Genomic DNA, 144,179 nt, shown 5'->3' on the forward strand with positions numbered 1-144,179 from the left:
GGGTCACGGACTGGCCAACCTGCTGGCAGTTAGGTAATAAGGGAGGAGAGGAGATACGACCAGCCCCACGTGGAAAAACAAGCTAGAGTGGAGCAGTTTTGGGTTACAGCAGTTTCCTTTTTTAGCTCTGAAGTAAGTCCTCCCTTTACTTTGGGTTATGGGTGAGAGAGATCTGCTTGCTTTGTTTGCAGTAATATGTTGTAGTCTAATTACTATGTTTGCGTTTAATTGTTATATATAATGGTGCCTCAAAAGAGCTGTGCTTTGAAATTATTGCCTGTGTGATCTGAGATGTTGTGTAGATTTTCAGATTTTGTTTGGGTGTTTGGAATCTGTTCTTGAACTTGTTGCCTTTCCCCTGGGTGACTGACAAAAGAAAAAAAAAAAAGTCAGGTAAAAACTTCATTAAGTTCTCTGACTTTGCAACTCTAAGCTACTTGCTATGCTTTGAAGAGTTCCTTAATGTCTAGGACAGAAGATAACTGAGAAGAGAGGATGGGTATGATACCTGTGTTTCTTGTAGAGCAGCAAGAAATGGGATGAGATGTGAATAGAAACATTCAGTTTGTGTGATGGACCACTAGCTGATCTTCTAGAGGAACAGTTCTTTAAGTGGGTTGGAGGAAAAAAATCCTAGATGGCTTTTCTTGAGGAATCTGTCTTTCTTGGCTACAGCCTTCTAGTTCCTCATTTGAAGAAAAAAAATCCCAAAACCCTGACCCCTCAGATAACCGCTCTGATATTTGTGAAAAAAATCGCACTCTTCTCTTAAAAATCTGTTATAAATCTGAGTTCCTTATACCCCTTGTTCCTTTTGTGATGCCAGTTCCCCCCACAGGCTGCAGAAGGGATGTGGGATAGTGAACTTGGAAACCATCAAAGCATGGGAGATACCATGAGATGTACTAATTACTGCAATACATCTATGAAAGGTACTACTAAGTATTCCAGGGCAGGGGGAAAGAAAATGTGGGAAATGTTGTTGGCTGTTCTGGAAGCTGGAATGTTCACACAGACTCCCACATGCAGAGAGGTGCTCGTGTCTGGCTGCAGTGGGGCATGGCCAGGAGCTCTGCAGTAGCCCTGTGTGGCCTCTGCTCTAAGGGCTTTGTCTCTGCTGATGGTGAGGGATTGCTGAGCACAGGAGGCAGCAGGTTCCTCTGTTTCTGCCGCATGGTGAGAGGCAGAGGTGGTTGGTGAGAAGTGCCTGCTGACATTGAGCTGTGTTTTGGCTGGGAGTGCTCAGTATCTATCTTGCTATTTGTTTGTAGGTCTCGAGGAGTGTGAAAACCATGTTTAGAAGAGTTGCCAAACACTGTAGATGCAAAGGAGCTTTGTCTTTGTAGGCGTCTTTCCCTTTTGGTCTTGCTGCTTCACCAGAGTTGGATGGCTCTCCAGGCAGCTCTGTAGCAGGTCCTTGTCAAAAGCCTAACTTCATCACCGACCTTTCCGAGCAGCTACAGGCCTAGAGACAGGGCAGGATACTATCTGCCTGGTATCCATGATGGTGTGTTGTGACTGACTTTTCCCCTCAAAATGTTTAAAAATGCAGTAACTGATGCTTTGTGCCTCCTGAATCTGTCACCCGGAGCAGGTGAACAGGATGACTAAACCTTGCTTGGCTGTGGCTCTCGGCCAGAGTCTTGCTGTGACTATCTACTGTTGCTAATACCCTGCTAACTCTCTGCAGAGCTCCTTGTTACAGGTGCTCTCATTACAGACACTAATTGTTCCTTCCCCCGGTCCCCCAGCAGCAGTGAGGCTGCAGAGGAATAATGCACAGCAAATAGTTTGACTCATGCCCACCTTTAGCCTTACTTTGCAATGAGACCTGCATTTGCACATCGGCTTACGGAAGGATGATTTCCATAGCAACAGCAAGGATATGTGGGATAGCACAAATACTGCCTTAGAGAGCATGTAAAGCACCTTCTTAAGAAATGACTGATTACACAGGCTCTAAAAAAAGCCCACAATTGGCAACGTGGAGGAAGCATTGTGTAATGTTACCTTTTTGTGGCAAAAAAAGTTTATATTCATATTTTGTTTTGGACACCACTTTTCTTTAAAACAAATTCTGGGTATAGAGAATGAGGGACTTCTGCTTTATGTAAATTGTTAGTGGATGCAGATGGCATGGTTTTTACCTGTGGTGATTCTTCAGCAGCACAGTAAACTAATACTCTTACAGAAGATCTAAAGGGGAGTTACTAAGGCAAGCATCAAGGGGGAGGGGAGAATGACAGCTGGGTTGATTGAGGGGAGGAGGGAAGCAGGATCAGCTGGCAGTCTCTTTAAATAACAGGTTTGTGGTTATTGCAGGGAGGCAGGCTTTTTGCTATCAGAAGACAGGGAGGCGACGCTCTGTGCTTGGAGATGCAGAGAAACAAGACGGGAAATGTGCATGAAGGAATGAAAAACGTTTAATTCTTGGTTACATGCATACACCTCTCTTCCCCTTGCTGCTGTTGTCCTGCTGCTCTTTCTGGTTTTTTTTGCATAACTCCATGTAGACACAAAACAGTCCTGTATCGGGACACCCTCCCCGGGCTCCTCTGGGGAAGACGGGCAGACAAGCAGGTTGGCTTCTGCAGGTTCAGGTGCATTGCCAGTTTAGGAGGGTTGGCCCTTCATTCTTGGCCCTTTCATGAGCTCGGGGGAGATGTGTCCCTTGGCACACATCTGCAGCAAGCTCTGCGGTGCCAGCAGTGGTTACCTGGATACACACGGCTGTGTCTTTCTGAATGGCATGAGAGTGGGAGGAATAGCTTCAACTCATTATAGGTGGGATGAATAAAAGTAACAATGCTGATTTCATCACTTCCTTAGTAAGGTGATAGCTAATCAACGCTGTGTGCTGCACTGCAGCACAAGTATCTTAAAAATAAGCAGTTTTGGCAGGGGAGAATTTTTTCGTGTTTCAGATATTTGATTTAATCTGTAATGCTGGGGACAGCTAAAACCACTGGAAATCTTGAATCCCATGCTTGAGCTGGATGCTGCAAAAGACTTCCATGTGCTATGCAATTCCTGCACCCTCCACACAAAGAAATCTGGATGAGTTTGCACAGCCCATCCTCCTAGATATTTCCCTCACCTCTTGATAAATGGCTATGGTTCCTGGCCAGGTTTACTTGCTTACTCAACCAGCCAATTTTATTTTTTTCTTCCTCCTCAGCCCGAAGGTTGTATCCTGTAACTTTCATGTGTGCATGCAAAGTTAGCGGCAACAGCAAGAGATTTAGGACCATCCAGCGGGGAGGGGGAGGGAAGATGACACATCCATTCTTGTCTGTTTGGTGCTTTAATAGTGAGAAGGGCAGTGTGGCGTCAGTGACAACTGGCTGTTGGCTCTGCAGAGGTCTGCCTGTCAAGCAGCAGCTGAAAGACTAACTGGGCCCTTATATTTGCAAATCCCCTTTGGCAATGCATGTGTTCTCCCTCTGGCAGTTGTGCTGAGCAGGGATCCTAGACCTGTGTCTTCATATGGGAGCTACGAGCAGGGCTGTGGGATTTTTTTTCAGGCAGTGAAACTAGGGATGGCAAGTCCTGCCTGTGGAGATTAATAATGGTGGGCTATCCCACAGGGTCTGCTGCTGTGGGGTTTAAATCTCTGGAACAAAGCAAGCTATTTTCTTTTAATGAGTATTATGTGCTCCAAGCTTATGCTTTAATAGGATTAAACAGTCTCAGCATGGCCTTGGCAGGGTTGCACATACCCTAGGGCAGGAGAGTCTAGACTCCCTGTCTGCCCCAGGCATCCTCACCCTCTTGATGCTGGCAGGTGAGGAGCATGGCTCTGAGGGCACTTTGGCAGGCGTGGTGTGGCTGGATCCAGCCCTAACACAGGCTGCCTTAGTCTGGGATCAGGTTATTGTCCTGTAAGCATGTATTTACCTGCGAACTTTACTTAAAAAAAAAAAAAAGTGAAAGATGAGCTGAAATAAAGCATGCACTGATGCAAGCATTGTACTGAGGGATGCATTTCTCTCTGAAGAGAACTGGGCAGGAACCATTAGGAGCTCAGTGCCATCTCCCTCTACGGGAATGTTTCTCTCCTGCCTGTTCCGTCATCTTCCGTTCTTTTGTCTGTATATGACTTGGTCATATAGAGATGTGTAGTGTCTAACACAGTGTGACCATCTGAGGGTGCCCTTGTTCGTAGGGTTGCTTATTCCAGGCTGATCTGTTGCAAAGCAAAAAGAGGTTGAGAGTCTGAACCAGGGTGGGAGGGCAACCAGGGCTAGACTGGTGTAAGCAACAAGCTTCATGTTGGGAGCAGGGGTCTTGTGACGAGAGGCATGAGTGCCTTCTCCTCACTCTTGCTCCTCTGCAAAGAAAGTACAACTTCTTTTCCTTCACTCTGCCTCACCAGCTACAGCTGCTCTACTCTTATGCCAGCCCTCCTGGCAGGTCTGAGATACGGAAGTTGTGGGCCCACGTTTCAGTGCCTGCCCAGCAAACACTGTGAAGGAAGAGTGCAGTTCCAGGATGGAGCTTTCCTCTTGCTAGTGCCTCTGAAGGCAGCTCTGTGGAAGCGAGTTCCAATTAAAATAGATGACTCTAGAAGACCAGTGCTGGAAGCTGTTTTGTTTTATTCCACGTATCAGTTTTCCTCATGGAAATGCAATGTGTCTGTGTCAAGGCTACAAAATAAAATACCTCTTTTTCCAGAAATGAATAAATTAATCATGAATGTCAGATGGCATTGCCACATATGCTGAACAGAGAACAAAAAGGCAACAGCAGCTTGTAATAAAATTCCTTTTATTGAAGCAGTAAAGATCCACATGATCTTCCACCTACCCTTTAAGATGGTAATAAAAGTGACTCAGCTTGGCAGCACTGGTAACAAGTGGTAGATGGCTTCAGAGTTGTTTTGTTAAAGGAAAAACACGCATTAAATACAGCCTTGGGTTGATCAGGTATTGGCTTCTGAAATAAGTGTGAGGAGGAGGATCTGCCTTTACTGCTGGAAGGTTCATGATAAACTTGCACCGTGAAATGAAAGCATCCTCTGCTACTAACGCTTCCCCTCTCTGCCATCTTTCTGCAAAGGCACATGTAAAGAGGAGCTGAGCAAGCAAACAAGAAGTAGTTCAGAGTCTTGCCAATGATTTCAGGGTGATGCTGTGGCAGAAATGGGAAGATGAGTTCTCTGTGACCTTAACTGTGTTCTCACTTCTCACGGTTGTTTCTAAGTCAAAATCACCACTTTGAGGTCTTGTAATGGAAAGCTCTGTAGCAGGGTGGGATATTGAACTCTTTGTCACATAAATGGCATCAGGAAATAGACACCCCCTCATCCCATCTTCATTCAGCTACTTCTCTATCATCTTTTCCAAACACAGCATATCTGTAGGAGTTTCCAATGAGAATGATCTGGTGATCTGCTTACCTAAAATAAGCAGGCAAAAAGTCATTTACAAGGCACTTTAGTACTCGGAGCAAAATCAGCAGAGAATTGAACTGGAAGCACTTATGAGATAGGCAAGCAAGTCTGGTGCTTCTGCGATGGTGAGAGTGCAAAGGGAGGGATGGTGGGGAAAAGCTGAATGTGACAAGCTGCAGAAATAATAACGTAACTGTTCAGGGATCCTTGTGAACAACGAGGGGTGGGGTAAATCTCTGCAGGGGTGCTTCCCCTGCAGAGGGTGGCAACAAATGCTGCTCTGGAGGTTCATTTTGTGTGCAGGCTGGTAGAAGTTCATGCCAGCTGAGGTACTCTGCTCTGACAAAGCTGGTTTGACAGGCCAACGTGACTCTCTGAAATGAGCAATCTTTCTGCCTGCCTGCAGCCCTTTGGGATCTGACTTCTGAAGGCAAACCACTGGCCTACACAGAAACTTGCATTGTGTTTAGCATCTTTGGTAGGAAGCTCAGCTGCAGTTCTGGGGTTCTGGTGGGACTTCATCAAAGCATTCACCTGCTTTCAGGACTTGGGGTTGAAGAGAGGTCAGGGAAAGCTTTTGTGGCTCCACAAGAAACATGATGGCCAGGACAAGAGGAAGAGAGGGAAGGAAATCTGTTTTGCTTTAACTTACTTAGTTTTCCTAGATGCTCTGCTGGACAGAGCATGTACTGATGCAACTGGCTGTACATCCTGGAGGCTTGTAGAGAGCATGTTGGTGATCTCATGGCTGAAAAAGTGTAGCTGAGGGGTTATGGCACTGATTCTTAGTGGTCTGAATCTTGTGTAGGTACCTGTGTTGCGGCAACATGGTAGTAGTATTTCTGGTTTTGTTTCTTTGCCAGAAGCTGAATTTTTACTACTTAAATGGTCTCTGAATGCATCCTCAGCTTTGACCGCTGAGTGCACAAACCACTGCTTTAATCTTTGACAGGGCCTGCACGCCTTTGGCTTTAGGCCAGGAAATCCTGCAGGTCCATACTCAAACCCGTACAGTATTGCTTGGGAGTTTCATTATCTCCCACTGTAGGCTGTGCCTGCAAACATCCGGAGTTTGGATTCAATCATCTGCAGGAAGATGCCTTAAAGGGTATCTTAGAAGAGCAGAGTTGAGCTGGTGCCCTGTGGCGCTGCTGCGTGAAATGGAAAGATACTGTGGATGGCTTTGGGCAGGGGGGAACCAGCTCAGTTTAACTTGGAAACACTCTGGCAAGTGAAAAGTTCAATGCAAGGAAAAGATGCTGAAAGCTGAGGAGGAAAGGGGATTTTAGCTGTTGTGCTGAAAATGCTTGTTTCTCAGTGTTGGGGTATGTGTGAGGTCTGCTGGTGTTATTTCCTGGGGCAGAAGAATTGAAGTTTTGCCCCTGCTGGTCTTTGTGGAGGTTTTTGGGAAAGAGCATGGGCAGTAGGGCCCTGCATCCCAAACAGCAATGAAAGAGGGAGAGGAACTTCTGTTAATAACCTGCTGGAGAAAACTGCTCGGATTTTCCCAGAGTAGCACTACACTGTAACAGGGCTTGGTTAGCAACCTCTGGGGATGAGAAGTTATTCAACCTTGTCATCTAGTACAGCAGCAACCCTATTAAACAGGCCCCTCGTTGTGAACAAAATATCTTGGCGCACTGCGTAGCGAGACCTTTCCAACACCAGCTCTCTGAGGGTGGGAGTGATCCTCTTGCTGCACACACACCACGTGGTAATGCTTCCATAAGCTTCTGCAGACCCTCACTTTTTAACATGCTTAGTTCCTAGTAATCTCTCCTCTGATCATTTCAGCAATTGAATGGGGCTCATGCTTTGTGATGGGAACAGATGCGGATGCCCATATTTTGTTCTCAAAGGGTATGTCTGCTTCATGCAACAGAGTGCAAAACTAACCCCCCCCCCACACACACACACACACACACTCTCAGCTATCGCTGGCTATGCTCTGGACTTCACATGGGGCAGCTCTGTGCAGCATGACCTTTCCCCTGGACACCAAAAGCAGCAGAGCTATTAAGAGGGCTGCAGGCAGCACACCAGCTGATCTGGGTTCTGCCCTGTATGGATGTTGCTTCTGCTGTGAAGCTCACCTGGCTCTGTGCACCTACGCTGTCCCACAGCACTGGAGGCACCAGCAGAGCTGGCTCAGAGGTGGCTGCCGTGTCTTGCCACAGAGCAGCTGTGCCTGTAGCACCTCTAGCAATAGTAGCACTGAACAGAGATTTCTGTCTCAGACTCCTTCAGGTAACCTATTGCCCACTCCTTTATACTGGCAGCCTGGTGTGCCGTCAGCTAAGCCTCCAGGTCTCCCATGGTCAGCAACTGAACTTTCACATGCAAGTTTGCAAAGGAGATGAATCTTTCCTGGGACAGTCTCCAAGACGGTGAAGCATGTTCCTCTTCCAGCTAGAGATCACCACAGCTTTTAGCAAAACAAATCCCAAGAACAAGGCACACATCCTCCAACCTATAACACAAACATATAGCAGTGTCTATGTTCTTAGAAGGGGGAAAAAAAAAAAAAAAAGCCCTACCACAACAAGGTACTCCTCTGCCTGTGCCTCAAGGGAGAGATGGGAACAAACAGCATGTGACAGACCTTAGCTGTGTTTTCTAGTTCCAGGCTGGAAGGCACTCAGCTGATAAGCTGGATGTAGGAACCTAGACAGAACAGTGCTGAAGAGACTTCCACAGATCAACATGCTTTAGTTACTAGGGCATTAAGCAGTCTGCTTCAGTCCTCCTAGAAATTTAATTTAAAAAAAATATAACAGTTGATCTAGCTTTGAGTTGTTATTGGACGTTAAGTAAGATTTCTCAGGTGTGTCTTGATCTTCTTGGATGGACATGGAGAGAATCTGGGTCAAGTGTGTCAGCTGTACAATGCACACATCCAAGCACTACCTTGGGATGAGCAATGTGGTTTGCCAAGTGGTGGTGTTTCCTGAAAATCACTCACTGTGCTTAAAAAATGAGGTTTGCGTGTGGTAAAAGAGGAAAGAGTGGAGGGGAGAAAACTTGCCTGTGAAGACTATTGTGAGAAGGTGTCTAAAATGGGAGCAGGATAGGGGGGAAGAGAGGGGGCACAGTAGCTATCAGAGAAGTCACCTTGCTACTCATGATGCAAAATAGTTAATTAGGTTCCCCTCAACCTGTTTGTAAGACCTAGTGATTCATCCTCTTAAGGATGAGTCACTTAAAACAGTGAACAACTGGCTATGAAAATATTTACCTTAGTCTTCATCACATATTTGGCCTGTCCCTATTTCTTTAGTTAGAATAACTCATCTTGTTCCTTCTGTTCTTTAATCTCATGATATTACAGGCGTTTTGACAACCTTGTATAGGCTAGGTGTGATAGGTAGGAGAAATGGGAATAGCATAGAGGTACTTTTCTGTGGATGGTAGAGATAAGGTAAGAAAGTGTTGAGCTTGTGTAGACTGGCTCACAGAGGATTAGTGGGGAAATGGCAGTTTTAAGGTACCTTTTAAAATCAGTTTTACGGAAACTGTAAGCAACTGTTTGGGCTGATACCTGTCTTGAGACAAATCTTCCTGGGAATTTTTCTCATTTTCAAGAGACAGGCTTCAGAACTCAGGCAATAAAAAGATTTGCAACATGGAAAACATTCTGATAACTTACTCTAGGAGAAAACACTTAGAAATTATTTGTCTTTTATCAGAGACATCCCATGATGAACCAAATCTGTGCATTTACGCTTGCCATATAATGAACATAGGAAAAGAGATGTTCAGAGTTAAGATGAAAAATACAAGTGATGTACAGCTACTTAGTGTTCTGAGAGCTCACAGCATCATGGTGCAGCCCTTCATGTGGCATCACTTTGGTCTGGATGCCTGCAGTCTTTCTGTGGCTGACTGACAACATGGTAACGGTTAGCTGAAGTTTGCATATGTCCCGTGATTCAAGGTTACATTTTCTCAGCTTGATAGTCAATATCCAGCTGGATGAATCTCATTGCTTTAGATTCAGTTTATGCTTTTGCAGCAGGCTGTACTGATGTGACAGCCCAACTCCTTCAATTTGGTGGAGTTTAGTTGTTGCTGAATATACAGCAGCGCAGCCAACATCAGGGCTCAACTGTGCACTACTGTATGGATAGTGGACCACCCCCCTTCGACTCCAGTAGTGCTTGCTGGTGATCTTGTAATAAAGCTCCATTGCTGCTGTTATGTGAATAAGATGTGGTATTAAAACTGTGACACTCATCAGAGTGATGATTAAAACTTTCATACACTTGTCCCAAGTTGTTGGCCCCTGAGTAAGACAGGATAAAACTTCTTGCTGCCAGCCTTCGAGGCACTGCAAGACCAATCCCAGTATCTCCCGTTGCAGTAAGAGCCAGTCCTGTTTGTTTTCAGGTCAAGTGAAAAGAAATTTTTATGGTAATGACATGGAGCTATCAAAATGCCCAATTCAAGGCAGGCAGGAGTTTGGGAACCACCTTTAGTCCAAAGCAAAGAGCGAGAGGTCATGTCAGCTCTTAACGTCTTCACAGAAAATGATCTGCAGGCTGCTTTTATGCTGTTTTGATGATCTAGTTTTCTTTAAAACAGCTATATCATTAATGTAAATGTGTGTTACTGCTTGGCTTTTCCTACTCCTTACTTTTGTTGTTTATTTATAAAAAAGAAGGTGCTGCAATTTCTCTCCTATACCAAAGAATTTCTCATTTTTTTTCTGCTCTCACTTTAAAATCCTGAGGCTAAGCCTTCCCTGAAGACTCTGTTTTCCCGTTTCAAATAACTCCAAGTTCACCAACATAAGCTTATTCTCCTTGTGCCTCTCTTGCTCGTGCTTTAGATTCTGCTGCTGCACATGTGTCAATTTCACTTCAATTGCTTTCCATTTTCCCCTCTGCATACAGTAAATTTCATATAGCAGCCACTCAGTTGTTCATCCCTTTTTGATCCTTGCTCTGCTACAATTCAGTTTTAATGTTATCTTCTTTCCACTCCTGTTTCTCTCAAAGTTAAATTCAAATCACAGAATCTCAAGTAACCTGGATCTATTAGCTACAAATAAGGAGCTAGGTATTCTTTCTCTCCGGCAGTACCTCAGATCTTAAATATTCACAAGAATGGATTCTTACTACCTATCTTGGTTTTATGTTCCCTATCCACTCGGTGGATAAGGAATTGGCTGGTGGTTGACAGCTCAATGTCCAAGTGGAAGCCAGTGACAAGTGGCATTCCTCAGGGGTCAGCATTCGGACTGGTGCTGTTCAACATCTTTGTTGGCAACACAGACCCTGGGGCTGAGCACAGCTGCACCAAGTTTGCCAACACCACCAAGCTCTGTGGTGTGCCTGACATGCTGAAGGGAAGGGATGCCATCCACGGGGACCTTGGCAGGTGTGAGCCCTTGTGAACTTCATGAAGCTGAACAAGGCCAAGTAAAAGGTCCTGCATGTGGGTTGGGGCAATCCCAAGCACAAATACAGGCTGGGCAGAGAATGGATTGAGAGCAGCCCTGAGGAGAAGGACTTGGGGGTGCTCGTTGATGAGAAGCTCAACATGGCCCAGCAGTGTGCGCTTGCAGCCCAGAAAGCCAACCATATCCTGGACTGTACCAAAAGAAGTGTGACCAGCAGGTTGAGGGAAGTGACTTGATATGGAGAAATAATGTGAAATGGGGATAATGGACATGGATTGTGATTGTATGTGTCTGCTTAAGGAATGTGGGTATGGTGACTAGTCATGGGTGCGGTGACAACTACAGTTTTGAGGAGACGCCTGCCCCTCTTCCTCTAACAAAGGGGCTATTTAAAAGAGAATAAGAAAAGATGAGAGACATTCAAATGCTATCTAGAGGGAGGGAGTGCTAAGTCTCCTTGCTGGAAAGATTGGGTGGTCACAATCACCTGAAGAAGATCGGATGGTCACAAGAACATGAATCACCTACAAACCTGCAAGACCACCACATTCCAGGAAACGGACTGATAAGCTAATTAACATACAAAGCGGGGTTTAGGTAACGAATATGTATAGGCGTTAATTGAATATTCATTTGTTCATTGTATAAATGTGAGATGGTTCCTCACTTCGGGTATGCACGCTTGTGGAGGAGCGATCCCCCGTGCATCTGCGCGCAATAAACATACCTACTTTATAACTTTCGAGTTATAGAGTCTAATTCCGCACGTCAGACTGTCCCTCTGTTCTGCTCTCGTGCGACCCTCCACCTGGAGTACTGTGTTCAGCTCTGGGGCCCCCAACAGAAAGAAGGATGTGGACCTCTTGGAGTGGGTCCAGAGGAGGGCCATGAAGATGATCAGGGGGCTGGAGCACTTCTATGAAGACAGGCTGAGAGAGTTGGGGCTGTTCAGCCTGGAGAAGAGGAGGCTCTAGGAAGTCCTTATTGCAGCCTTCGAGTACCCAAAGGGGTCTGCAGAAAAGCTGGAGAGGGACTTCTTACAAGGGCATGGAGCAATAGGACAAGGGGAATGGTTTTAGACTGAAAGAGAATTTAGGTTAATATTAGGAAGAAACTCTTTACTGTGAGGCGCTGCACAGGTTGCCCAGAGCAGCTGTGGGTGCCCCATCCCCGGCAGTGCTCAAGGCCAGGCTGGATGGGGCTTTGAGCACCCTGGTCTAGTGGGAGGTGTCTCTGCCCATGGCAGGGGGTTGGAACTAGATGATCTTTAAGGTCCCTTCCAACCCAAACCATTCGATGACTCTGTTTAGATCTTCCTGAGAAGTTCTCTTTGGGCTTGCTCTTGCTACTGTCTCTAAGCTGGACCCCAAAGCCACTTGGCCACCTTCTCGCCTTCAGGAGGAGGCTGCTGCAGGATGCTTGATAGCAGAGCCTCGCTCTGCACACCCTAGCTCCAGAGACCTTTAGCGTCACTGGGAGTAGAACTGGTAAGGATTTTTTTGACGTATTAGCTTTTCCTATCAAAATACTGGTTCACTAAAACAGACTCACCTTTCCATGGAAACTTGATCTTCCTTAAATTCTTGTCACTACCAGAATACAAAAGCAGAGCAGCAAATAGCTACTGATTAGGACATTTTTCCTGGCCAAACAGAAACAGGTTCAAAGCTCTTGTCAAAATAGGACATGGTAAGGTGGTGAACCTGGGTACATGGTGTCTCAGGTCAGTTTGAGTCACTGAATTATTCTAGGATAGAAATTGTATGCCCATTTATCAAGCAGGTTTCATCTATTCCTTTACTCTTCAGGAATTTATATAAATAAACAGAGGCATCTTCCCCCCTCCCCTCCCTCTCCCCCATAAAACTCATTAATTTTATACTGAGTTTCTATTTTGAATTGTATATTTGACTTGTCATGTGTGGAGGTTTGCTTGGGGAGCTCTTGGCTGGCACTTGTTAAATCTGTTTGCAGATTACTAAATCCTATTGTATAAAAGCACATTCACATAGCCAGGGGCCATGTGAATACCCAGGTAAATGCTCATGTGGATAAATCACTTCCAATAGCTATGTCTTTCTGTGCAAACAACAGTTGTTTTCCTGCCAAGGAAAACTACTGCAATAAACATAACATACAAAAATATGTAATTGCATGTACTTCTATCAATTAAAAATACTTCTAAAGAGATAATACAAGAAATGTAAAGCATTTAATGTTATTTACATGTGATGTTGGGCACTCCTTTGTTGAAATGTTGATAACAAGATTCCAGCAAGTACAAATAACTGAGGAAGGTAGTTTATTCCAGTGATGCATACTTGGCTACCTGCTGAGAATGGTGTACTCCAAAGTGATCTCCTCTTAGGAAAGTGAGATGTTCCCAGTTGAGGGTATTTCTTCCATAAACTAAAACTGAAAAGACTTCCTCCCACCCCCACCCCCCACCCCCAGTTTTGAGCCTTCTTCCATCAGAACCCTGAATAAATGAGCAGAATTATAATGAATGTTAAGCAGATGTTTCTCTTAGAATACTGTACAAACTTGCAGAGATGAGCAGGCAAGAATGAAGATAATCACAGTGGAAAACGAAAATAAAATGGAGACAACTAAAAATGAGGAGTCTGACACAGTCCTGAAAATGAAATATTTTTCTACTTCTCCTGCCATGACTGCACCATAAATCTACTTAATTCTTTATATGTCTTAGTGAAGTAGAGGGAGCAAAAACTAAGAAACCACCTAAGATAGATGTGTGCTTTGCCAAAGTAATTAAATCTCATTTTGCTGCTGTAATGACTCCCTGGACTCTGTCCTTTGCTCCCCGGTAAACACTTTTCCTCTGTGATTTCACAATCCTTTGCTGCACCAATCCATTAATGTATCTACAGCCACATATAGTTCCAGACTGTTGAATTTACTCACTCGAGCCTGCTGCACGTAACCACCAAGCCTGCCTTCGCTAAGGAATAACACTTAGCTGACAGCTGGGTAAGTCCCTCAAAAAAGGCCTTGGGCACTGCAACAGGAATTCTTGGCTGAGGCTTTCGGGTACTAAAGTAATACAAATAACTAACTACGTTTTATCATGGTGATCTGTGTGGTGTTTTAGCAGACGGCCCTTTCAGTAAAGCATAAAATTATAGGTGTAAACTTGTTCTAATGGATTTGTGCTGATGATCTCTGCTTACTGTTCTTATGTAGTTGTTTGGCAATGTGCAAAACGGATCAGAGGAAAGGGCTTACCCTTCGGCAAGGGAAGTAAGTGTCTTCTGGTACACAAAGGACAGTCACTGCAACAGTCTCAAATAATAATGATGCAGCTACTTGCAGGTAACACTGGCCTGTTACCTACAAGCAAGCAACAGGATTGTGTTTTTATTATATCCCCTGAATTCTTACTGGGCTGCTGAGAAGGCAGCATTTACTCTGCCTTCTCCCTGTGGTAGTTGTAACATAAAGGCTGCCAAAAAAACCTGCTGATTTGTGCCAGGTATTCCATCATGGTGTGATAAAGCAGGAAATGGAGCCATAGGAGTGCTAGTTTGTCACGGATGTACTGTGGCTTTGCCTGGCTTCATCTGCACTGGCTGCTATGGGAGCAGGAATACTTACATGTTTGCAGGGTCATGGCCCATGCTGACAGTAGATGCAGTCTCTCTTCCAATTCCATGTAAGACAAAACTTCGTATGTGGCATCTGTAGCTATTTGAAGAAGACAGTCCTTATGATAGCAAAAAAAAATTTGCTATTTTTCCCCATGCTGTCCTTAAAAAAAAGAGCTTAGTGTTTCATTCTGGTTTTCATTCCATGACTCTTCCCCCGCACCTGCTGTGACAGGTATGCAAACTTCTTGAGTACTTCAGAATAATTAAGTAGATTTCAAATTTATAAACAAGTTGCAGGGTATAAAACAAAGAACAGCAGTTGGACATGCAAGTGGGACAGCACAAATAAAGAACTAGGACTGAAGCTCACAGCGTCCCCTTCCTTTAAATAAAGCAACCAGTATTGGCTGGAGTGGGGAACTTCACTTAATGTCCAACAGCAATTCCATACAAATAACATGGCTGTAAACTCATTCTAAAGTATGTTACAGCATTGCCGGCTTGAGTTGACACCTCCTGAAACTGAAACAAGAGGGAAGGTGCAAAGCAGGTTTCTGTGACCAGTCATTTCGCTTCTAAAACCCACTACTACATAAATTCAGATCTACGTTGTTTTTGGTTTTTGTGGCTAACCTTGCATCTATGCTTAATGCTGGGAATGGTCACCAAAACAGCAACTCTTAATATTTCAGAATCTGGTTAGAAAACTGTTGCAAATCTGTTAGAAAACAAATACTAAAGCTGTAACCGTGAGCTGTTTCATTGGGAAAGATGATACTGTTATTTCCTTGTAACAGCTGGGAGTTCATCTGTTGGTAATGTCTAATAGAAAATATAGCTTGTGTTGTCATGGGTTTTTTATTTTTTTTATATCATGTTTGAACCTGAGTCAAAAAAGCGAAAGGGGGAGATGTTGCACTAAGAGTCTGGGGGAAGAGGGGGGGAGTAAGACAGCCCTCCCCTAGAGTCATGAGGTTCAGAAAGGATCCTTTCACTTTCTAAACTCCTTCTCAGAGAGGAGTCTAGGTGCAGCTAAATCCAACCCTAGTCTCAGACTTGGTCAACAGGTTTAAGTCTAAAGGCTTAGATGTGCAGCCACTCGTAGAACCAAGCTCTGCCTGTCAGAGCCCAGTTAAGGACTCTGGCTGAAACGGTTTTGCAAAGCTGGCAAAATAGATGATTTATTAAGGCAGCACGTATAACAAATTTGGAATTGGCTTTGATAAATACACTTGCTGCAAAAATCGAGCTTGAGTTAGGTGTACAGTGCTTGTCCTGGCTAATGTCCAATGTAGTTGGAGGCGCAAATCTGATCAAAGAGGCATCCCTGATGGGGAGGAGAGGTCCAGGCCCGCCAACCCCTGCTGTAGTTAAGAGCTGAAAAAAAAGTCCCACCTTGCCAGGAGTATAAAAGTATAAAATCTGGCATTTTAGGACTAAGTATTGTGTGCTGACTGGCCCTTAACCCAGTGCCAATTGGGGAAGGTCAGCTGGGCCCAGTGGTTCAGCGCGGAGCTGGGGGGTCGGTGCAGACGCAGGTGTGTGGTTACAGATGGGGGGGTCTTCCTGGCCTTTGCTGCAGCAACACTGGGCTGTGAGGCCCCTGCCTCACCACGGGCATCACTCGGTTTTTCTCATTAGACCATCTCCGTTGCCTGTTTTGCAAGACAGATGTGCTGCTCAAGCCAAACTCTGGACTGCGCTTTGAGCTGGAGGCAGTCATTGGCCATGAGGTCAGGGTGGGGGGTAGCACACTGTCACAAGAGAGAAGAGCAATACTTCAGGTAACTTAAATCAATTTACAGCAGTCCAACTGACATCCCCTTCCTTTGCCTTGTCCCCTAAAACCAAAGCCAAAGGCTGTGCAGGGGAAGGGAGCGCATTTGAACCATTCTCACTTCGGTACAAATCAGGAGGGCTGCCACCTCAGGAGAACAGGTTTGCTCTCCCAGGCACCAGCTGGTGTAGCTGAGAGTACTACAGCTACAGGGCACAAGCGTGTGGTACAGTGAATTTCTGTGGTAGGAGGGGGAAGATTTAAATAGAAAGCTTCTGTGATGGTCGCTCTAGTTTTCTTTTAGATCTGAGCTTTGCAAGCATTTCTCTCCCTCCTGCCTCTTTTTTTTTTTTTTTTTTTTTTCTTAAGCCAGACTTCTTCCATTCTTCTACACAATCCAGTACTAGATGTGCAAGTAAAAATATTTTGTAAGAGGTAGAAATACAAGAGATTTTATCCATTCCAATGGTGTTTTTTCTCCGAAATATATATTTATATATCTATATTTTATATGTAAATAGACATATATTTATATAGTCACTGCACTGAGTTGCTGCTGGACCAACAGCCAAAGGTAGACTTTTCTTTATTGGTGTTAATTAGTGCATCTGTTCACTGCTGGCAACAAAAACATGAAACAGGATTAGGGTCAGAAGACATAGAAGCTGCAATGAAATTAACATTTCAACAGGTGTCTCATCTATTTAGGATTATTGAGTTACTGTCAAATCCCAGTCGTACAAGATGGAGTAAGAATAGGATCTGAATCAGTTATTAAAAGCATCTTCTTTGTTTTCCAAAGCCAGAATAATTACCACCCATCCAAATTTAATTGCATGACAGCACCAGCATCATTTCTTCTCAGGGTGACTAATAAATTTTCTTGGTCTCCAAACCTTTTTCTCATGTTAGGCAGCTTTTTGTATTCCAAAATTGGGGTTTGTAGCCTTAAGTTTGAACAAGTGCATGGTTTATACAAATAGACTTCATTAAGGTAATAAGGTGAAATTCAGACAAACCAATAATTTTTGGAGTTTAATTAAACTGTCATCTTAATTCTGAAAGGATGGTTTTCAAGGATATTGGATTTCATACAGTTCCTTCATAAGCGTTGTTTTTGCCAAGAAAATTTGGGTTGTGGAAACAATGATTTACCTCCCTTTTCACCGATTACAGAAAAATAACAATTTGTGTGAGAAAGGAGTGAACCCTACTCGGAAAGTTCTTCTATTGCTGATAAATGATTATTCAAACATTTAAGTCCTCGTCAGCCTCTACAAATGTCACTGGCAGTGGAGGAATACCTGGTCTCCGGAAGGCCCATATAGCTGAAAAAGATTTTACAGCTAGGAAGACTTAGAGGATAACTTATATTTACATTCTGAAATTACACATGGATGTGTTTTTCACTTTAACTGATGCAGTTTCTCCTGTAATTGAGCCTACAAAACATTCCTCTTTGAGCATCAACAAAAACCTTCTCAGAGCTCCACTTCTAGAAACAAGCCAAGGGAGTGGGTTGCAATTAGAGCTGCCTAAATAAGCAGGGGCTTTTGGATCAGTGGCTAAGCTGGAACATCCAAGAAAAACGTTGAGTTGACTCAAAGTGAAATTCTCTTGGGTTTTTCTCTGTAAAATAACGAAGAAATCTCCCTACCTGCGACTGTTTCACTTGAGTCAAAAGCAGGTTTGCTTTGTTTTAGCATCTGTCTGTCAATTTTCAAAACAAATGTCAGGTAAATGGTTGAAGTATTTTGACTTTCCATTTTCTCCTCTTCGGTCACCATTACACCCTAAATCTGAACTGAATTCATGAAAGCTTTCTCTACCTATTTCATCTTCCCAAGGGAGGAATTTTTCAACAAAATATTTACTGAAGGGTATTTAACTTCAACTCCAACTCCAGTCTTCTGTAGGTCTTATGGCCTTTGAACAGGTTGGGTATTGAAATCTTTGTCTGAAAGATGGTGAATTCCAACAGCCTCCAGTAACCCCTGCTCAATTAAAGATTTAGATAGCTCTTTCTCTACACATTAAGAGCCTGGCCCAAGTGAGGTTAATTTCCCTTAGATGGGGCTGGCATTACTGTTCCCAGAGCTGGTGTTGCTGCCTGGGGTCCCGTTGAACCAGGCATTGCCCAGGTCCAGGAGATAAAGCTGGTCCCTGCTGCAGGGAGGTGGAATTGCTTCTCCAGGCATGCGGATAGGTGATGGTGAGGGAGATGAGCAGCCAGGGCCCCCAGGATGGTGGACAGCAACCACTGCATGGGTGGCAATGGCAGTGACATCCAGGTGCCAAACAGCTGTCAGCTTTGTGTTGCTGCTGAAGCAGAAGAGAGGCTTGAAGGAAGGATTCAAAAGGGGATGCGGAGTAAACACTAGCAAAACCATCTCTCCTCAAGCCTTCAGGGCAGAATGGCAGGGACAGAAACGCCTGTTCAAAACTTCCAGTGGGCAAGGCTGGCTGACAGTGCTGTTCTGCTAAGGGTAGGGCAGGACAGCACATCTTGCTGTCTCTACACCCTTTATGCCCATTGCTGTAGCAGATCAAGCCATTCTGTTGTGTAGGAAAGCTGAACAAGAGCTACAGGTTAGATGAGGAAAAATAAACACAAGAATAGTTGTGTGTAGCGTTGGTGCTGACTGATCCAGGACCAGCTTTCCAATGTCTGTGGGGTTCTGGAAGGCTGGAAACATCAGAAATTCAAACCATCTCCTTTCTGCCAGTGTGTTAAGATGACTGCCCAAAGAGATGCTAGTCAAACAGATCAAATGCCTTTGTGGTTTGAACGTGCACCTGTCCCAGATCTGGGGGATGTCAGGTTTGAGCATATTGAGCCTTATTCTGGATTTCTTGTTCTGGTTCTGGCTGGAGATGTGGACCGGGTACTGGATTCTGGTCAAACGTTGGTTCCCTGAAGTTTTTGTGCACAGGAATCCAAGTCATAGTTTATTCCAGTTTTTATACAGTGGCAGAGTAGTGTTTGGTACCTCATGGAAGTGCACAGCCTTAGTCTCCAGCTTGCACATCTGTGCAACCCTTAAAGCCGTCCCAGCTCGCTTGCTATGTGCTCTTCTCATGGTGCCTTTAGGACAACAGAGAAGTATGTGTGTGTAAGCATTCATGCGTATGTTTTTAGTGGTGAAAAGGGTTGTTTGCTTTAATTAGTGCTAACCTTTATTTAACAACAAGGTTTTATGCATTCATTGGTGTGTCTGCCAAATTTGTAAACGGAGTGATTCAATAATTCTTCTAGTATTGTGATAATTACTGTGAAACAAGATAATTGCAAGAAAACTACAGACTTCTTTCAATATTGAATTATAGACGTGGAATATTTTACTTAATAGATTCATTCAAATACTTAATTTTTAGCCTTGCCTGTTCAGGAGGAAGGTTAAAATCGCAGCTTGGGCTGACACAGAATTTTAGTCAGGAATTATATTATTGTATCACAATATTTTAGCACTTATTTAAAAATGGATAAAGCAGGAAGAGGAACCTTTTTAACAGAATTTTTGTTCTATAAAGCCCAAAATGAAAAGCTTTGCATGAAGGTTTCCTGTTTGTTTAGACTTATCTTTTAAAGTTCTAAAATGCACTCAGTATTATATGAAAGGCCCCTCAGCAGCGGCTTACTGTTGGTGTTTAAGGGAGAGTGAATGCTAAGTTGCCACATGGAACTGTTGCAAAGCTGTATAAATAGAGAAAGAAAAAAACTTCACTGTTCTAGGTAACTTAAACTCTGACTACGCTGTCAGTTCTGTCCTTAGGTTACCTGCTCCCAGCATATCTAGTTGCATGGTAAGCTGTGATCTCCTCTGCCTGGGAGTCTGTCCGAACTCCCACAGTCTTCCTGATCCACAAAATGCAAAACATAGCTTCTGCCTTCAGCTTTGACCCCCTTTCCTTTGTTCATTTAGATTTAAAGCACCTGAGATGTGAGTTTGCCCAACCACTCTGGACTGTGCCAGACTGCGTAAGGTCTTTTAGAATTCAGAGCTCCAAGCAAGAGGCTTTGAAAACCATGGTTTAGAGTTGTAAACCCATAGTACAAATCTTATCTCTTGCTAGACCAGCCCTTAACTTCGCAGCTCTCTAATTTTATGAAAGACTAGTTCCTGGGCTCCTGTTAGAGAGTTGTGTTATAAATGATTGCCAACTGATATATCTGCCTTTCTACTTTGTAGTAGGAAACAAAATTGAAGTTGCTTTGCACCTGGTGGGACGCAAGGGAGTTCCAAGGCTGAGGATGACAGAAGATGCATTCTCTAATGTAGGCAGCAGAAAAAAAATGTGTATTTTTAAACTATGAGTAAGTTATGACCTCAAAGAAAAATAAGACATGCCTGAAAGTATTAATTGTAAAGACAAGGGGAGGGTAGTTTTTTGTTCCCCTGTATATTTAAGGGAAGAAAAACCTGGCAACCAACTACCGTAGTGAACTACTTATCTCAGAAAAGGATGCAAGAGCTATAGTCAAAGGTGAGTGAGATGTTATCACCTTCTCTTTGTGACCACAATAGTGTCTGGTGATGTATATCCTTCTTCACAGGCAGGAAAGACAGATGACTAGCATCATGAAGATCAGCCTGATAATCACCACTATTTTCCCTCCAGGGAACTACAGGAGAAAGGTCCTTTGGAGACAAGTTTGCTGTTAGTTCATGAGGTCTCCTGGATGCTTGCTGCCCTGCTTAACAGAAAGGCACTTTGTTTCATAGCTCTGGCTGTGGAAGAGGCAGCAGAAATTGCGAAGGAGCATGCAGAACGTGTTCCCCAAACTTAACCATTAATATGCTCATGTTAAAGGGAAATACGATGTTAACTTTGCCAATCAAATGCATCAGGTTTTAGTTAATTTGTGGCCTGGTTTGGTAACACAATAATAATTAAAATGCACTATCCTCATTAGAAGAAAGGAAAGGTTTGTTGTACAAAAGACTAACTAGATTACTTATACCCTCAATGTCAAGAGCTTTTGAAATCAATAACTATGTATTCTTCATGAGATGCTTGCTTTTTCTTCCACATGTAATTACTAATCCAGAAAACTGCCACAAAATAAATTGTGATTTACCTTTGAGGAACCTGTAGATCCTCAGCTGTGGATTAAAGGAATAAATGAGGCTTTATGCATTTAAAAAAGAACAAACCCAACTGAGATAGAAAGGATCACAGAGAATCTTCCTCCTCAAAACAGGAGACGCTACATTCTTAAACCTTATCTCCTCTTGGAAACCCCTGGTGATGGATATCCCATGTGATGTCTACAGAATCTACTGTAGAGCTTTACTTAAAAGGATGATTTCTGCCCCCCTTGGGCTGTAAGTTTCCAGTTCCTCAGGGGCATTTTGAGATGCATAAACCCCTTTCCATCTAGTATGCTCCCAGCACAGTGATCAGACAGAGCCTTCATGATTTTACCACCAGCACTCTGTAAACAGCCCACACAGTATAGGTCTATTTAGCTGGAAAAAAAAAAATCAAACCCAAATAGAACGATGCAGTTGAGGTACATCTTAAGAAAAACACCAAAGCTATTACCTTAGACAGTTTCCTGTTGAGACTGTGGAAGGGCTCCCTCCTGATTTTAATTGTGTAATTATAAAATTTGACTTGGCCATTGAGTTTTATGGCAGCTCAATGTGACAAAGCTAACAAAAAGACAGAGCTTGTGCATCAAGGGCTCAGTGATCACAAAGAAGTAAATCAGATGGAGGACGCCTGATCAGTCGTGTAACTCTGTATCAGCTTTTGCCTTCTGGGAATGAAATGAAGGAGTCCTAGTGATGCCAAAAGTAACTAATGATACATTATCTGATGACCAAAAGAAGACTGAAGAAGCTCTGGGCCAGATCTAATGCAGCTACAATGCTTTAAGGCAATTCATTTATGTCACTCTATGTTAGCAGAGGATTTAATAATCCACCATGGTCAGATGACATCTCTTTGGAAAAGCACTTCTAGATTAAAGTGTTTCTTTTCTTTCTCCTCCCCACCCACCATTAAACACTAGTAAGAAGGGAATGGCAATGTTAGCTGGCTTCTTCTCTCCAAAATTCATGGTGTACAAGAACTGCCTTTTAACTGGCACTGTGATGCATAGCTCTGGCACTTGCCCATGCCGTAGCACGGCTAGAGAATATGCTCTTATCGAAATGCTCCTGGCCAGTGTTGTAACAAATGCTGATTGGGATTGGGCTGATACATACTGTTGCAGTAGGGACCGGAGGGTTTGGGGGCTCTTTAAGTCAGAAATGAAAATAAGACAACGAAATGTTAATCTTTTCAAGTAGATGCAGTATGCTGTATGGTTTCCCAGATCTGGCCATCTCTCTGAACACGTGGCAGAGCCACGCAGGCACTGGGTCTGTTGCACAGGGAGATCCGCACTAGACGTCCTGGAGGGTAACTAATGGGGCCTTCTCAGGGCCAGGGAAAGAAAAGGGTAGGACACTGCAAACACATAAGCATGCTTGCTGTTGCAGTGGAGAAAAGACGTGTCGTCTGAGAGTTATTAGAGATGCAATTAATGAATGGTTAAGTGCAAAATGGCTCTGTTGTTGCCCTGAATTCTTAAGGAGAAAAAAAAAACAAACCACCCTCTCCTGTTGATTTCCTTCATGTATGTCCTAGTTATGCAGGCTGTGTGCTAGGGGGTCGGGATTTGAGCCAGTGTTTGGCAACTCCAGAAATCAAAGACTTAGCACTTCAACTCATTTGCAAGTACCGTATAATGAGCTTTGAGAATTCCTCTTTAGTCTGAGTTTGCTCTCAGAAGGAGTTCTGTAGTCCGTGTATATTAGGGCAGCATAAATGACAGATGAGTCAAAGCCTTTTTCAGTCTCTTCTCTTTTGAACCTAAAGAAGAATTATCTGACTTGACTATCTATGCTTTCCTAAAATTAATTAAAGCTTTACTTCCACTACTTTAAGTCTCAGTGAAAGTTTGTTTCCTACTTATCACAACAACATTGAAAAGCTTCTTAAACAAAATTGATCAGTAAGTTCAACACTTTCTGGTTCCCAAAAAAATTCCAAGGTGAGATCTTGGGTTTGTTCCCCTCCGATTTCAGATTCTTGGAAGGTAACTAGAATCCTGAAGCCAGCAGAAAAATCTGTGTAGAACTCTGGTTCAGCCTTGTTGAGTGAAGATGAGACGCATCCACTAAGCTAAAGGCTACAGAATCAAGCCAGGTCATAACTGAAGTATGCTTCAAGGCGCTCTGAGGGAGCCTGTTAACTGCATGGAATAGATGTTGATATGGTTTTGTTTTCATTTGCCTTATTTTGAGGTGCGTTTCAGCATTAGTTTTGAAAAGCATCTGATAGTGGCCTCAGTCCTGTTAAAGTCAGCGGGAGCTGCAAGTCATGAAGTGATCATAAACCAAACTCACCAGGGTGACCAATTGTGATGGAAAGGAAAGGAGAATGGTCCTACTGCAGAATAAGGTGACTCTCTGGGACGCAGAAAAGCTGCTTTTGTAGCAGACTCCTTGTGCAATATCAACACGTTGCTTCTCTAGTGCTTCATCTATCCTTGCTCTGTAGAGAGGATATTTCCTTACCCAGTAGGACACAGTCCGAGACACCTGGCAAGTAAATGGCTTTATGAATGCTCATTCTTACAACTGACTAAGGTCATCCTCGCTAGTGTAACTGACTGCAGGTCTCTGGAATGGTAACAACATTTTCTGGCACTACATTGAAATCAGGGCCACAAGTGCCAGACTTGAAATCTTAACAAGGAACCACAGTGTGACACAGAGAGGTTTTGGCACAGTAGCTGAATTGCACCTTGATATTCCTGCAGATGGCAGTGGTACATGTTCTGGACATGGGACATTTACGCTGTTTGCCTTCTGAAAAATGGTGATGTTACAGCTCTTGCTGTGGCCAGAAGTATTTTCTTGGAGTGCTGCTTTAGGACTTGCAACAGTTCGTATGACTAGCTGCCGAAACAGCCCCTTCCTGAAGTCCCCTTCAAAAGGAAAAGTAGGAACTCTGATATGGGCAAGGGCTGCCTGAAAGGTGAGGCCAAATCTGAGCAAGATATTTGGGACGGTAAAATCAAGCCTGCCTCTTGTGCTATTTTTTCAAGGTTATCTACCCCAAACAGTGGAGGAAGTCACACAAACAAGTGCCTCTTCATTTCCAATTTCTCAAACAATTGACAAGGTAAAGACAAACACAGTCTGTCCAAAGTTGTGCTGTTCATGGTGCTAAATACCAGCTGCTTCCTCGCAGTACTTTTGATAAGGACAGCTAATTAAGGGCAGAGGGAAGTGCAAGGCTGTTTTAACTATCCTTTTACATGTTTATATGGATAAGTGTATTTTTTAATTTTAATTTTTATATATATAATTGTATATGTATTACTTTTGGAGCTACACTTGCGCTTTAAATTGGACATGCCTTTTTTAGATTTGAGTTTGTTCACTGGGTGTATCTTCCCAAAGAGAGCCAACCCTACCATTAATTAAAGAGCTCTTCAGTCCTGCCTGACAATCTCAGCTGTTGGTGAGAACAGCTGGAATTAATATTCTCACCTTACCTCGTCTGACTCTGGTTTAATATAAAATAAATGATCAAAACATTAGTTTCTTACAACTAGAAGTTAGGCTCGTTTGTTGCAAAATACAGCTGCAAACCTCACTGGTTTTGATGACATACCCCTGCTAGTGATCACTTAGAACGAAATAGGAGATCCATTGCTTAAATACTTATAAGATCTGTTCCTGCAGAAGTCTTGCTTTGCATGTTGCTGTCTCTCTTGCCTATCATCGTCAGCCCCATTACAGTAAGCAGTACAAACTGTACTTTCTTCCACATATCTCTCAAAATACCTCTTGTTATGAAGGCAGAATCAAGAGGAACACTTGATGCAGGTTATACTGTGAGCTCTGCCGCTGTATGATGAAGGAAGAAAAATGGATAAAGATTTGAATCCTGACTTCTAATGGCTGAATAGAAACAGAAATATGTTGTGGGGAAAAAACCTTCCGGACTAGATCTTAAGCTAGAAATAAGACCTTTGCACTGTGAAGTGTTCAAACTATGAAGTATAAACAAAGGATCCTTTTTAAAATTATTTTTAAAAGGTGTGTGGATTTGTATCCTCCCATCTCAAAGGAAACCCAAGTGTCAAATCTGAATGTTTCATTGTAGAATAATGGTAGACAACTATTTGCATGTGAACTTGAAATAAAACCACAAGGCGGGGTGGTGGTGTTGGAATGTAGCAAGTCTCTCAAGAGAGTGTTCTCTGCCAGTAAGAAAACAAGATGAGCCCTGAGCAGAGATATTTATTATCTCATATTGGGGGGTGGGGGGGAAGGGGCCAAATTCCAATCAGTGCTCATCTGAATCCCCCAAAGCTGTACGTGACAAAGAACTCTACTCCATTTAGACTTCATAAAAATCTTTTCATTTCTCACCAGCAAAAATGTGATTCTGATCATCGGCAGCCTCTGATAAATTCTGTGTTTGTGCTATCATATTTGTCATTTTACGAGCTGGTGCTCAGTGTAAAGATAGATATATCTAATACATGCTGATGTTTGTATTGGATTTAGCATGCAAAGGAGCAGTTCAAGAGATAAGGGCAACTGGCAGACTGCCATTTAGAGATGAAAAAATAATAATTCAAATATAATAAAATAGTTAGAAATATCCTGTATATAAGAGTAGAAAAATTCTTGTCTGCATTAATACCTTGCTGTTTCTGGGTTACTCTAAGTCCAATGTGTGTATTTGAAAAATGTATATGTTCAGTTGCATTGAAAGAGTTGGGTTTTTAACCACAGTGTAAGTGTCAGAGATGGATCGAGCTCCTTGGTGTGGGGGAGGGAGTGAAACTATTTCAGCTGCTCAGGTTTCAGAATTGTCTGCTAAGTTTTAGGCTTCCAGGTAACTGATGCAAAACACAGATAATGGGCTGGGCTGGGAGCGAGGAGGGTAAAGGTTATTAGTAGATCAGTCCTGAATGTGCATTTATTTCTGCTCTCAGCAGTCATAGCAGTCGCTGCTGCTTGCTGGGGATTTTGTTTCCCTGGGAGAGAAGGCTATCAGAAAAACAAACCTTTGGCAACTAGTACAGCTTGTCTGCTAAAAAGACAAAGCATGATGGTTGTGAGAAATACTACCTCCATAATGAGCATGTATGTTACTCCTGGAACCTGGCACTTCACTAGCTCTTCTATGAACACACAGGCTTCACAACCAACTATTTACACGTACCTGGACAGCTGGTGAGAAAAATTGTGCCATTACCTCCCCAAAAGATTCCAAATATGTTTGCTAGAGAAGGTCTGTATTGCTTGTAAGGTAAAGACTGCTTTTAGAATTCAGAAAAAAATCTTAAGTCTTGACTTGAATTTAACTAGCATATATTTCAGGGAGCCAAATTTAAGAGAATTAAAAATTAGTACTGAGAATACAGCTAATTCAGAAGCAAGGAAAGAATAATGTAATTTGCTCGTTTGAGTGACAATACAGATCATTTAACCTTTAGTTTTATAGTCCCTTCCCCCCGTATCAAATCTAATCTACCTACTAACTTAAGTATTCACAAATGCCCTACCTCCTGTTTATCAAGCTGCATTAGTGTTCAGCACAGCCTCCCTAAACTGAGCACTGCACGCAGCGCTGCACCCAGGTGAGTGATGCTTGTGCAACGCAGGCGGTCATGTCAGCAGCTGCAGTGGAAAAAGCTGTAAAAGCTGGCAGGGATGGGTTCCACAGCTGAAGACTTGTTTACCTTTCAGCATCACCCACCTAAGCTCACTTCAGTGGAAACAACAGTGAGCTTTTTTCAGTCTATGCAAAATCCTGGCACGTATGCAAATGCAGTTCCACTCTCTGCAGACACACAGTAGCTCAGATCACACCACACAGTGTTGCTCTTCCAGTGCAAGGATGACAGAGCATCTGCACCAGCTGCGGGCCCTTTGAACACTCTGCCAGTGTCAGAGTTGTCATTCCACTCCACGGTGGTGGCTGAGAAGGAGGTGAAGGAAAGGTGTGGGGGTGGGTGGGAACTGAGCAAGAACTACAACTAGGAGGAAAGACAAAAGAAAGGATGGGAGGTGTGTGTAAGCTGGGAGAGGACTGCAAGTGTTGCTGTCATGCTGTAATTAACATTACAGATTTTAATTCAGGGCAAACGTGCCTTCCTGGTGCCACACAACCGTGTCCTCCATCACCTATGTAAATGTTTCCAGAACAACATAAAGTTCGTTTGTGGAAGAGATGCGCATTTAGAGTTTTCATCAGAAATATACATTTGTCTAAAAATGCAATCAAATTAATGGTTCAAAGTAAGCTGCATCAGTATATCCAGAGTGCTATGATTCCTGTGTCACTCAAATGATGAAGCTATCTGGAGCCAACTTAATCTATAACTTGTTTCTGCTTCATTGCAGAGTTAATACCCTCCAGGTTCAGTAACTTATGACTAACAACTTGTTGGAAATACTGAAAATAGCTTATGGAAAGGGAAAAGAAAAGGGAATCAAAGGACACAATTTTCCAAAGCAGAGCTTCTGCAGGACCAAGGAGTTGTTTTCTGAAAGTTTGCTTTGGTCCTATTTCTAGTGAAAAATACTATGTAAAGGAAAACTGTATGGCTCACAAGATTAAAAAAACCCCAACTTTAAAGAGATTGTATCCTCGTTCTTCTACTTATCTGAACAGAAATACTTGTACCTTACTTAGTTCTCTCTGAAAAGAACTTCGAAACTAAGATGGACACCTATTGTTGTCTTTTACTTCTACAATAAGAGATGTCATTCGTTAGATAAAATGTCTTTAATGTCGCGTGTTGCTTTATTGATGTTATGATGATGAAGCATGTCCTTTGGTAGCTCAGTTGTGTTTACTGTATGAAAAAGTGAAACTGTTGTGGTAAATGAGAGCCATTAAGATGTCTTTAATCTGGGAACAATATTTGCCTCAAAAACTCTTTCATGTGTGTGGATTTGCCATGGATAGAAGTAGGAGGCGTGTTTTAGCTGCTGTTGATATATTGTTTTAATTGCTCTTTTCTTTCTCTGTAATTTCCTTTTCATGGGTCTGGGAATTCTTGGCCTGGTTTTCTAAGGAAACAAGGCTTATGCAATCATATGATTTGGATGTGGTCATGCATCTGTCTGTCCTGCTGTGGCAGCTTTTCAACCCACCAGCAAATTTTAACCAACTTGGAAAGTAGCAGCAGTCTGCAAGCAATTTATATTCTTATAAATTCATGAAAATCAAGAGCCCGTGGCTGAGAGGAGTGAGACTTTGAGTGCCCCTAACAAGGGAAAGCCCCTCTGCTGAGGACTCAGTTCTTATAAGACAGAAGAGATTCTGCACAACAGAAGCTATAACTATCCCAAATCCAAGAAAAATGTAACTTAAAATTCACACCCAGTTTACTACCAGTGAATTCAGCTCCCACATAATCCATAGCAAACCAGGCTCCATTAACCCCTCTGCTCACAGACCTGTTTGTTGTGACCTTGGTCAGGGGGAAGGTAGATCCAAATGCCACCTGTGCATTACTAATACCCTGTATGTTTAGACTTATCTGGAATAGGTGTGTAGAAATAACCATTAAAATGCTGTATTTTATGCTGCTTCAAGCTTTCAGTTGACACTTAATGGCATAATAAATAGAAATGCATAAAAAGCATTTATAGAGACCTTTATTAAGTGTTCTGTTCCTGGGAAATCTGTTTGGAAAGTGGTCTGTTAGTATCTCCTTCCCCTCTCCCTTGCAACGGCACGCAGCTTTTTTACCTCTAACGAAGTTCAGCCAACACAAAAAAAGTGGTAGGCATTCCAGGTCACAGGCATTGAGGTGGCTCAAACATTTTTGAGTGCTTTTGACAGACCAGAATTCATTTTGCAAACTTTCCCTTGTTATTCTTGGATGAACAAAGGTAGAAACACGGACTCCTTGCTGCGCTCTGTGCATCAGTTTTGTCTTGATGAGGATAACTTGTTGCTTCGTTTTTGCATAAATGAAACTGAGTCAAATCATCCTGTTGGCACGTTATTTCTGTTTGAATTCTCATTCTGTTGTTCAGCACTTCAACAGTTCTGAAGAAAATTAACCACAGTGACCCACCAGTTATTTTATGTTGAGCTACTGGAGTTTATTTTCCTCAGATGCTAAATGTATTTTCATGACATAAATCAAGTTAAAGAAAAGATGATATTTCTCATAAAATATTCTTTCATGTCTTACAGCGTTACAGGGCTGATAATTGTGAAGTTTTCCTATTATTTTCTGTACACAAAATTAGTGTTTCTACTATTACTTCCTTGTTGAGAAGTCTTAAAAGGGAAAACTTGAGAACATATTCAGTTTTATAGTATTTTATACCTGAAACAAAACTGCGGTTCTCACCTACTGCTGTAAGAAAGCTTGCACGCAGGAAACGTTTCCCTTTCATATTGCTCACCTCCCAGTTACAGTACTGATGGGAGGTAAGAACGTTCAGCTAGCAGTCATCTGGGGGGGTCTGGTTTTCTTTCACAGGTGGCAACTACAGATCTGTCACTATCTCTTGCTTCACTGAAATCTCTGGGCATGGATGGAAGCTGAGCTGAGACTGGGTTTTGTTCTGTGTATAGTTACTTTGTGTTTGCAAAGGACTGGAGATGTCACAACTTGTGTCCCTCCAACAATACTGCCAGTGTGCCAGAGGTAACTGGAGGTAAAACCACCCAAGTGGGCCACTTGTCAGAGGTGCGCTGCCAGCTCTGCTATCAGCTCCAGGTGACAATCAGGATTCAATGGCAAGTTACAGTCTGAAGGCTTCTTGACTGTGTTGCAATAGGATTACTTCATCTGTGCTGTAATATTTCCACCCCTCTCCATGAGGACAGCTTTCTATTTTTTGCTATTAGGGAAACCACACTGCCTGGAAAGATGTCTATATTAAGATGACACATTATATGCTGTTGGGAAATAGATTTGCATCTGATTGGCTTATTCTTAGAAGATTAGAGACTGACCATATATGAAAGTATTTCTTCATGTGTTGTTTCTTATGTTTAATATACAACTTGAAAAGGAAGGCTCTGCTAAAAGCTGTCTTCAAAAATGCTTAAAATCTTTCACAGGAATTGAATACAGGCAGGGAACGATGCCTGACCCCCAGATGTTCTTATAAAATGAAGTACTATGCGTAAAAGGATGCTTTTGGCACCTGTAGCTCTTTACCTTCTGTTTACAAAAGTGTCTCCTGGCTGGGCTCAGAAGAGCCTGCTGCCAATGGGAATATTAGTGCAACAGGAGGGAGAACAACTGGAAAGACCCAATATGTTCTTCTGCAATCGCAGGGATAGGGGCCTGCATTCTGCAGCCTCCCAGTCTCCTGGGAAAGCAGTTACCCTGTGATAGAGAGGGGAAAAAAAAACACCTATGAAGGCCTTTTAAGAGAAAGGGATAGGGACAGGTTTGCACTGCCATCTTCAGCCTCAGAAAAAAATGGAGGTCTTTCATGTAGTAGACAGAGCACCTGGTTATATGGGGTATCCCCAGCCTGCTTACAGCAGCCAGGGCAGAAACTCAGGCATGGGGACACCAAAGATCCTCATAGGAAAGGTGCTTCTACTCGTCTTCATACCATGCTGAACCACTCACCTGTCACATAGGGAAGAGATGCAGGGATTTCCTCCAGGCAGCCACTATAGGTGCTACAGAAAGAAAATGTATAACCCCTCCACGGTATGGCAGGACAACAAAAATATAGGAGGAAAGTAACAGGCAGTGAAGTAAGACTTGTGTTGGGGAGAGAGAAATCTGAAAAAATGGAGCTGCTTAGAGTCCTAAAAGGGAAAGTGAACACAGAGCAGAGAGAAAGGCTGGGAAGAGTGGGACAACATATCCCCAAGCCTGCAAGTGAAGTCTGAAAAATTGGTTGTGGGTTTCCCCTCAAATACAAACACCTCTTTCCTTAATGCAGCAACACAGCTTCAACTAGGGGTCAGAAGATACATAGTCTGGTAATGAAGTGCTTAAACAGCATTTAAGATTTTCCATTACATAGAAATACATATCCACCAGAGAAATGTATCATTATTATTGATTTAATTGCTGTCATGTTTTGCATCTTCAAAAATCTCTTGGTGACTTCTTGGAGAACGTGGAGCCCAAAGTACTCTGAGATTAGTGGGATATTTGAATTATTAACCCCTCCTGTTGCAATATCTGGAACAAACTCTTTTCTTAGGAGTTTACGGACTCTACTGGAAATCCAAAAGTGTCTTACAAATACACTAACACTGCTTTACATAAAGCCACACATCTCTGGGAATCAAGCTGCAGAATGAACCATCACATTATTGTAAAGCTGAATAGCTTTAAATACAAAACGCTGAATTCCCAAAAGCTGCTATCAGTAGCCTTTCTGTTTTATGCGCTGTTAAACTTGTGTGCAACAGGCTGTCACTGAACATTTGTTCCACATTTTGCTGAATGAAGAATGAATGCAAGGCAGCTAAGGTACCTTCCCTGCTGAGAGTAAAGATGAACGAATTGGGAGCTGCTGCAGGGATTGAAAAGGAGAGGCTGAGGGCTACCAGCAGCGTGTGCTGCAGTGATGCTTATTTGGGGATTGTGGGAGAAGGAAGCAAGATACTGGAGCTCACTGAAATTGCCAGAGCTATTATATAAGCCATTAACAAAAACCCCAAAACCACCACAACAACAAAAAACCCCACTCTAAGCTGTTAGCTATGTGGACTATACTGCTAAGGGGCAGGGGGAAGTCCTCATTTGGTGTGTATCTTGCAACTGGGAGAAGTTTGATAATGGATGCATGGATGCTCTCAGAAGACAATCAGTAATAGCTACCAGGCTTTACTATCAGCCTCGAGTCTGGCTAGGCACAAAGCATGTGTGAACTGCATCACCTAATCACACTAGCCATGAAGCCACTCCTTTAGCTGAGTATCACGTGGGACCTGCATCAAACCTGTCGGATAAAGGACTCTGACCTCTTTTACTAATAATCCAGCACCCTTTACACCCCTAGGTCTACTCACCTCGGAACTCTGTGGTAAAAGCTGTTGAGGAAAGATTGGTGAAACTTTCTGAAAAGAAAGATGGCATTAAAGTAAGCATGCTGTCAGGAGGGATTAAATTTGGGCTGGTGAAATGTGCCTAAAACCTGTTCTGGAGACAGAAATCTTCTATGTACCAGACATGCTTAGCATGGCTGATGCCAGCATAAGTGTATCCTGTCACATCGGTATGCCTCTTTCTTCACCTTGCTGAGTGAGGCAGCTATGATACTGCCACAAGGACACACCTAGATCCAGTTGTCACTCTTTTTTAAGTGGCTTTGCAGTCCAAATGACCTCCTGAGTCAAAGTCATAATAAATAGAAGATCACTACTTGTCTTTTTATAAGAAAGAAGGTGTATTTTGCATTCAGAGTCTTCCAGGTTCTCCTAGTCCCTTGGTGTGGTACAGCAGGGGCCACGGTGGATGTGTCCATACATCACTGAGGGGCTCATCCAGGCAGAGAGAAGAAGAGGGGCTCCATCTAATGGTTTAAGAACTCCTGTTCCAAATAAAAAAAAAAAAAGTGAGAGGAGCCTCAGGCCAGCCTTGCTCAGGTTTCTGAGGCTTTGGAGATACTGAACCGTCAAATGATGAGCAGTCAGATTTGCTGAAGACTACCACTGGTCAGGGTGTGCTCCCATTTAGACAGCCATCCTATTTTATTATTTATTTCACCAAATACTGTGACTCATTTTTGAGCCTGATACTTGACAACTGAAATAATTCACCTCAAATATAAGCTAAAATTTGGATGCATCATACCAGATTTTAATTTTGAAAATGAGAGTCCAGCTAGTTATGTGTGGGCTTTTGAGACCTGAATTCCAAAGTGCTGCAGTCACAGCAAAATTAAATTCACTCATCTTCATCTGTCAAAGCAAATCTCAAAATATTAGTGAAACTATTTGAAACTGAAAATATCAAAATCTGTGGATATTTATTTTTAAAAAGTTTGATTTTATTGTGAATATTTTTGCATATACATAGATATAGGTTGTGCAGCTTTATGTGTACGTCAGTTACTAAGCCAGGTCTGACCAAGTTATTTTGTGTGGTGGGAACAGTATTATGAAAATTATTTATTTCCAAGTAGGAAACAAAACTGGTCAGGAGCCATATATTTCCTATCTCAGCTCTATATGTATGAAGGCTTTATTAATAGGTTTCAACTTTTTTTCAATTTGTAACCTTCCCTTGTATTTTAGGAAAATACATATATATAAGGTAGTATTTCAAAGGAAGAAAGCCTTCTGCAAAACATGGTTTTATAATTAACTGGTGCTCGCTCTTCTTGCCTTTCCAAAATGCCTCCTTGAATTACAGCATCACAATAGGGATATGAAACTGTAAATGAGGGTGTCATCTTAGAATCTACCCACTTCTCACTATGCAGTTCACCAGCTGGTTTGTACATCCATGTTTTCATTTATTCTTCTACCAATGTCTGTATCTAAGAAATTATGAAAGCTTTTCTTTCCCTCTGGTTGGTCTGCAATATTCTCTATAATGCACTTAATGAGTGCATTTAAAATTAGTGACTTCTATCAGTAACTAAGGATATGTCGGGCTGGACAGAATGCAGCACAGAACATATAAGCTAAACACAGAGGGAGGAAGAAGAAAATTGCAGTAATTACAGTCATCCACTCTGGCAAGCCATTTAGCATCACTGGCAGATTTCATTCATGTGATCTTGTGGGCAACCAGATGGAAAAAGTGGCATTGATTTTCATGACTTCCACCTCCAGAGTTTGTGAACAAAATCCCCTAACAGCATGAAAAATCCTGCCGCTGCCACTGTACCTGCAGCTAGCTCTCCAGTAGGCAGAGGAGCTGCCACTGCAGCTGGGAACTTAAATTATAAGGGCATCTGACATGCATCCTCTTTCTCTCTACTGCTCTTCTTTTTCCAGTCTCTGTTTCCGCACGCTCTGCTGCTCTTTCTCATTTCATCTTTCCAGCTATGAATCTGTCTTTATTGAACATGCTATATGCCAGTGAAGAAGTAACACCTTTAATTCAAAATTCAAATTAACTCCACAGCAGTGCATATGGATCCTGAATTTGGCAGGAATTTAGATGAGATCTTGAAAGTTCCATTACATAAAATTTGGGGGTGTAAAGTTCTTCCGTTTCACCAATTCATCCTGTCGATTCTTCCTATTTACAGTTGTGGCTGTGTGAAAATAGATTCAGTGTTAAGTTTAGGTGTCCACTTACTTCCATTGATTTATCGCTTAAGGATGTCTGTAAATTTGGTTGCTTAAAGCTTTTTCTCAAAATGTTGAATTTCAATTTAAAAAAACATTATGTTTATCATAAGGTTACTGAAAATATAGTTTAGCCTTTTAACCAAGTATTATAGGAAACTGCTTGGTTAGTATTAAGAGAATTTCTGAAGGCTAGATCTAACTGGAGTGTTTGGCAGATGTTTTTTCAGATGGGTGTTTGAAGGAAGTAAGACCTATAGTCCTGCAGTTTGTCCATCTGCTGGATTCCTTTCCCTAATGATGTTTGAATTTGCTGACAAGTTACAGCTATATTTGATAGATAGAGAGACTTTGAGAACATGAAGTTCCTGGAAGCCTCATGAAAACCAGCAGCTGGTCAGGAGAACAACCCAGATTAATGCCACCCCACTTAATGGCAGCTAGTCCAACTAGTCCCGGACATGTGCTTAGCTCCAAGGTGGAGAGCTGTAAGGGATGCAGAAGGGCAGTGGGTGATGCTTTGTGTGCTGTGGTTGGGAGGGGAAATGGGCATCTGGGAGCACTGGGAAAACAGGCAGAGTTAATCTATAGGAAAAAAATGGTCAGGGAACAGATGGCCACAGTCCATCTGCTCAGAAAACAACTTGTTGGCTTACAAAGTAGTTCATATTTAAAACCAGCAGGATTCATAGAATCATAGAATGGTTTGGGTTGGAAGGGACCTTAAAGATCATCTAGTTCCAACCCCCTGCCATGGGCAGAGACACCTCCCACTAGACCAGGGTGCTCCCAGCCCCGTCCAGCCTGGCCTTGAGCACTGCCAGGGATGGGGCACCCACAGCTGCTCTGGGCAACCTGTGCAGCGCCTCACCAGCCTCACAGTAAAGATCTAACTTGAATGTACCCTCTTTCAGTCTAAAGCCATTCCCCCTTGTCCTATCACTCCATGCCCTTGTAAGAAGTCCTTCTCCAATTTCCTGCAACCCCCTTTAGGTGCTGGAAGGCTGCAATAAGGTCTCCCTGGAGCCTTCTCTTCTCCGGGCTGAACAACCCCAACTCTCTCAGCCTGTCTTCATAGAAGAAGTGCTCCAGCCCCTTGATCATCTTCATGGTGCACCTCTGGACCCAATCCAAGAAGTCCATGTCCATCTTCTGTTGGGGGCCCCAGAGCTGAACGCAGTACTCCAGGAAGAGGGTATGTGATGACAGAAGTATTCTGTGTGGCCTTATTCCCCTAGCCTTTACAGACTAATTATCCAGAGGTGAGACATGGTTGTCTCAGGCACACTCCTCTGGCAAGAAACTTCACGTCATTAATCTCATGGACAGAATGCTTCTGCAGTTGTGGTCTCTCTCCGAGTACCTCACAGGCAGGCAATTGCCTGTATGCTGTTTTTAGAGCAATGTCAGGGTGTCCCTATGTTCCCCAGCAGCCAAACTTACGCCAACTCTTCACATGCAAAGTTGAAAATTAATTGCAAGGACAGGATATTTAAGGCTTTCTGTGAAGTATTCAGTATAGCAGCCCAAGGTGTTGACATGTCTGCCTCGAACAAATAAAAGCCACCTGTGATAACTTCCATTGCTTACCATGAAGCTGTAGCCCAGCTGCCAAGACAGAGGCAGCTCTGCTTAAGCAGAGTAAAGTCCGGAGAAATAACAATTGGACATGTGACTAAAACATTTTCAGTTGCTATAAACTCATCTGTAAACAGCGGAACTCAGAAATAAAGAGAGCATGCACCTCATTAAATAAAATGAGATAAAAATAAATAATGTTCAATATACTATAACGAAACTATGCAGTACCTGGCTTTGAATACACAAATCACATTATGAAAGCACTGTACTTTTTCTGCATGGATTTCCGGCTATAGACTCTTCACATTTTAATGAGTGAAAAGTTTCACATAGTGAGAGAATATGCATTTGATAAACCAAAATATCCTGGTAACCATTCTGATTGGAAGTATGAAGAGCAGTCTGTCAAATTCTCCTTCCTTATCTCTTGGTTGAAAATCTTTTCTATGTTTGCCAAGAAAATATACTAGTACATTACCACCTGGTAAGTAAATCTTCCACTGACTCACTTTCAAAATATATATATTGCCTAATAATAATTTAAGCTCTCAGTAGTAACTGTTGGGACTCCTCACATATGTTTTTGTAATAGTTTTAAAAATAATTCAGGATTAAAAACTGCTGGATCCCTACTGTCTGTCTGGGAAGAAGGTTATAAAGAATGTTACTGTGTTCCAAGTGATGGTGCCAACAGGTACATGCAGAGAGGATAACAAAACGTATAAAATATGTTCAGGCTATGGGGAAGAAAAAAAATGCGGTTTTATACTGTGCATTTTAGTATGTGCTAAAAAACAATTTTTATACAATATTTTGTGTGCTGTGTCATCTTAACTATTCACTAGGGAACAAGATGAGCCTTAATAATTAGAAAAGCTCCTTCTCATATAGGAACTTTTCTATCCATCTGTGCTCTATCCTGTGGGAAGAATTCTTAGCTGCTGTTTCTTTTTAAAGAAATTCAAGTAAGATCTCTGATCTGTAGGATGTATTGCTACACAAATCTTTCTTTTTGGCCTTTCTCCTTGTACCGTTGCATCCCATTGTAAAGGAAATTTTCAGTATACACAGCTCTAGTTATCTACATGGAGATCTCAGCTGCTCCACCCTAAATATATAAATCCCTCACCACTCATTTGTTTTCAGCAAGGTCCACAGGCTAGGCTACAAATGAACACTACATAAGCAGAACTTTTTTTTTGTCTCCACCTTTTAAAAATATTTATTCCTACATTCTAGCTGACGTACAAATAAAACTTAAAAATGTATTTGCCCTTTTGGTACTAACATGTTTGGATGCCCCAGTGAGGACTGTGACATAACAAACCAGAAGAAACACTTGTGACCTTAAGTATTTTGAATTTTAATTTAGAAATTGGTGTAATACATGAAATTGACTCATAATTTATCTTACTGTTCATGTTACCACTGCAGGTGTTCTAGTAGAAACTCTAGAAATTGTAAAAAAATATTTCTAGGGATCTTAAAAAAAAAAAAAGTCTAGTCTTTCTTTCACTTCAACATTGGCTCAAATCAACATTATCAGAATAAAATGAAGACTCAAAGCAGGAAGTAATTTTCTTTAGGATAATCCAAAAATGTTTACATGGTAGAGTGTGTACATGATTCGAATGTAGGAATCTGGCTTCACCTCCTCCTCCTGAGCAGTCACTTCTCTCAATTGACTTGTGAGCTGTTTTGCACACCACAGGTTACAGAATGGAAGTGCCAAACACTAATTATAATTATGTCCCCATCTGTAAATGAAGAGTGCTTCTGGAGAATTTGCTCTGCCATCCTCCTTTCCTTCATTCATACCATTCAGCAACATAAAAGTGACTGTCTCGTGTGGTAGCTGGGCTGATGAAGGATTGACTCCAGTAATTATGCTCTGAATCTCTTGATAAGGGGTTGTCTCCTCACTGACAAAAGGGAGACTTTCTCAGAAACAGCTGCTGTGATTATTGAGTGCAGGTATCAGTCTTGTCCTGCCAGCCCACTCAAACAGAACATTAATAGTTTAGTCTATTAAAATCTACGTTTGCAAGTCTCTGTGAGCAGAACTCCCTGGTGTGAAATAATACAGCTCATTACCAGGAGACAACCTGTCTATACCCTTCTCCATTTTGGAGGGAGATTACCCATAGTAATTCACAGGTACTTTATCCCACCTACAAAATGACACGTTGTAATAGTCTCTTATATAATGTAATTATACCTTGGTTCATATTGCATAAAATTATGAAATTCAAACTACTGCTGGGAAACACCTTTCTCTGACATTAAAACTAAAATGCTTCACAGTAATACTAAGCTACAGGGCATAGTTGAGTTAAAAAAAGGAAAAATAGTGAAATGGAAGGAAGTAGAGAAAGTTTCAGGAACAGTGCGACTAGAGAAGAAATAGGAGTTGCCTCAAAGCACTAGAGCAGGTCCAAGGAGATTCCTGCTGCCTTTGCAGGAGTGCAGAACGCCCTATTGAGAATCTAGTCCTGATGTCACTGTAGCTGTGCTTATGATCTGCTCCAACATTGGAGATGTTTGTCTCTAGTACCAGATGCTGGCTGGTAGATAGAAGATGTTTGTCCTTTATTTACATATTTACAATGCACCAATAAATTATATTAAACATACCATTTATCCACAAATCTCAACAGTTTTGTCCCGAGGAGAAAGTAAACTTTTACATATTCTTGCCATAGGCTCTGTACCAATTTTGCAATTAAGCAGCTATTCCAGCTGACAGAAGATAGAGAGATCTCTGGCAACTCCTCCTCCTGCTGGAGCTGAAGCCAGGCTGAGCAGGTGTTTTATACCTCTTCCCCTCTGCAACCGAGTGAAAACATTCTCAGTCTCATCCAAAGGCAAGAGAGCAAATGTTTTCTGTCGTGTAACTCATATGTCAGTGTGTTTCAGTACTCATACAACAGAAATAAAACAATGCTCAAGTTGAAAATATCCAACAAAAATCAGAACTCACAATTCAGTTTCACTGTTGGTATGATATCCTCTGGAATCAGAGTACCACTAAGCTGTGCTCAGTAAAACTGAAACTCAAGGGTGACTGTAGCTGACCAGTAAACAACTGATAAACAAACTTGCTTGGAAAGCCTGTTCCATATGACATAGAACTGTTTACAACGAATGAAACTGAAATGACTGAAATGCAAAATCGTAGTATAAAATAGTATTTAAGAGTATAACAGTTCTAAACAGGGAGTTAGGAGTGGTGATGCTCTCTTTTCAAATGGAAGTATCATGGAGTGCCCTAGTACTATGCTAAATAAGACAGCTTAGCAGTCAAATTCTGGATGAAAAGGGAGAGTGGGATTCATCACTCACTCTGGCAAGAAGTCCTAGCTCATAAGAAAGCTGCATAATTAATGCTATATATTTTAAAGCTGTGAATCGCAATTCCTATGTAAGCTTTGGAAATGGAAGAATGTACCCTGGCAATATTCCTGAGGAGGCAGGGAGGGCACTCACTGAGACTTACGTATATGAAGTAAGAAATTGAGAGTCAGGGATCTGAAAGATAAACATATACCAAAAGGTTATGTCTTGTCCTTTAGTGGAAGTTATGGGGGCTTACTTGACAGGCAGAATCTAATGACTCGTAAGTTAACTTACAACCCTAAATGTAGCAATTGCTGAGAACCAAGTTAAATACTTTGATTTTGCTTATTTTTAGTTTTAAAAAATATTTCCCAAGCACATACTTTAACATTGAGAACCACGTTCACGCCGGTTGTCCAAAAAAATGCATCGTCATCAGAAGAGATCCAGATGTGGCTGTTTCTCTAATCACAATTAACTGACAGCTTATAAAAGCCATCATCTTAAGAAAACACTGACATTTGAAAAAGCTTGGGATCAAGAAAAGAGCCCCAGGGAGTAGTTTAGGGCTCCTCACTCTACTAGAAATAAAATCAGCAGAGGAAGTGAAAGACATATAATTAGAAAACTGAGTCTTGAACCAGACAAACCCTCTCCTCCTGTATGCACAGTCTACTGCGAAGCTGTAAAAGCTGTTTACACTAAAAATTCAGTATCATCTAAGAATCTATATTCAGTATCATCTGGAATCTATAGTTCAGGTTTTCACAGCCACTTGATGGATTTAGACTTTACGTCTTACATTGCAACAGAGCGAGTGGTGCCAGCTCTTGTGCTTTGATTATTAGTCTCTTGCTATTTGGTGTCTCCTAGGAGCCAAGAAAACATAAGAAAAGCTTTCGTCTAATATTATATTTATATAATTGCATATTATATGTATGTACTCATATTTAATCTGTGGCCCTCCTGGCTGTGAGGAAAACCTTGACGGGGAAACCCGCATCCATCATTTAGGCAGTCAGAGAACATTTGGTGAGATAACTGTCTTAGTACTGAATAGTGTTTTGCATTGGTTTTACTGTATGCCTTCCTTGCTGTCTCAGTAAGGAAAGCTAATCTGCTCTGATCTCTGTCCTGCCACGTCTAGGCCATCACCGGAGCTGCATTTTCTACTTGTAGCAATACCCTGAATATCTTTATCTTCTGGTATGGTTCCTTCCATGACTCCAGTGCAGGCATCAGTTGTTCCTCACTGACAGCTCTCTCTCTAGGTCTTAGACTTTGGTACTATCATGCCTCCCAGAACCAGGAGAGCCCTCCAAAGTTTTAACACAGGATTTGTTTTCTAGTAAAACCACTACGTGCTCAAGTACCTTCATGTACAGGAAGGACTAGGAAGGATTTTTTCTCTTTCTGCCTTTTTTTCAGATAAACAAAGACTCTGGGGAGAACTACTGTCTCTCTCTGGAAATGTTTTTCATGATCCAGAATTTCTCTATTTATTTTCTGCAAATGAAAGCTTATAGTCACAGATTTTATTTACCAACCCCTCACCCCCCCCCCCCAAACCAACCAACCAACCAACCAAATAAAACCCAAACAAAAACAAAACAAAACTTTTAAGGATAGGACTCAGGTAAAACAATTCAGGTATGACTGAGTTTTCAGTGAGCCTGATGCAACAGCTTAAAACATAGACAGCCCACTTTATTTTCAGTGAAAATTCTTTTAATCTCTAAAAATACCCTGTGTATTGTGTGACCCCCATTGAGTACAAACTCAGAGGAGTTGAATGCACTGCTCTGATATCACAAATCTGGCTGATTATCACAAACCCAATTATAACCAACAGCTGACCTGACAGTCAAGATCAACACTAGTCTGATCAGCAAAGCCTCAGAATATCCACTTACTGGCATTGCACACTGATGCCTAAATAAATGTGATGCAGTGACCTGGTCAGATGATGCTAAAGCATCTTAAACTCAGAAATCCTGATAAATGCTCTCAGGAAGGCCTGAAGTAGCTAAAAAGGAAAAAGATCTAAGCAGGCACAAGAGAACTCTTCCCTAGATAATGGGTTTTTTTTAATGCAATGCTACCTGGAAAGCATCACAGATAGATTAAAGCGAACCCTTCAAAACTGCTCTCCTACTTGCCATCCAAGAATGAAAGCTGAACATGTGAAAAGTGCTAACTTGCAGGTGGATGCTCAGCCGTAAGTTAGCACCAGCAGACCTGACTCCTGGCCAACTGCTCTGCCGGCTTGCAGGAAAATGGTTCTAGCAAGGGCCCTTATCCCAAACTTCATGCAAGAGCCATCATGAACACAGGTTACAGGAAATATCAGTTCTGTTATCAGCATGAGGGAGTCAAGTGCTTTAATATTAAATGTCAGGAAAACTTGATTGAGCAGCTTACTCATCTGAAAATGAGTCAGGGAAATTCCTGTGGTGCATATGAGTGGAAACTGGGAATCCCTATCGCAAAGAGCTCTCATGGCATATATTTCAATATTACATTTATTGCCATTGTTGACTGTGGGATGGGAAAAAAAGGAACGGTGAGGAGTTGCTTAACTAGAATTCATGAGTACATGAGTAATGTCATACAATCGTGTTATATTCTCATTACCTCCTTGGTTAACATTACTTACTTCACTGGAAATTACCAAGGGTAAGATATGAGTCATAATCAGCGCAGGAGAAATAAGCTAATGAGAAAGTACCCATTGCTGAAATGTCTTTTTGCCTACACAAACAGGAATAACGTGATATTTCTGTGCAGCAGTTGTTCACACAACAATAATCTTGCTTCTTGAAGACGCACGCCTCGCACCCGCTCCGCCCGCGTTATCACCCGAACTTTAAGTTTTCCTGATCTGATGCGCAAAGAGCATGAGGAATGGGTCCTTCCCCCCGGCTGGTCACGCTGTCCTCTAGTCGCGACTGAACGCCCAGGACCGGGACGCACCTGCCCGGGGGGGGGCGGGGGAAGGGGCAGCGGGGGCTGTTCCTTGGCAGGAGCCGGACAGAACGGCAAACGCCACCTCCCTGCCAGGGACGCGCAGCCACATCCACATCGAGGACAGCGGGCCCGGGGCAGGCCCCTCCCGCCCAGGCGTTACCGCTGAGGCCGTGTGCCTTCACGGCGCTGAGGACGCGAACCGAGGCGGCGTCCCGCCGGGCCCGCCGGTTACGTAACGCCTCCCGCAGGGGAGCGGAGCCGCGGCGACCGCGGCGGGCAGCTCCGCCGGCCCCTCGGAGTGGGCGGACAACGCTCCTGCGGCCCCTCCAGCCGCCGAGCCAAGCTCCCCGGGCCCCGGCCGCCGCTCCCGCAGCCTGCCCGCCCCCGGCCTCCGGCGGGAAGCGAGGGCAGAGGACGGGCAGCGGCTCGGCACCGGCCTCGCCGCCCCAGCGGGCATGCGCAGCCGTGGGGGCGCATGCGCCTCCCGGGCCCCCGCCAGCGCGCCGGGCGTGCGCAGAGGCGGCGGGCAGGCAGCGGCTGAGGGAGGGCGGTTGGCGGCGGCGGGCGCTGCCGGAGCCCCGTGGGGCGGGCGGGCGGGCAGCGGTGCGCCCCGTGCCCCGCCGCGGCACGGCCCAGTGGGGGCTCCGGCGGCGGCCGAGTGGCGCCGGGGGCCGCCGGGCCGGCAGCGCCCGAGCCAGGCTGTGCCCCAGTTTGTGTCCAATCAGAGAGTGAAGTGTGTGCACCGAGCGGGGCGGCAATGCGTAAACAAGCCCCGGGAAACTCCTCCGCCCCCCGCTCTCCCCTCCGCGCCGCTCCCGCTCGCTCCCCGCGCCGCCCCGCAGCCGCCCCCGCCGCCCGCCAACAAGTCCGGCGAGGCGCGCGTTCCCGCCGCCCAACCGCCTCAGCCGCCCTCCCCTCCCCCCGCCCGCCCGCCCGCCCAGCCGGCGCCGCCCGCGCTGCCACACGCACCCCACTCCCGCACACGCCCGCGGGTGCCCGCGGCCTCCCGAGGGGGAAGGTAAGGGTCCCGCCGGGCCGGGCGGCGGCAGGGGCGGGCGGGGGCCGCCGGGCGGGCGGGTAGGCGGCGGCGGGGTGCGGATGCGCGGGGAGGGGGGGGATCATGTGTCATAACAAGTTGTTGAACGTGACATTGCTCTTGAACTGCGCTGCGGCGGCGGCGGGGAGCGGGGCCGCGGGGGGCAGGGGCCGCCGAGTAACTTTCTCCTCAGATACGCCGCGGAGGAGGGAGGCGGCGGCGCGGGCAGGGCGGCGGTGTTGGCTGCCGGCGGGGACCGCGGAATGCGCCCGGGAGAGGCTGATGCCGTCCGCGATGCTTGTGGCTTCCTGAGGGGGACGGCGCGCAGCGCGGCTGGGTGACGAGCGCTTCGCGTCTGGCTGCTGCGGGAGCCGTTGCCACCCCTGCGGGGATTTTTCTAGCAAGGCGCCTGGGCGGCTAGTTAGCGAGGAGTAGGTTCTGGTCCAAAGCATCTGTTCCTGCGGGTAATCATCCCTGGCTAATGCTCCGTGGCAGTTTGGCCCGCTTCCGTCGTGATTAGCTTGGCTTATTATATAAGATGTCACCGGAGGAGGAGAGGCGCAAACCCTCGGTGTGAGGGGCACAGGCCGGCCCGCCGCGCCCTCCCGCAGCAGGTCGCGGCGCTGGGGGAGCGCCCCGGCCCCGGCCCCGGCCCGCGCAGGGCGGGAGCTCTCCTCGCTGCCCGCCGGTGGAGCACGGCAGCTCCTTGTGCACGTGGTTGGGTGTGTTTCCCAAACCCCTGAGCAGAAGCATAACCTGCGCTGGTTCCCCTCCGCGTGCCCTTCTCTCTCTCGGGAGCAGTAAACATTTGAGCATAGCAAAGTTTAAGAACTTGATTTTTGCTTCCTTTATGTGCATGTTTAGTATGTTAGTATGATCTGGGGACGATTGAATGAATCATCAGTTCCATGGAATAAAAGCAAGTGAATCATCTCTCATACACACACATACAACCGTGCGGGAGCATAGTTGTTACTGTAGATAGTGAAAGGTTAGCGTCGGTTTCTGATACGCAGTGGGATGTAAGAAGCATAGACAGCGCTCAGAAACCTAGCAGGTTTCCTGGGGCTACTTTGTGAACTGTGAAAGTTTTGCAACACTCGCTTGCAGTTTTTCCTGGCTCAGTGGTTGAATGATAACTTCCTTCTGTATCAACTTGCTACCCTTTATTTTACCAAAATTCTCAGAAAGGTGCTGTTAATGGCAAGATTTAATTTGCTGTGTTATTCAAAATGTATTAATTTAAAATAAAATTTAAGAAAAAAAACCCCACCACCCACCAAAAAAACCTCCTAAACATAAATGATATTGCACTACGCCTATACACTGAAGTCAGAGACAGATCCCAGACGCTTTTAATCTGGGATTCGTTTTGCTTAGTTTTGTTAAGCAAAAATACTTAGTCTCTGTTAGAGTAAAAATATATAAATACATATTTGGAAACAAATTAAGGCAGTTTATTTAATAAACATGTTAGGGTTGTACCTAGATACTCTTCTGTTCTTGATCCTCTTGCCTTTTGCTGTGTTAAATAGGATTGAGGCTGGGTCCTGTGTATAGTTTTTCTTTCAACTCTGATTTGGTTCCAAAGTGGAATTTCCATCCTCCACGTTTTCTTGATGTGTCTATCTCTACCTGTACAGAGGCAGAACTATGAATTTTAAGAGATTAATTCCTCTTCTTTTTCTCAGCATACCTGCCACTTGAGAAATGAAGTCACTGTTTACAACAAGGAAGTAGTGCTTTATACATACAAGCACTTGGGTTTACAGTATATGAAGATCTTTGCATGGTCTGCCTCCTTTGGCATCAGGTATCCTTAATCTTGCTGCCTCTGTTTTCTACCTGTAGTCGTTCTCCAAACAGGAATGGAGGAACGAATCAGTCATGGAAAGGGTTGGTTTGGGTAATTGTTACTTTTGGGGAGAAAAGGCATATTACCTTTTTTTGTTTGTCTAGAACTGAGTGCACTGGCACTTCAAAAACGGTTTTATTGCGTTAGCTACAGGATTGGAGCAGCTAAGTGTGGGAAAACTACTACTTCAGGGTTCATTGGGCGGCTTTTAACACCTCACTATCAGAAGATTCTGAAGTTAACCAAGTTAGGACTACTGTGAACACATCGTAATAGAGATTCTCTTAATTGAGGTACTTTGGGTGGTCAGATTAACAAACAGGAAAGAAATAGTTTTATTTGTGCGTTTAAATCAGCATTCATCCATTTGTATTTGATTTCCGTACAAAGAAGATAGAAACATACAGTGTGGGTGGCATTCTATGCACCCAGACCTCAGCTGAAAGCAGTAAAGCAAATAATACTGAAAGTGGACTCACTACTCTGCTCCAGCCATTTTTCCCTGCTCTATATGCGCTCTAGTCTTCAAAGCAGAAGTGAAAAACTCTAGGTTTCACTTTTAAGTCTGCAGAATGTGCAAAATAAAGTGAGATAAAATGGATTGGTTTAAGGTTACTTCTCTGCAGCTCCATTTTTTGGGATTGATAAGCAGATTACTGTAGGATGCACAGCAGAACTTTGAGAACAGTGGAGGGCAACGCAGATAAAAGTGGAGTGTCAACTTTGTATTTTGTTTTTTTGCTGTGTTGGGATACATAGACTTGGTTCTTAGCATGATAAATTTATGAATGTATATTAAATCTTACACTGCCTTTTATCAGAAAGAAAACAAAGATGAAGTTATAATCTTTATTTGAAATTAATAGTACTTTGCTTAAAAAATAGTTTATAGTACTTTGCTTAAAAAACAGTTTATCACCTGCTTTGCAGATTCTTTGCTCTGAAAGACTGGTGCCAACAGCACCTTCATATGTCCTTCCAGCTCTCTCAACTGGAAATGAATAGTTAACATCCCAATGGAAAAAAAAAAAAAGATTCTTTCCATTTTGCAGTTTTGACTTTAAAGACCCTTTCTAGGCAGATCCAGCAGTCCCAAGCAAAGTTTTGAGCTGTTTCTGTAGAAGGACATACTGCTAGTGTTGAAAAAGAGAATCCTTTCTTCAGCTACTGAAAACTTTGCACCAAGTGCATGTTGGCTTGGGGGTCATTTGCTCCCTAAATACTCAGATAAAAACATTTGTTACAGTTCTAGGGGAAGAAGTTTAATCTCTGTTACTAATCTCAATATTTAAAATATTAAGAAAATAGTTAGAAAAAGTTGATACTCTACCAAGGTGTATCGCTTTGTGTATTACAGTTGTAGCTAATCTGTTCTTGAATATTGGCGGATAGCACTTCAGACATTTCCTACAGTGAAGCTTATTTCCCTTATTATTGTGTTTTTCTCTTTACATTTTTCCAGTAAATGTAGTGCTATGAAAAGTAACAGCTTTACAGAATTTGCGACTGAAGCCTGTAGTAAGCAGAGCAGGTGTAGCACTGGCAGCAAGTTCCTCCATGCTATGACAAGACTGTGTATATGTAACTGCATGTGTGCATGTGGGAAATAACAGTGTTACTGTCTCTATCTTAATCATTGCTTATAAAATAAAAATCGCCTACTGCCAAGTGTAGGACACTTTTGGAAGGAAAGCTACATAGTGTTACTTGAGCATTATGGTCTCAACAGCTGTCACTTAGTTCTTACATGTGAAACGTAATCTTGGCTGGTTACCTAAAACTGAAACCATTTATCCCATTACTAATAGTCAAATTCATGCATGTCTCAGCAGTTTTCCTAATATCTGGCCAAACTGTTCCTTTGCTACTATGCACTGATCATTTCTTTCCTGATACGGGATAATTTTCTTCCTTTGTCGTTTTATATGTGTTTTGAGGTTTGGCTGAAATAAAAAAAAAATAGCCTGGAAGTTTGCCATAATAACCCTATTTTCATAAAAGACCTAACTAGGGGAAAGATGAGAAGACTTACTTTCTTAGAGAAGGTTAAAGATGAGAGTAAAAGTTATTGGGAGGATTTTACGTACTTAAAGATACTGTTCTATTACTGACTGATGCATCAGAAGGAGGGAGGTACCAGGCTGCAAGGTGTTGCGGTCTGTTACAGTTCAAGAGCTGCTTTCCCACGCTGAATCTTCACTGGCAGTTGAGTTTGCACTGGTTTGAGTATACCACACGGGTGTTGAGCAATGACTGCTGAAGAACCAGGTATCCGCACTCAGATAGGGTGCCTTTGGTGACTTCCTGGGCACAGCTTCAGTACTGGTTCTTCCACAAGGAGAAGAACCACTTTGTTGTCATACCACTTCTCCTCTAAGCAAATTCTTATAAAAAAGAACCCTTCCTACACACTAAATCACAAATGGAGATGCACTAAGAAATAGTGTTGGGACATAAATGGTGAAATTTTGGGTTTTGTCCTCATTCACGGGTGTGATTTATTCTATGCATATTATTGATGGCAGCATTACAAAATTATTTTCTGACAAAGATACATTGTTTCTGACAACTTTCTGGGAGTTACCTGCTTCCTCGGAAAAATCTATGGTTCTGTTCTTGGTCTGTGTTTTATGAATAGCAGACAGCTGAATCGATGAGTACAATCTGACACCAGCAGGGATGGTTGTAGCTTGTAATTGCCATAAAATTGCTTGCATCCAGTTTATTATTCCCATCTTCCAAACTCCACCCTGCACACTTGTTTAGTTCACCTGTTACAGTTTGGGTTTTGTATTACGACCTCTTGGGGAACGCTTTGTCATTCATTCTGTATTTGTAAAATTTGCAGCACTTCAGTATTCTGGCTGATTTGGCTTCCAGTCTCTATGGAGATAAGTAATAAATAATAGCTTTCATTTTAGATGGTTTTGTCTGAACCTTTACTGTGTTTCTATGCCAGGCAAAACCAAAACAATTCTTCTGCAGTTTTAATAGAACATTTGTCCAAAGACCAACACTGGAAGTAAAACATGATTCCAGATAGACAGCAGTATGAATGAAAAAGTAACAAATCTAACTCATATTTTTGTCACTCACGTGAAGCTTCAGTGAGGGAGACCATGAATACCACCAAGAGCAAAATTAAGCCCTAAGAAAAATGAGACTTCAGGTTTTTTTTAACATAGTTCAGCAGGAAGAATCTTACAGGAATTCCCAAATGTGATGAACTTCTGTAAGGGACAGATTGGTTGTCATTTTCATAGTATCTTCTGGTCCTTCTTACAAATAAACAAACAAAAAAATTGTGATTTTCTTATGTAGCCAAAACAGCCTGAGCAGCGGTTTGTTCAATTTTGGACTTGGAATCACACACTTCTTTTTGTACCTGAGCTATCCTGGTTCCCTTTGCAGAGATGTAGAATTAGGGACTGCTTACATGGATTATAGACAGATGAAATTGTTACAACTGACTTCTTCCATGGGGAACCAAATGCTGTGGTAATAGCTTGATGACAGAGAGGCAATTTATCTTCACTTTGTAATTACAAGGGTGATTTCACTTTGGCACTGTATCAGAATATGGGAAATATATGGATTTTCAATGTAGTGTTACCAGGTACCTTTATATGAATTTCTATTTGCAGTGGTCTTTAAAAGTATTAATGTTCATTGTTTAGTTTTTCAGGACTAATATAATTGTTCTGTATCAGTTTCAGTCAGTACTAATGAATTCCATTTTACCAGACAAAGCAAGAAAGTACCCAATTTAGTTTGCAACAACTGTGAGCTAGTAGTTGTGTGGTCATATAGATGATTTTATGACTGTTTGTGTGACAGTAACATATATTTCCTAGTGGCTGCAGCTGACAAACTAATTTGCAGAAGTAGAATAGCGAGATTTCTCTTTAGAACTATAAAATGGAACATTCTAATATGCATTATCATTTACATTTTTAAAACCAGTTTCTACCATCATATAAGAAATCAAAGTATTTCTTTTCTGAATACAAATATGTATTCAGACAGATAGTGTGGATTTATGAGAACACACTTGGATTAATTCTTATGTTTTCAGCTGCTTATTAACATTTTATTTTTGTTTTCAGTCACTTTAAAATTAGGATAATGTATGTAAATAAGAGCTTTTATAAAAAAACCCAAACCTAATATAAGACAAGAACTGTAGCTTTGACTGAGCATCCTAACCCATGAAAAAGTTCTTGTTAAGGAACAATCTCAGTGTCCAGTCTTGGCATTCTCCTAATCACTGCATTTTTCATTGTCTGTGGATTTGTGATGTGGAAAGGAAGTACCTGCAGATTGAAATTACTTGTATGGTCGTAAGTCCTATTTTAGCTTTGTCAGTACAGTGATAGCACTTACTGCTCTTGATCAATAGCAGGCCTTGGTACATAAACGCAGCTCTCCAAGACTTAACACTGAGTCTGCTTAGCAGTTGCTGATGTAATAATACAACGTAAAACTTAATAGCATGACCTATAACAAGATATTAATTTCCTGAATCTGAAGTTGTACTTGGAAGAAAGAAAAAGCACTGGAGTTGCTTTCAATAGCAGAAGAATGCATTGTGTTTCCTAGTTCTGGTTCTTTTTAAAAATGCGGGTAAAATATTACCGCCTTACTAATTTAATTTGGATTGGAAAGTGTGTTTATTAGATTATTCCAGTATGTGTCCAAAGTCCCTGAAAGAGAAATTATCGCTTTTCTTTGGGATGTAAAATGCACCAGGGTTATGTGTTTACGTAAGTTTCTTAGACAGAATTTTTCAGATGACTTTTTGCATTGTGTTACATCTATTAAAATCTTTGTGTACTAACAAGGCACATTACAGTAATAGAATACAAAAAAAAAATATTCTGAAGATAGATTTCAGTGCTAGTTAGTACTGATCAGATCTGACAGATAAATTCTCTCTGCCGCAAAAAAAGTAGTTGATCTTGAGATAAAAGTCTTGAGTGATTCTTAAAGAAGCATCGCCACTAATTAAAGCAAGTGAAATTATATTTATTTCCTCCCTCAAGGAGAAGAATGGAATATGTCAGAAAACAGGCTCTTGATTAATTTCCTAGTGAGAACACAGTTCTTTTTTTCAGATGGAAGATCAGCTCTTAAACAGACAATGTGTGGATTGAATGAAGTTAAAAATCATAGAATCATAAAGTAATTCAGGGTGAAAAAGACCTTTAAGATCATTGAGTCCAACCATAAGCCTAACACTGCCAAGTTTCTTTCTTCCATGGTTTTATAAAATTGTTACTTACTTTTTTGAAGAATCATCAGTACTAGCTGCAGAGACAGAAGACCCTTTGTATGATATAAATGATATTTTGACTAACTACTCTTGGTTGATTCTGGCTGTGGAATTTCCCTGCATTCAAAGTGATTTTGAAGAGCTGCTTAATCAAACCAATATTTTTCAGCTTTCCATCTTAACTCTTTGAGTTTATCATAGATAAAGTAAATTTTCATGCTTTCATCCCAAATACATATTTACCACAATTTACAAGTGTTTTGTGCGGACAGTGATGACAGAATGCAAATGGATTTATTTGAAATAATGTACTCAGTGACAGTTGTTGCCTCACGCAGACAAGTGTTTATAATCTACCATTGATGTGTAACTTGCTGACAATTTAGAACGTAAATTTACATGGGTTTAGTCTACAATTCAAAATTTCCATTAATTGCAGAGGAGCTTTTCCAATGAATTCAGTGTGAAGCTGGATGAAACCAGTGACAAATTTGTAACAGAGGTGCTTTTCTATAATGTCTGGCTTCTCAAGGTATAATAGGTCTTATTACATCAACTGATACAATAGGAAAAAACACACAAACTAGGCCCTTTGTCAGGTCTCAAAGAATTAACCTTGAACTAAGGGTGTGATTTCAGAAGACACCTATATGTACTATTAACTGGGGAACACTATTGAACTGCTATTGAACAAGGGAAGTGCTGCTTCTATCTCTTATGCTGTTTGAGCCCTGGCAGTCATTGAACTTGAAAATAAAGTTTAACTAAGCCATCAAGAAACTAATAAAAACAAGTTTTCTGTTGGTTTGGTGTGTTAAATGGACTTAAAGATGGATCAACAAGCTCCAGAGTGGTGCTTCCCTTTTTTGGTGCAACTGATCCATTAGATCAGCTCTGCTGTTCAGTTAAGTGTGGATTTAAGGACAAGTTGGGAATAGCTGCTTTGATTTTATTGTAATTATGGCAATCAGATAGCTAATTTGAGGCGGAAGTGTGGTTATCACCTGGAAAACAAAGTGGATATTAGTATAGGGAGAAAATGTAAGGTAGTGCTTCATCATGGGCAGAAAAAAACCAGATCATTACCACTAGAAAACTGAAGGCTTTAGCTGGTGTGTCACCATGCAGTAGAGGTAGTATCTCTAGTAAGTCTTATCATTTTTCATAGCTAGAAGATCTGTGAACCCTTGTTTCCAGGTTTAACTTGATGATCAGGACTGAGAAGTGGAATTTTCTTAAAAACTTTCTCATGGAATTCATTCTGGCACCTAGAAGTCTTGCTAATATGTGTAATTACGTTGACAGAAGAGCAGTGTGAACAGAGCAGTGTACATTAAGAAAGTGGTTCTCTGATATTTATTTAAGGTAATCTCTGGTCTTTCTTGGATACTTAGTAGGCTCCTGCACTGAAGTGGATTTTGTGTCACATGGACGTGAGTTCCTGGAGCAGATTTGATGTTGTCTGGTTCTGGACTATTAGGGGCAAACTCTGCATCTGACTTCTTTCTTGGCAGTGGAGAACCCTTCCCACTTCCCCCATCTAGCTGGCCTATACCTAGATTTCTCAAGCACTCTGATAGATAAAGAATATTTGCAAAGATTTGCTGAACATTGAACCTTTGGATTCACATTTTCTATCTTTTTTTGGGGTAATATGTGATAACATTGACAGGTAGCGTGCTGACTGAAATTTCCTATAATTCCTACAAGTGATGATAGCTGCTCATCATGTCATTTTTACTGTATGTTTTCAAAGGAAGCATCTTGGGTCTCATGTATCCAAGGTAGTATCCATAAAAACACAAATAATTTAGAACTTTACCCTTAGCTGAACATAACTACTGTAACTTAAACCTGAGTTGATCCATTTGACTCTAGGCCAATATTGAATATGCATGTAGATAGAGAAAAGCCTAACCACAAGTACTGCTTGTACTTACCATAGTTAAGTTACCACAGACCATGCCTTGAATTGCTTATAAAATTGCCAGTTATTAAATAATTCCAAGAACAAGATTAGGGAAAAGTTGTCATTTTGCCTAGTAAAACAATTTTTGTAACCTTTTCATTAAAGCCAGGACTTCAAATTTGGCTTAATTATTGTCTTTGTATTATGAATGTATTTTTTCCTGTCTTCTGAAAATAGAGTAGTGTTTGATCAAAGTATAAGCCTTTGGAAAAAAGTATCTAAGTTTATATATGTTCTTAGAAGAGGCTGGTGAGAGTTTGCCAGCGACATTTTCCAAAGACGGCATCTGCAGCCAAGTGCTTGAGTGGAACTTTCCCTGTCATTGTTTCTCCTTGAATCCCAGTGTGGACTCTGATACAAGTATTAAAAAGGAGGAGTTTAGCTCTGTTTTGACTGTTAGAGGCACAGACATCACAAAGGAGAAAGAAGAGGTGACTGCTTTGCAAAGGAGTGAGAATGGCAAGTGGCGTCTGTTTGCAACTATCAGCAGACAAAGGCAGTTAGAAAACCATTAGGAGGGTCTAAGCACAGGGAAATGAGGAGGTGCATGTTGAGTGATCTGGAAAGGTCTCCTGCTCAGGGGAGGGTAGGAGGCCTAAACCCAGTAGAGAACATACTTCCTAAGCCTCTTCTTTCCTCTGCTATCAGCAAATAGCAGAGAGAACAACGGGTAAAGAACGTCTCTCCCTTCAGTGCTTGCTGGATTGGTATTCATACATTTGAGGTCTGTTTGGTGGGTGGAGAATTCAAACTGCTGACAATTTACACTGCACAGAGTCATACTGACTCTGCAGTAGAAATCCTGTATTTTGGGCATAGTTAAGTATAAAAGTTAGATTGTTCTCATATAGCTCTTTTAAGGCTAAAGGACTAAAATGTTAGGACGTTTCTTGTTTTAGGCTGTTGGTGTGACCATTATGTATCCATTGTAGTGCTCTTCAATTCTGTTCTTAAAAGGCTTTCTCCCCAGCAACCCCTTATTCACTGCACAGCTGTAAATTGTTTGGGGATTTATCAGTAAAGGAGTTTTCTGCAGTAGACGGTAGAATGGGCGCAGAGGAATGCAGAAAGACAGGGAATAGTCTCAGCTTAGGGAAGTTGAATGCCACCTTGGAGGACTAGTTTCTGTCCATCTTGGATGCTAGATGACTATTTCATATTGGGTAGGTAACATACATCAGGAATTCACAGATGGGCATTCATTTTTTAACATTTGTGAAACACATGTAACCAAATTTGCCAGTGTTCTGACATTGCCAGGACAGCTAAAATCACGTGAAACTGAGCTGTTTACTGTCTGAGTGTCTTGAAGAATTGAACTTGCATCGAGTGTATGGAACTAAAGAGTACTTGAGACAGTTTGGACCTAGACTTCTGTGTCTCCTGTTTCCATATCTGTAAATTATGGCTAGCAGTGTTTTGTTGTTGAATAGGTGTATTGGGTCTGGCTGAGCCCCATAGCAGCCCTTCGAGCGCTGTGCTCTGTTTTGGTAGCTACAAAAGTGTTGATAACACACCAGTGTTACGGCTGCTGCTGAGCGGTGCTTGCACAGCATCAAGGTTGTCTCTCCAGCATTATCCCCCTCACCAGTAGGCTGGGGGTGGGCAAAATCTAGGGAGGGGATGCAGCCAGGACAGCTGACCCAAACTGACTGAAAGGATATTCCATACCAGATGATGTCTGCTCAGATATAAAAGCTAAAAGAAAGGAGGAGGAAGGGGGGGCATTTGTGATCAACAGTGTTTGTCTTCTGGAGCAACCACTCCTTATACTGAAGCCGTGCTTCCCAGGCAGTAGCCAAACATTGCCTGCTAATGGGAAGTAGAGAATAACATCTTCTGTTTTCCTTTACTTCTTTGCGTGCAACCTTTGCTATTGCTTTATTAAACTGCCTTTATCTTGACCCACAAGTTTTTTCCATCTTACTTTCTATCCCCCAGTTCTGCTGAGGAAGGGAGTAATAGAGTGGTTTGGTGGGCACCTGGCAACCAGCCAAAGTCAACCCACCACAATAGGTTGTGAAGAAGATCATTTTTTTTACTATTTGAGGAGCATTAAGTACTGGAGTAATGAGTGGGTATGTTTGTGTGATACCAAAGACCCAGGAGTAAAATAAAAAAAGCACAGCTGTCTTTTATACTAGGTTGTTTGATAGGAAATATACATTCATAGTATTGAAACTGGTATTAGAGTTCACACATGCAAAGGCACAGATTTTTTTTTCTTCAACTCTTTTGGAGTCTGTAATTTTTACCGAAGTCGTACTACTCTTGGAAGGCCCCATCTAGATAGAGAGTTCTGTTGAGTTTAGTTTCATGGAGATGTACAAGGGATTGGTTTTGCCTGAAGGTTGTGTATTTAGCTAAAGAAATATAATAGACAAATTGGGTTCAGGGAGAGGCACTAATTATACAGGTACAGTTTTCCATAACGTACTTGGGTATACTGCTTGGAGGTACAAAGATGCAATTTTATTTTCTAAACTAAATATGCACTGGGGCATGTCCATGGCATTTTAAGCAGGTGTAAGCTCCTGCTGCCAGAGCTTGAAGAAACTGAGAAAATATCTGCCTATGGTTAGTGTAATATCAAGACAGAGTATATTAGATGTGGCTCAGTGCCATGGTAACACCAGAATATGGTTTCTAGTCAGCTTACAACACAGACATATCTTGCTGCTAGTCAGCCAACTTGCAAATTTTCTTATAATTAAAACAAATAAGATTCATTAAAAATACTTTATTAAAACAAACAATCTTGTTTTTAGGAAGCTGTGACAGTGATCTTAACGGAGGAGTTCTGAATATAGTATTTGCAGGAAGACAGGCAGAGTTTAGGAAAGAACTAGTGTAACCGTAGAACAATAAAGACTGCAATACTTAAACTTGGACAATACAGAACCTTCTCTTCTTTTATACCTCAGTGAGTGGGATGTTACCGATCCTGCTTATTGGAGTGGGTGAGATTTACCTTGTTCATGGCAATAAACCTACACATTCCTTGAAAGTGGTGATTAGTAGTTAAATGTTGATTCCTGTGCTTTCCTACCAGTAAAAAAAGTGTGAAGATTGCCAAGTTCATCCTATATTGATAAGTGTCTCAAGAGCTTGTGCTGCAGATAGGTCAGAGTAGATCAGACAGCTTAGTGTGGTGTTGCTCTAAAAGTAAAATGTTGGCATTAATGTTTATGACTATGCAGTCAACTGACAGGAGTGTTACATGACGTGTTACAGTACATCCCATATGTTAATTTAGCTGCTAAACTATAGTAACTTTTCTTTTTAATCACTCATTTCTATGTATCTTGTGGGCTGCACAATGTTTAAGCAGTGGCTAAAAATCCCAATACTCCATCACTGCTCATTTTATCATGTTATCATGAGCAACACTCACTTGGAAATCACCAGCTCTGCATGCATCAGTCCCTGGACCTGTACCAAATACAGGAAAGCAGTGATTCCTTATAAGCTATACAGCTAAACAGGGTAGGCAAGTACAACTGCTGACTGTGCAGTTGCTGCTCTTGTCTCACTATATACCAAAATGAATCAGTGTGGTATACCCAGAAACAGAGCATCGAGCAGGAGCTCCAGAACTTTTTTTGGGTGCTACTAAAATAGAAAGAAAACTCTGTGATAGAATAGTGCTCTAGCAGCTTGTACTTCTTTTGGACCATGCATAGATGCAGGAGGAGATATTTAGGCTGTATTCCTTTTCTAGAGGAAAGGCAGCAGATCAGATCTTTGCGGGATACCAGTTTGAAGTACCTTCATAGGAGTCCCCTGCAGGAGTGAACTGCATTGCAATTACATGCACAATAGAGTACTGGGCTTAATGACTGAGAGTCTTTTTCAAAGTTGTTTTCCTGTGAGCAAGTAGGTGCTAAATATTTTCAGTTTGGGGGACTGGAGTTCCTGTCTATGTAAACATATGTTTGCAGTCTTGATTTTTAGGTCTTATGCTTGTGCTTTTCTCTGCAACGCTTCTGTTTATGAGCTAGCAATGTTTTGTATTCAGGGATTTATTTTTTCATTGTCTTTCTTTTTTTCTTTCTTTCTTTGCATGTTCCTGCTTATGTCACAAGTAGAAGGAACTGATCAAAACTCCAGGTAGAAGATAAATTCCAGAATAAGAAGAAAACCACAGAAGGATTGTGGAGAAGAATCTGGAGTACAAGTTCTGGTATGAAATTCTAAATATTTTCCTTGGAATTCAGGTCACTGTCTGCTCTGGAAGACAAACCTCACTTAGTATAGAGTATAGCATGTAAAATAGTTCCACTGAGTGTGCTGGCTGGGCAAAGATTACTTTTTACCAGAAAGACTATGTTTAAATGGGTTCAGATTAGCATAGTTCCTACTCTGTTGTACATGGTATCCACTAAGATATTTTTCATGCTTTATCCAAATGTTGAAGTGCCTTATATGTAAGAAAACTTGTTTGTATGAAAACTAGCTACAAAGTCAGGTCAACTTTCTAGTGCTAGATTTTTTTGCCACTGTTAAAAATGTTTTGAGTATGATTTTTATCCTTCTTCAGGTATCAGAAGGAAAACCATATGTAAACACTCTTGAAAGGCATTCTTCCATCTCCACAGTTTGAAGTCAAATGGCAATTCATGTCTTTAATACTGAAGATGTTGAAATCTTGCACGCATTTAAATAATGCTTTATCAGTATTCACCTACAGAATACCTTGGTCTGTTTCTGACTCCATATCTCCACTAAAGGCACTGGAAAGCATTCCCGCTAATTTAAGGGGCTACAATTTGAATCCTTTATACTTACTGCAGAAATTGTGAATTTAGATCTGTGAATTTACACAAAGTAATAAATTTTTTTCCCCTTGAAATCAGATTATGTTTAAAACCCTAGAAAGCTTATTTAAATATAGGAAACCTTAATTGCTCTTTTTTCACTTCTGTAGCAATAAATTTGCTTTTTTTGACCAGTAAGTATTTCCAGAATTTGGCTATGTAAAAGCTTGTCAGGGTAAAACCAGGTATACTTGCATTACAAGTTGACTGGCTGGAATCAGTCACCTAATCCTAGAGAAAATGGCTTGATTATTTTTAGTCTTATGTAGATGGGTTTGCTGGTACAATTTCAAAAGCTTTCTCTTTGTGCTTTCTCTTTGTAAGGGCAAGACAGAACACTGGAAAGTCACCATGTATGTTTTCTAGGCCTGTATCATAGGTGCTGTTATATAAAAAAAAAACATTTAGTGCCCACTGAACTGAAATTCAAGTGATGATCTCACTGTTGCTAAGTACCAACTTCAGCTGGTATAAAATGTTGCAGCTAGAAGTTTGTAAGTTCTGTGTTCAGCGTGACCAGAAGGAAGGACAGGGAGCAGAGAGAGGAGAAGCTCATTACAAAAGTAGTTTAACTAGATGATGCAAAACTTTGAATAAGGACCAGTACATCAGCAGAAATGAAATGGAGATATAATCTAGCAATATTCTTAAGGTAATATAATCATGATTTCCCTACAGTAGGCATTTGATTCAAGTGTTAGACTACAGTACAGCTTAACTGAATCAAAGGAGTACCACAAAGGAGATGGAAGCCAAAGAATGCATGTAGTGAGTGTAGGCATTTGTATCCTACCAACTCTTTCTTTGCTTGAAACTGCAGAAATAAGTATGCAGTATTTTAGGTGTTCATGAGGGCAACAGCAGAAGAAAACCCATGGGGGTAATTCTAAAATTGATATATTCCATATAAATGTAATTAAGCTCCCTGAAATTAGATGAGTTCAAATAGAAGTCTCATACACTTCCATGGGCATATTCCAGATCTGAGGTCTGAGATAATAAAATAGAAGAATAGGATAAATAGCAAAAGAGGAATCACTGTGTAGAAACTATTTGTAGATTCTATTTACAGAGTGCCTTGTTCACCCCTCACAAAGCACAGATTTCTAAAAGAGTTTTGAAGGGTTGTGGTATAATCAGCTGCCGATGTCAAGTGGAGACAAAGGAGTGAAGGTAGTCTTGGGTGAATGGGCAAGGGGAATATCAAGCAGTTGTCAAATTACATTGCTTCTGTGGTTGTTAATCCTGTAGTCCCTACTCAAATACTGAACTTGGTTCTGGCAATTGCACTTCAGGGAGGATGCAGAAAAATTGAAAAGGGTAGAAGACCTAAAAGAATGATACAGGACTTGGGACACATTCTTTATCATGAAAGACCGGAGGCACAGTTTAGTAAAAGTAAAGCAAAGGTGACACTTCCAGCCAGTAATCAAGCCATTCCTGAATATTGTCTTTGGTAAACTAAATGGAAACATTTGAGATAAAGTAACTGATATTAAAACCCACATTGTTCAGTCTTTCAGATCAAAGGAAAAGTAAATGATTGTAGCTTAGCAAATGAGGTAATAAAACCCAGACTAATTCAGACTATAATTAAGGATTTTTTATTATTATTATTTTACTAATTGGAAGCATTAATGATTGTGGTAGATTCCTCAGCGCTGGTAATCTTGAAAATTAAGGAGGATGATTTAGTCAGACTAATCCATTGAACTTCAGGTGGGAATTAGTAAGTCCTATGGTTTGTGGGTTTTTTTAATGCAGCTCAGACTAGGTGATCACAGTGATCTCTTTTGACTTAATATGTATTACAGTAAAGGTTGTGCAGTCAGTCTTTACTGTAACATTTGGATGTTTAATTATACAAAGCCCTGGCAGAGAATGTTCTGCACACGATTACCTGAAAATCTCCAGAATTCAGATTGCTAATTCCATAAAAGCAGAATAGAGGGACATGTATATCAAGAAGGCAGTAGGATGCTATTAGACAGATGAGACATTTTTGAGAACACCGTATCTTGTGTAGTTTGTCAGCACTTTATAAAGGCATGCCAGGGTCCCTTGTAAAATATCGGGCTATTTAAATTTTAAATCATCTTTTATCTTCCTTCATAGCTGGTAGTATTCAAAAAGTGCGTGGAAAGTAAAGCAACAGCTAGCCCTGTAGCTTTGCAAAATATAGCCCCTGGATATAAGGGAGAGCTATGCACTGTATTTGCATAGCATGTTGGTCTCCAAGTAGGTTAAGTATCTGCTTGGCCATTTGGTTTCTGTAAAAATACTGTTCCTTATTTGTTCTGTGTTAAGTCTTTTAAAATGTGTTGTTTTAACAACTGATAAAAGCAAGCTAGCTAAGTTGAGGAATGGTCCAAGGTCAGCATTCCAGAGGAGTTTTTTTCTGAAAGAAGAAAGCCAGACTTGAATGAACATCTCATATTTATTTTGCAAATAATAAGATTAGAGAAAATAAATATTGTGTGGAAGTGTATGCCCTAGCTTCCCTAAGGTAACAGTAACACAAGGATGTGTGTTGTGTAAGTAGAACTAACAGATGCTTAGGAATCCTAAGAAGTCAGGTTTCCTGTCTCAGGCTTCTTCTCTTCTTTTTGGCAGATTTTTTTCATACCACTGGTAGAAAATAAGTATTTTATTATAATTGATAAATGTCCTTGTTAATAACTACATTGTCATCCTTGTACCCTATTCCAGTGGTGTGCAAGAACGAACTTTGCCTCAGATGTACAGTAATCTTTAAGCCCCCTGTAAGAGATACACAGCAGTATGCTTCAGTGTTCACAGCATTTTTCATATGTGTGACTGATGGAGAGAGTCGAAGAGTCAGAAGCCACAGGTTCAACCCCCCCTAAAGTCAGTAGAGAGATTTGCTGCAACAACTTCTGATTTATAGCCTGTACGTTTTGATTTCTGTTTTACCCACAAAATTTCTGGATGAAAATCTACTGCAAAGAGGTTGTTTTTTAATTTTTGTTGTAATACAGCATTTTCATGCTCAGTGAGAGAACATTAAAAATATTGGGTAATACAAATGGTGCTTTACTATGAGTGCAGTAAAAGTAACAAGTATCAGTGAGGTGGCACCCAAAAATACTGTCATTTATATCTAGTATATTCCCATTCTAAAAAAAAAGTCAGTATCTTCATAGAAATATCTATCTGTTATGAAATCATGTCATTATTCTGTATGGCATCTTACATTGTGTTTCTTGCCATATTAATTAAACGTCTTCCAGCAGTGTATTAAACAATGTGCCTAACATCTGTCACATGCTTTTAACACGTCCTCTCCCCAAGGAGAAAAGCGTGTGCAGTAGGTGGCCATATTTTGGTAGACTTTTTGTGTTTATTTTGGGGCAAGTATGTTGAAAGCCTTTCTGCTGACAACACAAAATCAATGTATGATGTTACACAAAGTTACTCCTATATAGCTGATTAACCTACAGACAAACTACAGACTGAGCTGAATGCTGCCTGGGTAAGTAGTTAATCTGGTAACCAGCCCACTCCCATATTCTCTCTGTTGCTCAGAGGTGCTGGTCATGTCATACAATGCACATCTGTATCTGGCCATGGAGAAATGGGACAGCACACGTGTGGTTGTAACACAGATACAGGCTTAGTCATGTCACAGGTGTGTATGAATCCTCAATACCTACTCACATATCACCGGACAACACAGCAGAAAGGTTGGACTAATTTTGATTACATTATTTTTGTGGCTTAACTCTGGTAGGCAGCTAAGCATCACAAGCTGCTTGCTTACTCCCTGCCCCAACCACCAGTGGGATGGGGGAAGAGTAAAGGAAGCAAACGTGGGGTTGAGGTAAAAGAAAATAATTGCTTAATAAGTGAAGGATAAGTGGAAGATGAGAGAAAGGAAAGAAAACAAAAAGTGAAGCAAAGGCAATCACTCTACCTCCCACAGGCAGACTGACACCCAGCCAGTTCCCAAGCAAAAATATGTAACCTCCCTAAACTCTCCTCTTTTCCCTTTTTATGGCTGAGCATGGCATTATATGGCATGGAATATCTCTTTGGTTAGTTCAGGTTATCTGCCTGGTTGTGTCCTCTCCCAACTTACTGCACCCCACTCAGTCTTCATTGTGAAAGAGGGAAGGTCTTGATGCTGTGCAAACACTGTTCAGCAATAGCTGGAACATTAGTGTGTTATCAGGATTGTTTTGGTCACAAATGTAAAAACACGGCACTGTATGAGCTGCTCTGAAGAAAGGCAGATGTCCTAGCCAGGCCCAGGTACAATTATTTAGCAGGATGACTTAAAGAGCATTTGAGACTTACATGATTGGACTTAATGATCTTAAAGGTCTTTTTGAACCTAAGCAATTCTATGATTCTGAGTCTATAAAAAGCTATAGATAGCATTGGAATAACAAAATCTTTGACAGGAAAGAAGAAGACAGTCTTTTATAGATAAACTTAGTGCTTTTGAACACATTTTATAGTTCTTATGGTAGAGCAGATGATGAATATTTCTAACCCAGACTGAGAAGGGAATCCACACATCAAAGATATTTAAGGTACATACTTACGCAGTGTGTCCCACTGAAGCAGTGTGTCCCACTGAAGTTGCTCAACACTTGAATGAATTGAAAAATAAGAATTTAAGTTTGTCTTGGACACAAATCTGTACTTAGGTCAGTAAGTGTTCTGTTTCATTCCTTTTACTGCAGAAGACAGGCTACTTACACAGTTGTGTGCATTGCATAATGCTCAGCTTTCTCAAACTAGAGTGTTTATTTTCTTGTGCAGGAGTCTTTTGGATGTTTTGCCTAAATGTCTTATGTTTCCACCTACTCCTGTCTAACATAATGCATTCCTTTTATAGAGAAATGAGATCTGAAAGACCATATTTGGCATTAGTCTCTAGTGAAACTGAAATTTTTGCTGGAATCTACTAAGGGTTTTGCAGGTTTACTAGCAGTGCTGTTTTGGGAATAGAGCAAAAAGGTTGCTGTTATTTTTGTTGACATGGAGTCTGTAGGGATGTAAGCAGTCCAGCATTCCCCATGTGAGCAGTTTTATTTCCACATGATGTTTGAATATTGCATGAAAACTTCATTCTTTCCTCATGTCTGTTCACGTGTCATTAGTAATAAATAGTCACTGACTCCACTGTGGGGTTCACTCTAATGCTTATAAAGTACAGAAGTACTTTTAGACAGAGTAGAAGGTACTTATAGTATCTAACCATCCTGGGTTTGGGAGGCGTGAGAAAGGAACTAGAAGGAAGAATGGAAATGTGGCATTTTCATATGTGCAGTTTCTGCCTGTGCAGTGGTCATCACAACCTAACGAAAGAGAGCAAAGCATCCAAGGGATTATAATGCAATCTTTGTAGCTTCAAGACTAAGAGGTGTAATAGAGCAGTAGACCAGAGGACCACTTCAGTACTTAATAGCATCCACATGCTTCCAGCACATTTTTTTAATATATAATGTAGTGCTGGAATTTTCTCACAGGATGCTTACAGGAGTTAGGAGGAATGACACTTTGTTCTCCCAGAGTTATCAATGCACTGTGGACACTGGTGGTATCCTGTATTTGACAATTTTCCTCCTAGTTATTGGGAGATTGTGGTACTTGTGCATGTGTGGAACAAGAGTAGTTTACAAGTACACTTCTAACCATGCTGCAAAGAGTGCAATGATGGAGACGTTACCCTTAAACCTCTCTGCAGAGCATAATACGTGTGTGTGCTTGAAACTGTAATAATATTTTTTTTATTTGCCACCAAAAATACTTTCAGTTAATTACAAATACAAAGTGAGACAGTATTTCTGTTTCAATGATTGTTAATATTAACTGCACTTCGGAAATGAGTGTAACTGCATTTTTATTTCCTTTTTAGTAATGAATGTGTAGCTGTAAAACACTCTATCAGTACTAGATCTGTATTAACCAATAACCTCTTCATCACAGCAGAGGTAAAAGTACATTTACATAGAGACATAAAAATAATTTGTTTCAGGAAGTCATGGAGGTATTGTGTGGGATTAGGCTCTGTAAACAGCCATATCCCCGTTCATGAGATGTTTGTTAACATGAAAAAGCAAGAAGAGTTGATGGGTCTGATTCTTTATCATCATAAGTAATCACTTGCTTTTGCTTAAAAATGAATGCAAAAATGCAATTAAAACACAGTGTTCTGTTTCACTCCCATTTTGTAAGTGTATAAAATTATATATCTATAAATACAAAGACACATACTATATAAGGTATGAAATTCTGAAGAATCCAGCTTTTTATCTTCAAATATTTTAGTTTGAAAAATGTTATACTTGCCTCCATATGCTGAAAATTTGAGACTTAACTTGTAATTCCTTACCAATTCTGTTCTAAAACTTAACTGCAGGTATCATAATTATTTTCAGGAGCCTAGTACCAATAGCAATATGAGGCAATATGTAGGTTAAGTGTTCAGTATGGCTTTTTTCTTTTTTTTTTTAAAAATAAAATCTGTCACCTCAGAGATTAGCTGTCTGATTTAAATGCATGTCGAATGAACATTCAGATGAAGAATGATGTTGTGATTAACACATGATATTGGAATTTGAGAGTTGGAAGTTTAATTCCTAGGCAATCAGGTCTCTCTGTGTGGCTGACATCAGAAATCTATTAGAAAACCAGCTAGAAATATTTTACACTTTGTATAAAACAGGTTCAGTAATGCATCCTTTTCTTCACACACTTTAGATTGGAGACTCTTTAGACCAGATGGGCTCTCAAAGGGTGTGTTTCCACAGCAGCTGAAGGTGTATTAGCTGAATGGATGTATTTGCACCAAGTGTATTCTAGCCAGCTTTGTTAAATAGCAACAAAATAATGTCAGGTGTTCCAGTAAATGGGATGATCCAGCCTGCGCTGGGCCCTTGTGTGGCTAGGTTATGCTGGTGTGCATTCTGTATGTTCACTTCCATAATTACTGGAGTTCGCTAGATTAAAGAGTAGATCTACTTTTACCTTTCAAAAAATTTGGGTTTTTTTAATCAGCTTTTGGTTTATTCCTTTACTAAATCCTGCAGTCAACATTTACATTTACTTCTGATTTATTCTTCTGCAGAAGCAAGCTTCTTCCATCCTCTGTCGTCCCTTGGCCCTCCCTGTCCCGTAGTACATAGATTCTTCCTTTACCCACAGAAGACTGGAAGGCATGACTCTGTGGCTGCTTTGCTCAGGAAACCTGTTTTGCTGGGGAATACTAGTTGACAGTTGCCCCAGAATTCCCAAGAAGTATGATTTCCTTCGTGCTTTAAGAAAAGCAAGAAATAAATACAATTAAAGCTTGAGTCAATACAGATTTGCACAGATTTCCCTAGGGCTGGATAGCAGTAATACATAGCCCAGACCCTAAATGTAGTTACCCTCATTTTCATCCCGAACCACCTCTAACAGAGAGTCCATTTCCTGCATGAGTTACCCACTTCTGAAATTACATTCTCCTCTATGACAATTGGACTATAGGTGTTCAAAAGGCAAGCAGTGCACTAAATATAAAACTTAATTGATTGAATAGAGATCTATACTATGGAAGGACATATTCTGCAGTTTAAGATTGTGGAGTTTACCTCTTCAGGAAGGATTTAGATTCCTGTTACGTAAGTAACATGGAATAACATCTCTGCCCCAAAACTGTAATATTTTGAAAACACAATTATTTTTCTGGAAGCTAACAGGTAAATTTCTTCATCAGAATTTGAGTTAAAATTTGGTGCCTCTAAGAAAAGTAGAAATCCCTAGCAGTAAACAAAGGATAAGAGAAATGGAAAAACTTGATTGAAGGGAAAGAAGAGGGAAGCTGAAACAGGCAAAGCGGCTGTTAACCAAGTTTAAACGGACTGTGTTTTGCTGTTATGCATTATTGCAGGAAGCTTACTGTAATGGTAAATCTAACCTTAAATTGTTTCGCATGTACAGTAGCTTCTTCATAATTCAAAATTTTTAGACATGTCATGGGGCAAATGGGAATGGGCATAGAGCTGCTGTGTAATATAGTGATACTGATCTATAAGGATTTTTAGGAAAACTCAGTAGCTTTTGTTTAATTTACATTATGGTGCTCACCACAGTGGATCCCATAGGCTAATGAAGACAAGGAGGTGACAGAGCCAGTGCATGCTTGGGTGTATTCCTAGTATCCGTGCTGCACGCTGACAAGGGACCAATGTCATGGCCATGAAACAAGACCCCAGCATTCACCATGGCATACGCCTCTGATACAATTCAGACTCAAACTGGAATCGCTAACACCTTCTGTTCACAGGTTGCCTAGACCTGCAAGTAGCAAGCATATTCCAAACTTACTGAGTAACTGGTTAGTATCTCACAGAATCCCAGAAACCTTGAGGTTAGAAAGGATTTCTGGAGGTCATCAATTCCACTGCCCCTGCTTAAAGCGAGGTCAACTACAGCAGGTTGCTCTGGCCCTTATCTGTTGGGGTTTTGAAAATCTCTGAGGATGAAGACTCCGAAGCCTCTCTGGGCAAAAAAAAATAATAATAAAAAAAATACGGCACTGTTCAACCGACCTCCCAATAAAACCCTTCCTTTCCTAATGTTTAAATGGAATTTCCTGTGTTTCAGTGTGTCCATTGTCTCTTGTTCTTTCACTGGGCACCACTGAGAAGACTTTTGCTCAGTGTTCTTTACTCCTCCTTCCATCCTCCATCACAAATTTATAGACAACAGTAAGATTGCCCCTGAGCCTTCTTTCCTGCAGGCTAAACACTTCCAGCTTTCTTAATCTGTCCTCATGTGATAGATGTCAATCCCCCAGTCATCTTTGTGGCCCTTCACTAAACTCGCTGCAGTATGTCTTTGTCTCTTTTACTTGGAATTCACAACTGGACACAGCATTCCAGATGTGTCTCACCACCTCTCTTGACCTGCTGGTAATAAGCCCAGGTGGCTGTTAGCCTTCTTTACTGAAATGTGCATTGCCGGCTCATGTTTAATTTCATGTCCACCAGGAAATCCAGGTTTTCTTCTGCAAACCTGCTTTTGAGCCTGTCAGTCAGCATGTACTGGTGCAGGGGCTATTCCTTGCAAGCACAGACTTCGCACTTGCCCTTGGTGAACTTTGTAAGACTCCTGAAGGCCCATTTCTCAAGCCTCTTGTGGTCTCTGTGAGTGGTGGCACAACCATCTGGTGTATTAACTACTGCTCTCAACGTTACATCATCTGAAAAATTGCAGAGTATGCACTCTGTCCCATCACCAGGTCATCAATGATGTTGTTAGGCCGTACTGGCCCCACTATCCACCCTTGGGGTACCCAGTTGTGACTGCCCTCCGGCTGGACTTCGTGTTGCTGATCATAACCATTTGAGACGAGCAGTTCAGCCACTTTTCAGTCCATCTCGTTGTGCATTTGTCTAGTCCAGCCCCTCTAGTCAAAGCAGGGTCAACTAGACAAATTGCCAAGGGTGGAGACTCCACAGCCTCACCAAAGCAAATAATTCCGGTGTTTGTCCACCCTCACAGTGGATTTTTTTTCCTTATGTTTAAAGGGGGGTTCCCATATTTCAGTTGGTGTCTGCTGCCTCTAGTCCTATCACTGGATGATACTGAGAAGTCTCTTGCTCTGTATTACTTCCCCTGTCAGTTATTTATACACATTGATAAGAACCCCCCTGAGCAAGGCTAAATAATCTCAGTTCTCTCAGCCTCTCCTCATATGACAGATGCTCCAATCCCTTAATCATTTTAGTGGCTCTTCAAGCACTTTGTACGATAAAATCGTAAACTGAGAAAATTATGTGGTAGAATAGCAGTTACCTTTCACTCTTTATTGTCAATATTTGCATCTTGTCTGATTAATGTTACTGTGTTCTGTGGTTTTGAAGAAGAGACACTTACCAAAGAAGTATGGATCTTCATGATTTTTTGTCTATGCTAAATGAATTCCAAGAATACTATAAGTGGTTACAAGTTTATTACTCTTTGAGCACTAAGCGCTGTTTAAATTGGCTCCTGTTTACATCAGTGCCAGTGATTTGGACATCAATGGACATCATTGAAAGGTCATGTTCATAGTGAGGATATTTGCTCTAAAATTAATAATATTGACCTTGTTACTAAGTAAAAATTATGTTTCTAAAGATTTGGGTGGGGGGTCCTAGACTCGAGACAAACTATGGAGCTACTTTTTCCTTCATCAAAAAATGACTGTATGTACTCTATATACTGTATACTTTCTGTATACTTTTCTGTATACTTTCCATTTCTCTTCTTCATAACAAGCTTTGTTATGTGGTTTTGTTAGCACAACATTAACTGTACCAAAAGTTGTAGTTTTCAGGAATATTATTAAGTCTCTTTGTACTAAAATTTATTATATGTCCTTATTATAAATAAAGTTTATTTGTCCTTATTGAATGAGGGACACTAATGTGAATTTGGATTATTAGGAAGCAGTTTCAATACCTCACTTTGAGGGCTTTTTAAATGGGTTTGCATTTTTTACATTATTCACTAATTTTATTTTTTTTTAAAGGAAGGTGGGGGGGATTGCTTCACTAGTACAAATGCAGAGAGACGCAGATACAATGAAGAAGTTTGTACCATAGATTTTATATCGGATAAAGTTGTAAATTGGCAGTCTATGTTCGAAGGTACCTCTTTTTGATATATTTTGTAACAAATGGTTTCTCTCATGGTTTTGATAAGTTGCTGCTTAGTGGAAGGCATTGCCCTGAAATACATACATTAGTTGCTGACTGATGGAGGGTTATGATGGCACCAGTGTTTCTGACAAGTTTAAAAGACACAAGGATAAAACACTAGACGACATTGCAGATTTCTCAGCAGGAAAATGTAAATCTCCTTAATTTTATTCCTACTGAGCTGTGGCAACTAAGGTCTTATATTTAAATGTGAATTGTTAAGTAGACAGCATGATGATGATAGGAGGAGGCTATGTGTTAAATGTATCAACAAGTTCTCATAAGCCAAATACCTTGTCAAAAATTCATATTCCATCTATGCATTTGGGAAATAATTTTAAGAGTATTATGCCTTTTATTCTTAAAAGCATACCAAGGATATTAGATGAGGGAGTGGAGTGAGATTTGCCATGTAAATTGATAGGTGAAACTTTGCTTTAACCCTCCAGAACCTAAACTTATCACAGCACTGAAGAAAATAGTCACATGTAAAAAACCTCAGCAAGGTGTATACAGGTTGCACTAATATAGAAAGGTCAGATACTGTATAGTATCTTTACAACAGTTTGTCATTTTAGAAAAACATTCTTGAAATGTATTTAACAGGCAGCTTGGTTCAGTACCAATCGTGAAAAATTTTGAAAGTGAAAAGGTTTGGACAGGTTTTGGTTGTTTGATGGGGGGCTTTTGTTTTGGTGTTTGGTTGTTTTTTGTTGGTTTTTTTTTAATGTGTTGACACTGTTAAAAAGAAAATAAGAGGCAGCAGGCAACCTCAAGCTGAGGTACTGTATATGAGATAAATCTCGTCTCTTAGTGTTTGACAATGACTATAGGATTTGGAACTCTTGCAATACAAATTAGAAATAGCAGTGAGGTATGAATAAATACTAAAGAATGGTGCATGCTCTCTGCTTATTTTATAGACCTTTATAAAATATAAGGAGGTGACTTACATACATGTGTACACTGCTGCATGGACTTCCTAAGCGTGATGCAAGTGAATAGTCAGCTACCTGCTTTAGTGAGCTGGACTGTAGATTTGCATGGACTATGGGCATGCACAGCGAGGCACGAATGGTAGTGTTTGTAGAATCAGGGCCTAAATATTAAATATAAACACAGTTCAATTCCATTTAAGTATAGATACCCCTGCAGGAGAATGTAGTGGATTTAGCAAAAATGTGATTCTTGCTAAATGACAGCTTTTTAAAGAGGAAATAAAGATCTGTTTTTCTAAACATAAAGCAAGAATTGTAATAAAACAATCCAGTCTGAGCATTTATCAGACCTTTTCAGTAAGTGCCATTAGATATTTAAGGACCAAAACAGATATTATTTTGTTTTATCCAGACAAAATCATATCTAGAAGGGCTTTGCCTGTGTTACTGTGCTTAGGAACTGATTTCTTAGACTCAAAACCATGTAATCTCCTAAAGTACTCCCTACAGTTATTGCTGTCATTTTGTTCATGCAGAATTTTCTAGCAAACGAGTTCATGATCTTGTCTAGCTGATGAGACTGGACAAGTTAGTAATGTGAGAACGAACTTCTGCAGACAGTACAGCTTTTTAAAAGCAGGATTGTGGGAGGGACTCAGCCCTGCTCTGTCCAGAGCCGAGAAAGACAGTCCAAACCGCCATAGCCTACTCAGCTAAAATGCACGTGATCTTGTAAGTACTGTGCTGAACCCAGACTTCCAGGCATTACGACAAGGAAGCTCAATATGCAGGGATGGTAAACGTAGTCTCACAGCTTTTTGTTGATTTTGTGCTCAGTCTAATTAAATGCATATCAACCCAGAACATGCTGTTTACATGCAGGCAGAGTCTGAAGGCCGTGATTTTGGAATTGCAAAAAAAATTCAGTATTTTTTTTTGCATATTGAGAAGTGTTTTATACATCTTTCCTTTTCAAATACTCAGTGATGATAATGTTAGACACAGGCACCACTTAATGAAAACGTTGCTGATCTACTGCAGTCATGGGACTAAAGTTGGGAAACCAGCAGTCAACTTCACAAGCTAATGTGACTGCAGAACTGGCATATGATGCCAAGTTACGGGCTGAGGAGTGATTGTTCACTTAAGAATAGCTTCTGGCTAGAATCCTGAGCTTGTCTCTCCCAAAACTGGCATGTTATTTACATGAAGAATCAATTAAATGTATCAGTTTTACTTAAACTTTTTCCATTAGTATGTTGGATAAAAATTACTAGCATTTCAAGATCATGCTTTCAGTAAAGTGTTATTTGGGGTGACTCTCTTTGTTAATGTGAACTGTTATGACCATCCAGAATGCATAAATAATTTCTGGTTTTGCTTATTCTTAGAGTAAGATGGAGACAATGCCTTTTATCTAACTCAGTAGGCCAAATTCAGCAGTGACTAGAGTCATATGATTGGATGGATTGGATCATGTGGAACACACTGCTGCACACAATTTGACTTTTTTTTTATATATATACACTAAATTGCTGTCAAAAAAGATCATATGAGGATGTGAAGCTAAGGTTAGAGTATATTGGTCTGCCCCCTATTTTCTCTTAATTTATCCAGAAAAACCATTATTTATTTTACAAGTTAAAAATGAAATTCACAACTATCTATTTTTTATTTCCTCCAATGAAGCCTCCTGTTTTAATTCGCAGACAAAGTGATGGTTCCCATGAATGAGAGTCTTCCCATGCAGTTCAAATGAAATGGAGTCCATCCAACATTGTGTTATTAAGTTAAAGGTTTTATTCTTGTGAGAGCTGGAAACAGAACTCCTGTTGAAAATCGATTGAAGTAGGGTAGTTAACTCCCTGAGACATTGTGAATGTCATTAATTTGTCTTGTAAAAGATGAGGCAATTTGGTTGCTACTTTCCTATTTCCTTTCAAGCCTCTTTGTTTGCTGGTTCTGCCATCATAACAGGCATGAGTAGATTTCTTGAGGATTGCTTTTGCTGAGCTTACTGGAGTTTTAAATTTGTTTTGACTTAAGATCTAGTAGCAAGTCTTGTTTTTAATTTGCAGTGCAAGTTGATTGCATAATTGTGAAGCTGTTTGACATGTGTGATACAATTTGATTTGCATTCCGGCTAGTTTTCAACTGTAAGAAACAAAATCTGTTAGTAACAATTTTAGCAGGAGTCATTGGAAGGTTGTTACAGTTTGTTTTCCATTTCCCAGAGACTGAAAAATTACACTCTTATAAAATTATTTGAACACTTCACATTATTATGTAGTTGAGCTATATACATTGATGAAAGTGGCTTTGATATTTACAGGAGAAGAGTGGAAAAATATATTTTATATATATATAAAGAAAATGCAGTATAGCATGGGAGAAACAATATAATGCTGACAGAAACAAGGATTAAAAGAAAATAAGTAATTGAATTATAGCAAATAGTCATTAGAATGTCTTCTGGAAAAGCAAAGACTTCACTGAGATCCGATTAGAAAACTTGAAACCTATGATTGTACTGGTATAGAGGTACTTTTCCCCTAGAAGGATACATACATAGAGCTGGAAGAGTGTTTGGCCCATGACCAGCAGATCCTGGAAATCTGTGGAGGAGACATAGTCTTGCCCATGCAGACAACAGCTGTATTCAGGCTGGCCTCTGCATGTTACACCACTGGATTTTTTCTGACAATGTGGCTTTGATTGTCACTGATTGATTTCTCTTTTTCCATTGTGTAGTAGCAGGAAGACTTGAAATAGCATTAATTCCTGAGTAAAGTTTTTCTGTAGAAGCCACAGAATAAGCAGGTGATATTATTCTAGAGAGCAGCGTAAAAGGATACTGAACAGGCCGAAGCACGTAATCAGATAGCAATAGAGGTAAAGTAGTTAAGAAGTATTAGAGATTACACAATAATAGAAATGGCAACACAGGAGTGATTTCCATGAGTTCATAGAAAGACTAACAAACTATGCAGTGGACATGAAATAACTGGCCAGAGATCAAAAATGTGATTCTGAAGATGCAAGATCTTTGTGGTGCGTGGAGAGCAGCTGATTTAGAACCAAGGTGGGTTGTTTCAAATTTGTGGCTTTTTTAAGCTGTTACCAAAATCTGTGACCATTCCTTGCTCTTAAGTACTTATACAGAATTGCTGTAAATTTATATAAAGCAGAGGACTGTAAAAAACTACTGCGGTCATTCTCTGTGGTTCCCCACAATTGGAGGCAACTGTGAAATAACGGCTACTCCATTTCAGCCTACAGAACATACCACGAACCTCGAAACATTTTTTTCAATACCCTATAAAAAACTAAAGGCAATGTAGTACAGGAGACCAAAGTGCGTGGAAACTACAGTGTTCCATAAGACAAAAGCAGGAGAGTCTGAGGTATTTTAGTTGCCCACAGGTCCTAACTCCACCACAGAACATTGTTTTGAGGCCAAGCACACAGGCAAATGGGGGCACAGAAGCCTCTTGATTGCACATCTTGTATGCTTCCTGCTGTTGCATCACTCCCTGTGAACAATCTCTGGTGATTCAAAGGCAAATCCCACTTCACCATGGCACCAAAAATCAATTATGTATGAAGAAGAAAAAAAATTGTGGCACAATGCAAGGCTTTATGCCATAATGATGAATTTTTGCCTTTGAAGCCAGAGTAATGTCAATTAGGTTATTCATACGTGAAGAATCATCTTGGCGACATGGCAGCTTATACTGTACCTTTACTGTGCTTAACAAAACCCACCAAACAGAAAGCAACAGCTGATCACAGTTCACTGTTGGACACTAAAGTAACTGAATAGAGAATTTGGTCACTAATATTTTAGAAGTTTGTCCCACTTCCTCTGGGAAGTTTCTTGATATGTTTGTGTCTGATGCATGCAATCATGCCTATTAAAACTATTGTTCAAAACTGAAATACAAAACAGTGACAAAATAATAGAGGCAACACAAGGAAAATACTTTTAAAAAATATGTCCATCACACATAATTCTTAAATCTACAGCTTCTTTCAGCTGAATAATTTTATTTCTGCTGTGATAGATTGGTATTTTTAAATTTGCAATATACCTGAAGACTGTAACCACAGTTCTTAAATCTGTTATTCACAGGGAGGTATGTCAAGCTGGTCACAAGATTTTCCCTCAGTGTGTTCAATGGTCAGCTAATAATATGTTCTAAACCAGCTATTTTTTCACTTCAATCTCTGCATACAAGTGGCTGAAGTTCAGTTGTCTCCTTCATCCTTGTGTCAATTTCTAGTCAATTTTATTTCACAGTTGTGATTTTTTTTCCTTGCAGTGACAATCTCCCTCTCCCACTGCTATGGCCCTGCTCCTTACATGTTTTCTGTTTCTCTAGCTGGAATGAGACAGTGTTACAGTGTGCCAAGGAAATGTTTAACAATACAGATCTGCTCATCTTTCCCTTAGTAGAGGCGCTAATTTGATTCGCTCTCCTTTACTAGCAGTCAATTATTATAAAACCTGTAGGAACTTCCTTTAAAAAATTCTTTTTAAAGTTGGCTTCAAATTAGTTCAACAAAGTTGGAACACTTTGTGACACCATTTTACCTTACTCTTTAAATGTATCTTGAACGCATTTGTCCTGTTTACTTACTTGTCAATAGCATAATACAGATGTTAGCATTTTGCAACCTGCTTTGCTACTTTACTTTAGACTACAAAAGAAGAGTAAGCATAAAGAAATGCTATATTTATATCCCAGAGTGCTTAATATACAGCATCTTATACAGAGCTCAGTAGGGATGAAGAAAAACCCTCACTGTAGAAATGCAAAACCTCATTGCTTGTCATTTTCACAAATAAGAGATGGGGATAAGAGTAACTTAATTCCTATTGTTTCCTATCAAGTCCAGGACAGTCTTCACACTGAGCATAGTCATATTGTTTATACAATAAACAATGTTACTGCTCTTTGCCTAAAAAGCAAAGAAATATGATGCATGATCCCAAGATAATGGCAAAGACAGTAATAATGACAGTAAGAGTTAAGTTTACTTACTGCTAGTAAATTATTCATATAAATGGGAAAGTACCCAAGATGTAGCAAGGGCAATTCCAACTGGACCTAAGGGAAAAAATCCATGATGAGGATTGCCAAGGGTTGAGACAGGTTGCCCAGAGAGGCTGTAGAATTGCCATCATTGGATATATTCAAACTTTATTTAGATAAAGCCCTGAGCAATCTGATTTCATTTTAACATTAGACCTATTTTGAGTGGAAATTTAACACTGGAAATAAAAGATCCAAAAGTGGTTCTGTCTGGTCTATTTTTCATACCTGAGTAAATATGCAGTAATTTCAAATGATTTGCCAGCACTTTGACAGAAGTGACCTTACCTCTGTTCAGCACTGATGAGGCGACATCTGGAGTGCTGTGTCCAGTTCTGGGCATCTCAGTGCAAAAAAGAAATGAAGTGAGTCCAGGACAGGGCCACAAAGATGATTAAGGGACTGGAGCATTGCTTGTATAAGGAGATGCTGAGAGTGCAGGAACTGCTCAGCTGGCAGAAAAGCAGGCGTTGGAGGGATCTTACCAGCATGTACAAATACTTGATGGGAGGGAATGAAGATGAGGAAGTCAAACTGTTCTCAGTAGTGCCCACTGACAGGACAAGGGATAATGGGCACAAACTGAAACATAGGAAATCCCATCTAATCACAAGGAGACATCTCTTTACTATGAGGGTGGGTAAAACTGAAACACATTGCCCAGAGAAGTGATGAAGTCCCCGTCTGTGGAGATATTCAAAACCCAACTGGACACAGTCCTGGACAACCTGTGTTAGCTGACCCTGCTTGAGCACAGGTGTTGGATTAGATGATTGCAGCAGGTCTCTTCCAATCTAAGCAATTCTGCAAAGTTTTCAAGATTTTGGAAGTCATTAAATGGCATTTCCATTAGATCCCTAGAGACTCAGTGCTCAGAGAAGGTGAATACTGTGGCTTCCCTTTAAATACCATTCAGATTGCTCCGCAATGCCTATTAAGAAAAGAGGGATTTTCCCCCCCCCAGTATTTTCCTAGTCCAGGTGTGCCCCAGTAATTCTTCCATCTACAAAATAAAAGTAACTCTAAGGATAACTGCAGGGTAATTGGAGACTTGCCTAGAAAACCGACTCCGGTGTGGCTCTATAGGGGCTGTAAGGTTGTACTCATGTGGATCTACTTGCTGGATTAGAATTATTCGCTCATTTTAAATGCTACTGACAACTTGGCTGTATTGACAAATGTTTATTTTCTCTCTGGAATTTACTTGAGAACTGACATCAAACATTCGTATTTTTCAAAAATGTTGGAGCTGCGTCAAGTAAAATTAATTAAATGCTTAGAGTTCACAAGTTCTTACTTATCCTGGCTGTTCCTTTAAAAAGATACATTTTATTCATATTAAATGTAAAGAATTACTCTCACAGTAGATGATCCAGTAGTTCTTTGGCCATTTCAACAAAGTACTCATCTACTTTTGTAATGCTTAGAAAGCAGTCTTTCTTTTCTATGTGTTAGACAAGCTCATTTATGTAAAAAAGGATTTAGTTTTAAAAGAAAGAACTGTGTTAGAGGACAACTCTGAGAACTGCCAAGTACGAGTCGGTTAATAGGAAAGTCAGAAGTTTAAGAAACATGGAAAAATGATAGCAGCTGTATTTTCATCACAGACTTGAGGGCTATAATCACCCTCTCTGTCACACAACGTTTGCTGTCACTAATACATGATATATATTTACTCTGACTAGCTCAGTTTATTTTGTTAATTCATTTTGTCTCATAATACGAAAATGACCACCTTCTTTGATTCAAATCCTGTTATTTAACTGCTATAAGTAAATCAAAACGCTCACATTACTTAAAGGCCCTATATTTTTAAATGAACCTGTTGCATGCAATGCTAGGAGTTAACTACTTTTGGAATTGTAATTAATTCATAAGCATTTATTAACAATTTGCTTCCTCATGATTTAAAGTAGGAGTAAGTATTTAAGGATCTTTGTTATACTCGTTTCCTCTGAGGATGGAATGAGAGGTGCTTCTATAGTGCTGCTTATTTGTTCTGTATGTTGTGGTCTTGAAAGGTGCTGAATGCCTCAGCTTTGCGTTCAGTGAGAATTAAGGGCACTCAGCATCTCATACTAGCAGGGCCAAGCTCCTATGCTGCAGAGATGAGGCAAAAATTTGTCATGGTACACTGCCACTTACCTGGCATGGGACTGGTATTCCTCAAAAGAGGGACTTCAGTATGGCTTGTGGGGATATACTAGTTGTGTGTGTTTGCAAGTGTCACAACTGCTGTTCAGTTATTACCGTATGGGCTACACAGCATAATAAATTATGTAACTTGTGTTTTTAATGTGCTTGAATAGAACAGTGTGCATCCTTTATTATGTAAACATGAGCCTAGCTGATAAATTTGTTTAGAATTCATCACACCCCCCCAGTAGGGACACTGCGTAAATTATGCTTTGAAATTTCACTTGAAATCCAGTTTACAGGTCTTACCAGGCCCAGTCATTTTGAAACAACCAGGAAAGCATCAGCAGTCGCTTGTTTTAAATGCATGTATATAAGTTTAATAATGCTGTGTCATGCTTAGTCTACATTCAGGCAGAGCCACGCTCATGCTCATTCTGAAAAATGTCAACTTCTGCTAAACCAACAGAATGTGACTGCTAATGCAAATATTCCCATGAGGCATATATAGTCTATGCTGTCTACTTTATATATTAGAGTTTGGTGTTCTCTCACCTTTGACTTGGCAGCGTGCGCTTTATGGTATAATAATGCAAACAATGGTTAACAATAGAAGGTCAAAACCATCGAAATACAATGTTTTGTTAAACTATACCATGTGCTGCTTGGAAGGATTTTTAGCTTCACAGACTTTTGTTTGTGTTGTGGAGAAAGAATCTCATACAAGATGGATATTTTATCAGGAAAAACTATGTAGTTCTGTTGAATTACTGCATGCCAGGTTTATCATGCATTCACCACTGCACTGTAACTTTAACTGTAACAGTTTTTAATGCACCTGACTCAGCCTGGGAAATGAATTGATGTAAATTGAGATCTACTGGAGGGGAAATATTCCAGAAGTAGGAGTGGACGGTAGGAGCAGGCCTAAGTTATTAGAGCCTTCTGCCGTTGCAGTATGTACCCTGGGATGAGAGGGGAGACTGCACAGGAGGGCTAGTGCAAAATGAGGGTCTGTTCCAAACGCAGAATGGAAAAGCAAAGACCTAGCAGTGGCAGTATTGCAGCAGATACTAAATGCCGCCCTGTGTTTCTGTTATCATAGTTAAAAGGAGCGCAAAAGAAAATTTTCTAAAGTAGTGCAATTGAAAAATACCATTAAGGCAACTTTAGTTTGATGGATAATTTCCTGGTCATACGGTGCATTTCTGTGGATAGCGGGAGCAAACAGCAGGTGCGTTGCACCACGGGGGCAGCTTTCACCGGGGCTTAACGGTTCGCTGGCCCACCGGTGCCGGCCCAGGGCAGCCCGTGCGGAACGCGTGTAGCTGCTTGCGGGCTCTGGGCCTGACGTGGCCCCTTGGCTTAGCGTGTCCTCTCGTGGGGTGGGAGGGCGGGTGGAAGTGTCACCCCTCCGCGGGCAGGAGATGAAGCTGCCCTCAAGGAACGGCCTAAGGGCCGAAGCGGGGCGAGCGCCGGGCCGGGGGCGCGGGCTGCGCGGCGGCCACTGCTGCGCTCACCTGCGGCCGGCAGCACCCCCGCCGCGCTGCCCCCCGCCCCGCTGCCCGGGGCCGCGCAGGGGCTCCCAGCCGCTCCCGCCCCGGAGCGGCGCTGCGGGCCGTGGCGCAGCAGGGCTCGGCCGGGGAGCAGCGCCTGCGCGCCCGTCCCGCCCGCCCGCTCTGGGACCGGCCGCGGCAGCCTGGCGGGGAGCGCAGGAGGGAGGGCTGGAGCGGGGGCAGGCGCACGCCGTTCCCCTTTCTCTTTCGGTGGGCGCCCGCCGGGCTGCGCCAGGTACGGCGGGGGCCGAGGCGGGGGCGGGAGGCGCCGCAGGTGCGGGGAGGCGGGGGCGGCCGCGAGTCGGGCGGGCGGCGGGGAGCGCCCGGGCAGCGCCGCGCCGCCCCGCCCGCCGCCCTCGCTTGCCGGCGGGCTCCCGGGACGGCGGGGAGCGCTCCTCCCCGCGGGGGCCTCCGAGGCCTGCGGGCCGGGGCGGGCGGCGGGGCGGCCGCGGAGCCCGCCGGGGCTGGGCAGCGGCCCGCACCTGTCACCGCCGCCCCGCACCTGTCACCGCCGCCCCGCGGCGCCCCGCAGCTGCTCCAGCGGCCCGAGCCGTCGGGCGGCCGCGCTGCTTCGGACCCCGGCCACGGGGCGCGCAGCCGCTCCTACGGGAATGTCACCCGCGTGCCCCTGCCAAGTTGATGGCGACGCTGGTCCGCCGGGGCATGTCGCCGTGCGGCCGGGTTTATGCTCCTCTCTTCCCGCGTGTGTTGCAGGTAGGAGAATGACTCGCCTGGCCCGGGAGCAGGAGTTATGAGCCATGTCCCTGTGAGACCTCCGGAGTTGGGAGCAAATGCCTGGAGAAGTCCAGCTGCACAGAGCAGCGCCACAGCTCCCGTGAACCGCGGGCACCGACGCCACTCAGACTCGCTCCTCTGGCCCCGAGCACTCTGCCAGCGTTTCCTACCCCACGAATGGCTACTCAGAGGAGGCACTTGGTGAAAGATTTCAATCCTCATATTACCTGCTATATCTGCAAAGGCTATCTCATCAAGCCAACCACAGTGACAGAGTGCCTCCATACCTGTAAGTAGTACTTTGCAAAGTATTTCCACTTCCTTGAAGCGTTAACATGTTTGACATGACTTCTGTCCCAGTTTTTGTTTACTGCTGAATTGTGGCGTGAAATGATACGTAGTTCCTGGTGGGGTTTCCTTGACACTGGTCTGCCATCTGACTTGTCTTGGGGGCACATCAACTGTGCTTAACACTTTGCAGGGTAAAGATACCCCTTTACTTTCCCCCAAGCTAGTGGTGATTGTGCTGGCTCTAGCACCGAACATGTATCACTGGTCTGGCTGATCACAAGTAAGATCGTTAGGTTGAGTGCGGTATTTTGATAACATAACTATGCCTTTGAAACTTAGGCCGATGTATCTGTTGGTGGTGTGCGTGATGCATACACCAGTTTGGTCAGTACTGGCTCACGGCTCTCTGTAATGTGTCCCACGGCACGATGCATAGAAGGACTTGAAAGCAAAACATTTATTTAGGGAGTTGATCTCTTTGAATGAAAGTGACTTGAGAAAAATTATTCAGGTTGTCTTATGCTCCTAATACTTCAAACGCATTGGTGTGTATGAATTATATTAAATGTATGAGTGATCCTGTCCAACTCAGTCAGTTCACTTCCACAAGCTAAGTTGCCTAACTACTTGATTTTTTAAAATTTTTTTTGTTTGTTTTTTACAGTTATTCCCAAGTAGAAGATAGTTTGCTTGAACTTTTTTGAGATTTGCTATCTTTCCAAATAAATTGTGAATTATTCTAATAGCAAGGGGAACTCTGTGTTTTCCACTAGATTCCCCATTTTTAAACCTTTAATAAATATCAGTTAAAAGCCTTGTCTTAGCATTTCCTGTCATTTCTGTGTAGCGTTGTTCATGCGGTTGTTATTGTCTTCACTGTTAATTGTTACATTATGATGTTACATCCCTGGTGTATCAAGCTCATAGAGAGTTAAAACATGTCATTCCTCTATGGTATTCATAGTACAAAGATAATATGGTTTGCCATTATAATAATTTAGGTTTTGAGAAGAAATAATGTTGACCTGACTTTTTCCAAGTCTAATATCATCTAAGGGTTATAATGTGTTTTGTGGTATTACTTTGCTGTTTTGGCTAAGTTGGTAAGGGAAGTTAAGTTCAGGAGGCACGAAGTTAAGCAGTGTCCTTATAAGAACTTGAAATAAAACAGGAGGGAGAGAGATGTTAGCTGTTATTAAATTATCCTTCCCTTTAAAGAAAATGGAAAAAATCCAGCATTGGTTAACTCTTTTATGGTGGAAGTTTAATGACAGTAGTAGCTTTTAAAAGGTTGGGGTGAGGGCAAAAAGGTGGCATCATAAATCAGCTCAGACTTAGGAATTTTTTTATTATTATTACGGTATCTTTCTGTTTAGATAGTTTATTTGTTTATTTACTTTCACTCCCATTACAAAAAAATAATGGCAGAAGGAGCGATTTTTTTCTCAGCAGCATCTGTTTCTTTTGTTCCCTTGTAGATTGTGAGCTCTTCACTGAGACAGCTCTGTTACTGCCTAGTCCCCAGATTAGGGCACATGAATTCAACTGAGCTGCCATATAGTTGCACAGGTCTCCTCCAAGAAAAGCTGCCATGTATCTGGGTCATTAAGCAGAACTGCAGGAAAGAAGGTGGTGTTTCTTTAAAGCAAAGTTTAGTTGCTAAAATGCAACGGTTACAATGATGGGAAGGAAAATGAAAAACTTCAAGTGGTGACATGGAAGTCTTTTGTCTGTAGAGGAAAAAGTGATCTGTATGCAGCAGAATTCAGGAAGATACCCTGATAAATTATTTTACACTTTGGCTTTTAGAAAATATTTAAACTTCTTATTTTCCCCCTGAAGTACAGGCATGGTTCTTCAGTCATATCCAAATAGTTACCACAAAATAAGATTTTGACTGTCCTTTGGTATTTGTCTTTTACTACTAATTGCCATAATTCAAAATAGTGTTGCACAAATGATCAAAAATTGTAGATATTGGTGGTTTAAGAAGCCGCATTAATTCATTAGGTTCTGGGAGTGCAGTGTATTACTCTGGACAAGGCAAAAAATGTGTGTTGACATAGATGTTCTCTAGTGATCATAGAGGAACTACTGTCATCAGTAGTAACCAAATCAGTTAGTGGTTAATTCACATCTTCTGTGTTGCTGAAAAATGTTAAGTAGTAAAGTTCTGCTCTGAGAAATGTGTGCCTTATTAAAAAGAGATGTTTCTGATGGGATTTTGGAAATGTTAGACAACTCCACCATTTACTGAGAAGAGTAAGTGCAACTTGGGCATCAGCAGTACAAAGTTTCCTATCTCTGTTGGGAAGGAAATGCTTATATTACTGCAAAATAATTATTCTGCAAATTCAGTACTTCATTTATCTTTTGCTATTTGCAACAGAATAGTTTTGTCTGATAAAGACAGACCTTTTTTTCTAGTGCATTACACAGTTGTCAAGGATGTTTAAGAACTACTGGTTGAAGCAGGCTAGATGTGAGGTAAAAGGTACGTCCCATCATCTGTCTCCTGAGTCACTCTGCTGTTTAGTACAGTGTGTACTTACAAAGCTTGGGAAATAAACTATCCTAAGGAACATTCTTTAATGTCTAAAGAAATATCAGACTGTTTACACAATCATAGAAATGTTGGTTGGAAGAGGCATCCAGAGGTTGTCGAGGCCAACTTCATGCATGAGTCAGGTTAGTTGCCAACACTATACCAGGTCAAAGCATGGCTCTGTGCAGATGAGTTACAAATTCCTAAGCATGGAGTCTCCACAGCCTCTCTCAGTAACCATGTCTGCTGCTATGCTATTTACCTCATGAAGAAGTTTTTCTGTATGTCCTACCAAACAACAACTTGTGACCATTGCTCCTTGTTGATACTATTTGACACTACCAGGAAGAGCTGGGCTCTGTCACTCCTGTAACTGCTATTCAAATGGTATAGGCTGTTACTAGATCACCTACAAGCCTCAACCATGATTTGCCTTTGGTCAATCAGTGTTGCCTATTCCTGATGGCATTTTTGTCCCTCATGTCGTTGGAAATTGGTTCCAAAGGTTGTGACATGATCTGCCATCTTTCCAGGGAGCTAGGTGGGACTGTTCAGCTGTAGTTACCTGGGCCATCTTTATTAAAGGTGGGCATAACACACTACCCTTTTCCAGTCTTCGAGCACCTCCTATAATCACCATTATTATGGTGATAAGCTTTCAGCTTAGTGAGTGTTACCTGGCCTACACATGTGAATACATCCAGCTTTTCTCAGAAGGCCCTAACCTGGGGCTTCCGGACTGCTGGTCGTCCCTGTCTTTCCCAAATCGTGCTGGTATGCATGGAAATCTGGGATCGGGCTCTGCCTGTGAATACCAAGGCAAGAAAGATATTGAGGACTTCAGACCTGTCTATATAATCTATTCTTAAGTTGTGTCTCTCATTCATTGACAGACCCTCATTTTGTCCCTCTTTCAGCTACTAGTCTACTTGCAGAATGCCTTTATGTCCCTCATCAGTTTTAGCAGTGGCTGGGCTTTGGCCTTCCTAATTCTGTCCCTAAGTGCCAGAGCAGTGATTTTATATCCTTTGGTTTCCCATCCTTTTTACCACTTCTAATATGCTCTGGTTTTGCATATTAATTAGGAAGATGGTGCGCTAAGCAGTTCTTCTGAAAAAAATTCTCTGTGCAGTGGGCTAGTTAGGTCTAAATAAATTGAGGTCTGAATAAATTTTCTTATTAAAAAAAAAAAAAGGGAAAAAAAAAAGAAAGAAAATGGCCAGCTCTCCTATGTAACTTTTTCTAATGATAGCCTCCTTAGGAAACCTGACTAGCAGTTGCTTAAACAAGCTGGAGTCTCATCTCCTGAAGTTCAGAATCTTAACTGCTGTTTAACTTGTATCCTTCCTCAAGATCCTGAGCTCAGTCATCCTGTGGTCACTGCAAGGCAAGCTGCCATCTACAGGTGTATTCATCACCAGTTTTCCCCTGTTTATAAACAGCAGATCAAGTGGTGTATTACTCCGAGTTGGTCTCTGTAGTATTTGCCTTAAGAAATTGTCAACCAATGCAGACTAGGAACTTTCAGAAATGTCCTTCCATGCAGGGAAATGACAAGAGATGTAATTTTCAATATCAAACCAATATTCTTGCAACCAGAGTGTTTTTCAGATTTTGCTAAAAACTTATTCTCTCACCAGGAGATCCCCAAAGAACTTTACTGCAGCAAAAATTTCCACCTTCAGGCAAGCAAGTTGAGCTGCTTTCATACTGCTGCTCCTGCAGAAGCTTCAGTCAGTGGCATGTAGCAGGTCTTAGTTTAGCAGATCCATCTTTATTTTTTTATTTTTCAGAAAGATTTCAACCCAGAAACTGTGTCTTGATCACCACATACTGGAATTATCTGTCTCTTTTAACAGAAGGGTATCCAGTCTGACTGTGTTTGGTAATTGTAATTAACAGTGAAATAGTCTCACATGTATAGTTTCTGAGAAGGGTAGTTAACTATATTAAAGTTTTCTGTCCTGTTTTTATGCACTTTCCCTAAAAGTAAGTGCTTTTAAGGCAGGTTTAAGGTAGCTAATTAAAGACTTCATTAAACATACCAAATGGCTTGTTACATCTCTGTGCCATCACAGAGATGAGTTTGATGTTCCGCTAGCTGTGCGTATTCTCTGCCCCTCCTTTGCTCACTGGATCAAAGAGTGATTAACTTTGAGAGAGGAGATCCATAGAAGAATTTGAAGGATGAGTTGACAAAGAACTTGTCCCACAATTAACTCATTAAACTTTCACTTGTTGAATACTTTGTTTTACAAAATGCATTATGAAATTTTATTTAGGTACCTTGTTAATCAGCATTTTAAAAATAACCTAGGAAGAGTCTTCTCATTGAACAATGTGTGTAGATATGCGTAAGATATGTACTTTTTATGTTTGCATGACATGAAGATCACATTCAGCATAGTCCTGACACTTGTGTCTGTATTTTTCAGCTGATTCCAAAGATCTGAAAGAATGTGTGAACCAGGTATCTCTGTATTGGAAAACATAGCATTATGTAGTATGTTATGGTTGCCATCCAGTTAGCTTGTGTCACACAAGTGCTTTTATCAGCTGTAGGAAGTCATCTTATGTGAGTTTAACTTTTATTGTGGCTCACCTGAAGTGTCATAGTACAACCATGAAATTCAGGACCTCGTTTCACTGGTGGTTGTAGCACATACCTCAAAATTCTGCAAACTGTGTACATGTCGGTTAAGCTCTTTACTTTTGCCTGTTTGCTGCCACACTGTGACCTACACTGCGAAAAGTGAAACCCTGTGATTTTTATTAATCTGTACTGGAAGTGTTAACGGGTTTTGGTTTGGTCTTCCCACCCTCTGCCCCAAGGTGGTGAATTAAATATATCTGTAATTTAATGGGATTTAAAGATTCCCTTATTCCCTCAATACTTAGACTTCATCCTGTTCTCTGAAACTTCAAAGTGATAAGGTTTCAAAACGTCCTGGTTTCAGCTGGGATAGAACTAATTTTCTTTTTAGTAGCTTCACTTAGTTAACCCATGACAGAAACATGTTCAGTGTTTTATATTGAGAATAACAGAGGATGATTGTACCTATCATATCTGAAAATACTGGTTGATGATCCTACTCCTAGTAGGAATGTCACATACCATTTCATTATTCTTGAGTGCTAGAATTTACGTAGTGTATCCAGTTCTGGGCTCCCCAGTCCAAGAGAGACAGGGAACTACTGGACAGGGTTCAGAAGAGGGCCACAAAGATGATGAGGGGACTGGACCATCTCCCTTATGAGGAAAGGCTGGGAGAGCTGGGTCTCTTTAGCCTGGAGAAGACTGAGAGGGGATCTTACCCGTGTCTACAAATATCTTGAGGGTGAGTGTCAAAAGGGCAGGGCCAGGCTCTTTTCAGTGGTGCCCAGCGACAGGACAAGGGGCAGTGGGCACAAACTGCAACACGGGAAGTTCCACCTGAGTATGAGGAAAAACTTCTTTACTTTGGGGGTGACAGAGCCCTGGCACAGGTTGCCCAGAAAGGTTGTGGAGTCTCCTTCTCTGGAGACATTCAAAACCCACCTGGGCACAACTCTGTGCAACCTGCTTTAGGAGAATGTGCTTTAGCAGGGGGTGATCTCCAGGGGTCCATTCCAACCCTGCCCATTCTGAGAAAGACATGCTACCAGGATGGCCAATTTCAGAAAGAAAAGCTCACTTCATCCTAGCTTTCTCATGAACACTATCAGAATTTCGTATTGATTAAGTGTTGTTGCCCATTGGCTTTTTTCAGTTCAAGCATTGGAACAGGCTTCCAGGGAGGTGGTGGAATCACCATCCCTGGAGGCATTTAAAAAACACAAAAAACACATAGATGCTGTGCTTAGGGACGTGGTTTAGTGATGGACTTGACAGTCCTGGTTTAATAGTTGGACTTAAATCTCAAAGGTCTTTTCCAACCTAAGATGACGTGGTATGCTCATGATTTAGCTGGAGCCATTTTTTGGGGGGACAGCCTTCAGGACTACTGGTAGTATCAAAAAAAGTAAAAGTACAGTAATTGGAGTTTGAAGATAAGAACATTTTTGGAGAATATTACATGAAGTTTTTCAGCCAGCTAATGAAATTCTATCTGTGCTGGTGTCTGCTAACAATTCAGGTCTGGACAGTTGCAGGGTTTCTATTTGTTCTTTAGTATATGTTTTTACAAAGCATTATGTCCTACGGCAGTGCCTGTTCAAAGAGTCTTAACTTGTGGAAAGTATTGCTGCTGCTTCACCTGTGACTGAGACCCATTTGTGACACTTCCTGACCTCGGGACCAAACATGCACTGTGAACTATGCGGTCAGTTGCTCCCTGTGCTGCTTTGTATTTCAGGTGGGTGACAGAAGGATAGTTCAGGTAGTTTCAGGAGCTGGGATGTCTGAGGAGCTGCTGATCAGCTGAAGAATTCCACCTTGTGATGTTTGCCCCGGGCTGAACGTGTGTGGACACTAGGTCTTAAGAAAAGCTTTGAGCCAAGAACCTTCATATCTTTTCTATTTCAAGGATTACTTCTGTTGTTTTCAGTTCTAGAGGAGCTTCTCAGTCATATTAATGAGGAAAGTTTATAGAAATATTGACTACTTATGTTTTAGAAGTCAGACTTGTGCTTTAAGTGTGTTCTTAAATGCTCTGTTGAGCTGGCATGAGGGCTTCTGTGTGGGTGATGAAATTCTTTGTATTCTGTAAGTGCAGTAGCAAAATGTTTAGTTTTAGGAGTATTAATTATAAAAAGTATATAGAAAAGCGAAGAAACGCTGTAGGTATAAAACATCACATTTGTTGCTCTGTACTAGACGTCTTACCCAGTGGAAGTGTTAGGGGATGCATGCGCAAAAATCAATTAAGTCTAGTTTAACAAATGATAGAAGATCTGTGGTACGAGAAGAGTTCTGTGATTACAGGTTCTTGCATCTGTATGCCAGCACTAAATAACCCACAAGCTGTGGTTAAGAAAAACTTCACTCGTATCCTGAGGGCTGGACGGTGCTCGCATAGCATCAGCGTTCTCGCCTGTTTTGGAGTCCCCGTGTGCAGGGGACAGCGCTGCGCCCCACCTACTGAGCTCGTTTGGCAGGACTTGTGGGCTTCCTCAGCTCACTTTACCACATCATCGGAAAGCTGTCCTGCATCCAGCACTGCTAGAGCCGTTCAGCTTGGGGAGAGCGCCAAGAGCCAGGGAGCTCTGAAGTCTGTCCATCAGACTTAAAGAGGAAAGTTCATTGTAATTTCAACCAAAGCTATGAAGTTAATGTCCTTAAGTCAGTGTTTTAAAGCAGCTGGAAAAAACAGCTACACGGAGGCTTAATGTGTGTGCGTTGTCAGTGTCACCTGATTTATAGTAACTCTTTTTGAGCATACTGAGGCAAAGGTAAATGCAGAGGCTTTGCTTGTTAGGTGACTTTTGTTAAATGAATTTCAAGATACCCTAAAGATTGTCATATAATTAGGATTTACCAGCTTGTTTAGAGGTACTCTTAGTTCTTTAGGTAATTGATGAAAGAAATTACAGTGTTTCAGCAGAAAGCATATTGCAATTGCAGCAGTCCATTTATTTTTTTCAGTCCATTTACTGATGAATTTGCAGTTCTCATTTCAGTTTAGGTGAAGTAATAATAAACAGAGGATAGAGTTTATCTCCTTCTAGAATATTGTAATGCAGTAATAATAGCAGGCATATTTATTCTCATCAGCTTGACTTCCATTTTCTTATTAATGGCAGTAAAATCTATAGTGTGCAATTAATCATTTGGAAGCAACAATTGTGTGACACCTTGTTTAATTTAATTTCAGTTTATTGGATTTTAAATTCACATAGTTGTTGTCTTGGGTTTGTTTATACTTGCTGTGGTCATGATCCTGATTTTTTCATTGTAAGATTCAAGTATTAAATGTTTACTGTAAATTCTGTCATTGCTTTTGAAGGCTCTGTGTCAAAAGGGAAACATAGCCACTGTGAACTTTTCTCTTACAATAAGTATTTACAACAGTATTTTCAGTTGCCAGTGACAGTGTTAGAAAGAAAATAATGTGCATAAGTCATTTTCAAATCATCTGAAATGATGATCGGCTCTCCTGGGGTAGTGCATGCTGGGCAGCTCTTTCTCAGAACGTGCTCTTTACATGTGCTGCATGGTATGGGTTTTGCATTTGTGCTCTTTACATGTGCTGCGTGGTATGGGTTTTGCATTTTATGGTGCTGGGAGAATTCCATATAGTAAAAATACGATGTACTTTAAAGCAGTGTTTGTCTGACCTGTGCCATTGAACTCTGTGTCTTAGCACAGCAGAACTAGCTATGTCTTTGAGGAACAGGAAGTGGATAAGATGCATTGTAATTATTTGCTTTAAAATAATAGTCTTATCATTGATGCATCAAGTAGTTAGCTGGTATCAGTAGATCATGCTCAAGTAATATTACTTAGAACTTCGTCTCAGTTGGTTTTTTTCTTTGTTTTGTCCGTCAGTTTGTAAGACTTGTATTGTTCAACACTTTGAAGACAGCAATGACTGTCCCAGGTGTGGCAACCAAGTGCATGAGACCAATCCACTAGAAATGTTAAGGTAAGATGACATTGCACATTTACTGAAATGGAAGAATAAACCAAAAAACCTTAATATTTTCCTCTTGAAGGGGGAGTGGGGGTGGAGGGAGAGAGAGAGCGCGCAACTGTGCTTGCCCATAGATGCTGTCAATTTCTCATCTCCCAATAAATTGTAAATTGGCTTTTTTCAGATACAATAAAAGGAGGAAAGATAAGGGGAAGACACAGAAAGACTGGGTATATCGTACAAATCAAATATTTTAGTACCTCTATTAAACAAAAATGAGCCAGATACCTTTTATTCTTTACATTAAATTAAATTCTAGAGTTTCTTTTTTCAAACCGTTTCGGGCTTTTCCAAACTGCATGCAACTTTCTGTGTTCTTAGAGCAATGTAGAAAATGAATCATGTAAGTAACTGAATGCTTTCCAGCGCATAGATCTACAAATCTGCTGAAATCTGCTGTCAGATTAATGAAGACGTGCATGAAAGAAAGTTTTGACACTAAAAATACCCTTTCTTGAGAGTTTGCCTTTTTTATTTCACAATAACGCACCATTTTTAAACAACCATTTTTTTCTGAAAATTCTGTATTCTCTTTTAGTGGTGTTATGTTGAAATAAAGGTGATAGCTATCCTACAAGTGTAGTACAGAGAAATCAAGAAATGTCATCATAAGTGGAAGAACTTCATGTTTTCCAAAAATGATGAAGCTGCTCCCTGCCCTCACTGCCAGCACTCCTTACACACCCACACCCGTACACACCCCCAGTGGTTTTGGTTTGTACCACTGTAGTGAACTTAGGAAGAAATATTCTTACATCAATGTTAAAATAAATCTTTACATCTGGAATTTTCTAGGGTTGGTATTATTTCCTAATGTCGTTGTGTTTGTTACAATTTGCCATGTTTTGCTTTGATTTTTGACTGGTATGTGTATGCTTTGCAATTCTATGTTTCAGTTATATACCAAGAGGATAGGTGAGAGATTAAGTTCAGCAGCTCTAAAGGGTGTTACTAGCTTAAGTCTTTATAATATTTTTTTTTTTGGAAGGGTAGGGCTAAAAACATTTATGTAGATGTTTACCATAAGTATTTTTCTGATCTGTCAGTGTCAGAGGCACTGTGTCAGCCATAACAGAAGATGCTATACAGAGTGCATAAGGCTACTAATAAGCTGAAAACAAAGGCATTTTAGAAATATTTCTTTTATTCTGATAGGACCATTTCATAGGAGCTGGAAAATGCATCTTCTGAAACATCTAGTAAATGTTTAGTAAATTAATAGTATGTTTTAAGCAGGAAATGATAGACGGGTGAGAGAAGTTGAGACCACAAACCAGAAATGTTGGAAGAGCTATTTTCTCTGCTATTATTTCCTGAAACTCCTTTTAGAGTCATTGGGGGTTTACTTGCCCACAAACTGCATGTAGCTACTAGTTTGCTGGTTGTATTTTATGAAACAGTTTTAAACATTTGCTAAACTAATAATCAGAAGAGCACATGAGCAGTGTAAGGGAATTATCTTTTTTGGATTTTGCCTGCATATCTTAATATGTTTTATACTCTGACTGCAGAGACCAGCCCCATCATTGCTCAAGAATGCAGTCATTTTTTGAGAAATGGCGTTGAACACTCTAGACAGTATTTTTAACTGAGATTTTGAGATAAACTTATAAACTACTTTATAAACTCAGTTCTGAATAACTTCATAACTATGTGATGGTTTTTAGATGTGGGTTTTTTTCCAGCTGGCAGCACTTTGGGTCTGTTGAAACTATAAGCCTAAGTCTGAAATTCAACATTGACCTTTAAAATGAAAATCTAGGAGAAGTGTTAAATTCTAGAATTCCCTTTCCTGACATAGCACGATTCTGCATCATCAGTATTCAGTAGGGTCTGTGTTGGTTGTACCACGAAGGCAGGCTTCTTTTTTTCTTGGTATCATGCTTCTTTGGATGCAAGTTTTCTTGAGTGATAATTTGCTTCACTTCAGATAATTAGCAATTATCAGAGAGTAGCTTTGTTCATATAACTCATTCAACATTATAGAAGATGTGAAAAAAGAAACTATAGGAAGCTGACATAAATGCTTGGTTCTTCTTTCTATACATTCTTATTTGGAGGTCGGAAGATGTGGGGGTGGAAAGAGGTATGTCTAAAATACTAATGTTTCAGCGTTAACAGGAAGTACCCTGTTAAATGACTGAGACCAACTTTGGAGTTACGTCAAGTAGTTTCATTCTGGAATAGGTTTGGTGCATATCACAGAAATACAAATCTTTGTTAGAGTGCTCATAGCATGGATAATAGGAACACTGTCACATGCATCTGGAATTGAGGCTCTTTTTATAATTTCCTATTTCTTTCCCTGTAGTTTAAGTTTAGTTTCCCTGTACTTAAAGATCAGATAAGTGTTATTTTTTTCTGGGTTTTTAAAGTACTGGTCAGTATCTACACTATAAGGATGAAATAGCTCTTTTTGTTTGGTTTTTGAAAGAAAATAGTCATTTATAGAATATGAAGACAGTTCTAGCTGCTAGCATTGTAAATATGCTAAGTACTGGTTTTCTTGCTATGTGAACATTACTGGTGACTTTTGTTTTGGGCTGTTGAAAATGAATTAGAAGTCCTAAATAGGAATTTTCAAAAATAGATGTAGAAAAAACAGCATGTATTATGCCATCCTGAGGAATGGTTAGTGGGATTTTGAATTAAGGTAGTGATGTTGTCTTTTGAAGTCTTTATTTCTTTTCTGTTAATGAGTGAGTTATGAAAATTGGAGCTTTCTTACAATGTGAAATTAATTCCATTTCCAAGACCGATCCCCAATGTCATGGTTTAGCCCTGGCTGGCAGCTAAGCACTGCACAGCTGCTTACTCACTCCCCCCACAGTGGGATAGGGGAAAGAATTTGAAGGGTAAAAGTGAGAAAACTCACATGGTTTGAGTTAAGAACAGTTTAATAGGTAAAGCAAAAGCTTCACATGCAAGCAAAGCAAAACAAGGAATTCATTCACCACATCCCACCGGCAGGCGGGTTTTCAGCCATCCCCAGGAGAGCCGGGCTCCATCACACGTAACAGTGACTCTGGAAGACAAACGCCATCACTCCGAATGTCCCCCTCCTCCCTTCTTCTTCCCCCAGCTTTATATACTGTGTATGATGTTCAGTAGCATGGGATATCCCTTTGGTCAGCTGGGGGCAGCTGTCCCAGCTGTGTCCCCTCCCGACTTCTCGTGCACCCCCAGCCCCTCGCTGGTGGGGTGGGTGAGGAGCAGAAAGGGCCTTGGCTCGGTGTGAGCGCTGCTCAGCAGTGACGAAAACATCCCTGTGTTACCAACAGTGTTTTCAGCACAAATCCAAAATGCAGCCCCATGCTAGCTACTATGAAGAAAATGAACTGTACCCCAGCCAAAACCAGCACACCCAAGTTTCCAGTGCTCTGCTGTGGGAACTTCACAGAAAGCAGTACCATCTGGTTGCATTGGATATTGACAGGAGAAGCTAGGAGAGATAATGGACCATTTGGAAAGGTAGATCTATACTAGCATCCATCAGAAGCTAAGTGCTCAGTCACCTATGGTTTTGGTTTCCTTTCTGTCTGTGCGAAAGTATTCTCTCTGCTTCTTTGCTTTAAGGGAGCTCTGTTTCACTTGTTTAAGATTTCTTTATTTCTTTATTTGGGAGTTTAATCCTTATAAAAAGAAGCAATTAAAAAATGGAATTCCAAAAAATTGGAACTAGTCACAGAACAAGGAGATTGGGTAATAGGTCTTAATTGTAAACTTTAAATTTCAAAAATCTGAAATGCTCGTGTATTTATTATAAGAAGGTAATTGTTATCTATTAAAATGGCTTTTAGGCATTCCTCAACAATAAAATCATTCAGTCGGCTTACAACTTTGCTGCTGCTAGTGAACAAAAGATAGAGAACAGTTGTATGTTTTGTAACGAGCCTATAGTGTATTATTAGTAACATGTACATATATACATGTGTGATAGAGAGGTATATCATTACTGAGATGAAAACTGAAGGCAATTGGAAATGTAACAAAGGCAATTATTGTATTGTAGCTTCTGACTGAATCTCAAGTTACTTAATTTCTCTGCCCATGTTACTTAGTACTTTGTTTTGTCATGGGTTTTTGTTTAGGCTGTGAACAGTGGGAGTTAAAGTTCACAAAAGAAGATGTAAAGGGCAGAGGAGAGAAAGGAAAAGGAAACAATGAGAGGGAGAGGAGTCTGAAGGATAAGTGAGACTGGGAGAGGAGGTGGAACTAAAAAGTAGATGACTAATTAAATGGATAGAAGAGGAGCTAAAATTCAGAGGAAAGGGAAGAAAAATATTTTAGCTTCATCAGCAAAGGTAGATGCACTGTGTCCCCCGGAAGGGACCGTAACATCTGTTTCTGGCACTGATACCACAACGTCAGAGGATATGCCTGAGCTGCATGGTGTCATCTGGTAGACAAACTCATGACAGATTTAAATAGTTTAAATGAATTATGTTGGGTACTAAGAACTGTCTAGCCAGAGCAGCATGGATGCTCTGTGGTCGTCTTTTTTCTTGCCAAGTCTGGTTTGTGTGTGTTATAAAGAGTAGGGAATAGTCTGTTCAGTTTTTTGTAATAGCCTTATTACCAAAGCACTTGAACACTTAGCATGATAGTGGAATTTATAATTTTCATGCTTATTTCTCAAGACCTGGACCTTAAAATTGGATACTAAACAGAACAAACTGGAAAAACACAGTTGTTTTCATGTAACACAAATTAAAACAATGAAAATTTTAGAGTATGATATCTTTCCTCTTTTCCTTCGTTTTTGTCTTTATACATTAAAAAATAAATTCCTTGGTTATTTCTAAAAAAAATCCACTCAAGATGTGGTTGAGATAAGCTTTAATTCACTTGTCTCTCAAGCTAAAATCAATTGGTTTTTGCAAAGGTTGTATTAGCAGAAAAACGCAATTCATTTTATTCAAGAGTTTTTGTTATTTAAAGGCTAAAAATATTTTAAATGTGAAATGTATTTTTTCCCTTTGAAAGGCTGGATAACACCTTAGAGGAAATTATATTTAAGCTGGTGCCTGGACTTCGAGAACGTAAGTTTCTTATCGGGTTTTGGGTACCTCTTTGGGTTGATGGAGGGAATATGGCTATTTCTAATGATATACCTGTAATATTGATTTAAAAATTCACATTAATGTTCTTTGATGTTAACTAGAGGAACTGCAGCGAGAGATCGAATTTTGGAAGAAAAACAAACCTCAAGAAAATGGACAAGGTGATGATTCCCCTCCCTCCTCCCCCCCCCCCCCCCAAATGTTAGGTAACATTGCTTATTAAGCCCTGTTTCTTCAAACAGTTGTGCATGTACATTATTTTTACTGTGTTCAAAGATACTACAGAAACTCATAACAAATCTATGTAAATGTAGTCTGGGACTTCATGTGCTGCTGCTTATCTATTAACCAGTTGTTTTACAAACACTGGCTGTTTTGCCATTATTTTTATTTGCATTTGCCTTAGCTCTCACTTACAACACCCACTCATGCAATTTTCCACTTGAATTCTTAATTTTCTTAATACACCAAAATGCAGAAGTACTTGAGTTTTTTACAGATTATTTTCTGTTACTGAATTTGACCAGCTGTTAAGTAGGAGGTTGTCAAGAATTAGTTATGACAAGTAGTAAAACAGTTTTCCACACATGCTAAACAATTGTTTTATATAGATTCCAAAATGCCTTCTTTTTTTTTTTTTTTTAAATTGACCCGTGAACTTTGAGAGCTCAGTATTGAGGTGCTAAGTGAGGATTACATCCAACTGGTTTTATGCCACTTCAGATTTGACATCAAGGTTTTGATACCACAGCCTTGATTTGGGCATTTTAAAGAATTTTTGAAAGGCTCTGCTAAGCTCAAGAAATAGCTATGTTTTAGCTATTATAGCAAGAAAGGATTGTTGTCAAGTAAACGTATTGCAATACTCCTCTGCCCGCAATTGTTTATAATATCTTCTTTTCAACTTTGTAATATCTCTATTGTCTCATGTTCTTTCTTGCTAGTTTCATTGATTTACATTTGGCATCCACAATAAGGGACAAGATTCTATCTATTATATAATTAAGAACTGCAGGACAGTTTAGATTAGATTATATCAGTTTACTACAACATACTGTGTAGTGTATACCTCTTGAGTTTTTAAAACACTTGGAAAATATTTTTATGGAATATAGATGTTTGTTGACTGTTTAGAAAACTATTTTCTGCTATATTCACAGATTAAAAAAACAACTTACATTTTGAAAATTTGTGCAAAAGAATGAGACTAACTTTAACCAATTTATTCTTCTGATTCTTACCTTCCTCCCATAATGTAATGGTAAACCTAATGGATGTTGGTCAGAAAGTGTAATGTGTGATTGTATTGTTTTGTGAATCAGAGGAAGGCTCTATAACTCTGAAAATGTATTTTTAAGTAGCTACAGATGTATCCAGCTCTGTTAGTGACTGTATCCTTGGGCTATGGAAATTTGGCTCTACAAAGCATTTGGAAGTCATGACAACTCATTGAGACAAATTATGAGCATTTAAACTCTTCTCTGCCATAAACAAGCATCTTGCCTGAGAATAAATTATTTGGTGAGAATAATTTCAGTAAGAAGGGTCTTCTTAGTTGTCAGTACCATGCCCTGCCATCACACAGTCAGTCTAGTTTAAAAGAGTCCATCAGTTATGTCCTGTACCACAGGTCACAATACAGTTCCTAACCTTAGCATCTAAGATCTGTAAAAAAAAAATCCTGGGACTTAACAGTTATCACGTGTCAGAAAAAAAAAAAAAAAAACCCAAAAAATAAAGCATATCTCAGGCATTGATGTCTCCAACAGGAGAGCAATTATCAGAGAGAACTGATGGACAGTGCTAGGAAACATACGTGGTACACAGAAAAAAAATCTTTTTTGGTCCTCTCCAGTCTGAACTGGAGAAGGAAGAGGGCAAGCAGCTTTATGTTGACTCACTCTGGTGATCAGTTTTATGATGAATATCTCAGAAAAGCACAGTAAGTAGATGATTTCCAAGGTTTGCAAGAAAATTGAGGAGAAAAAACAAACCACGAAACATACTGATCTCCTTTGTAAGGAAGGACAGAGTGGAGGTGTGGGGGGGTGTTTGTTTTTCCCGTCTTCTGTTCTTGGCTTGATGATACTGGCTTGAAGAACACAGAGTCCATTTTGGTGAGAAGCAAATTTCTTTTTTTCTTTTTTAACTTCTGTCATATTGAACTTTAATTACGTGCCTCTAAAGGACTCTCATTTATTTCTGGAGACTGTCTGTACAAACATCATTAATTCTAATATTTATAAGGATTTTTTACTAAACAGTCTGGTACCATTTACATGGAGGAGTATTTCAATTTCTATCAGAATACCTTGAAAGATGTGACATTTTTTGCCTTCACACCAGTTTCTGGAATGATTTTATGTTTGGAATTTGCTAATTTCCGTCGTTTTGTGGTTGGTTTGCCTTTCAAGACTCTTCAAACTGCATAATTAAATCTGCCTCTATTACTCAGCAATGATAACTGTTGAAAGTTGTGGATGTGTTGGCATTACCAAAGAATCTGTGACTCATAGTCAAACTCCTCACACAAATGCTTGTGACAGGTAGACTGCACCTGCTTGCTTAAAAGAGTTAATTTCCTGGATTTTCACAAAAAGAAAAAAAAGAATTTGTAGTTTGATACTGTAAACTGTTCATAGCAAAATGATAGCAACAAAATGCATGTACGATACACATTCAAGTAAATGTGTCAATAGCTAGTAGGGAGATGTGGAGAAATCTATCATTATAAAATACTTCAAAATTTTGAGAGACAAAAGTAATGAATGTAGCTTAAAACTCATCTTGAATATATGAACAGAATAAAATGAACGAATTACTGTGCCTAGAAACTTAGGTGTGGTTTGATACTTCTTAAAGTTTTCATTCTATCTTCCCATCTTAACTCTTCTAAATGACTTCAAAAGTTTGTGTAAGTGTAGGAAAACAGCAGAATGTGATCTGAAAGTTTTTCATGAAATGCACAAGTAGCTTATTCAAGTTACTTGTGATAGTGTTTTATTCCAACAGTTTAAAATTTGTTTTAAATCAAAATAGATGGCTTGGAGATACAGAAAAAACCAAATTTAAATAATAGGGTCGTTGTATATTGGATTCCAAATCTGTAAAGATTACTCCATTTTGTGGTTCATTGTATGGTTATTTACATATGTTGTGGCCTTATCTAGATGTACTTGCTAGTCTTAACATCCAAGTGTTCAACTATGCTAAATCTTGGAAAACTGTAGATGTTACCTTTTCCAAAGAGTTCGATTTTTAAACTAGGAATCAGTAGAGCATGTAAGAGCATCGGTGAAGAGAGATAACATGGTATATGTGATTATATAGGATTATGTGATCTGCCAAAAGTATGGGGACCATTCCTCTTTTCTGTATTCTTTGTTTTTAAAGGGGAATAAGTAGGTATATGACTCTTTGGTTATAAAATCCTTCTGGAGAGTGACACCTGGAATTTTTGCAATTACAGTACTTATACCAGGTCAAAAGTGAAAGTCAAGTTTTTTATCTTCCCTTAGTTTACTTCATGATAACATTTCAGGAACTTGTTTCCGCTGGATCATTGTGGCAGGCAGTTAATTGATTACCCATGTTGCTTTGATATACAAGGGTTGGGATTAATTATTCCACTGTTTATTTAAAGCAATTATTTTTTGGCAGTGAACTGCCATGCCATAGAGTAGGTTTATGTGGCTGAGTGATCTTGATGCATGTACAGTGGCAGGGTGTTAATCACTGTACACAAACAGAAGTATACAGCCATAACCATTAGTGGCCCATCACTGTGTCACACAGAAATCTGTTGTTTGCATATTACTTTAAAATTTAAGTAGTAAAACTTTGTTTTCAGGGATTTGTAAATTGATCAATTTAAGAACGCACTGAATTAAAATTGTATAAAGTTAATTTGAAGAAAAAATATGCTCTTGAAAATGAAGTATTACTTTAAATATGTGTTTCTTGCTACTGTGACTTGTAATTATTTTACACTTAAATAATTTCATCTTTGTATTTTTACAGATGAAAGCCCAAAAGCTGATAAACCCAAAGTAGATGAGGAGTGTGATGAAAATGAAGAAGATAAAGACTATCACAGGAGTGACCCACAGATTGCGATCTGCCTCGACTGTTTACGCAACAATGGGCAGTCAGGAGATAATGTAGTCAAAGTGAGTAGTAAAGATAATCTGTGCTGTTGTTATTGCTGGCAGAATAGCATCTTACCGGAACCAAATAATTTTATAACTATCAACAATGAACTTTGAAGGTGGTGACCTGTCTCCACTTCCACACTCATTTAGTCCTTTTGTTTAAGACGTTACAATACATCTTGGAGTTTTGTAGAAGATACAGTTCCATGTAGGAATCCATCTGTGACAGTGGATTTTTATTCTTTTCTAATGGATTATAGTTCTGTAGCCTACAGCCCTGATGGTATATAACTGCATTACACAGCAGATGACAGCATACTATGGAGGTACTTAAAAAGCTAGCTGTAGGTGAGCTGCCTCACGCTTCCAAGACCGCTGTCTTAACATGCCAGCATGAAGCTGCTTTTCAGATACGTTGTGCACTGGGTGACTGGGATCCAGATCTTCTGAGCTGTAAACCTGATTCTGACACTGATGTGTCATCTGTGGCCTTAGGCAGGTCACTTCCATCTGTAAAATGTGGAGACTAATACCTGCTAACTGCTGATTTAAGAATTACAGATACTTGGTTTCTGTTCCTGAAGGGAACATTACCTAATGGTATCGAGTCTAGAAGAAAGTGTTTACAAAGACAAAAATAAAAAAAAATACTAAAGATTTGTCTAATAAAACACTAACATTTTCTGTGTGCTACATCACATGTATTATTTTGGAAGTTCTTACACAGGAAAAAAGTTCTGATTCAGCAAGAAAATATATGTATGTGTTACCACTCTCTGTTCATGCTATACACAGTAAGAAATCTTTATCTCCATCACTATGTAGGAGTCACAGGTTTCCAGCTTTCCTGTTGAATCAAAGCTATTAGGTTCTGGATCACAGATTCTGTGATAATAGATCATGTCTCAGATGTGTGTAGCTTCCCTGTATTTTACCTAGATTATTTGAGGATGGTTTTAGTTCCCCTTTCTCTCAAGGACTGAAGAAATTCTAAAGAAATGTAACATCTGTTTTACCCCCAGTGTTACCAACACAGACACTCAGATTATTTAAATTCTGGGGCTTTTGGTGGTTTAGTGTGTGGTTGTTTGTTTTATTTTCTTTCCTCCCTTCTTTTGGAAATTTCTGTAGAACCAGAGATGGGTCAAATGAACTTTTTTGTCATCCTGTAAATTTTGAACAAAAATGAATCTATGGTGCCAATATGGATTAGAAGAGAGTTCTAAAGAATTGGTTACTAGTTGAAAAAAATATCAATTACAGCTGTCCTTGCACTAAAGATTGCTTACGTGCCTCAAAATTTCTAACATGTTTTTTCTGTTTTGTTGCTGTTGCTTTAGGGTTTAATGAAGAAATTTATCCGCTGTTCTACTCGAGTGACCGTGGGAACTATAAAAAAGTTTCTCAGCTTAAAATTAAAACTTCCAAGTTCTTACGAGGTACATTTAAAAGAATGATGCTTGTATTTTTATTTCCCTACAAAGTAGTAGGTTTTTATGAAATGTAGTCATACTTGAATTTGAGGAATATTTTTAGCCCAATCACTACGTACTGTTCAGTATTCCAAGCTGTATTTTCTTCCCTTAAGTGAGAAGTGATCATTTTACACAGTGATTGAAGTTACTGATCAAGGAACTCACACAATTCTAGTAACTTCAGTTTGTTGCTCACCTGGGAAGGAACAGATACATAAGGTTTTGATATTTTGATGTAAAAAATAAATGCTTTCTTTTTCCATGTGGCTTATAAAAAAGTCACTTAATACAGGTTTGGGCTTGTAGTTACTGAGGAAAACGAGAGCTCAACTAGACATACACCAAATTACTCTGCAGTTCTGTTGTCTTTAGATGTAAGAAAGTCTCCAGTAATTTTGAAGAAATGAGGAGCGATACCATTTGAATCTTTCAGAATGCAGAGACTTTTTTTGCACCTTCATTGGAATTAGGTAGAATTTGATGGAGAGAGGGTCTTTGCTACGTGAGTGGTTTGATCTTGGCCAAGACTGTTCCCTGGGGGGATTTTCTAACATAGTAGTAGTTGTGATTCAGGGTGGAACTGGGAAGTGTGAGACTCCTGCCTCTGCTTCCCCTCTTCCCAGGGATACAGGAATTTTGACCTCAGCACAGACTCTTTGTTCAGCCGGTTCTCTTACTAGTCAATGACTCCATGAACTGCATGCTGCCTCTAGCACAAACGGCAGCCTCCCAGCTTTGGTCAGAGGTAGGGCTGAGTTAGCCTGGGTGCAGAGCTATACACAGGAGCTTGTCACCGTATCATGATATGCTGACCAGCCATTTTGATGTCATTTGGTTTTGCTAATTATGTTAATTTAATCTATCTCTGGCACCTTAATGGTTTGTGTTACGCAGTATCAGTTTACTTCAAAACCTGAATTTAAAAAAAAAAAACAACTAGAAAAGCATTATGGCTATAGTATTGTCAAACATTTTCAGTGGAGGCTAGAAGTAAGATGCTATGATGCAGTTTAAACCAGTCATTTTTCACATAAAATCATTACTTCTCTTTTTCTTTTGTCTTCAGTTAACGAAGAATCATGTTTGTACACTCAGAATTACATCTGCCTTGTAATTTATAGGGGGTTTTAACTTTGTAAAATGACTTTATCATTTATTTTTAAAAACTAAAATTAAAGTACTTCTGGTTTATATCTTTCTGTTTGAAAGACTGTTGATGCAGCAAGAAAGCCTTCAAAATACATACAAGGCATTTTCTTCAAACAGATACTGTGTAGTATTAATAAATACAGGGTGTGTTTTTCGACTAGTGATTTCCTGTCTAGTTTAGCAGACTTTCTTCTGTCCACACATTAATTGAAAACACAAAAGTGAAAGAATAAAGTGAAATACTAGCGTACAAAATAGCAGTGTTAGCATGTTGTATTAATCCAGATTTTATGTATGTGTCTGATAGAATTACTGTATAATAATAGGAGTTTGAGCGATTAACTGTCAGAGATTCACTTAGGAGTTCATTTAGACATTAAAATTTTGCATCCCTTTCTCTTACTGTTTGTTCTGTTGTATTTTAAGCTGGATGTACTATGCAATGGAGAAATCATGGGGAAGGATCATACTATGGAATTCATCTATATGACAAGATGGAGACTAAGAGGCGAAAACGTAAATGCTGTTACATTATTAATAAATGATGGTTTGGTATATTTATTATAGGGACTACACATGCTTTCACAGCTGGGTACAAAACCCCCTTATTTAAAAATGCATTTTGCATGTTTTCTGGATTTCTTATGTTAAACCCTATGAGTGAAACCCTGCAGCACGTATATTGTGAAGATTCTGAAACTAAAAATAGCAAGTATACAAATTTTACATGCAAGTTCTACTCAGAGGTTTAAGCCAAGTATCTGAAAACCCAAGCACTTGTTCTTTTTCTGCAAATTTTCTTTTAGTGACCTTTTCAGTTACAATAGTTGGGGAATCTGCATCCAGCAGTTCTTTATTAAGTATCTTTTATTCAGTCGGTAAACTGAAAGTGACACTGAAAAATTACTGGTGAAATCTAATTGTCTTATTACTATTTCTGTTAATACTACACCCAGTTTTTTAGACATACTGTGTAACACTAACGTCCAGATAAGACAGCTAAATGGGTTTTCCTTGCTGCGTGTGTATATTTTAGAATTGCAATATCTAACTGACTAAAAGACATTTTTTTCAGGTCTGGTACTCTGATTTAGTAGCCTGTATATTACCTGTGTATTTAATTTTTTTTTGTTAGAAGTCATATCCCCATTTCTTCTCTTTCTTCTATACATTTGTGTGTGGCCATTGATTGTTCTTCACTCTATTACTTTGTAGTGTGTGTAGATTTGTTGTCTGTCGCTACCAGTGGAGGCTATATTGGAGTGCCGCTGAGGTTAAGCACTTAACACACGTTAATATACTGATATGTAAAACTTTCGGTTTGCTTGGTTTGGTTTGTGGGTTTTTTTAAGCTTCCTAGTACTCAGCACAAAAGCACTGGGGCATGGACAGAGAAGACAGAGGATTAAGCATACTGTGAAGTTAACAATTCACAAGTTTGTTTTAAGTTTTAACTTAATCTGAAGGGGGAGGGGGAAGGATAGACTTTGATATAAATTAGGGGAGTTAATGTGGTCATTAAATTTGAAAGTAATATTGCACTGAAATTTGATGATTGCTGAAACCCCAGTATGGCACCAATACATAGCTTTAAGTAGTACTTTTTCCAGCACTGCCATGAAACCAGTGGGTGTTTGTTTGGCTTGCCATCGGCAAAAACTTTAGTGATAGTGGAATTCTTCAATGACAGTCCTGCAGCTCCTGCCTACAAATGGACTTCTGTCAGTTGCATTGGTTTGGAAGCAACAGTAACTATCATCTTGACAAAAAGGACATTATTTGTACTGGTTAAAATTTTTCAAAATTCTCAGAACTGTAGTTTTTAACATGAAGTGAATATAAGAGTTGACAACTCTTGATTAAATTTGTAAGTTGTGTTTATGTACGCATAGTATAGTCAGGTATGTGTTCATCTTTTCCTTTATGTAGTTTTAAATCACTCCCCTGAAGTCAGAGATGACAGACAAAACTCTGTAAAAATTACATTGCACTGGTAATAAATCCAGTGACATCTGGGCTTCTGTGACTTTGTTTTCCTTAACTGCATTGGGTCTTGTTGTAAAACAGAATTTGCAATGGTAATTAATTAACAGTCTTTTCTTTTGGATGAAGATCAAGTAAATCCATTATCTCCGACTTCGGTACTATTCACTGTGAGCTTTTACTGGCATACATGTGGCCCTTACAAGAGGTAGAGTAGTAAAGGGAACATAACCATTTATGCATTAGAGAAGTCTCCTGTTTTAAAGAAATAGGTTATTTTTAAGCTCTTCGTTTGAAAATTTTTAAAAAATTAAATAGTAAATGTGTATGTCCAGCTGTGGCTGCCTCTTATCTGATCAGAAAATCATCTCCTTCGCAGTTTCGGTGTCAGAACTGCTCATCTTCGCAAGTCTGCTCTCAGGATGGCACTTTTTATCAGGTAAGAGGCACTCACGACTGTACATACTACAGTCATTAAGGTCCTGTCAGCACTTCAATTTAACCCAAGTTGTGGAGTTTTTATAATTCCACACTACAAAGTGCTAAAACTCTATGAGCAAGGCCTGAGCGTTTTTGTTCCTTCAGAAAAAGCTTCATTGAATGAATAACTAGAACCCATTCAAAATGTTTAGGAGTTTCTTTTACTTTACATTAGGCCATTTATGGTTTTGTTAGAGAGATATTCTGTGGGCTGATAACCTGCATCAGTCCGGGAGGATTATCTACTTCTTCCTATCTCATCCTTCTAATTAGTAGCATTGTGCAGTCATTGATGAGGGATCCAAAACTGAAGAGTGTGAATCAAGAGAGACTTCGAGTTGGTTTCATCTCTTTATGGCAATTCATATGCTGTCTTTAATGGAGTAAGGAAATGTTAGCTGTTTCTAATTCTATATTCCTTTCACATCTTTTAAAATCAGAAATGGAATAATGCCTAATCTCCAGAATATAACAAACCAAAACCTCCTGAACCTGCAAACTGAAGCTGATTTCTGAATTTCATTGATCAATCTGGTTCATACCAATATGAAACAGTATTTCAGTTTCATCATTGAGAATTTTAAACTAGTTTCTACAAATTACTTTGGAAGATTGAAATAATATTTTTGCTTGAGCAAAAAGTTGAAATTGATGATAGAGGTTCACTCTCCACTGTGGGTGGGAGTGACCTACTGCAGTCATGCGTACTTCAATAATTAGAATTGTTGCAGCATAGTGCATTTTATTTGTACAGTTGCTTTGTAAATTTATTTGCAAGACACAGAGCCTCGCTGGTTTACATGGCAGTTTCGGTGAGATGACCGCTCTGTCTGTGCCTTCGTGCACTTGCAATTAGATCGGAAAACTTTAAGAGACAATTTATATAATCAAAGTGAAAAACATGTGAAATACCATTTAAATAATATGGTAGTCATATCCTATGCAAAAATAAAAATCTGAGACCAAGTAATTTATGATACTACAAATGTATATTTGATAATTGCACATGCAGACTACACATGGTGCCCCCTGTCTTCTCTTCTAAATGCTCCTGCTATCCTGCTACTGTTGAATACTTCTTGGTTTATGTTGTGATTTCTCTGCACTCCAGTTTGTAAATCCCCAGCAAGTGTGATCACATTTAGTTCTGGTGACCTTTTCACTACCATGGCATGGAAGGTTTATTAACCTGTATAAGTCTCTGCAGCGGTATCTTTCTTTTTTTGGTCGCTGAAGTTCATCTGAATTGCATTTGAAGGATGCAGTAAAATATTCCTGGTTTTAATGATAGCTTCTGTAGTAATTCTTTGTATTTCCGAATGTGCCATAAGAAATTTATATTAGTTATGTTCCTCTGCCCTGTGGCAAGGAGGTATTTAAGCTGCTGAGACAATAAGATTTTCCTCTGTTTCATGCTGTAGAAAATGTCCAGTATCCTAATGAAGTTAAGAGGAAAACATCAAACTTAAATGAAATGCTGACATGCTGAAAAAATAAGACAATTAGTGAAAAAGCACTTCCAGCAACAAGCGCCCAGGCATTCCACAGCACTTTCTGGAAACTCACTCTTGCCTCCCATTCCACAACAGTTTTGTCCAGTTCAGGGATCCCAGCAGTTGTCCCAGTAGGAATTAATAAAAATGTATCACTGGATCTGAAGCTGAGGAGTTTGGATTTGGGTGAGAAGTTAGCCCTCATCTCTCAGAAAATCAGCTGACAGCAATTTGACCTGATTTTTTTTTTTCTTTTTTTTTTCTTTTTAATACCAGAAGTAGCCTGGTTTCCATTAACTAGTGCTGACTACTAGTATAGCTATGGAACCTCCGTATATATAAAAATCAAAGATCATAATCTGTAAATATACTTTGGTTTAGAAACTATAAAATTTCAAGATTGCTTTTTCTCAAACACAGCAACACAGAACTAAGAGGAGTTGTTTGAGCACTCCAAGTGAAATATATAAAAGCAGCTACAGGAATTTTATATTAATGACAAATAACTACAACTAACTGACTTAGAGATTAAATAGAGATTTGAAGTACAGGTGTGGATTTAACTGTTGAAATGTATAGAATTATTCGTATACATAAAACTGATTCTCATATACATGTGTCTAAGAGATAAGCTATGGCTATTCTTAAGGCAATCTTTAATAGTATTTTCTTTGTAGTTTTTATGAATTATGTCCTCATGTTTTCTTGTCTGTTTTTGTTGTTTTTCTTTTGCTTTTATTTTTAGTCTTACCCTATGGTACTTCAGTATCGACCTAGAATTGACTTCGGTTAGACCAAAGGGCCAGATCCCACTGAGATGAATCCTGCACTATTTGTTTACCCATCGACAGATTGCACAATGAATGGATGTGCCTGGATTAGGGGGACACAACCAGATTTTCAGCATGCAAATAAGGACATTGTCTTTCTTAAAATTGTCAGTTGCATCTCTGTTGTTTCTTATTAGAGCAAGCCAAGTGCCATTCTGCTACTGAAATGTGCATAAGATATTTGTGTATCTTACGAGTGTGCTGCAAATCATAGCCAAAATCATGATGTGTACAGTCAAGATTCAAAAACTATGGAATATTTTTGCTTGTGTGTTAGAAAATTTTTCTGGTCCTAATATTGATTACACTAGCAAAATGGCAGAGTGCTCATTCCATGTGGTGTTGCAGTTTCACACACTTACTATTTTACTGAATATTGTTGTTTAAATCATAGAGTACTGTACAAATAACTGAGGATTATACCTTGAAAATATTTTGTATAGAAAATATATTTAGACAAGTGGTGATTGGGCCACTACTTTTTTCTTGATAAGCTTCTCATGGGTCCAGGTATAGCTCACTCATGAGTGTGCAACAGTCCTTTTGCAGTGAGTAAAGATTAATTACCCTTAACAAGAGATGCAGAAAATGGTAATTCAAAACAGCAATTTTAAATCTTCTAAATAGAATTTGCTAATATTGCTTAAAAGCATCACAGCCTTTGTGATTGCACTTTTCTATGGTTTCCCTAAAGACTGGAATGTGGGATACTAGCTATTTTTAGGGAATGGCTTCTGGTCAGATTACATTTCTTTTAATAAAGCCTCCATAAAAATGAAGTTAAAAATAATGTAAATGTCTATGGAACAAATAAATTTCACTATAAGATTACAACCAAGGCAAAATTTTACATCATTATTGCCGTTTATAGTAAGCATTTCCTTTTGAGATTGGTTGGAGATATATAATACGCTAAGACAAAAATAATACATAGCTTTAATTACATTATATATCTCTTGTGACTATCTGGAGTTTAGAATTCATTACAGAAATTTTCATTAGTTAAAGTCACATCATAAAACTATTTCCATAAAATTAGAGGTAATGCAATACTGAAGATAAACAGTCTGACCAAAATAATTGTTAAGGTCATTTTTTTTTTCCAAGACCTGGTAGTGCTGGATAAAAAGAGATTGTTGCCTTAGGTATTGCAAGCGTAATGGTCCTAGTATAGAATGTTTATTGGGGTTCCTGGTAGTGTTGCAGGGAGCATAGTAATGCATATGTTTTCTGTAGTCTTCCGTTGTCTTTGCTCTGCTTAAAAGTCAGTTGAGTTTTTCACTTCAGATTCTGTGGAGATACTACTTATAGTTCAGTACCTTTATGTAATTTCTACTTAATACATGCCTGCTAGTATTGTAAATAACTATTTGTTTTCTTATGCCTTTTGCATACAGCAAAAGGGAACCAAAATCAATTTTTCAGAAGCTACTGTAGAGTGAGCTAATCATTCTTGGATAAGGCGAAATGAAAATTCTATCTTGGGATCAAGTACAAAAGACAGACGCAAGGCTTAACTCCTTTGTAAATTTACGTTCGTGTACATTGGTGTGTTGCTGTAGGAGAAGTAACCATGTTGTGTATTACATCTGGCCCCTTTAATGTTAGTAGGAGTTCCAACACTGATGACTTGAGGAATCCATATATAGTTGGGTTGAATTCTACCATTGCACTCCAAAGCCCGTATGACATGCAGAAAAAAAAGATACTGTCGGTAGCAGTCTGTTCAGGAAACCTGCCATTGCAGGTCAAGGTTGCACATATTGTGCAGATGCCAGTGAACCTGGGGAAGCAAAGCATTTAGGAAGCTGCTGCTCCTTTCTGCAGGCAGTGTGCTGACTGCTCCAGGCACCAGTTTGCCCACAGTGTAGATGGGAAGGGGTGCACGTGCTGGCTGCAGGGAGTGGTCCACTTTTTGCCCACCCGGTAGATGTTGTGCTATTTGACAGAAACAAGAGGATACTCCATGTAGGGAGGGCCCTTCTCCTCTGCAAAGCCTCTAGGGAGAAAGAGATTCTTTGTGTATATGGAGGCCCTTCTCATGGAGTAGCTTGGCAGAGCAGAGCATGCGTTCTAATGGCAAATCATTCTTCTCTTTAGAATATAGTTGTTTTGTACAGTAGAAATAAGATATTATTCGTAAATGCACATACAGTGACACCTTACAGTTTTTATATATTTCACGTGTTTTTATACTAGAATTTTCACTGTAGACTCACTTGATGTAAAATGCCGCATTCAGTTTATCACAAAACTAATGGTAGTACGCTTAAGCATAATTTCTGCTTGGTTCAGGGGACGATTTTTTTCTCAACAATCACACTTGCTGTTTTGACAAATTTGAACAGGCTTGTTTGAAAAAGAGGAGAACGCATTATTTTTAATCCATTTTAAGTTATCTTACACGGAAGTTTGCACCACCTAATGGCACTCCTGAAATAGGACTACTTTGTATTGACTTCTGAACGGCAACTAATAGAAGATTTGACTGTTTAATGACTTTCTGTGTTCACAGTTCAGAGAACCATGAGTTCTCTTGATCAGAATTATTGGTTTAATTCATGGTATTTTCTTGATAGGACTTAAAGCTAGATTGCAGAAGGCAAATCTTCATTTTAAGCATGGAAAATACTGACAGATATGATTTAATGTTCCCAGCTGAGAATCATGGCATTAAATGCATATGATCTAGCCGCCCACACTTTATGCATTTCTGATTTGATGGCAGGGTGCCTGAGTGCTGTTATAGATTAATAGTTTCTGTAGCAGTGAAGTGCCAGTGAAGTACGTATCTTAACTGGGCAGCTTGTATAAGACAGGTGTTGCCTTCTTTACAGGAAATTTCTGTCCCATGCAGTACGTATGTGCCAAGTATTTACAGATATGCATATTTAATTCATTTGTGCCAATTAAGAATATCTGAACAGCATAGGAGGATGAGAATGCATGTACAGATTCCTGTGTGCCAAAGATGGGGTAAAGTGAAACGAGTACCTAAGCATTCCATTAAAACTGCACCATATGCCATCCTAGAGCAGATGTCTGCGTACAGTCACACTTTCCGAGCACTTCCATGACAAAGTGTCAACCACTGCATGTTTATAAAGAATAGGAATATAAAATAAGTGCTGCTGCCACTGTGTCTCTGTGGCTTTTCCATATCGGCAGTACCTAGCTGCAGAGGTAGACCTAAAAAATTCCACACTACTACCTAACCTTGCTGTCTCTTATTTGGCACATTTGGTGGTGAGGCTTTTTTCCCTGAAAGCGAAAAAACTTGTATCTGCTTTTAACTCTGGGGTGACTCATTAGTGAAAGTCATAAGCAACTTTTTGTTGAGCATAGCTGGATGCTGAATTTTTCTGGTAACAAACTGTAAGCTAGAATTTACAAACAAGATCCTATAATATCTCAAACAATATGGAATTAGATGATTAATCAATAAATGTATCTTTCATCATGCATTACTACACTGCTCGTAGCTAAGGGCCTAGTCATATAAACATATTTTTATTTGGATGAAATACCAAATACGATTACTACAATAATCTAAGTGACTTATCACTATAGGTACTGTTCACATGAAAGCTTCTGGGATTTGGGTCCTAGGAGTACGCAGTGCTGTAAGTATATTGTGCATACTCAGCTGGCTTGCAGTTATTATGCAAAAAAAAAAAAAAAATTATAAAAAGTATAACTTTGGCTTTACTGAAAACATTACATAAAGCAAAGTGCCTGATAATACGGAATACCTTTAAGCCCATTATTTGCATTTGGCAGGCTGATATTTCCTTTGGTATTTTATTTATGGTCTTAGTATTTTCAACAAGAATATTTCATAGACATGCTGTATTGAGAAGCTTTCTTTCATGGGAAACAAGCAGAAAAAAACGTGTTCTATTAGATAATTTAAAATTGAAAAAAAACCCTATCTCGGTGGAAACTATGTGAAAAGAATTACTTTTATATTGAAATTATTTCACTTTCTGCATGAGGGACCCTTGAATTCTGGATCTTGCTCCTTTTTTATTCTCCATAGGTTCCAACAATTTGATTTGACTTTTCTCTTCTGCAGTTATCAAAACCAGTTCCAGTATGTATCTGCAGGAGAAAAGAGGTTGATCACGTACCATTTAGATATAAGCTAGGGTCGTCTTCTCTGCTGCAGGTAAAGTAATGGTCCAGAGTTTCATCTCATCTCTCCCATGTATAATCATTACGCATGACTTTTTGAGAGAAGCAAACAATTTTTCCTTCTCTGCTGTTCTCTAAAATAACAAAATAGGCCAGGTTTTAGTCCTTTAATCGAACCGGTGAATGAGTTGCATTGTTCCATTTGTGATTTTTGTACATTTTCATATCACTGAAGACACCAAGAGGCATTCACTCCACAGAAAAAATAGTTCTGGGAGGGCTTGCAACAAAAGGAATAGCATCCAGCTCAGGCAGGTACTATGGTACGACTGGAGAACAGACAGTTGTTCAAAGCCAGTCTTAAGTCCCAGAATAAATAGATTGAGCGATTGAGCCCTGTTTACAGAGAGGCTACATAAAATACTGGTTAATTACATGGACTGATCATTTTTATCTTGGAGAAGACCAAAGGCAGTTAAGACTTACATGCCTATCCACAGCACATATATACGCTGTCAAGAGCTTGTTCCAGTTTCTTCATTTAACCTAGACAGGTTGGCAGCATCTGTTTGCTTCCATTGGAAATGCATATGTCATGCAGGATATTCCTCTCTCATTTTACTTTATGCTATGTTATGTTATTATTTATCTCCGTTAAAACGTCTATTCAGGCACCCTCTGTCCTGTAATTAATCCTAGGTTCTTACAAATCTTTTGCCCATTCCCATACCTGAGCCCATTTGCTGCCCAACAAGTAGAAACATTGTGAAGTTCTAAAGGAGAAACTGCACAAGGCATCACTCATTGGGTTTTGTTCATCGGGTAGCTCTAATGGGTTTTAACAAAGTTTTCACAGTTCGGCATTTAGAATCCTTTCTAGCCAGTTTGAACAAGGTAATGCTTCCACAAGGTGTTCGGCTAGAGATACATGTTTGGGGAAGGATTGCAGTCTACTGGAGTGTGTTCCAGGATGAGTTCCAGGACAGAGGGGATTGATTCACCCTAAAGGAAAAGTGAAAAGCTTCTAACTGCTCGTTACCAATAGTTATACGACGTGGGTAGTCTGGCCTTCAGACCTGAGCTGAAACATCCCTCTGTAGGAATATCCTCAAAAAAACCATCTTGTAGTTGTAGTGTATTTTTCTTCATAAGCAGATCTACCTGTTGATTTATCTTTTTTTACTACCAGCTACACAGTCTGTAGATCAGATTAAAACGTCAGACTCCAGAATAAGATACTGAATAATTAATGAATTCCTGACAGATTCTGCCATCCAAGATATGTGCCGTAAATCTTCTGAATTCAGGTAGCCTACTACTACAGTTGAGTAAAGCTGTTGTTTCATTCTCTAGTAAACTATATAGATCCATACAGTTCTGGAGTGCGGCAGTGAAACGGCAGAGCTCTATAGAGGGATGGAAATGTCCAGGCTACCTTTGGTACTTGCAGAAAGAGACCCAGTTCTGTAGGTTCAGGATGGAGGAGACATTCTGGAATGAAAGATATCTACAAGTGGAAGTTTTAGGCATTACATACATCTTAACCAAAGAGAGGCATTGGTTTGACTTTGCTTGTTTATCTGAACCATTACGCGTACTTTTCTTTGAACTAACTTTATTGTGTATTTTTAGAAAATGCTTCTAACAAGGTTAATAATGTGACAGTTGACAGGATGAGGTGAACAGAAGTAGTTACTGTGCATTTTCCTTTTTCCTCATGGTAGCGAGTGGAAAGCAGAGTATGAGCTGAGAGTAGGTTGCTATATAACAGAGAATTTCTGCAACAGTAAAACATTTGTGCTGCTAGTTAGCATACTGAGGTTTGTATTACAAATGAGGTTGTAATAAAGATGTTTATTATCGAAGTGCAAGGCACATTTTATGACGGTATTCTACTCCTAAAGTTCTGGTTTGTATTATATTGGGTATAGTAGACATTGCTGCTGTTGTCTCATGAATTTTGATGCGATAAGATGAAACATGCTCTCTTTTTACTGAAAAGTACCAGATGCTAATTGATTTTAAATTACTCTTTGTTGTCAGATATTTAGTTTGTTCATAAAAAAAAAAAAAATTTTTTTAAAATAAACTATTTTTATGGATAATTTGATTGCCTAGTAGTTTTAAGGGACCTATTTAATACCAAAGGTAAAGCCACCCAGAAACTGACTCGGAGAAGGCACTGACACTTCTCTGGAGCGCAGTGGTTAAGAGTTAAACCTGGAATCAGTCTAGGAGAACTTAACTGGTGGTGGCCGCCTGTCACCAAGCTAAGGGGTTAGGCACACCTAGCGGTCTCCAAAACAAAACAGAAAAGGAAAAAAACCAACAGGAGTAGCATGAAGGTTAACAGACCTCAAGTAGCTCGTTGAGTTTACATAGCTCATGTTCCCGAAGCAAAGCACAAAGGCTTGTCTCCCTGATGTGTCTGCTATACCTGGCCTGTGAACTGATGACAAACTTCAGTGTGCTGTCAATCCTGCAAACCTTCCAAAGCACAAAATATTCACCAAGCTACTTTGGGGTTTTTTAGTCATAGTTCAGTGATATTTTGGAGGGTGGAAAGGACAGACTTGGACGATAATGAGAAGATACTAAGTATGTTTTACAGATTTTTATAGATATTTTTTTAGCAAATGGCATTGCTGTCCTTGATGTGAGACGATTGATTTAGCAAGTCAGTTATTTTACTTGTGCAGTCTAAAGTAGAAAGAATAAAGAAATCCAAATATCTTGATTTCATTTTCCAGGATAGTGATTAACTAAACTGGAAAGTAAAAGGACAATTTAATTATTTAGCTGACTGAAATATTTCATTCTAAAAACTTACTGATCATTTTTTTTTTCTCAAATACAAGCTTCTTAGAATAAACATGAAGCAATGCATCATTTTTTCCCTTACTGTAGACTTAACTATTGAAAGGAAAATATTTTGCAGTTTTTAAAATTAGTGCAAAGCCTGAATTGTTGGATGTTCCAAGCTACGGAACAGATGATATAGAGCTACACTCAATGGAAATTTTTTTTTTTTTTTTTTTTGGGATGGGGGCCTAAGTGTCCTTATATAAGCTGTGATCCAAGTTATGATAAGAAAGGAGCCTATGGTGAGCAGTAATAATGTTCTAATGCTTCCTTGCATTTGATCAGTGGTTACCAGTTTTTAATAAAGCAGCCCTCACAGTACTTAGGAGCTCATAGAACATATTGTGATTTTTATGTTGCTAATCTGTTTTAAAGTATAAAATGTTTTAAGCTTTTTGTCAAAAGTGGTAACATCATATTACAAATAAACCTTTTTGTGGTTGTAAAATTTAGCTTATAAATCATTCAAATTGAAGTGAAAGAAAACACAGGTCATTGTTAATGACAGTCTATCCTACTATTAAGAGTATATGTATTTTTGTAAAGGCAAAGCACTTGTAGATATTTAATCAGTCCAATATCTATCTATGTTAATGTTTTGAAAAAAAAGAAAACAAAACCAAAATGCTGCTTAGAGAATCACTTAGATATTTTTATTTTTTGTGCTCAAATGCATTTTCTGTTGATTTATGGAATGTTTATTCTGTGTGAAGCTGTATAGTTAGTACAGCTGGGCTAAATGCATTTCTTAACTTAATCAACTGTATCTGATGATGAGAATATATTTTCTGTCCAATCAGAAAACTAATTGCAAAACATAGGCTGGTGGTGCTGTGTTCCATCTTTGATATTAGCTGTCTTATAACATTTCTAGTTCATAGTAATTACAAAAAATACTAATAATTTTTTTGCAATGGGTGTGTTTTAATGGACGTTTCAGGGTATATTTGGTTATTCAGCTGAATCTTACTATACTTATAAAGATTTTTATAAAACGGAGACAGAATTTTATGCACAGGATTTAAAAAAACAGTTCCCCAGATGAAAAAGTATGCCAGATTAGTCAAGTATAATACTTTCCTCCAAAGGAAACTGCAGCAGGGTACATACATGAAACATGATTGCATCACTACAGCTTCTGAGCATTTGTACAAATAGTATTTTTTAAATTCAGAGTAACTTATTTCTTGTAGTATTTTGCATCTGTTTGAAACCTCACTCAACTATATTTTGATCAACATAGTGCATTAGTGCAGTTTCAGGGGAAAAAACAGTAAAGCAAAGGATTTTATTCAAGTACAGTAAAGAGTGGTGAATACCGTTGTGGTTGTTAGCAGGCAGTCCAAAATCTATTTACTTGTTCCCATGGGATTCTACAGGGGTCTACTCATGGGCCCGATGCTGAGTTAAGCTCTTCAGCTTGACCTCAGTGGAGCTACTTTCTTTTATTATCCTTATGGCTAAGACTTGAAATGGCCCCACTTCCTCACTGAATTTCCTTTCATGGGTGGCTAATATTGCTTAAATTTAATCTTCTTACATTAACCTTCCCATAAGTAAATGAGTTTTGCAACACTGAGTGTATACACTAGCAGTAGAATTCAGTGTTACAGTTCAGCCGAGTAAGTACTTGTGTAATTGTCAAACTGGTGGATGGTTTCAGTCAGGCTATGAACACTTGTAACGGCACAATGCCGTTAATACACATGCTTCACAAAGATCTGCAAGTGATCAGGTTTTGATGCATTTTATTTTTTCAATATTGTCCATTTTTATAATTTTTGTTGAGCTAATTTCTATAGTAATTTATTGGAAGTCAGCATCTCAGGGTCCACAAAGTAACAATTTAAAGACTTAAATCCGTTTGAGTGCAACTACCAGTATTGCAGTCTTGTATCTTTTAAAGAACCAAATATGTTGTGTTTTGAAGTATCTTAAAAACCACCGTAAATTTCACCCAGTGCTACCAATGGAATGTTGGGGGTTTATTTTAATCTGTGCTAAAGCCCTTAGAAGCTGAGTGTGGCCCTGGAAAAAATGAGACGTGTATAACTGAGTTAGCACTAGTAGCGATTTTAGGATTAGGTAAGGGGAGCGCTGGTACTAGGGGGGAGTCTGGCAGAACCCCACGGTCCTGCCTCTTGGTGTAGAGGGAGGTGTGCCTGTTCAAAGCTACGCTGACGTTTGTAAACAAGATTTATTTTAAAGCAACAGCTCATGCAAACCCTGTAAATGGACCTTTTAGAATCTTGTGTATAAATACCTCCGATAAGTAAAGGTATTTTTAATTCTGTAACTACCTGTATGGCCCAGTACCAGTGACATTAAATTATTTGAGTGCTTCATGCTAATGTCAAGAATGTTGACAGCACCTTTATAATAGCTGATAACAAATAACAAATTGGTCTGACCCATATGCTGCAAGATGCCTCTAGCCCAGTTGGATTAATTTCCTGAAAAATCTAGATGAGCAAGAAGTATAACTAATCTGCTTACTAGCACTGAAATTGCTCCTTTCTCAAAGCAATAAATATATTCATGTTGTAACATCTGTTGTGCAGCCTACAATACAAGTTGTTTTGTTGCATTGTTTCTATATAATTTATTTTGTGCAATAAAAAATCTCTGGTTTTATCTGACTTCTCTCTGGTTTGTAATAATATTTGAATTAAAACATTTACTAGCTTTATATCTTAATCATGCAAGCAAACTATCAGCTCACAGAAGTGCAGCAAAGAAAATGGAATGCGGTAACATTTTCCCTTCTAGAAAAATCTGAAGGTACTTAGCCTAGTTTTCTTCTTGTTAATGTCATAGAGAGCTTTACCATTAATTTTCATGGGTGCAAAGGCTGCATAACACTGAAGTTGGCTGGATTTGACATCCCATTTGTAAAATACAACCAGGTGGGTTATGCAGTGTGACTGTGTGTTTGAGACTTTTTCTTTTTTTTAAAAAAAAAAGTACATTTCAGTACTAAACAATCCCATAGAGCTTCTGCCACAGGTTTTTTTAAAACATAATTTCACTGCTTTTTATCATGTCAGATTTTTTTTTTCCATTTCGACATTTTTCTGACTTAATATGGTTTCAGCAGTATTTATTGTTCTGTGCACTTACCTTCCGATTACCCTTTATTATGTTGTTGGGGGTTTTTTGACTCTAAGGTAACATAAAACAAATGTGTATGCAAATTGGAAGCCAGGGGATCTTTATAAATGAGCCCTTGGTATGAACTAACAGTCTTCGTGCTAGATACTGAGTTATTGCAAAGAAAAACAATGGAGGGAGAGCTGTCAGTCAAAAAAACTCATACCTTTTATCTGAGATGCTGCTGTGAAACCTGCAGTACCACTGCATGAGATCTGAGATGTGGTTCAGGTTTGGGAATGGTGGAAAGGATTGCTGATTAAACTAAAATGACCTGAAACAAATAGCATTTTGCATCCTCTTGTAAAATCCCAGAAGTTAGCAGAAGAACAGATATTAATTGCTTGTGAACACAAAATGTGAAGGTATATACGTTGCATTATATATATATGATTAAATGAGACACGTTTTCCTTGGGATTTGTTAGAAACATTGCGGTTTGCTGATAGACGGGCAAAGAGCAGTTGCAGCACTGCTGGCAGCTGTGTAATCTGTGCAGGGAAAGCACTGCAGCCTCACTGGCTTTCTTTGAACCTTCTTGATGTTGAATATTTGACCTCCAGATTTGTCAAAGGTCACAAACTAATACTTTCTCTTCATCTAAAAGTGTTCTTGAGATTTAGGGGTCACTCAGTGGAAAAAAAGAAAACAACCAAACTTCACATAATGCCGCTACATTCTTTATGGAACAGAAATTGAATCATATTTAAGTGCGAAATTCTGGTCCTAAGCAGGGAGTGATGTTCAAGCAAGATTTCCATTAAAAATGTTGGTGATTCCATTATTTTAAAGAATTACTTTGTTTCAGGTAGCTAAAAAGAGTATCATTGTGGGGAAAAACACAGGCATAGGACTAGTAACAAATGCTTGATCAGTCATAAGTCCAGATTATTTTTTTTTGAAGGAGGAAGGTAGGTGGTATACAAACAGCTATTTACATCAGGGGCACAGCATATGAATTTCCCCGTTAGAACTGTGATCCAAAATGTTTTCTGTCCTGGTCTTGGGTTTTTTTTTTTTTCCTTTTATTCTAGAGAATATGCTGTGCAACATCATTATAGGCAAGAGTAATGTTTTTCAGAAGAAAAGTGATTTAGTAATCTAGTTTTCATTAAAGAAACAGAAATTTGCTGGCAGTATGTAATATGAGCACCTCGTTCCAGTGGCAGACTTCCAACATCTTCATTTGGAAAGAAAACTGCTGCATTCATAATTCATAAAAGCATTGGCATGTATCCCATTAAGCTAACACAGGAAGAGAAAACATTCTTGTATTCAAAACCATTCTGTCCATCTTTTCTAAACTATTTATAGGTGAAGTTCGTCCTTTCCTGCAGTACACAAATGACTACATTAGGTGCATTTACAGATACGGAAAATAATTACCATAAAGAACCTATTCTTAAGAAAAGCTGTACTTAACAGCAGTTTTGGAGACACTTTAAACTCCTTGGATTTAATGTCATCCTTTGGTGACTGAAGATGCACAATATGCATGTGCCAGTGCCCGCCCCTGCAGACTTCCAGTCCAGCTGCCAGTAGTCCCTACAGGTTTTAATGTCCTAGTACGTCTGTAGAACTGGCAGAGCTTGTTACTAGCCAGTATTCTTCCTTTTAATTTTTCTGTCCAGGTCTTTCTGAGGGGTATGCCTTTTGCCTTGACTGCTTTCTAAAAGGTGTTTTATTCCCATGCTCCTCCCTGTAAACTCCTAAAAGTGATGCAGATATAAAGAGACTGCTCTGCGTGCTCATCTTGTCCTTATGCTGCACCAAACACGAAGCTTTCTGACGACCCGAAGGAGTGAGCTGGGGAAGTTTGCTGCTGCTCCTGTGCTTTGCTAGCTTAGGATGTTAAATTTGGAAACCACCTTATTACTCGTGAAGAACTCCCAGCAGAAAAATGGCTTTGAGCAGCAGATGTAATGGTCTCTTCTGAGACAGATAATGCATGACTCCTGCTAAGAAATAAATTATTTACTCGTGATATAAGGGGCTACTTGCCTGATTCCACAGGACTTACAAAACTGAACACAGTCACCTGAGTCTGGTTCATATGAACAGTTTGACTGTCACCAGCCTTGATATAAAAGAATTTTATGATAGCAAAAAATTGCCTGTGTTCTAGTGTACATCTAGGAAGTGTTAGCGTAGCTGAAAAGAACAGATTTCCTACTATTTATTGTAAAACCTACTATACAGCATTGTGTACAGACTATGTCTTTGGGTTTATACTGCATATATTAAATAGTTCCATAGATTTTCTATGGTACAGCATCCAGAATTGGCTATTTGGACAGCATTCATTTTCCCTAAGTTCTGGAATGTATTTGAATCTGTTAAAAGGGGGAGAAGATATGTACTCCTAAGGGGTACCCCTTGAAAGCAAACGGCACCCAGAATACCACCTGTACTTACCAAAGTGTTCTCCTCCATCCGCAGCATTGATTGCATTATAATGTTAAACAGCAGTTTCACAGACGACTTCTAGACCCTTTCTTTTTCTACAAATGTTCAGCTCAGATTGTTGTTCTCTGGTAATGAAATTCCCTGGAACGAGAGGAAAAAGGCATGGATCTGTAGTGGTAAAGAGTTCTGTAACTTGCAGCAGTCATCCTATCCTTCTTTTCATGTTCTGCTGATTGCCAGAATCTTTCTTCTTAGAGTGAAAAGGTGCTTCCAGAGTACCTTACAAATAAATGAAAGAACACTGCTAATCTGCTTGAGGTAAGCAATGCGTAAAATTCAAAAATTTTTCAATTTTTGAATAATTGCTGTTTTGAAGAGCTCTCTGGCTAACACTTTGAGGACAAATGTGCATGTTCAGAGCATTACCCATCTATTTTGACATTTTTTTATATTTATTCTCAGACTTATAAAATGAAAAATGTTTGGTCCTTGTGACAGGCTAGTGGAGATTTGTGTTAATGCAAGAATAAATAAATAAATAATGCTATAGCTTATTTGGAGATATTATACTATGAAGGATAAAAGCTGCACTGTTCTTGTTTTCAACCAAAGGCTGCTATAACTTAATTTTCCATACTTGCTGTGAACACCACAAGGAATTGTGTTTGCAGTATTGTAATAGCATGGAACCAAATACATGTTATGTAGATGCTTGATCCTGTAAAAAGGCATGTGCTTAAAGAGTACTCATATGTGTAACATGTAACGTGTACATAGGCTTTTAGATGCTGTTGTGGAAATCTAAACCAAGAAAATCACCTGGAAGATAGATGCCTACCATGTCAAAGGAATCCAGAGCGCTTTGGAAGTTATGTATTTAAAACATATACATGCAGGAGTGACTTTGCCATGGCAACGTGGACATAGGTGAAAGCAGAGTAGAGCAATTTAGTACAAGAAAGTAACTGAAAGATAAGTTTTCAAGGCAACAGTAATGTGAAATCAGAATTTATACCTAAATCTGTTCAGGTCTGTCTCCTGACTTTGGAGAAAAGTGCCCAGACCAACCCTTTCAGTGACTGCACATGGTGAGCCGCTTACCATCTGCATTCAGCCTTGGAACCCTTCTTGCTGCCTGCAGCTCTTGGCCAAGACCTGTTCTACGGCAAACAAATTCTCAGGAGTAAAAGAATTATTTCATCAGAAAACATGGAGTAAGATGCTTTATCACGATGAGCCTTAATATAGGCCCATTTCCCAATGTGGGGAAACTACAACAACCGCTGCTTAAAGAAGCTGAGGAGAAGCTAAATTCTTTTAAGTTCCTCTTAATATCTGCTGGATTTTGAGAACGGAGTGGATGTGGTGGGAGACACTACTCGTCTTTCCAAGGGAGGGGGCTGTATACTAATTTTCTTTATCCTGGTGTCATCTACTGTTAGTCACATGGGGAGACTGGCTACAGCCAAAGGTGAAGAGCCTGTAAAAAATTCAGTCTTCAGCTCCTGTAGTTCTCAACTCTCTCAATTGCACAACAGCAGGTAGGGCCACAAATTTCCAAAGACGTAGCATTGCAGACAGCACCACGCGGATGAAATTGCAGGATGTGCCAGCACAAGGGAATACCAGGTAGCCAGCCCACGGGGCAGCAGCCGGTGGGGTACCGGCCCCGTAGCTGCAGTTGTGCAGCACCGTTCAGGCTGTTGCAGCTCTTGTGCACTGAGCTGGGAACTGGTAGCAGACAGGCGGTGGCTGCGGGCTTTGAGCCCAGCTACGAGCTGCGGTCATTGCTAGTCAGGCTACCTTTACACCGTCCTGCGTTGTATACGATATGTTTGCCTGTGGGTTATATATAAAAAACTGTATTTCAAAGTATATTACCTTTCACCAAGAAACAGATTTTTAATATCACCCACCTTCTTAACTGCTGCCAAGCCATGCCTCAAGTTAAGATAGATGACCGGTAGATATGTTTCCTAAATGTCCTCACATTTTACTACCAGGAAGCTTAGGCTTAGTTCCACCTACTGTTTGCAGTCCAATATTAAGAGTTACTAAAGAACTTGACCTTAGAAAACTAGCATCCTAGAGCCTTACCATAGAATTACAGACAGAAAAAAAGATGTCCCAGCTATTGCAGAAGAGAGAAAGCTTCTTGCTGTGGCCTGACACTGAGGTTGTGAAACCCAGTGCAAGACTCTGTCCGTGGATTCACAGGTGTCTTGTTGCTAAATACATCGGGAGCGCAGGTCATGGTGAGGAAAAGCCACCTATTGTGAAGCAGCTGTATTGTCTGGTCTGCTTTTATTTGCCCACAGGTGATCATGGGATAATATTTATTTGGGAGTGGGAGTGGTAAAAAAACAATGTGGTAAGGTGCACACAGTTGTGAATATAAATAAAACATTTCTGTGACAAAGTAAGCACTGGGTAGTGCTTTATGCTATTAATAGCTGCAAAGAAAAGATACTGTGTCCCAAGAGCAAAAGCACAGGGGTTGTAGCCCGCTGCTAAGAGAACTTACCTAAATGTAGTCTCCACAGAGGCTGACAGTTGTTTCCATTTACTCTGTAAGTCAAATGTGTTTTTTTCCACTTCAGTACAGGATCAATTATACATATCTCTAAAAGCCTACAGGTCCAACCACCTCTAATGCAACAGACCACAAGGCACATACGCATTTCTGGTTTGAGGAGCTGAAGCTGAACTGAATCTGCATCTCTTCATGCATGAGTAATATTTAGAAAAGGTGAAAAAAATCCAGCTTTGGTGAGTGATGACCCATGAAGGTTGCATTAAGAATGCTCAAAGTGTCATAGATCCCTTCCAAGCAGCATTTTAGATGCTCCAGTTGTTTTTCTACAAAATTCACAGAGGGAGGTGGCAAGATTTTCCCTGACTTCCATAAATGCTTGAGCAAGCCAGCAATGCCCAGATGCTGAAGTCATTCTGAGTAAGAATGAGGAGCATCACACAGCTGACTGCTATCAGCAGAGCAGTACGCATGTATGCAAGACACAGGTCCCAGAGTGGGACACAGAGCCGAGGTGTCTGTCCCAGGGAATGGAAGGAAAAGTTCCTCTGTGACTCTCCAGAATCAGATGGATCAAGGCTTGTTTAGCTTTTACCCACACCCAGTGCTTTTGTCAAGGGTGAAATACATACATATGGGGAGTCTGTGCTTTGCATTCAAAGAAAAATTACTTTCTGACAATTTCCCAAGAGTCCCAGGCATTTTTTCCCCCCTAAATTTAATAGTAAAATCCAATACTGGAAGGCCAGAAGGCAAAGATCCTCCCTTAGCACTGAGACCTTCAGTGGCATGGCGACTGCAAATGTGACAGCAGCAAGAGAGAGTTCTGTGACTGGAAAATGTCTTATTAAATAGAAAAAAATACAGCAGATTTAAAAAATAACTCACTAAACTGTACATCAAAATAGAAGCCAGGGAAAGCAGAATTAAAAAAAAAAAAAAAAAAAAGGAAAAAAGAAAAGCTTGTTAATGGTTTTATAGATGTCCTCCATGTTCATTAATATCTGGCCTTTTTCCTGTACAAAGGCAATAGCTGAGCCCAAGAGCAGCCACTCCGTGGGCTCAGATGTGTCTAAGTCAGGATTTGTAACTGCAAATAATACCTGTACAGTCGTTAGGCAGAAACTGAGCTTAAATGCAGGAGGCAGCTGCTGTACATCAGCGGTGACGGCCAGGGAGGAGGTGTAGAGAGTTATCTTAAGGTTTGTAAACCCCACCTGCGTGCAGCCTGTCACCAGCCCTGACCTTTAGGAGCTTGGCGCTGGTTAAACGGAGTGACGCCGAACCCAGGCAGGATGATACACCAGACACTGCTTCCCAGCTCTAGCTCTCTTATGTGATACAGATTTGAAAAACACCCTTAATCGCCAGGATCTATTATTTTCAACAGGTGATGCAGCTGAACAATTCTGACAGCATTTCTGCTAGGTATTTATGTAGAAAAACTAAGGTAAATTGATCTGCTATCCTGCTGCCCCACAATAAGCAGAACAAATAGTTACTCATATTCAGGAGCCGTTGGTAGGAACGTGCTGGACCTTGACATTTTAAGCTCACTGTATATGATACCTGTCACAGATACTTGTTTAAATTGCAGAAGGATTTAGCTCTCCATCTTTTGTTATCAATTCCATCCAAGCAGCCAATGGGCTTGTGAAGCCATGAGCTTTGGCTGTGGGTTTCACCAGCAGCGGTAACTATTCTGTTTGCTCTCAGCACCAGAAGTCCCACCTGAGAAGCCAGCTGCACTGTGTCACTCGTTTCCATCCTTTCAGGTGGGATCTCCTACCAAATCAGGTGCTGACTTATCAGATCTTCTTACAGAAGATTTTCCTCTCTTTGTCATTAAAACATCTTTGTCCTTTAAACAGCAACAGCTCTGCTTGAAATGACAGTGGTTCATTTCTTTGCAACCAGCTCTTCTGGCAGCAGGGTGGAAACTGCTGCTAAAGCAGCGGTCACAGGTGTGTGCCGTTGCTGATGGCTGAATGCAAAGCTCTGTTAGTACTCAGCTGCTCCTTCCTTATTAGCACAACACCAGGATATCCTCCCCAGGTAGCCGGAAAAACTTTCCCTAGTTTGGAACGTTCCCATCCCATCCCACCCATGGGAGGTGGCACCAACCCACAGGGGGTTCCCCAGGGCAGCCACAGCATCCCCCAGCCAGCCTCTCCCCTAACCCGTGGGGCAAGTTGATCTGCCCTGCACTGCCTTTCAGCTGAGAAAACTAATTTTGTCTCTTAAGGGTGACACCTGTAACATGAATTAGTGCATTGCAGTGCCTGGGGTTGTGAGGCTCCTGATCTGCAGAGATGGAGAGTTGGTGTAGGTATGTGAGTAGATCTGTCCTACAAGTGCCCTGGTTAGCTGTACTCTGTTAGAAGTGCCGTGTTTGGTTTTTTTTTTTTTACATCCTGGTAAATACATAGTAGGTAGGTAGATCAGTTTCTCTTTTCATTCTTTTTCCTGCTATCATTATTCTGTTTTTCTCTTAGTTTTAGCTTCATATTATAGGCTTGCAATTGATGGTCCTAGTTCCTTCACACCTGTCTTATGTTATGCTCTATATACTGCAAGGATGGATGCTCTATGTTGGTTCTCTATATGAGTGCTTTTTTCTCTCTCCCCCCTTTTTTTTCCCCCTGTGCCTCCTGCCTCTGTGGAGACCTGTTTTGGTTGTTAACAGCCTTTCCTGATATTACACCCGAGAACAACTGCACTTTTTCTTTCTTTTTTTCTTAACCATTAAATTTAAAACTTCATTTTTCCGTTCTCTTCCAAACTTTATCGAAGGCCAGCTAACACACCCACTAAATCCTGCTTAAGGGTGCCAGTGCCCCTTCTACCCAAGTGTGACTCTCAAGGAAAGTCAAACTGGGGCCAAATTCTGTGCTGCCTCTGCCAGTGTGTTAGGATCAGGGAAACTGCATATGGCAAGAATTTGGACAGGGTTGAGACCCTCCTGGAGAATAACCTGATTCTAAGCTTTCTCAGTTTAAGTCTGGACTTGCTCCATGGGTACCGTGTTCATGTAAAGCAGACTAGATCAGATCCCAAGATTCTTTTTTTAGTATAAGCAATATTGAACCTCATTTTTCTTATTGTAAGCAAAAGACTTGTAAAAAGAGTGTTGCTGCGTATTTTCCTCCTGTGATTAATGTTATTGCGCATTACTTGCCACAGGTTGCAGGTTTGCAAAACCAGACCCTACTGAAGAAGTTTTGAGGGTCTCCCCAGTGGCATCTGTACATAAGCTGAAGTAATGCAGCTGCAGGAGTTCCTCGGGATCTCCAGGTAAGTCTTTGCTCCCTTTCTGGCGTGGACCTCCTCCTGGGATGAAACAAGGCAGTGAAGTCCCCCTGGGCCAGCTGCAGAACGCAGTGATTTGTGCTGTACAGAGGGGACACCTGCTGAGGGTTAATGTAACCTTTGCATTTGTTTCAACATGAAAAAAAACATTTATAGTAGAAGTGAGTTGACTGTAAATATAGTGAGAATGGACCGGAGCTCATCACATTATTCATCTTTCAGTTAGCTAATTAAAGCTGTGGAACACAGTCTTGCTTTCTGCATTGCTCCCTAGTATAGATGAGGTATTAATTTCAGCTTGAGCTGCAGAAGGACGTTGGCAGGAGCTGTTTGGATCCGAGTAGGTTTCCAGCTTTGTTTTAGTCTGTTTCAGTCTGTTTCTGAACATCTGCTGGGGTGGGTGGCTGCTTCGGGGGGAGTGAAAATTAACTTTATTGATTGAGTAATTTCCTTTATGAAGGATCTGAAGGGGATGGCTGCCTGCAGAAATCATATTTGTTAAGTGGCCATATTTGGAAAATGAGTCAGTGAGAAAATAGCATGCAAATCCCCCAGCTTATCTCCAGCAGGGCAAGAACAGAGATGTGCTAAGAAAGGGGAAGAGATGCTGACTTGGAGATGCCAAGCTAAAATGACCCTAACAGGAATTCTGTTTAATTTTGAACTGAAAAACAATCAGGAAAATGTCAGAACTGCCCGTTTCAAATGCTAAAATTTCTTCCTAATGAAAAAAATATGCACTAAAATCTGCATGTCTGCAGGCGAAATATGTTGGAAGTTCACAAGTGTCCATTATTGGTGGCTATGTAAGATTTTGCAGCTCTATCTTTTACCTACCGTCACCTACTTTTTCTAGAAAAAAGACCTAAAGGGGAACACAATTATGCATTTAAGGTATGAATAATAAAAGAAAGGGAAAAGAAACATCTTTGTGTTATATGTACTAGACTGGCATAATACACAAGGTTTGCGAGGCCCCAGAAAACTAAAATAAAATATCTCGCAGGCAAATCCTTGGGTTTCAGACAGCTAGGCAGCAGCATGTCAGATTAGCTACAGTCACTGTCCCTTTAGCAACTTTGTCACCACTGACCTTTATCATTTACTGTAGAGGACGTTTTCCACAGTCTCCTGGCCTGGCCTGGCTCTCTAAACCCGGGGGCAGACTGAAATAGTTCCTACTTTCTACCAGTTTGGGGGTGTCTGGGGTCTTGTTTTCTCTTTTGTTCCTGAAGCTGCGCTGTGGCCTTGTTGGGCTTTATGTCGGTGTGGGCTTGGAGTGCCTGCTAGGGAAGTGGTGATAATGCTTGTTATTTGGAAAGCGGGAGCGGGGGGCAAGGTGGAAGGGGGGAGGAGACCGGCAGCAATCTGGTCAGAAATGCGAAGCTACATCACTGCTTTTGTCCTTAGGCTTGGGACCAGGGTGGGAAGTGGTGGGTGAAAAAATATGAAATCTGATATTTACTAAGTAAGCTTTTAAAACTCATGCATTAGTCTGGGAGGCTGCCCACGGAACAGACTAGCTCAGCAACGATGCAACGGCAGCATCCCTTGCCAGAGCCAGAAGCAAGGCAGCTCCGCACCAGCGCGGGACGAGCAGCGAGGTGCTGTGGGGTCCCGCTGCCCCTCTGGGAGCGCGGAGGGAGCTGGGGACTCGGGACTGCCGTGTCCCGGGGAGCCTCTGAGCTTACACAGGCCGCTGGGAAAACGCTCTGGGGCCTGGGGCAGGAGGGTATAAAAGGTTTACGACAGCATTACTCGTTTTCACTGCAAATCGCCCCCCACCTTACTGTGCAGCATGGACACCTCTAACATCAGCAATACTGCTCTTCTGGAAGAGCATGCGGCGGGCAGGGCAAGGCCCCGGTGCCGCCAGGGCTTGCAGGGCACATGTGCAGCACCGGCAGGGACGGGGTGACCCTGCCCTGTGCCAGCTGTGCCCTCCTCCGCCCTCTCGGGTGCTGCTTTGCCTCGTGCCGGTGCTCTTCTCTGTGAAACTCTTCTGTGTTCCGAAGACAGTGGAATACAGTCTTTTAAAAATACTCTGATTTATCATTGTCTGATACCAAGATTACTGTCTTCTCCCACTGATGCCAGAAAAACCACAAACGGCATTAAAGCCAGTGAAAAACTCCTGAGTGTTTTCCAGCCCACCCAAAAACTCTTCTCTCTGGAGTGGTTTTGCTGTCTAGTTTTTCAAAGATGTAAGTCCCTGTACTGGGCACTGGTGAGGCCGCACTCCGAGCCCTGTGTTCAGCTTGGGCCCCTCGCTACAAGACAGACATTGAGGGGCTGGGGCAGGGCTGGGGCACGAGCAGCGGCCGAGGGGGCTGGGGCTGTTCAGCCTGGGGAGGGGGCGGCTCGGGGGGGCTTATCGCTCCCTGCAGCTGCCTGACAGGGGCTGTAGGCAGGGGGGTCGGGCCCTGCCCCCAGGGAACAAGCGACAGGACAAGAAGGAACGGCCTCAAGCTGTGCTGTTGCCGCACGGAGCGGGTGACGGGCCCAGCGCCAGCCCCGCTCCCAGAGCTGTATGGCACGTCATGTATGGCAGCTCTGCGCAGGGGTGGGTGCCAGGCGGTAAATCCACAAAGCTAGCACACCTCCTCGCACACAGTAACACATTTTCTACACTCTAGGCAACTGTTTAGAATTACATGTAGTCACACTTATTTCTCGCTGGTTCTTACGGGCCTCCTCTCCTTGCAAAGATATGCTATACTTTTTGTTCCCCCCCCCCCCTGCTTCGTGTTCCTGGGATGGGAATTTGTTAGCAGGGGGCTTCCTTTGCTGGCGGGTGGATCCCTCAGTATGCTGGTTAGGATAGCTCACGCATCGTTCAAATAATTTTCTGTTCAGACTCATTAACCATTTGGTTCTCCTTGAGCTTATCTTGTTACGCCCCAGCTTGACACATTTATATGTCTACTCCTTCTCCCAAGGCCATGTTTTAACTATTTGTAACATTTGTTTTTCAGCTTCATTCTTGTTTTTCATTATAGATATTTACATACTTTGTCTAAATTTCAAGTTAAATAACAGACTGACTTTCTATTAACCACGAACCTGTGAGCTGGTCGACTGCAGTGCCAGGGGAGGTTTAGATTGGATATTAGGAAAAATTTCTTCACCAAAAGCGTGGTCAAGCATGGGAACGGGCTGCCCAGGGAAGTTCTTGAGTCGCCATCCCTGGAGGTATTTAAAAGACGTGTAGACGTGGCGCTTAGGGACATGGTTTAGTGGTGGACTTGGCAGTGTTAGGGTAACGGTTGGACTCAATGGTCTTAAAGGTCTTTTCCAACCTAAATGATTCTATGATTTCAAAGGTTATTACAGGGAACCAGTTGATCAGAGCAGTGTGGAAGTATGGTGCTGCAAGTAGGACCAAGAAAGGGAGGACTGCAAGGTGTGAAACATGCGCAAAGCAAGCTGTGACACAGCAAACTGTAATGGGGGGGGGTGTGTGTGTGGTCCTTCATTAGGGGATAAGGTCATCACAAATTTAAAAAAAAATTACAACTCACCACATGTCAGAGAGCATTAGCTCTGGCCAGCGAGGGTTTTGGCAACTCTTTGAAAGATGATCTTTCTAAGAATAATACTGAAACCATCTATTTACAGTAAGGGTTGTGTTCTGACCCTGGACTGCACAGCATGGTTATCCTTGTTCTGTTTACAATAATAAAGATGGATGTATCACCCTCACGTCCCAGTGAAATACAAATTAGGTTATTTCCTTCCAGCTGAAGCTTCCTCTATGTCTTAATTGGATGTACTCTAATTCGTCTTGAGAGGTTGGGGAAGAGGAACATGCTGTGTGGGAAATCCTGGTCTTATAGGAGGTCTAATACGCAGGTTGCTGAGGCTGTTCCATCAGCTCCCTTGACCTGCCCCAGGCCCTCCATTTCAGTACCCGTCGACTTGCAGAAGAGAAAATAATCAAGCAGTGCATAAAAAGTTTGCATAGTACTTACAGCTGGATGAAGGTCTGCACTATTTTATGTAACCTAACACAATTATTTAAATGGCTGGCATGTTTATAAATTCCTAAAGTCTCCCATTGACTTTTTTCCACAGGCAGCATATTCAGAATTTAAAGTAGGTTTTGCTAGTGCCTTTTTTATGTTAGCCACGTTACCTTGAGCTGCACCCTTTCTGTTAGACTCTAGCTATTTATCAGCTAGCTCCTGCACTGGGGGTGTCTTAAGGAATTCAGACAAGTGTCAGTTCTGATCTTTGTTCCAAAATGACAGACATTAATCTGCTTTGGCACTGGGTTTGGTGTAAAGGATAGAGTCACTTACACCTGTGTGTAGAGCAACATCAAACAAGGCTGGACTGACTGTGTTTGCTGTATAGATTTACTCCAGCTCTGTATGGACTTCCACAGGGGCACAGACGACTTTTGTTGAGTTGACCAAAACTGGTTCCATAGGCAAGAAGCAAAATCCCACCTTTGAAAAAAACCCAAACAAACAAACAACAACAACAACCAAAAAAAAAAAAAGAAAAAAAAAACACCCCACGCACAAAAAACCAACCACACAAAAACCCAAACAAAACCCAAACACTTGAATGTTTTTCATCCTGCACTCTGTTTTTTGGGGGGTTTACTGCCAGCAGGAAGACCAGCAATATTTATTTTTTTTATTCGAGTGCAATTATTGGCAAATTGCTTAATTCATTGGTGAGCCATTAAAATGGGGGCTGAGGAGGGGACTAAGCATATGACAGGGAAGAGAGCTAAAGGGATGTGGGTGTGTTTATCCTGGAACAGAAAGGGTTGGGAGGATTGAACTGCATTCTTCTGCTACCAAAAGCGGTGTTAGAGAGTTGAAAGAGCTAATTTCAGTAAACAGACACTTCATTAATTACTAAAATTCTTTGTAGTCAGAGGAACAGGGACTGCCACTGAGGTAACACAGTACTGAGAGTTAGCATGTGCCTGTGTACTGGTAATACCTGTTTGCTGCTAGAAAGCCAGCTTAAGCCATCTTTGTCACATATTCCCTTCTCAGACGATATCTGGGGTTTTCAGCATTCTTGCAGTTTCTGAACGTGTATTGTGTCCTTGGAGTTGCTGTCCTGACAGTGGGTGGCAAAAATTAAAAAGCTTCAAGTTAGAAGTCCGAGTTCCATGGGAATTGTAAATGCCTCAATGAATTTCAGAGGATCTTTAAGCAAGCAAAATGAGAGACTGCTCCAATGCCTCTGTGCAATCAATTTCAACATTTATGACTCAGACTGTGAAACATGCAACACTGAATTTTTCACTCTGGGCCAAGAAGAAAAATAAGGTGGTGTATCTTACCATACTGTGAAGTATTATTACAGGACAGCAGCAGTATGCTGAACTTCTGAAAATGCTGTTAGTGTAAATTACATGAAAATAGCAAAACATTACAGGCTTGGCTTTTGGGCATACACAATTTAATGTCATAATTATTTTTTTTAGTTGCACTTTTCCCAAAGCACAGGAAATGCTGAAGTGAAAATATGTGTATTTCTGTATTGAATCAACGTGGCATAACGTGATAACTGTTTTTTCAGTTGGTTTTTATCTTTTGTACACAAGACAGTAGGGCTTAAAGGACTGGCAGTATGGCAGCCTCTAGTCTCTAGGCCTTTGCTGTGGATGCCTGACGTGGTCATCATCTGACACCCTCACAATAGTCTACAGAACCCAGCAGGTGACCCAAGCCCAGCCTGTGAGTATCTGTTGGTGTGTTTCCAGAAAGGCTGTGCCCTGAGACAACCTTTTTGCAGTCTGACTAGCTTTAAAAAACCCAGACCTAATACTAACATTGTTCGAAAAGGAGTTCTACGAAAGCGTTTTTCACCCAAAAAAATAACTGAATGAAACTGAATGAAGTATTTCACACCAACTGTAAGGTCAGTGTAGTGCTTGTACGTATTGGTTCCATCTGGAAAGCTGCGTTACCATACCAATTTTTAGACAAAATCACTGGGTTTTCCCCCTAGCATTTAGAGTGGCAGCCAGAAACCCTGAGGAACTGGTCATGCAAAGTCTGTACGCTCAGCAGGCAGTTGCCTGGGTGAGTGAGACATCCTACCACGGGCTTCAAGCTTCAGGGAGAAGCTGTTGTGCAGGAGCCTGGCCCTGGCTCTGCCCTGGGGACGCTTCCAAGGCCCATTCCTCCAAGGAGCAGGGTATGGCTTGCTGGGTGTGTCAGACGTGCACCTTTCCCACAGCGATGGGCGGTTACAGCCTTTGCAGAGAAAGCGGGAGATTTGCATTCCTTTCCTTTCTCAACCTGAGAGTATTCAAATCCACATGTCTTATTTTCAAGGCAACCGCTTATCCTGGAAGAACACCCTTCCCCTCTCCTTTTGAATGTGTGCCACCAAATGAAAATTAATTAAGGGGAGAGAAAGCATGAATACAGAGAAACAAAAAGCTGCAGGACCGTAGGCTAATGCTCAGGGCACTCATGAGAAGAGGGGAGTTGTGAGCTGTGATTCCTGCCCCCAAGATGAGTTGTGTTTGGCACTTGGACAGAAATACGTGCAAGCATTTCTGGCAGCACAGAGAGTAACCAGAACTCCCTGCTGGCACTGGAGTGTCCTGAGCACAGTGAGAGCTTCCCTGAACAGTGTCAGGGCTTCAGAGCGCTGCCTCAAGGAGGATGAAGCTGTCACCTACCAACAAAAGCACGGGCGTCCTGCTCAGAATCACAGCTTTTTTCTTGCCCGCAGGCAGAGGCAGCTAAGTATCAGGCTGGTAATGGATTAAGAGGACCCCACCTCATCCTCTGTTCTACAAGGTGACAGAAGCCACCATGGCATCTGTCTGCACCTTGAAGACTTAGAAACCAACCACACCGTGCCCGAGTGGTTCCTGCCACCCTTAGCCTGAGCTAAAGCCCTGCCTCGGGTGCAGAGCAGATTGAAGCAGAGCTGGATGGATACTGAGCTCTGCTCTGGCTGAGCTGAGACAGTTCTGGATGTGTAAAGTGGTGCAGCTCTGTGCACCTGGGCATTGGGAAGTGGAAAAAGTAGGTACCTGTCAAATTGAGTTACCTCCAGTGCTAGGAAGCAACCAAGCAAAGAGATTCTGGGATCAGGTACCTGAGTCCTGCATTAAGTCCCGTCTGATGTTGCCTGGTAGCCTTTTTTGTCTCCTCTTTCCCCTGCCCCCCAGGTCTGTTGGTCTGAATTCCCTCATTGCAAGGACCCTAACAGCTCTCTGAGAGGGTGAGCACTTCAAGGGCTGAGGTATCACCAGTGCAACTAAGCATAAGAAATGCCTTCCACTATAAGGAAAAGCCAGTTATAAACCTGCTTTCAATGACTCTGTTAAAGGTTGTCTGTTCCAGAAGCTTCCAATGACAGTGCTGTTTGTTTTAGTACTTAGTGACACTAGCTGCTTTTGAGGATGTGTAAGTTTGGCTGCGATGACTTTTTAGTCTGGACATGCTCAGTCAGGGCATGTTACTGGAAGAGGGATCAGCATTGGCTCCCTCCTGCTGCATTGGCAGGCGTTCCCCATCACTGATGTCTGTTTTCTTTGCTGCTGGAGCCAGGGAGAGGAGGCTGAAATGAAAGTTAGGATTGGCAAGGAAAAAGCGAGGTGTAAAAACATGAATCTCTGCATTCTAATCGCAACTATGGTTATAATTAGTGATACGGCAAAGATAAAATATGCAGCATGCCTGAGGGACCTATATATCCAGCTGCTCCTGGATTGCTATCTGACAAGTTAATTAACCAGAACAATGTTGAAATACATACTCAGAATAACTGCTTGGGACTGGACTTACTGTTCTCTAATCATAGTGACATGGAGAGAGCAGAGAGAAAGAAACTTAAGGGAGTAAAGAAAGCAGTGAAATGAGGGAACCGTTTCTCAACCAGGTTGAAGGAGTTCAGTCTAGTAAACCTGCATTACAACTGGTGTTAAAGATGAGTGAGCTCCCTCCCAACCACAGCCTGGACTCAGAGCATACTTAGAGAACTCAAGAAACACAGAGGAAGAGGAAAGAAGTTGAACTCTATGGCCAGTCCACTTCAAAATAAATTATAAAAAAGACAAGACTCTTCCTGGTTTTAAGGAAGTTTCTTTTCTTGTACTTCTGTTTTCTTGTGTCTTCCATTTTCTTTTGCCCAAGAGTAGGCACTTCTGAGTCACCAGGCTTTCTGTGGATGGCAGAACAGGAGCATAAGCAGTGGAATGATGATGGAGCATTTCCCAGGGTAAGCAGAATAAGGCTCTGAGTTTGGCTTACTAAATGAATTGCTTGCTCAGCTGTAGGTGCTTGGGTGCATAGTGCTGAGTAACTGCACGTAGATACGTCATTATTGCTTGGTGTGTGCCGACAGATTCTGGTGCAGAGGAATAAAATCCTTGATCCAAAGGGGAAAAATGCAAAGGTGGCCTTAAATGATAATTTCTGTCTTGTGTGAAACGCTGATGTATCAGTGCTTGTTCTTGCCCTGTCTGCTTGTGGTAGAGAGGTGAAATAATGAACTTTTTTGTTTGACCTGTAGAAGATGTTGGTCATGTGGAAACTATTTTCTGGAGAATTTCAGATGGGTTTTTATAATGACTACACCTACAAGGACTTGGTAGGGCACTTGATGATGCTTCAGTGGCACTCTGCCACACCAGCACTCTGCCACTGGTTTGCTCACCTTTTGGTCTCTTTGCTAAGCGTACCGCAATCTCCCTCCCAGTTGCTCCAGTGGAGATGGACTGTTCCAAGATTTGGAAGTTCAAATAACTGGGGCTGTCCATCTGCTCAAATGTGGAAATTTGAACTGGATACTAACTCCTGCAGGGAAGTTGCCCACTGTTGAAAGCATATGACTAACAACATGAAACTAGTAAAGAATTGCAAGTGAAATAGGAGGCCTTGTATGGGAATTGTACATCCCCAGTCAGACCCAGCTTCCCTCCTGTTGCAGATAGAGTTTGACGTGTGTGCCTCGTTAGTAGAGAAAAGATATAGCTGTAGGAGGTGGCACATCAAAGAGACCCATCATAATTTTCGTTGGCTCTGTGTATATACATTCATTAGAAGGGTTTTTAAAAGTACCTTTCAAAATTTCAAATTATTTTCTGATTTATTAGCTATAGAGGTGTATTTATGCTTGGCCCAATGAACCTCTTTTGCATCTCGTGCTTTTGCAGAAGTTTGCTATTAAAAGAGCTGCCTATAGTAACTGGCAGCTTTGTGGTGGAGGCTCCTTTCTGCATGTGGATGTCGGGGCTACCTTAATTTCCTGAATAATCGATAAGCAAATGAGAGCATCTCCTCCAAACTGAAAATTAATTGTAACCAAACTTTAGGGAGCCCCAGTGATGATAAACAAAACCAAACCACCTGATAAAAATGCGAGTTGAATAAGCTCATGCTTTCTTCAGCTCAGAGATAAAAATCTCCGTTTAAACAAAGTCTTTTCAATTGCACTGTTTATTCACTCGAGAACACCACAGCATGTTCTGTGCCCTCACTACAATTCCTTGTTCTCTTTCAAGCCACTAATACCCTGTTCCAGGACAAAATCTGGAAGGAGGGCATGGGGGGGGATTAGGAGGCCAGCAGAGCGGGACTTATTATTGCAGGCAGTAGGAAAAGGTCACCGCTTCCCTTAAATAAGCTCCTTTGCAAAAGTATGAAATGTCACCGTGTTTTTGATAGACGTTTATAATTGCTAAGAGAAAACAGTAAGGTGTGGTAGATGTAGCTGAGTGTTCATTTTCATTTTAATATATTGGGTACTTCTGACTGAATGAAAAAAGTCCACAATGCTGATAGCCCAAAATGAAGTTTCGGTGCAAAAGCCACATCTTGCAGTCCTTAATCAAGCAAATCTCCTAATGATTCCGATGGAAATCTTGCTGCAGGAAGGATCATTTTTTGGCAGTGAAATACAAGAGCTACAGCAAAACATGAATAATCTTGACATGATTTACTTACTTTCCTCTTTGTAAATGACTTTTTTTCTTATTTGTGCTTGTAACAAGAAATCTCCTCCTTCCTGCACCGCCACAGAGCCTGCTTTAAAACCCAAAAATTGTTATTGGCCTGTTTTCAGCTGCTTCTCTTGACGTCAGTAGGGAGATCTGGCTTTCCCTGAAACACATTAAAGTAGTGCATATGAATGTTATAAATATGCCAAGAAATAAAGATATTTCTTCAAAGTGAGCAGCAGCTCCTACCTCAGCAGATGCCCTGCCACCTCCACTCAGCAATAGGCAGAAGCACGGCTGCTTGGACAGATGCCCTTCTTCTGAGTTGTTGTCTTCTGTTCCAAAGCGCATCTATTATTTCTAAAGGATTCAGACACATCAAGTTAAATCTAAACAAAGGAAGGTCCCAACAAGTCAAACGAAGAAGCAGTATTATTTTACTACAGATTCAAAAAGAAATAAAATATTTGCTATGATTTCATATTCCCTGTGCAGAAAGAATGCTTACTATTCAGCTATGGTGACTGGGTTATTTTTCAGTGCACTTTCATATTGAAGGAGATGCAGAGGGTAACCCAGGACACCGGTAAGTGGCTTTTCTTGTAACATGAGATTTTCATGCAGCACGCATACGAGCGAAGCGTTTGTGTGCAACTCAGCACAAATAATCCTGCACAGAAGATCATACTTTGTTATTGATGGAAAGATGATAGGGCTTCTCAGCCACACGGAAACAGCTCTCCCGATGGTTTGCATTAGTTCATATAGAAGGCATCTAGACTATGTCGCTAGCAGACAGCTCTGCCTTATTAGGATAAGGCAGTTTTCTTCTCCGAGTCTGCATTTTCCTGGGTTGCTCGGGAGCCTGATGAATGGGTAGATACCAATCTGACTCTCACTTTTTTCATGCCAAATAGATTACGCTGTTTTGACATAAATTAGAACCCCTTTCCTTAAGCTATATGTTGGTATTTTGAGTCTAAATATATAGTTTTCTATCTTTGGGAAGGCATGGATTGTGTTCATCGCCATCTGTGGGTGAAAGCTATATTCTTCACATGTTTAGGTCCACATAAAGTCCTAAAGATGTGTATGCAAGAGGGAGAATTTCTACCTCAACCTCTTCCCTCCTTAATCTACCAGCAGTGGGTTTTTCATGTGGGAATGTCCTGAGGAGCTGCTGTAACTATTAAGCAATTATTATTAAGAATATTTGGAACAGTCAGCACTGGGGCTTGAAGGACACTGCAAAGTAAATATGGATATAAAACAACGGGCACTGGAAATTTTGGCATTAGGCACATGTCTGGGTTTTTTACACCAATAAATTCTACAATTGGAAAAGCTGCAGCAGCACATGAAACAGCTTCAAGGAGACTAGTCTTCCTCTTCCCTAAGAAACTTAATGCGATAAACACGACCTTTTGCACAACCGAGCAGAGCCTGGTGCTTTATGCCAGCGAAGGTGTCGGTCTGCACTTGCAGATGCTGAAGCTACGTTTAAAACGTGTGCCTGCAGGGCAGCTGGTCGCTCGCACCCTTCTGCAGGTCTGTGGAGCAGAAACCTCGCCCCAGTGCAAGCGCCAGAGTCCGACCATGGGGCAGCTCAGCCCAGAGTCAGATGGTCTGTTACTGCATTTTTTACCCTGATTTTACCCTGATTAATCTGTTACTGCACCTTTACCCTGATTTCCCCTGTTTGATGTAGTCTGGCCCAAAATGTTCAAGCAAGAAGGTATCCTGACATTTCCCTTCAGCTTAAATACATGGTTGGGAAAAGCTGACAAATTACTCTCGTTTGTTCTCTGGGCTAATTTTGCAAACCAAGCACGACTTGCCGAATACTCAGAAAACATCTGACAATGTTGTTACAGAATAGACTTAACCAGGTAACTTCTGCTTCTAGAAAAAAGTCAGGCACGAGGCCACACGACTACTTCGAACATTTTCTGAAACCACGTTTGCCAGTAAAGGCTCTTTCCAGGAGTAAGTGCAGGCTGTCCCTGCACCACCTTAGGAGCCGCTCTGGCATCAGCGGTGAGAAGGGCAAGACTTGGAGACCCACTGCATTGAGTCCCACTCGTTTTGTATAAATCTTGAACAGACAATCACAAAATGCTGACAACTTCCCCAAGTGTTTTAGACATTCTTTCCGTCACCTAAATTGCTGTTACAGGCGTAACTAACAAAATAGCAGAATAAGAAAAGAAAATTCCTCTTGCTGCTTCTCTGAGTGAGAGGTCCCAGTAACTCTGGTGGAACCCACCATTGCTATAGATTTCATTTCTTTTTCTGCAATATTGTTAATTCCAGAAGGAAGATATCACTATTCTAGACCCTCGGTCCAATAGGGAATTAATTTCTCTTGGGCATTTATATCAGTTCTCTTACCTAGATTTTTGTCTCACTTCATAGCTTTTGTTTCTGTAAGTTCCCTCAGGGACATCCCACAACACTTCCTGCTCTTGACTTTCACCAAAGCCAAACAGCGCTGCAGGAACACCCATAACTTCCTTAGAGAGATTGCTGAGAGAATACATAATCTCCCTTCTTTTTTTTTTTTTTTTTTTTTGGCTTGCTGTAACATGTTTAAGTTTCGTAGGCATTAAAACTTTTAACACTTTTTAAATTTATGACACCAAAGAGATGAGTGGTATAGAAGAGCCCTAAATCTAAATTGCATCTATTATGTTGCCTTCTGCTAAACGTACTCGAGAATGCGATGCCTCTCGCCTCATGGCAATCCCACTTTGTATCAAAGACATGTACTTTTCATTAATAAAAGCTGAAAGCAAGCCTCAAGCAGTGGTGTTATCTTGTAAATCATTAAATCCTTAAGTCCCAATCTGCAGAAAAAAGGCAGGTTTAGACTGTTATACTTGTGCAGAGCCTCACTACCTCCCCTCTCAAGGATTATAGCTTTCAGCAAGAAAGAAATGTGCAATGGGTATGAAAAAATGGAAATCAGAGGTGAAACATAATGCTGACCTGGGTAATACACCATTTCTTTAAATATGTGTGGTTTTATTAGCTACTAAAAGCTTGTTTCTCCATTGTAAAATACTAACAGTAGCAGCTTCATTACTGTGACAGAATTCTGCTTCCAGTTAAATTTGTAACACTAAAAAAAGTTCCTTATAGCCATTTTTACAACAATATCTGCTTAAGATAAGCTTGAAAACTGTCTGACATTTCATCCTTCTTACAGACCATTACTTGGCTGTTCATTCACTTGTTCCCCCACTCCTCTTTTCTTGGAATCTCAGTATAAAAGCAGACTATTGGTTTTCAGTTCCTCGTTGTGGGTTTTCACTTAACTGTGTAAAGGAGGAAGGACATTTTTATTTTTTAATCCTCTGCAGTGTTGGTTGGAAAACTGTTTTGGTTCAAGAATGTCCACGTTTGGTCTCAAAAGAACAGATTATAGTCAGAGAACCTGAAGACATCTCAAACAGTTGCTGAAGTTTGAATGACTTAGGGTCAGAGTAGATCCCACTATAAAGCATCTTCCATCTCATACTTGCCTTCTTCAAAGCAAAGGATTTAATATACTCCCTCATGATTCTCATGGAGCTGTGCGCGAGCTGCATCAGAGAAAGTGTTTTATCAGTTACAGGGTTTGGGGCTTGTCTGGGTTTTTTGATTGGTCGGTTGGCTTTTATGTAAATAGGTTTGCATCTAATCTCGTTTCTGTTGGTTTTAATGAAAGTAATGGCTGCTAAAGTTGTCCAAATGACAAAGTAGTATAATTCCTACCATAATGAAAGCCAAGCATTAGAAAACATAAAAATTAAAGTCTAGGGGTCCCTTAATAATAGAGAGAGGTACTTAGCGTAAGATAGATTTGTGATCCTATCTGTTCATTTCTGTTCTAAGCATCCAAATTCTGTAAGTTCTATTTTAAGTAACTTTATTGTCACCTGGCAACTTAGCAGATTACCCTAAACAAAGGCTTTCAAATTTTGAAACACCTCCAGAATGTCCAGTTAAAAACAGTTTTGGTGGTGTTCTTCTCTGATGTGATTTCTACAGTATCGGACGCCTGCCTTCATAGCTTTGCAAATCGCATGCCTGAGAGCAAGGGCTAAATTTGCCGTTAGTAATACCTTTCTTACTGTGTGAGCCACAGAACTAGCACCTTATAGGTAATAAGATGAATGTTTCTCTCCTTGCATTGCTGCAGTTCTTGGCATGAGGTTTGCTGTGATGGAGGGTGTCTGTCTCAGGAGCAGTTCCGCAGGTCTCCATCTCGGACTTGTAACAGTCTGGTTACAGTCTGGTCCCCGTAACGCATATGGGGGCTGGATCCAGCTGCCAAAACCTATCCAGGTGCTCTGTGTCTGAACAGTGACCGATGGCTGTTTTGTAAAGCCTGGGTTCATAAAGGTAGTCTGATCTTCGCTGGGGCCATGGGACCCTGCAGTTCAGCTCCCCACATGCCAGAGCCAGCGCCATGAGCTGCCTGGGCTTGCCGTGAAACCTTAGTCCAGCGATGTCCACCCAACCCTCTGCAGGTGGCTGATAAAGCCACGAGCTGGGTTGTGGCTTAGCTTAACACGCGGCAAAGACGGGAACACATGAAAGTAGAGACAACCCCGTCAGCCCTTTGGAGCTGCTGTGATATGAGATGTATGCCACCGCTCACGCCGCAGAGGCTGGCAGGGCTCCGCTCCAGTGCGCGCCCATCGCAGGAGGCAAGACATAACCGCGAGAGTGCTAGCGCTGGCTGCCAGCCTGAGAAATCCACCGGGCGCCCTGGCCCTGCTCACCTTTGCCTCCCTCCAACACACGAACTAGGCTGGTAATGGAAACAATTTACAAGGCAATAATTTTTAATTCCTCTCACTGATTAACAGCCATAAACGCAGAGGTGGAGCAGAAACTCATCTACTATTCTTCTAAGAAACAAACACTTCAACCATTTATTTGACCTTACAGTAAAAAGGAGCCTGTTACAAAGATTTATCTGAAATTTTCTGCTTGTCTGAGCAGATAGCTAGTTTAAAAAGATCAACACTTTCTGACAAAACAGGGCAGGGCTTTCTTTCATTTTATAAAGACAAGAAAACAATCTTTGACTTTGTAGAATGAAATGAAACAGAGGCGGGAACGCTGCCTTTGCTGGGTCCTTTGCTCAATTTTCCCCCACGTTTTCTGACACCTCCTAAACTATTTTGCTATTTAGTGCAGTCATGATGGTGAGTAGGACTAGAGGACTAAGTGTGTCTCTCCTCCTGCTACATTTTAAGAACCTTTAGAGACTTTTCAGGACATACTTCCATCTCATGTAATTTGAACAGGATTTTTTCTGGTAAGATTTATGATGTTCTCAATTTTTAACCCTATTCCTTCTACAAATGGCAAATTATTTCATTTTGTTAAAAAGTGACATTAGAATCAGCACCAAACCCCAAAATAATCAGAGGTTTTCTGGGGGCAAGATGTAACATGAGACAGGGAAGACAAATTTCCTATGTTACCAGCCTGCTCAGGGCAGCTGAAGACTGTTGTGGCATCTGATGTAACTTGTCCCGGGATGCTTGGAAAGCTTGGGAGGTGATGTCTTGCTACACCCCTGACGAAGCCTGAAGTGCAGCACACTAAGCCAACCCCTCACCTGGCCATCTTTCTCTCTGCTGTGCTGGAAGGAGGGACAGGACTGACATAGCTCCTTCACTGGGGGATTCTTCATACTGTAAACACGGCAAATTTTGCCTGAAGTGAATAATGCTTGAACTGTGGCACTTCTCTACTTGTGGAGCTGCTGCATGAGAATCTTAACTGATGCCAGAGTTAGTTCTTTTAGCTTTTGAACTTGACATTTTAACTTCATGTCTTTCTAATTCATTTAACTCTGAGCCACCAGTACTAGAGTCAATTAGATAAGGAGGTTCATTGCGCTGCTGTTCATATCTATTGTGATCCTTCACTGGGTTTTGAGGCTGCGTGACAGGAAGGGAGAGGTAAGGTCTGTCTTCCTCCTGTCTGCACGTTAGCTGTGCCAGGCTGGGACTAACAACACCCAAAATTATTCCTCCAATAATGTCTGCAAAATACTTTGTCATCATTGCTTGGATATGTTGGAAATTATCACGGGCTTGAAGCAGAGATTCAGGGCCTGGGTTTCCTCTTCTTTTTCCTACATCTGCTATATAAAGTCCTTGTATCGTGAGAGTGAATAATCATCCCTAATGATCTCTGCAGACAAGTTCCTGCTTGCTGCCTCTGTCCTTCTAATGTCACGGCCCAGTACTGGATTAGTGCCAGCATTAACAGGCATTTCCTTAACATGGAGAAGTGGGACATCACATGAATATTATCTTTGAATTGCCTCTGGCTGGTTTTGCCAGCCATCTGTCCAAACTGTGCAAAAACCATCATTTGTTTAGGCTGAATATGGTGCTCTGGTTGAGATCTGCATTGCTGTTCCTCTCCATGGGGTCTAACTTGCCCCCTCCACTCTAACCAGTGCGTACCTGACAGGGAACAAAACTTGGCCTGGACATCTCACACGTGCCTTGAATGCCAGGCTGCTCTTGTTCAGAAGGTTGCTCTATTTATACCAAGCAGAGAAGCACTTTCTTTCAAAGCTACTCTAAAAAACAACAAAAAATAATCTACCTTTCTTTGGCAACTAGTACCTAAGAGCCTGGCAGTTTAAGTTCCCCTAATAACAGCTCTAGGAAGTAGGGGAGGTCTGTTTTGTCACCATTTTACAGACCAGGAGAGGAGAAGAACCATCCTACAAGATAAAATAGCCCCAGTAAAACAGAGCACTGAAACAGCTCTTCTGCTAGTTGAGCCAGGCCAGGCATCTTTTGGTCTCGTATCCTGAGTGACACAGGCTATAGGCAAGCACGCTAACCACTGAAACGCTGATACCCAGTCTCCCTCTGTGGTGTACCCCATCTGGCTGGAAGACCTTTGCAACTTCTACCCAACCCATGTAACTGATGGAGTACGGGGCTGCCCTCTCATGCCTGAATACAGACTCAGAAGTCAGGCTTGTATATACATTTTGGAAGGATGCTTCTCAAAATCTTCGAGTAAGGCAAGCTAAAAAGGCTACAATTTCCACAGGAAAAAAACACACAAAGTATGCTTTTTAAAGGCCTAACTATAGTGAAGTATAGTAATTGCCAGCATGTGTATCTTATTTTCAAACTGTAATCCAGCCAATTTCAGCTAATAAACTGGATCGTGTGTTTGTTTACAGTACTCTCTGTTTAAAAGAGAAGTCACATTTATAATAATCACACCCACATGGAAGTAATTTTATTCACGTCTTATCAGTTGTTCATGCTTTTAGAATATTCCTTGTTCCAGTTTCGCTGAAGCAAGAATTATTCTAGTTCAGAATCTGTTTAAAGAAAAAATAGTGAAACAACCTTTTTTGCTAAGCACTGCAGATGAAGTGAGAACTATTTCTGACCAGTACCAGATCTATCCTGGGTTTCTGTTGATGTACAGCTCCGCTATACTCTTTGCCTGCCCAAAAACTGGGCCCTGGGCCCCGTAAGAGTTCGTAGCTGCAGTTGAGTGACCAGCATCACCTTATTTTCCCCGTTTATTCCAGCCTTTCCCAGAGTGAGCACGTTTCAGGCGTTTGACAGATCGAAGTGCTGCTGTCACCCAGCACAACCTTGCAAACAATGTCTTTCAAATTTTGCTCTTCACATTGTCCAGATTGCATCATTCCCATGCAAACTAAGCCAAATTAATGACTTTTTAAAGTCCCTATTGCAAAAGAGCAGAAAGTATGCACATAGGAGTTTAAAGGAGCAAGGACTTGCTGCCAAAAACCGATGGTGAACTTAACATCATATTCTATTGTTTTTAACAGTTGCAAAACAGAATGTTCTCTTTTCCAGTTCATTTAAATTTTATGATGGGCTTAGCCTGAACTATGATTGTATTAACAGAAGGAGGTAAATAGTGATGAGTTTTCTGCTGCAATACATAGTTTTTCATTGTTGTGCTTCAGCTTTCATATGAAGAATAATTTTCCATTAATCTATTCTTTATTGAATTAATATGTTTATATTCCCTATTTTCCTGTATTTTGCAATCCCAAAATAAGTATTTAACCATATAAAAAGACTTTTAAATTTTTCTGCCTGTTGTTCCTCCCCTAACTTCCACATTCCTAGCAAGCAGATCAACTGTGATCAACCCTTCTGAACCCTTATTCCCTCTGAGCGGCGCCTTGCTTCACAAATAGCTTCACTGACATCAGTGCATGTCCTTGTTATGTCTGGCAGCAGCTATCAAACTGTGATTTATCAGCCCAGTGAGATTCTGGCAGTTCCAACAGGGTGACTAGTCTGACAGAAGAACAATTGTTCGTATAGTTTATATGGTCACAAGCCCAACAGAAGTGGGATGAAACAGGGGAAAATTTGGGAAGGTCTAGTGTAAAAGCTAAATAGCTGTGAACATAGATATTAGGATCTGGCCCTTGATCATAAACAGGGCTGTTGAATGCTGTAGGACCGCTGCAAATGTTTTGTGCTGGAAAATAGAGTAGCAGTCTTTTGCATTTGAAGATCACGTGTGTCTGCCAGGATGCTTCATAGATACAAACATTAAGTTTGCAGCCCAGTGCCTACCTGCAGATACCATTTCAGCTTTGTTGCAGAAATTGTTGCAATAGCTTGTATGGACAAATGGAAAATATTACGCCTTGTGGTTTTTCAGCTACAATGTCATGTACTTACACCATGCCTCCCCAAATCATCCTACTTGTTTTGCTATTTCAAAAGAACCACCTTACAATCATTTATCCTTGTGTTTGCTAAATAACACAATAAGAGCTCAGTTCAAATGCAGAACTAATCCCACATTTATCTTCATTTCAGCTAGTTTATTGTTTCATCATGTTTATTAAGTGTTTAAGAGGCCAAAGTCACACTTGTAATAGTCAAGGAATGGGAGTTAGTTAAGATCCACATCTAAAACTAATAAACTTGTCAAAACCTATAGGGCCTGATAATAAAACAGCAGATCGCTTTGTGATGATAACTCCATCCTTACAGAAATCTGTATTTCATAAAACTGGAATTGAGTTGTTAGTTTAGTATGTCCAATTACTGCAAAGAAGGATGCTAGGCACCTGGGAGACTGGCTGTGGGAACGGGTAAGGGCGTGCAAAGCCTTCTAGTTCTCCAGCAGGAAACTTAGTGGGGATGAGTAAAGGCCATATGTAGGTATTGAGGGAAAAGCCACGTTGAGTATTTGAAGCAGTGAATTGTGGTTCTTGTGAATACCAGTTTTGGAAAGCCAAAATTGATCTAGGTCATTCAGCTCAGAGTTGGAGGATGGACAGTGGAAGTCTGAAACTCTGGCTCTTTCCTCCTTTGAGGTGTTTCCCCAGCTTCAGGCTGCTCCGTGACACAAAGAGTAGTCTGGAGAAATTATTGACACTGTTGCTCGTGCTGTCCACTGCTTTTTGGGCACACCGGTCTGCCTTTATGCTGCTCTGGCAACACAAAGCAATCATCAGCCCTTAACGTTCTCACCTGGAGGATTACACCAGCAAGTGACAGGCAGGATGCCCCGGTGAGCCCCGTGCTGTTCTGGGCAGTTCCCAGCAGCTTTTGTTATTCGAGTTCGCAGTGTGAGGGTCCGATGCTCAGCTGGACTGTGAGGGTCAGGCAGAAGCCAGAACAAAGAAAGACTCGCTCCTCATTGCAGCTAATGAGAGATGGGCTGCTGAAGGTTAAGTACGAGTAAAGGAGGCAGAGAGAACTTCAAAGGCTGAGATGAGATGAAGAGCTTGAATTTTGCCTTACTTGTGTTTTCCTCACATGAAGGAACCATGGCAAGAGCCTCTGAAAATGTGTCTGAAACTCTGACACCCCAGGTGACAGGCTGTACACAGGGCTGTCTTGAACTTGCCCAAGGTACATGGAAAAGAGTTCCAGCTTTATACTGCATACCTTTCCATTTGATCAAATGACATAAGTGTTGGTTTGGGGGGGGTATTTTATTACCTCTGGTCCCTCAGATTGTGAAAGGAATACTGGTGGAGGATTGATTGGTTTGGGGTTTTTTCACTATGACAAGAGAAGCGAAGTCTAGTGGAAACTGAGTTTCTTAACTCCAAACATGCAGGTGTCTAAGCAGAGCTTGCTTCCTTGCTCAGGCAATACATACTATTTCAAACTGACCCTGAGGGTTAAACATTACTTTGTTAAGGGATACTGCTATGGGAATGTGCAGGACAGAAATGGAAGGTGGCTTTGAGTTGAAGAGAAAGGAAAGTAAGGATTAAATTTTAGCAGTCTTGTTCTTTTACTGATGAGGCCACAGCTAGTTAACTGCAGGGTTTGCAAACCCTGCACTTCTTCAAACTGTGTCACTTCTTTATGTAGGAGACACTGAAAAGGGAAAATGAGGAAATAGCAGAAATTAGAACTTTATCTGTCATATGAAACTAGTTTTATAGTGTTAATGCAGACAATATAGAGGAGTGACAGGATCTGCCTTTAGTATAAGTCTTGTTGAAATAATTAGCACTAAAGAGACGAAGCTTTGAAGAACAGAGTCCTGATATGCCATGAAATATGCATTTCTAATAAGTCATTTAAATTAGAAGTGTTGAAAAGGGAAATTGTTCCAAGACTTCTCCCAAAGTCTGTGGAATAGTTAGATGGGAATAAGGAGGGAGTGTGGGGATGGAAGAGTTGTTTTGGTTTTGTTTTCTTTTTTAACTTAAAACCTGAGATGTAGCTTACCACTTACATTATTGATGAATCCCTTCCTATTTCTCTCATGTAGTCATATGATGCTGACCAAAACTGGGAAGGAAATGTTTGAAATGTGTACCTAAGCCCCTTCTCCCGTTTCAGCAATTTGTATTGTCGGATATAGAGTAATATGAACCAGCAAAACTGCCTGAGGTATTGGTTAACACTGCTCTGGAAGATTTATTACCACCCAAAACATGAGAAATTCTTCTCGGTTGACTGATTTTTATAGTAGTAAGATCTCAACTGAAGAAAAAACATATACTGTGGCAATGTTTGAAAAAATTCCCTTTGTACTACTGTGTTGCAACAGGCTGCCAGCCAATGTCATCCACATGTCTTCCTGGTAGCAAAAAAGATTTTCAGCATTTTTTCTTACTAAAATGAAACATTTTATATATATTTCAAAAGCATCCTGTCATCTTAAATTAGATTACATATATTTAGTTTGACTTCAAAAAGGAAAACAAGGTTCACACCTCTTATAGTTTGGCTTCACTTCCTATCACTCACTTCTCTCCTTTTTCAATCATCTTTCAGCAGAAACTCCACTGTGCCAACCAATCTAAAGCAGAATTCCCTAGATTAAA

The 144,179-nt window shown here is 40.8% G+C and overlaps 1 protein-coding gene across 6 annotated transcripts; it reads left to right on the plus strand.

The window, feature by feature from the left end:
• Window positions 1-13,689: 13,689 nt before the first annotated feature.
• On the plus strand, window positions 13,690-114,151 carry PCGF5 (polycomb group ring finger 5). 6 transcript variants are annotated; one of them, XM_037399438.1, is made up of 11 exons: window positions 13,690-13,784; window positions 56,553-56,650; window positions 78,425-78,734; window positions 87,748-87,844; window positions 92,879-92,934; window positions 93,057-93,116; window positions 96,976-97,124; window positions 98,447-98,545; window positions 100,157-100,246; window positions 102,093-102,152; window positions 104,432-114,151. In XM_037399438.1, the coding sequence occupies exons 3-11, from the start codon at window positions 78,623-78,625 to the stop codon at window positions 104,477-104,479; spliced, it is 771 nt and encodes a 256-aa protein (XP_037255335.1). In that variant the 5' UTR covers window positions 13,690-13,784; window positions 56,553-56,650; window positions 78,425-78,622; the 3' UTR covers window positions 104,480-114,151. The 6 variants fall into 6 exon arrangements, with proteins under 6 accessions (XP_037255335.1, XP_037255336.1, XP_037255334.1 ...); XM_037399439.1 differs by having other exon boundaries at window positions 13,699-13,784; window positions 56,556-56,650; XM_037399437.1 differs by lacking the exon at window positions 13,690-13,784 and adding an exon at window positions 43,030-43,353.
• Window positions 114,152-144,179: the final 30,028 nt, after the last annotated feature.

Source organism: Falco rusticolus, chromosome 9, assembly GCF_015220075.1.
Source record: "Falco rusticolus isolate bFalRus1 chromosome 9, bFalRus1.pri, whole genome shotgun sequence".
Lineage (NCBI taxonomy): Eukaryota > Metazoa > Chordata > Aves > Falconiformes > Falconidae > Falco > Falco rusticolus.

Bases quoted from the DNA above. Each gene is read 5' to 3' on its own strand.
- PCGF5 (XM_037399438.1), top strand. From the start codon at position 78,623: ATGGCTACTCAGAGGAGGCACTTGGTGAAAGATTTCAATCCTCATATT. The intron at 93,117-96,975 runs GTGATGATTCCC...GTATTTTTACAG, and splicing joins ACCTCAAGAAAATGGACAAG to ATGAAAGCCCAAAAGCTGAT. The intron at 97,125-98,446 runs GTGAGTAGTAAA...CTGTTGCTTTAG, and splicing joins CAGGAGATAATGTAGTCAAA to GGTTTAATGAAGAAATTTAT.